Source organism: Lactuca serriola, chromosome 7, assembly GCF_051521515.1.
Source record: "Lactuca serriola cultivar US96UC23 chromosome 7, Lser_US96UC23_V15, whole genome shotgun sequence".
Classification (NCBI taxonomy): Eukaryota; Viridiplantae; Streptophyta; class Magnoliopsida; order Asterales; family Asteraceae; genus Lactuca; species Lactuca serriola.
In genome coordinates, this window is record NC_136414.1 from 107,814,418 (window position 1) to 107,958,596 (window position 144,179).

A 144,179-nucleotide genomic window follows, 5' to 3' on the forward strand; every position below is an offset into this window, starting at 1 on the left:
AGTTTGTATATCTTATGTGGTTCGATATACTTAGTTCACTATAAACATTGCTCTGATACCAATCTGTCACACCCCCAAACCTGAACGGCGGAAACGTTCGGGGGAGGATGACTTCATGTGGTAACGTAACAAATGAATACATAGTAAAGAAAACAATACAACCATCATATATATAATTGAAAGTTTACATTTGTCAAATGTTACATGTTCAAAACCAATTACATTATGATGTCAAAATATGAGATTAAACTGGCGCCGCAGCATCCCTTCATCAAAAGCATAATGATACCTGAAATTACTGATTTCCTAGGACATACAAGTAATTTTGAAAGAGTAGATCAGCATTTAAGCTGGTGAGTTTCATAAGTATTTAAATGACAATGTTTGTATGAAATGAAATGTTTTGTTTTCGTTTGTTTGTGTTTAGAAAATCCTATATTTTCTACTAGTATAAAAGTAGCCTTCACTCAAGACCAATGTTTGTTTCTAAAATGTATGTAAGTGTAAAATAACCAATGTGTTTGAAAACATTGTAAATCAATGCATTTTTAATACCCCATGTGAGTTTTATAACCATACTATTGACTCGGAATGCCTATACACAACGTTCTTCAGGCGTTGGAATGTTATGACGTTTGTCACCCCAAACGGTGGACTGCAGCTAACAGTCAGGGCGCGGGTTGTCAAGCCCGTATAGATCTATACACAAACACCATGCTCCCCCTCCAAGGGATTCTGGTATATAATACAGGACTTGAAATGTGTACTCGAACGTACGTGAAGTTAGTGTCTCACAAAAACCGTGGTATAAAAACAGATCTACTTGTTAAAATGTTACGTTTGTTCTTGTATATGAAAGTGACTTCTTGAAATTCATGTTTCTAGTACATAAGAGTTAGAAATTTGTTCGTAAAACTATACCTATTATAGTTTTCTAAAAGTGTGTCTCGTTTGTTTAGAAATACCTAGAAAAGGAATCATTTGTTATGAAAGCATAGATTTTTGGTGTAGAGTCTAAGATAGACAAGTATACATATAATCTAAGAAAAGTTTAGTTTATACATGCATTACAACAATTTATATTTCAAAAGATAGAATGCTATTTTAACATATGTTATATATATATGAAAGTTCCCTATAAAGTTTGTAAATCACATGTGATTTGGATATATAAAAGCATATACAATACTTCTTTATGTAACACACGATAATACTCGTGTGTTTTACTTGTAATCCCCCATTTAAAGCATATAAAAGAATTTATAGAACATTTAAAAGGTAAATTAAGGGGTATGAACTCACCTGAAAGTTTGAAGATAGCGAGATGGAAAACCGGGCAGAGTTTCGTCTCGGGAAACGGATTTTTCTTAGGATTCTCGGGAATCTCGGGAGTGAAATCGACCCTCGGGACTTGAGCAAAAAGACCAGAGCTTCGGGTTTGAACGGGCACGGAAAACGAGGCAAGATCGTGAGAGAAAGGAGAGAAATGAGCATTTTTTTCGGAAAGCCTCGCATTCTATTTATAGGGGGGTCTGAGAAGCCTCGTACGTGGGGCGTACGCTCGTACGCAGCGTGTACGCGTACGTCATGCATGACCGAAGCCTCGACTGCCTCGGCTTCGGATGGGACGGCGGGTTGGACGGGTCGGTCGGACGGGCGGGTCGGACGGGTCGGTAGCCTCGCATAGGGCGACGTGGACGATCCGAGGCCAAGGCCCTCGGGTACGCAGGGTGTACAGGGTTACGCGGCGCGTACCTCGGATGAGGACGCTGACTCCTCTTAGGATAATCCGGATTTTTGAATTAAATAAATATATAATTTATTTAATAAACTTCAAAAAATCATATCTTCTTCATACGAACTCCGTTTTTGATGGTCTTTATATCCACGCTCTACAACTTTCGTTTAGATTCCGTTGGCAAATTCCGAAATTATTTTTATTATTTATTTATTAAAATGACGTGATTAAGGAATTTCTTTAAAAATTCATAACTTCTTTATCTGACGTTGGTTTTTGCCAGACTTTTTACCGCTGAAATACCATTGTCGAGACCTTCGATTCTCGTTTAGGTCATTCCGGCCAAAAGTCGCTCGATCTCCGATTCGAGTTTTTAGTTGTCTGTTGCTAAGTCGAACTTGGAAAAATCATAACTTCAATATACGAAGTCGGATTTGGGCGTTCTTTTTACGTACGATCATGGTTTAAAGACATTTAAACATAGAAGAAATTTAAATAGAACTCTTTGGACATTTTATTATCAAAGTTAATTTTATTAACTCAAAAGTGGTTACAATACTTGACTTTTTAGGTCATTACAAAGAATTGAAATATCGGGTTGTCACATATAACTATACAAATACAGACATGCATTTAACGAAGTAAAAGCATAGAAGGAAACTTTGGTGAAACCTTTAGAAAACTTTCATACATAAGAAATTTATGACTCGATGTAATTTTTTAAAACAAGTTTTGAAAATCTTTGGAATCTTTTGAAAAACCTTTCATAAACAGCTTTGAAAATGATTTTTAATAAACGGTTTAAGTGAAGAAAACCTTTGATAAGAAATTATGACTGGATGTCTCTTAAGTAAACAAACTTTGAAAAACTTTGGATAACCTTTGATGATCTAAAAAGGGATATTCATACTTTAGCAAGATATGAAAACATGATTTGGAAATATTTAAGCTGGATAAACAGTTTAATATGCAAAAATCTATTTTGCTATACAGTTATCAATCACATGTGATTTATCTAACAACTATACAGTTCAACTTGTATTCCCCCCCCCCCCTATAAAAGCAGTTAAAATCATTTATAAAGTTAATTCAGGGGTATGAACTCACCTGTCGTGGGCGATTCGGATGAATGGATGGTATAGGACTCTTGGTGTCAAGTGAAGACCTGAATACACACTCGGACCCTATTTAACATGTAATGATACATTTAAGTATCCAATTAGTCATTTAATAATTGATTAAGCAAGTAAGGATGTTTTACTACGTGAAAACACTTTGCGATAAGTGTTAGGAGTGTTAAGGGTTGCTTCTAAGGGAAGTATAGCCTCACTTTGGAGTTTACTCCTCAAATGGTAGTGTCTAGGGTTGTTTACGGTTTTGGAACCATATCCACCATGAGTTTATGGCCGAAACTCATGGGTATGATGCATATGTGTGCTTTCAGGCTTCATGCTTCCCAAATAAAGGTTCTAGAGTTGATTCAGGGGCTATGGAAGGGATTAGGGCTCAAAATGGACACTCTTTGGAGTTTACGGTCCTTGGACCACTCCCTTGGTAGTTTACGGCCGTAAACACATGAGTTTATGGTCGTAAACTCATGTTAGTCCATTTCTTTTGTGCTTTTGTGGTTCTAGGTCATGCATGCAAGGTTCTAGTCATTTATACAAGCATTGGAAGGTGTTAAGGGCACTTAAGCACCCTTAAGTTGTGTTTACGGTTTTGGGAGGCCTTCCCAAACCGTAAACTCATGTTTTTCCCTTCAATTCATGTTCTTGGGGTCCCTAATTCATGCAAGTAAGGTTCTACTCCATCTCACAACCATTAGAAGGCATTAAGGGCATCTAAACACCTCTAGGAGGTGTTTACGGTTTTTGGGATGATCTCCCCAAACCGTAAACCCATGTTTGCTTGGGAAATGGATGATTTTCGAGTGTTAAACTCAACAAGAAGGGATCTATGCTAGTTGTCAAGGCTTAGACTGAACCAAGGCACACTTTGGCACCCATTTAAGGGTTTACGGTCCAAAAATGTTCTTGGACTGTAAACACCTTGTTCTTGGTGTTCTTGGATGATTTCAAGTGTAAACAAGTTTCTATTAAGCACACAAGAAGCTAGGGTAAGTGCACTTACGTTCTACGAGCTTGGATGATCGTTTTTGGCGGATTTGACGGGATGAACTTATGATAGTTGAGAGAATTTCTTGAGTGTTCTTGAGGTGGGATTTGGAAAAATGAGAGAAAATGACTAAGTGTCATATTTATACTCTCGGGGGTTCGCGGTCAAAAACTCCGAGTTTTTGTCCGTAAATTCCAAAATTTTGGAGTTCCGCGACTTACGCTAAACACGACAAGTTCTAAATTTTATTTCCTTAAATTTTGGTTCGCTTGACGAATATTATTTAAAATATTCCAACGAGCTTAAATCCGGCCAAAAATATTTTTGGATAAATTTGGCTAATTTTTTACGTGCTTAATTACGTCGTTAAAACAAACGGGAAATTTCAGGTTGTCACATTATCCCCCCGTTAGAGGGAATTTCGTCCCGAAATTAGAGTTTAGGCAAGGAAGTAGGCATGAACATTTGAGTAAAGAGATGAGGGTACTTCCTATTCGGCTAGTCCTCGGACTCCCATGTGAACTCCAGCCTTCGCTTGGCGTTCCAGCGAACCTTCACTAACGGGAATGCGGATTCAGTTTGTTCGCTTGACCTTTCGGTCCACGGTTTCCTACAGGTTTTTCTACGAAGTTAGGGTTCCCAATGATCGTTATCAACACAAGTGGAATTTCGAGAGTTACGTCGGGCAAGTAGGTTTTCAAGTCTAAGATGTGGATCGATTTGGGGTGAAACTTATGAAATTCCGAAAGTAGTCGTGGTCTGACAAGGGTTGGACCAATTCTTATAAAGAATCTCGGATGGTCCTAAGCTCTTGGAAAGATAGAGCTTTTCAGTACTTAGAACATAATGTACTTCTATGGTGAGATCATCACTGGCGTGATCGCCATGTCGAAGTTCCAAAAGTTCTCTCTTACAGGAGTCGGGTTCCTGGGTTGGTTCTTAGAAGGCTCATGTCATTTTCGGATTTATGTTTCCTACTGATTTGCTTTTGGAGGTTTTCTGGATCATCGGATGTATTGAATAAATACCGGCCTCTATTGGTTATGAGACACCTATCTCTTTAGTGCAAAAATGGACCTGAACTTTTGACTCTCGCGGTGTTTCTATCGTAAACTCTCAGAGTCAGTGAGATAGGGTTTTATCAAACGATGTTTAGAGGGTTTAAGATTTCCATCATCGTCTGACGGATGCTTTCATAGTATGATTCTTACTGGAAAGAGTCATGCTCTTACTTGCTCTGCTGTTTCATGAATAGCAGTCTCTGAGTAGGGCTAACTCAGTCCTTAGAGATTTTCGGAAGTGTTGGACTATTTCGGGATGTGGTTCTATTATTTCTGTGTGAGATAGTATCCTTGGAACACCTAGTAGTCCAATAAATCTCTAAAACGTGCCCTACTCTCCAGAGTGTCGGTTCATTCCAGTAGCAGAAAGTGTGTGTTCTTGTATAACCCATCGACTAACACCTAGATTGGTGTCGAGTCTATAATCTCTTCGGGATCTGGGTTATAAGGCTTAACGCAACCTACTTTCGTGTTTTATACAAGTATTCTTGGTTGCGGAGGTTATCATGTGGTTCTTGGCATTCTAGTATTCACTTCGGAGAATGCAGTCTTTCATCTACAGGGCGACAGTGACTTCTTCCACGTGAGGAGGCGGAGTGTCGTAGGCACTACTTGTCAGTAACGGGGTGGACGAAGTGCCTGAGTAGTGCGAGCATCTTCTACAGCTACTCTTCCGGTGGTTCTGAGTTTCCTTGATTTAGATTAGGTCTAGAAGTATAGGGTTCCGTCACTCGGAACTTCTAATCTCCTCATCCACTATTCTCAGAGTTTAACTTATTACAGTTTCCAGGTTTCCGGGATATCCGCTGAGATGCTTAATTCGTGGGATTAAGCGTGAATGGATGGTTTCCTTGACTCTTACGACTCAGATTTCTTTACCAACTGAGGGTGTTAGCTACTATGTTGGCTTAACCGGGATGACAACAAATTTCGGGTTTGTGGTCATTATAGTAGCTCAACCCGCAATGGTTCTCTTGACTCTAGTTTCTATTCTGTGGGATAGGATGAAGGGTTTTACTATGAGGTTCGTGGTAGAGCTCATACTTGGATTAACCACTAATACTTGGTGTATGCAAGCCGTATATAATTAAGGTCGACAGGATGTCCAGCTGTGTGACTCCACCCCAGACCTACAACCCAACGAGGAATAGGGAGTAGGGAGGAAGCACACATCTTAAATCTTTTTGATCTAAATTATATACCACTCTTTTGCATATACTCAATTAATAGTAGTCAATCCCATGAGTTCTTTCCTCTAGATTCACGAACCTGATTGTGAGGTGCTGAGGGTCTTTCTGGGGGATCTACTGAGTAGGTTTCAGATGGTTATCGTCTTCTGGTATGCCTGCAATGTCTTTCGCTTCAGGTTCTATTTGTCTAAGGAAGGGTTGGTTAACAGCACGCGATACCCTACTCAGGGGTATTTCGGAATGTTTTAGATAAGAGAGATGACTGGAGGATCGCATTAGGTTTTATTATTAGGTTCGAAAGAACCTTTATTCACCGAAATGGCTACGGTGAAAGTTCTTTTTACACAACAATAGGAATTTACACATGGTTACACTAATTCGAACCATGATTGATAGAGGTTTCAAAGCTGGTATACATCACCATGACATAGAATGCGGGTCAATAGGGCCATGTGCTGAACGGGCACACAAGTTCTTGGCATCTCGGGTTTCACCCCGTGTATCACTGTCGCGGATACTTGGACCGATAGAGTCGACGCATAACTATAGAGGGTCCTGGGATTTCAGAATAATGTACTTTTCATGAATGGATTCTCACGGGGCCTCTCTATAATCGCTTAGCATACACTAGGCATGTATAATTAAGGTGGAAAGGACTGTTGACTGAGCGACTCCACCCTAAATCCACAACCAAACGAGGAACAGGAAATAAGGCAACATCACTCACTCGAGGTCTACCCATCTTAACTATACATGGCTTTAACGTATATGTCGAGCCATTATAGCTTTACCTGATGAAATTTTGAATTTTACAACAGTGCTGCGACTTTCGCCTTAACGGGAGAGTAATTACATTTAGAATTAGCCTTTTAATGTTTTCGATTAGTTATCTAGGATTGAGAGACATACCAAAATTTTACCGGGTTCATTGCTGCTTCTCCTAGGCATTAGAGTTAGACTACTCCTGTGCCATTGTCGTTCCTTTCAGTTTGGCAGTCTCGCTTCTTTTTGCACCTAGTGCAAAAGAATTCTCAACAACTACCATGATGATGGTAGCTACACTTGCTGCAGCGGGGGAGGTTTCCTAGGTATGGTCTTCTTGGAGTTGGGACGGGAGGGTTGACAGGGGTATTGACTACCTCGGCTCATTGCCCTTTGGATGGTCCTTGAGTCGAGGTACTTCCCTCTTCGCTCTTGAACTTTCTTTTCAGTGGATCTGGTCGAGGTTCTTGGGTGGCTGGGTAGACAGGTGTTGGTTGCTGCTGGCCATTGCTTTGATCGGGAATCCCGATAGGGCTCCTGCTAACATTGGTGTTTTTAGCATTCAGATGAGCCATGACAGCTGCTACAGCTACTGAGACTGCAGCTTGGAACGTAGCTTCATCGAATAGGGAGATAGGGGAGTCGGTTTCTTGCCAGCGGATTGGTTACGTTTCTTCGGAGGCATGGTTTTTCCTACATGGAAAACGAACACAAGATGATGAGAGACGATGGTTAACCCTAGACGTATCTATTCTGACTGTATTAGGCAGAGATTCTTCCCACGCCTCGAATATTGGTTATCTGAGTGTCGACCTACATCCCTATGATACAGTCCGGGTATCAAGGTAGGAGTAAGAATATCGGAACCATAAGATGGGAGTCATTCCTACTAAGTTATATTTATGCTGGAAAGTTTCACTCTCTGGCTTGGAAAGATTTAAGGGAAGTTCGGAACAAGGATCACGGAAGAAAAGGGCTCATGAAAACTTATGGCTAAACACCCTTAATCGAGGTTTTGAAATCCGATCTAATCGTATTACTTGCGACGGGAAAGGCGATTTACCTAACACATAGTGTGAGTAGTGTAATCACTAACTCACTAAATTGTATTATTTTATGGGTGTATTAGCGCGACGAATATGAGGAAAAGACACTTCTCGGGTGCCATGTATTGGCTCTCTCTGTCTACCTCTTATCCTTGACTGGGACCGACGTTGGTTTTCTTCGGGTAGTTACCTAGGGTTCTTTTCTCCTAAAGACATATTGAATTTCTACTCCGTCTTACTTCCGATCCTGACTCTGGGTGTCATCGCTTCATGATGGATGACTGGAAATCTCAGAAGTTCAGGTGAATTTCCCACCGGTGTCCCTAAAAGGTATAGGCACTTGGCGGTTTCAATAGTCTCGTCTTGGTTCATTTATTTCCGAACTGGAAATCTTCTCAATGAACCTCTTCTGGATCTGAATCAACTCTTATGTCGAACACTGAAGTGGATAGGGTTTTCTACCGGGTTCGTGCGATAATGGAAATGTCTAAAGAATCCTAAGAGATTATTAAAACATTTCACTGGATGATCCATATCGAGTCCTACTACAATTACATAGGGTACACAAATTATATATAACTTAGATCTGATAGGCCTTCAAATATGTGATACTACTCTATATCCACATCCAAACAAGGAAAAGGAAGTAGAGCGATACCACACATTCTTAGTCTATGGGATCCTTATCATATATAACCTTGGAAGTATACCCTCTGTAATCATAGGTGTATTAATAAGGATCTTTTTAGTTTTTTCACACAGTTATCTATGGATCCTAAAATACCCCTATGGTATTTTAATTACTTGTTTGATTCTTAACTTTTGAATATGATTCTGGGATTAATGTGAATCTTTTAGTATTCCAAAATACTCCCATAGTATTTTAAACTTTATGTTTGACTCTAGCATTCCTATTTGGTAAGTTTCAGATTCGTTGCAACACCACCATCACTACCAAGCACACGTTGGTCACATCTCGAATAAATGTAGTTGCTCAGGTTACATTTATTCCAGCTTACAATTACATAACTGCCCAGGTTTGACGGTAATGGTCAACATCCAAAGACTTTTATTCTTGTTCTTCTTGTGATACTTTGTTCAGGTGTTTAGATTCTGGATGTTCTTATACTTTTGTAAAATATGGTTATATTTTAAAGTATAATTCTTGGTCAGAGTGTTTTATCCCTATGTATTTATAGGCTGTATATCTTTTATGAATTGATATACCGAGCTCACTATAAACAATGCTCTGATACCAATCTGTCACACCCCAAAACCGGAACGGCGGAAACGTTCTGGGGTGGATGACGTCATGTCAAGTATCACAACATATGATGTATAGTAATCAAAGCACAACAACCATTGCATTAATAGTAATAATTTTACATAGTTTACATTTCATAGCAACATCAAAGTAATACAAGGAATAATATAAATGCAACTTGGTACTAGGCTGTCTTCGCAAAAGCTCCCGGGATGTACCTGTCTATCGTTGACCTGAGAATACAAGTTATTTTGAAAGCGAGTATCGGCATTTTTATAATGTTGGTGAGTCCATAAGTATTTAGTGTCATTTGTATAAATACGCATTTTTATTCAAAATAACTTTATGAAAGATAGTAGTTTAGAATCTATGGTGCATTAGCGTCCTTTCCAGAAAATCCTATATTTTCTAAATAAAAGCAGTCTTCTACCAAGACCCGACAGAGTTATGTTTTAAGGAGTAATTTTCCCCAAAATACTATCATTACCAAAATACGGTATTGACTTTAAAGAAAATATGAGAATATCACTAGTAAAAATACTAGGGGAAAAATAATATATGCCTCAGCAGTAATACTGCTGACTAAGGCAAAAGAAATCATAGACTCCAGGAGAGTATTGAATGAATGATACGTCTGGCTCAGTCTAACAAAAGGAAGCACAGACTCTAGACAGTATCGAATGAACGACATAGCTAGCAAAGTCTAAAACATGGAAATACAGACTCCAGACAGTATCGAATGAACGACACAGCTAGCAAAGTCTAAAACATTGAAATACAGACTCCAGACAGTATCGAATGAACGACACAGCTAGCAAAGTCTAAAACATGGAAATACAAACTCCAGACAGTATCGAATGAACGACATAGATAGCAAAGTCTAAAACATGGAAATACAGACTCCAGACAGTATCGAATGAACGACACAGCTAGCAAAGTCTAAAAACTCCGGTAATCCTAAGTGGGTTGTTTCAAAATAATGTGTTAATTCTTGTTACCTTAAGGCCATGAATTATAAGGTAAACATGGAGATACTCGTAACCATACTGATTGACAATAGAGTACTTGATGCCCTGCAAGCATCGGAATAAATGTGACATTTGTCACCCCTTAGCTTGGTAGGCCGGGGACTGTAGCTAGCAGTCGGGGTGTGGGAGTGTCGGTCCCGTATAGATCTATACACACAATGCCCGCTATCCCTCCAGGAGACTCTAGTTACCAAATTGACAAGGGGAAATCCATGTCCTGAAGATGCATCTCGTATTTTGAATTTTATTATAAGTACCGGAATAATGATATAGACTCATGAATGAACTGACTCCTTTGGAATTCTCCATACTAGAAAGAGTAAATAGAATCTCCTAACTATTCCTATAACAGTTACTAATGTTTCTGGTCTATGAATGATGAATGGAAGGATGCCCTTGCTACCCAAGGGAAATGAAATGGTCGATGTAAACCTTTATGTCTATACATGTATACATGATATATAACTAATGTTTAAACGACCTTCGGACGGATAACCGATACCCACCAGACCACATCCCAACGAGGAAAAGGAAATAGGGCGAACTAGCCTTCCTAAGTCCTTTAAACATTATTTATATAACTATACAAATACAGACATGCATTTAACGAAGTAAAAGCATAAAAGGAAACTTTGGTGAAACCTTTAGAAAACTTTCATACATAAGAAGTTTACGACTCGATGTCATTTTGTAAAACAAGTTTTGAAAATCTTTGGAATCTTTTGAAAAACCTTTCATAAACAGCTTTGAAAATGATTTTTAATAAACGGTTTAAGTGAAGAAAACCTTTGATAAGAAATTATGACTGGATGTCTCTTAAGTAAACAAACTTTGAAAAACTTTGGATAACCTTTGATGATCTAAAAAGGGATATTCATACTTTAGCAAGATATGAAAACATGATTTGGAAATATTTAAGCTGGATAAACAGTTTAATATGCAAAAATCTATTTTGCTATACAGTTATCAATCACATGTGATTTATCTAACAACTATACAGTTCAACTTGTATTCCCCCCCCCCCCCCTATAAAAGCAGTTAAAATCATTTAAAAGGTTAATTCAGGGGTATGAACTCACCTGTCGTGGGTAATTCGGATGAATGGATGGTATAGGACGCTAGGTGTCAAGTGAAGACTTGAATACACACTCAGACCCTATTTAACATGTAATGATACATTTAAGTATCCAATTAGTCATTTAATAACTGATTAAGCAAGTAAGGATGTTTTATTATGTGAAAACACTTTGCGATAAGTGCTAGGAGTGTTAAGGGTTGCTTCTAAGGCAAGTATAGCCTCACTTTGGAGTTTACTCCTCAAATGGTAGTGTCTAGGGGTGTTTACGGTTTTGGAACCATATCCACCATGATTTTACGACCGTAAACTCATGGGTATGGTGCATTTGCGTGCTTTAAGGCTTCATGCTTCCCAAATAAAGGTTCTAGAGTTGATTCAGGGGCTATGGAAGGGATTAAGGCTCAAAATAGACACTCTTTGGAGTTTACGGTCCTTGGACCATTCCCTTGGGAGTTTACGGTCCTTAGACCACTCCCTTGGGAGTTTACGGCCATAAACATATGATTTACGGTCATAAACTCATGTTAGTCCATTTCTTTTGTGCTTTTGTGGTTCTAGGTCATGCATGCAAGGTTCTAGTCATTTATACAAGCATTGGAAGGTGTTAAGGGCACTTAAACACCCTTAAGAGGTGTTTACAGTTTTGGGAGGCCTTCCCAAACCATAAACTCATGTTTTTCCCTTCAATTCATGTTCTTGGGGTCCCTTATTCATGCAAGTGAGGTTCTACTCCATCTCACAACCATTAGAAGGCATTAAGGGCATCTAAACACCTCTAGGAGGTGTTTATGGTTTTTGGGATGATCTCCCCAAACCGTAAACCCATGTTTGCTTGGGAAATGGATGATTTTCGAGTGTTAAACTCATCAAGAAGGGATCTATGCTAGTTGTCAAGGCTTAGAATGAACCAAGGCACACTTTGGCACCCATTTAAGGGTTTACGGTTCAAGAATGTTCTTGGACCGTAAACACCTTGTTCTTGGTGTTCTTGGATGATTTCAAGTGTAAATAAGTTTTTATTAAGCACACAAGAAGCTAGGGTAAGTGCACTTACATTCTAGGAGCATGGATGATCGTTTTTGGCGGATTTGACGGAATGAACTTATGATAGTTGAAAGAATTTCTTGAGTGTTCTTGAGGTGGGAGTTGGAAAAATGAGAGAAAATGACTAAGTGTCATATTTATACTATCGGGGGTTCACGGTCAAAAACTCCGAGTTTTTGTCCATCAATTCAAAAATTTTGGATTTCCGCGACTTACGCTAAACACGGCAAGTTCTAAATTTTATTTCCTTAATTTTGGTTCGCTTGACGAATATTATTTAAAATATTCCAACGGGCTTAAATCCAGCCAAAAATATTTTCGGACAAATTTGGCAAATTTTTGACGTGCTTAATTACGTCATTAAAATAAACGGGAAATTTCGGGTTGTCACACATATGCATGACCGGACTGATACCTCAGCCTCTCAACAGGCTCTGGTAGTCCTTGGGATGCCTGCACATCCATTTGACAACACCATCTTTTCATTTCAGACTCAGAAAGTGAGTCTGATTCACAACAAAGAGGAGACTCCCCACCAGTACATTCCCAAAGGGATAATACTGGTTCTCGCCCTAAAGTCTCTAGGGCTTCCTAACTGCATATTTTTTCATCCGAGGATTTGAACTCCATGCTGTTGAACGTCACCCAAACGCTCCAAACACAGTCCCATCCGCAGGGCACTTCTTCCGCCTTTGCCAAAACTGAGTCGAGGCCAAACTTGACCACGGGTCAAGGAGACCAAGGAAGCTCAGGAAATCCTACTCTGCTTACCTTACAATCAGGTGGTTTAGGCACGGTGAGGACAAATGTGCAAGTATCCGTGAACCCAAGGGACACCTTGGTGTGATTTACAGGAATTGACGGAGAAGATTCTAATGATTCTTGGAGCAGATATCAACCCTCTAGCGAGGCTGAAGCCAAGAAATATGCCGCTTTTCGTAGGGAATTTCAAGCTTGCAAGGATCAGCAAATCAAGCAACAACAGCTCAAGGAATAGGAAATTCAAGCCGTGGCCAAATATTGGGCAGATGCCATAAACAATGCCAATACCGCAACCACCATCCTGAAGGTTCAAGAATGGATGTCCGCAATGGCAGACAATGTTCAACAAGCTCAACAAACTGCGGCTGATCAGCATGTTTCTCAACCTCCCCCTGCTGTAGGTTCACAAGATGAAGAATCTGAAATCGAAGTGAGCTCTACTCCCATTTTTGGCTTCGATGATGATGAACCACAAGAGGTAAACAAACCCTCTCCTTCTGATGACGATCTGATGATGTTTGATGAAGATGAAGAATCTAGTGGTTCTCATCACTCCACTTCTAAGCCAAAAGAAAAGAAGAAGAAGAAGAAGAAGAAGAAGAAGCAATCACAAGAAAAGAATTCCTCAGTCTTCAGGCTAAGGTTGATCAAATCTTAGCCGCGGTCAAGCCAAATCAACCGCAACCAGAAGACAGCCCCGGACCGTAGTCCCTGATGGAAAGAATAGAAAGATTGGAAACCAGAGAGAGAATGGCTGCGGAGCGCATCTCTCTGAAGGTTGAGATGGGAATCAGATCACTTGACAACAATCGTCATGCTGCTATGGAACGCCTCATCTCTGAGGTTACCGTAATCAAAACTGACCTTCAAGCAGCCATCGCGGATCAGGCTTCACATTTTGAGAAGTTGATTGCTGAAACTCATACTGCCTATGAGTCCGCAATCTCCGTTCTCCAAACAACAATCAACAGAATGCAACGATCACTTTCTACCAACTTCCATGGGCTGGAAATTCTCTAACTCACCAAGGAGATTCATAAACTACTCTTCAATCCCTCCATTTCCAATAATCATCAATTAGCAGAAGACCTCAAAGCACAATTTCAAACCGTTTTTGACAAGGTTGATGGCCTTCGTCAGTGGCTTGAGGAGGCTCCTGGTCTGAACTCCTCAAGAGGGGGAAGTGAAGAAGTCCATCATTCCAACCAATCCCCTTCGCATCATCAAACTCCCCCAGTCTCTACTTGAAAAATTCCCACTCCGCAACCTTCACCGCAACCATCTCATCACACTCCACCTCATAACTCCACTCCTCAAATTGACATTACTCCTAAAAAACTAGATACTACTCCGCACTTCAAGAATTTGGAGGAGTATATGTCTTTTCCCAACACAAACGACTCTCCTGCCACTACTCAAAGAAAAAGTGATTGGAGAGCAGCCAAGCTTGCTGAAGAAGTTTGGAGACTCTGTGGATTCGACACAGTTATGGATGAATCCTTGATAAACTCTTGGATCAATCCACACAGAAGGCTTCTTGATGATGACTATGTCCCTCATCTTACCTATGCGGAACCCCCCTCAGACGGTTACTGGGTTGTCCCAATCTCACCGAATGCCAGGTACTTCACTGTATTTGAGCAGTTCGACCGCAGCCTTCTAGACGACAAAAGACTTTCGATGGAGTTCGAGAGACTTCGCCAATTCTATAGTAAGCATGCCTCTCCAATTGAACACATATGGTCTAACGATAGACCATCCGCAGTCAATAATTACAAGATCCAGAAGTTCATGAAGGCTGAGTTCATCCAGTACACCCTGAGTAGGAGGGAGCATGACTACATCCGCACCTAGGCTGATTTTCCGTCTATGAAGCCTGAAGAAGTGTTTCTCATTGCCAAGGTCTTTCAGTACAAGTCTGAGAAACATCCAAAGATGAAGATCGCACTAGAAAGGGCCAGTACCTTTCTTAAGGAAACAGTCTTTGACTTCGCCAAAATAGATGCAGACATTCATCCCATCATTTCATAGATTGCTGACTTGCCACCACTCGAACCCGCACCCATGCCTACCGAAGGCTATGAGGAAAGATCATTAGCAGCAACCAATTATCCTAAGCTAGGAGTCATTTTCAAGAGGAAGACTGACAACGTCAAATATTTCATTCCAATGACTGCCATGCACCGTATCACTAGAAAACAACTTGAGATCTGCCGCAACGCAGTTGAAAAATCCAAGCATACCACAGCAGAAGTCAAGTTTGAAATACTAAGAAGAATCAACTGGTTAGAGAACGTCAGGAAGTTTTGGTGGATCCTGATCAAGTTCCTTAAACTTGATAACTGACCAAAGTTAAAAAGGTAACTTAGGGGGAAATTGTTGTATCAAAAAAGTGACCCTCTTGAACTTTAGCTACCGCAATCTTCAAGCCACCGCAGTCAAGCAATCTTATCATCTGGCCATCCGAAGTTTTCAGCACCGCAGTCGTTATCTTTACTTAGTTTATTTTTTTCTTTTCTATAAAACACTCTAATATCTAGTATGCCTTGCATGGCTGCTTTTAGAGTTGTAAACTTGTCTCTATAAATAGAGTTCATTTCTCATGTAATCTGTACCGGTGTGAATCTCTCATCAAATTCTAATACACATCAGTTCTCATTCTATCTTACTTATCAAACCTTCTTGCTCTCATAATCAATTACCATCTCTTTTAAAGAGCAAGTCACGTGTGACTTAATCACTAAGCTATATCTCATTTACTAACTTGGCTTGAATGCATTCCTTGTTATGAATTTGCTTATGTGTATACTTGATATAACAATTGTTGTCATTTACATTCCTTTACTTTTCTGCATCTAACTCACTAACTTCTAACCCTTAATATTATTGTTGAGCTAACAGATCCTTCGAGATTAACTATTCCGCTATATACTTGTTCTAACGATTTGTTCAAGTGTGTCTCAAAGTTTTTCTCTCAACAGGTGGCGTATCCTTGCCTTTTCTCTTATTGTTCCCACATGAAAACCTGCAACAAGCACTCTGTTGCACTGGAATTGGTGGCGTGTATTTCTCAACGGCAGTTTTGTTAGGATTAACATAATTCGAAGCAACAGTTTCAGGGCTCAAGGAGAGGTTTTCTCCTTGTTCTCATCTTCTGCTACTTTAGCTACACATGAAGTAGAAACATTAGAATCTTCAACCTGAATACCTCCTAACACAAATCCAGCTAGTTTTCCATATTAAAGATGTGCCTCCCTGTCAATTTCTTCAGGTGTTATAGGGATGGATGTGTAGTTATGATTGAAAGGTGGAGGAACACTATCATACCCTAGACCCTTGTTTTGATTATCTTTGAATTTTAATTGGGTTTCAAATAAGGACTCGACTGTTTGACTTGACGTAGTATAATTTTTGAAACTAACATCTGTTTTTCCACACTTAATTTTCAAAGTGTCAAGTTCTTCGGTTATAGCAGCAAGTTGTCTCTTAATATAGTGATAATTTTCACACTTGTTGCTATACTCTTCCTGAAGCTTCCTAAAGTTTTTGGTTTTTGCTTCTAATTCAGCCTTCAGGGATTTTTGTCCTTTCCTAAGTTGATATCCTTCGTATTTTAGGTCATCGACTTCCCTTTTTAGCAAATCATTACGTTCACGAAGAATTTTAATCGTATCTTCACAAGATGGAGTACATGAAACTTCATTGACCAGGATGTTTGTGGAACTCATTGTTTTTCCACATTTCAAAGCATCAAGCTCTTCAATTACAGCAGGAAGACTAATATGATTGAGATCTTTTGTCTTCTTGATGACAATTACGTTCATATCCCACGATTTCGGAAGTCAATCCAGTAGCTTTTTGCTTATTTCAGATTTGGTCAAGAAGATCCCAGCTATATTCATCTTAGTAGTGAGTGTGGTAAATCACTGCAGCTGAGCTTCCAGGGTTTCTCTGAGAGTGTAGTTGAACATGTTGAAATTTTGTCTTAACATCTCCTGACGATTCTCTTTCATGTCTTTATTTCCCTCGTTGACAATAAAAACCATTAAAAGCCCAACAAGAAGCCAAAATCAAACTTAAAAGTCAAACTTAAATTTAAAAGTGTCCTTTGACTATAAACCTCAAAAGTCAAACTTGAAAAAGTCAAACCAAAAAGCTAAATTTGAAAATTTTAAAGTCAAACGAGAAAGTCAAAGTCAATTTTTGAAGACAAAAATAAAAAATAAAAGTCAAAAATTAAAAACTATTTTTTTATTTATTATTATTATTATTATTTATTATTTTTATTTTTTTTGATGTAAAAGGAATTTAAAAATAAAATAAATTTAATTTTTGGGTTAAAAGTGTGAAATTTGCGGAACTAGAAACGACTGGGATTGGTTTTGAATTAAATTTTGAAGGAAAGTAACGTCTTCCTTGCTAGTTCAATTGGTAGGACGCCTGTTTGATGAAGCTGAGGACCCAAGTTCGAAACCCGGCACCCTCAATTTCGCTTTCTTTTTTTATTGGACGCGCGAGTAAACCACTGATGTTGCCGAGCCGAGCCTAACCCTCCGTCGACCGTAATCTCTGGCAACCGCAAACTCCGTCCGTAAACTCCATGAAACCCTAGCCATAAACGCCGACGCCGCCGACCGTAAACCCTTCGCAGATTACGTGAAAACAACGTTTTTCACCTCTTTTTGCTCCAAAACTCGATCAAAAACTCATTTTTATCAAAAACACGAAGAACAACCCCCCACCCCTTTTATTTTTCAGAGATCTCTCCAAAAACGCAAAAATCTTTTGAAAATAAGATCAAAAATGCTCCAGGTTTGACAAAAATGACTGATACAATCCAAGCTCTGATACCAAATGTAACTCCCTAATCTGCTTGTGTATCAATCAAATCCTTTTGATGGTGCGGAATCCCAATCAAACGGATGATGTCGGATAAAATAGAAGAGAAGGAGAAGAAGAAGATGATGATGAATCTTAAATGATATGATTAGAACTGGGTTCCTTACAATAGATTCGCACACACACACAAATGCTCTCTTCTTCTCTCTAGTTTCTCTCTTCTCACGTTCATGAATCTACTCCTCACTCCTTACACCTATATCTATACTTGGAGAATATGAGCCTAATGGGTTTACGGTCATAAATGGGTTTACGGCCGTAAACCTGTTTACAGCCGTAAACAGACCATCTGATCATAAACTCATAAACATTACATAAAAATACAAATTCCTAGAAAAGCAAAGTATAAACCATATTTTTGACCCAACAACGATCAAGGTGAAAGATTAATCCCTTTATCGTGCATTAATGGGACTGGAAATCATACTTCATTTCCTCCACCTCCTCCAATTATTCTCCTTAACCCACAAGTTCGAAGACTTGAAATGTTCAAGGTCACTCAATCCCTATTGGCAAGCAAAGTCTATATGTGCTCAGGTCTTGGAGATCAAGTTACATATTGACAGGCTGGGAGAGTTGGGTGTCGGAGTCTCGAGGAAGCTGGCTGTTGACTTGGTTCTTCAGTCACTCCCTGATGACAGGTCACGACACGACCCTTATCGGTCTTACCTATTTGCTTGTTGCTACTGAATCAACAATGATTTGCAGCATAGGTAAAACAAATTTGATTGGAAGATCTACTTCCCAAGTTTCCATGGAAAATCCAAAATTGATTTCTTCTCCTAGGAGAGAGAAACTGACTAAAGTCAAAAAGTTTGAACTTAAGAGAAAGGCCAGGGTTGGGATTGTTTTTGCTAATTAAAGGGGCATTGGAAGCAAAGCTGCCCTGACTACCTAAGAGATCTAAGAGATGGTAAAGTCAAAATGATTGACTCTACTTTAGGTAAACTCCATTATCTAACTCTATTAAGTTCCTATTTGGAGATTCTTAATACATGATGTAATGTAATTACATTTTGATGTTTTGGAGAATCAAAGGAAGTTTAAAGAAAGAACATGCTGATTCTGATCATGAAGAGATGGATTTCGATCGCATGGTTCGATGATCAAAATTTTGAGCTGCTGCTTAAGAGTTATGATAGATTGCTTGGGAATAGATAACAACATAGTTTTCATATGTATTTGCATTGTAAGGATAAGTTTTTCTGCAATTTTTAAATAAAAAGAAAAAATCTTGATTTTATTTTATTTGAAGTATCCTTATAATGGCATTTCTGACAATCGTTGTTTATATGTTTCCATTGATAGCAATTTTGGAAAATAGATTTGATTCTTTCATTTGTGGTAGTGTCGAGAATTTGCCAAATAAGGAAAGATTCTCATCACCCAAGTTTTAGTTGGATAGAAACTTGGAATCATGTAACTTGTATTGTAAGATGAATGAGGATTTTCATCTTTAATAAATTACGACTAATTCCTTATTCACATGTATATGTGACTCAAGTGAAGGACTAAGGGATCGGGTACACTTGCTTGTGCGCTGATCAGGTCCACCACAAAGAACGATAAGACAATTCGTTATGATTTACTAAAGTTTAGTAAATATGGTTATGCTTACAAGTTTCAGTATAATTTTGAATCATTGAAAAGGTTTCAATGTATGGCAGAACGAATGAGAAGAATCAAATTAGGTAGAAAGATAAAAGTTTCTCCAATCTGAAGAGATGGGAGAGTACTTTACTATCGGTTTTATGATCATCTTAATGATTATGGAAAAACCATATCACAATTGATCCTCTAAGGACATCTTAGTGAATTTATATAGCTGAGAAGAGGAATCGTGAATTGTTGAAATGGTTAAATCAAAAGGTGAATCATACCTCGTTCCAAAATCAAGTCTTAGAGTCATACTCCAAGATTAAGCATTGAGTGACATAATCTTTGGTTGTAAATGGATGAGAGGGATAGTGGGAGGGTGGGAGGGTGAAGAGGAGGTTGAGGTGGTGTTAGGTGGTGATCTTGATCAAGGGAGGTGGCTAAAGGTAATGATGTTGATGGTGTGTGGTGGTGATATTGGTAGTGTGTGGTGGTGTTTTAATAACCGATAGAGGTGTGTGTGTGTGTGAGAGAGAGAGAGAGAGTGAGAGAATTTAATAGATTGAGGTTATGATTTGAGTGAGGAATGAGGAAAAGAATGGTTTCTTTTATAGTTAAAGAAGGCACACATAATCCTTAAAGTGCCATGCTTCCAACCCATGGTTGTACTTTATAGTTGAAGTGTGTACACTTAGAAGGATGGCTAGAAGGATAAGAAAATGTGGGTGGGGCAAGAAGGGAGTGATCCAAATCAGATTTTTGAGTTTAACATGCCTTTGTAGGCCCCACAATGAGGTCCTAATCCCTTTAATTACACACAACAATCATAATTTGGTGTATCGAGATCCGACATCGGAATTATTTTTCGAAAGTGTCGTTAGATAGAGCAGAGTTCAAGGATTCCAAAAACCCAAATAGATTAATTTTTTGAGTTATACAACTCTAGGAAACCACGTTTAAAGTTTTGCGTCTAAATGCCCCGAACGCTCGATTTTTCGTCTATTGCAAATATTTTTTGCTAAAAATATTTTGAGTACAAAATTAAATATTAGACCATAGCCTGAGTCCAAAAAAGATTTCTGAATTTTCATCGGAGGTGTGAAAGTGTCTCAACGGATCAATTCGGTTTTAGCAGTTTAAAAAAAGTTAGTGTCTTACTAGTTGTTTTCTTATAACTGTCGTATCTTTTGAATGCAAACTCCCTTTTGTACGCTCTTTATATTTATGGAAACAGGGGAATATGTACTATGAGATTTTAATGTTTACTTTGCTCACAACTGCTTAATACAAATTTTTAGTTTTTCAGACGCATTAACTAGGGTTGCAGTTTGAGCTGTTTGATTCATTTGTCAGTTTAAACATTTGGAAGTAAGATATCATTTGGTATCTTATAATAGTTAAAATGAACTTATTTATTTTACATAAGATGTATTAAAACTCAATGACTTAAATGATAGGAAATAGGTAAAACAAATAAACTTAAAACCCTTAAGTTGACATGCAACCTAAAGGATCTATGTTTCTGTTGAGTTTGGAGCATTCTAACACTCCTAAGTGTACATGCAACCCTAAATACCTTGGATCTATGTTTTCTCTATTATACATGCAAATATGAATATCCAAGGTATTATCCTAATCTAGCATACAAAACAATGAATATAACAAGATAGAATACATACCTCTTTGATGTAGAAAGTCTTCATGAAACTTGAGTGCCTAGTGCCCCAAGTGTGACACCTCAAATGGTTCACACAACATCAATTGTTTTTGGAATAACCTTGAGAGAAATGTAGAACACTTGAAATCGGCTAGCCCTTCTCTAGAATCATACTAGTGCCGATTTTGGTCAAGAATAAGATGCATATATAGTTAGGGTTACACCATGTAACCCCTAATTGACATGGCCTTTCATTTCCATGATACATAAGTACAAAATGTAACATCCCAAAATTCAAGGCCAAAAATTTCATTTTTATTTAATTTATTGCATAGAAGCGATTAATATAAAAACTTTCATAATAATATCTCATATCAAAAACTAAAGTTTCATTAATCTAACAGAGTATCATAAAACCATATCAGAGTGTAATCCCAAGGATCCCGTGTGCGGAAAACATAGTGTGATGCGCTGCGACCAAGCCGACTCCTTTCCTTTGAAACAATGTACCTGAAACACATAACACATAACATGGTAAGCATGCATGCTTAGTGAGTTTCCCAAAATACCACATAAACATATTAGCCACTCGAGGCTACAGCTCTGTAAGACCTTCCGGTCAATGTGTCTCAGCGGGACACTCCGGTCCCACAACTCTGGTAGACCTTCCGGCCCTACCATGGCTTGCCTTCCGGCCTCAACTCTGATCGCCTTCTGGCCATAACTCTAGTTGCCTTCTGGCGATATCTCTTTCGACCTTCCAGTCCCAAATCATACAACATGTACATATCACATAAGTCACATAGCTCATACAAATATATATATATATATATATATATATATATATATATATATATATATATATATATATATATATAAGACCTTCCGTTCACATATCACATAAGTCACATAGCTCATACAATTATATAAGACCTTCCGGTCACATATCACATAAGGTCTCATAACTCATTCATACACATAAGACCTTCTGGTCACACCTAGTTACCATTCCAGGTAAGGTATAGTGAGAAGACTCACCTGACACTGCTGAAGTCCCGCAGACTCAATCCCACACTACTGAAGTCCTGCAGACTCAACTCTAGCTGTTGGATGACAGATTCCCGATCTGTTAATTATCAAACATCACCCAATTAATAATTGGATCCAACTACATAATGTCACACCCCAAAACCAAGAACGGCGGAAACGTTCTGGGGCGGAGGACGTCATGTATAGTATCACAACACAGTAAATGTAAATAAGCAAACAACATCATCCATTGCATTAAATATATAATTTTAATACAAGTGTGTTCTGTATAGTTATAGACACCAAAATAATGTAAAACAAAATAATATGAGATGAGTCTTGAATACGCTCCATCTTCTCAAAAGCTGGCCTCGACACCTGTCTACTGATGACCTGAGAATACAAGTTATTTTGAAAGAGTTTATCAGCATTAAGCTGGTGAGTTCATAAGTATTTTGGTGTCAATGTTTGTTGTCAAAAACGTTTGAACCTGTCTCAATGTATAAATTTGTAAAATGTATGTAAGTGTTTGAAAGTGTTTGTAAAAGTTTGAATCTCTCAGAAAAACCTATATTTTCTATTAATGTAACCTTCTACCAAGGCTTAACTATTTTGTATACTCGATTTTTGTAAAAGTGTGTAATTTCCCAAGTGTAACTATCATTTAATAAAATATAGTTTGTACATTAATGCTTAAGTGAGGTTATCACTAAAATATGTAATGGGTAAATCATTGTAGTACTGTAGTTTTGTATAATAGGAACTACTGCTGTACTAACTACCTTAAACCGGATTTATATTAAGGTAAAATGTGATAAATTGCACCATGCTATCGACTGGTAACAACGACATAATGAATGGTCGTAATAACAGAATGACGTTTGGCACCCGCAGACCTGCAGGTCCGGCTGTATCTAGCAGCAAGGTGTAGGATAGTCAATCCAGTATAGATCTATACGCAAACTCACGCTCTCCCTCCAAGAGAATTATGGCTACAACTCGGGCCATGACATTTAAGGCATGCTCCGACACAGTGGATCACAATTGTTAACGTATTCATGTATATGAAATGTTTCTCGTTCTAGTATAGTTGTATATGTTCTCCTTCTAGTATAGTTGTATATGTTCTGTTTCTAGTATAGTTGTATATGTTCTGTTTCTAGTATAGTTGTATATGTACATGTTTCTAGTATAGTTGTATATGTTCATGTTTCTAGTATAGCTGTATATGTTCATGTTTCTAGTATAGCTGTATATGTTCCTGTGTTACCCCGATGGTAACTAACTATTGATGTACTGATAAGTATGAATATGGAAGTACTTTTATGTCTATACATGTATATATGATATATAACTAATATTGAAACGACCTTCGGATGGTCACCCGAAATCCCACCAGACCACATCCAAATCGAGAAAAAGGAAATAGGGTGGATGGCCTTCCTAAGCCCTTTAAACATTGCTTATATATCTATACATATATGGGCATGCAATTTATAAGGAAATAAACTAAAGTTTAATAAAAGCATTTGATAAGTAAAAGAGTTTGTAAAACATTTTGAAGTGAAACAATTTGATAAACAGTTTGAACAATGAATAAATCATTGGTTTTCTAGTTATAAATCACATGTGATTAATGCAATCACATGTGATTGATGCAATAACTATAAGTATTTAACTTGTATTCCCCCCCCCCCCATAAAGTATTTAAAACATTTAAAAGCATTTCAAAGGTTGATTAAAGGGGTATGAACACACTTGTGGTGAGCTGTTTGAATTGCAGTGTCGGATACCGTGCTAGGTGGCAAACGAAGACTTGTTTACACGCACGAACCTAGTTATCATATAATAAGCATATATATAACTAATTAGCCAATTAATAACTTAATAAAATAAGTTAGAACACTTAGGAACATGTAAACACTTTTCATAAGTGTTAAAGGTCCTAATGGTTGCATCTAAGTTGCTACGGGACAAGGCAAAAGGGTTTGAAGCAACAAATGACCTTGTATAAGAGTTCACCACCCAACAAACCCCACCTTTGGAGAGTACGGCCATAAACCCATGAGTTTATGGCCGTGAACTCCTCACTTGGTGGTTTTGGGTGTTTTAAGGTGCTATCTTGATCCTAGAATAAGCCTAGCTTTGTTGGAATAATCCTTGAAGTAGTTTAAGGCCCTAGAATGCTCCATAGAGGAGTTTACGGCCTAATGACCATATCCCCTAGAGTTTACAGCCGTAAACTCCTATGGGGTGTTGGTTTTAATTCATTTAAGTCCCTTGCACATGTAGGATAGCTTCCATGTTTTTATCTAAGGCTAAAGGGGACATTAGGCACACATTTGTGCCTTTACTTGGAGTTTACGGCCCAAGTGATGTTCCTTGGCCGTAAACTCCCTTTAAGGGATGGTTTTGATGTCTTTTACTCCCCATTCAAGTCCTATGTATTCAAGGGTAATAGTCTTAAGGCCTTAGGGGTGTTTAGGGTACATTTTGCCGTTGTAAAAGGGGTTTACGGCCCAAGAGATATCTTTGGCCGTAAACTCCTATAACTCCTTGATTTTGAAGTGTTTTGGTGTCCAAATTAGCTACAAGCATTAGAGGGTAAATGCCTTAAGCCTTAAGGGTTTGTTTAGGGCTCACTTTGGCCCCTGGAAATGGTGTTTACGGTCCAAGAACTCTTGGGCCGTAAACTCCAAAAGTCTTATGATCTTGGATGGTTTCTAGCCTCTAAAGATCCTACAATAAGTCCTAAACAGTTTGTCTAACAAGGAATCGGGACTAGGTAGCCTTACAGCTCCATTTTGGAGTTTACTCCCCAAGAACGTTCTTGGGCGGTAAACTCCCGGATCTTGCATTTTCGACATGTAATCTATGTTATAAAGCATGAAACAAGTAATAAAACACATCTAGGAAAGTAGACTCACAATCTGGGATGAAAACCCGAAGATCCGTCAAAGAGAAAATGGCTTTTCTCTCATTGGAATTGTGAATAATGAATTAATTTAATTCAGAAATCTATTTATAGTCCTGAAATATTTTGGCAGAAAATATTTTTATTCTGGAAATAGGACTGTAACATTATGAAACTTCGAATGCTCAAATTTCACAAACCCAGGAGCATCCACTCTCCTGATATCTCCTTAAACGTAAACCCTAATGTACACAAACTTGTTCGGAAAAGTATGAAAAATCACTGAAACTGGACTAGCTTCTATTGAATAGATAATGTTCGTACAAATGGAAATTTCGGGTTGTCACACATAACCATAAGTACATTCTTTGGGTAATTACTAGTTTACCCCTAGCTTGGCTTATCCAAGCCCAAGGTCCAATTCTTAGGCCTAAAGTCAATTAGGAATCAAAGCCCAACACTTGGCCTAATTTTCCAAATTGGGCCAAGGCCTATACATGGTCTTATTCTAAGGCCCCACATCATATAATCATTAAGACCCAAACTATGGCCCATCTATGGCCCAATTTTCCAAATTGGGCCCAAACCCCTTACACTAGGCCCATTAAGTATTCTAGTGTAAGGGGTTTGGGCCCAATTTGGAAAACACATGCTTCTAATTGCAACAAAGACCCCAGCCACCCACATGGTGGCGGTTGGCGACGGCAGCAACATCGCGACTGGTAACAACGGCGGCTTGACGTTCGCAAGGTGGCAGAACGAAAGAAGAAGGAGACACGGAGCAGCTCCGACCGCGTCTTCCCGGTTGCAGCGCAGTGGCGGTTCACAGCAGCAACATCCGACACCGTGGCAGATTATTCCGACTCCTATGGCGGCTAGGAGGCTGATGGACACACCTGCGGTTGGCAGCAGACAACGTAGCAATAAAACCGAATGGAGAGGAGAGGAGATCCATCGCCGGGAGCAGCAACAACGACCAACACCAAGGCGTTTCTTTTTCCTTCCCGAAAATGGCCATCGACGGCGGGTGGAGAAGAGTTTAAAGGTGGCGGCAGTCCTGTGGTTACTCTCGTCCATTCTCTGATCGGAAAAATGAAATGAAAGGAGGAGGCGATTGGGGAGCCACAAGGTGGCGCAGCGCCGGGAATTATAAGGGTGGAAGTGGCCGCCGGCGAGAGGTTCTATGGATGGAGGGATGCGGCTGTGAGAATGACGACTAGGGTTAGGGTTAGATCAATATATACCCGATACCTTTAAACCTTTTCCCATAATGTCACAAACAGTCCCTCCCTTCTCATTCCTTTTCAAATTCAGCCCATATTTTACCCTTCCAACCCCTGCCAACTAAATATATTACAAATCAGATCCGAGATTTACAATGCAACCCCTATCTTCTAAAATCTTTACAAAACTAATCCAGAATTTATCTTTTTAAACCCTCAATTACCAATTATGACATTTTCAACCCTCTCTTCTCTTTTCTTTCGAATTAAGTCCCAATAATTACCACAGAGCCCTTGCCTTTAAAAATATTTACAAACTGAGTCTGGAACTTACACTTTAATCCCTGCCTTCAATAATATTTATGAAACCAATCTGAAACTTACACTTTTAACCCCTAACCTCTAAAATCATGACAGTTAACTCCTCGATACCATCCTTTGATATATAACTATTTATCTTAGGGCTACCATTCCATCATTAATTTATTTATTTATCTAATAAATAAACAGGGTGTTACAACTCTCCCCCACTTAAATTAGATTTTGTCCTCGAAATCATTCATTACCATCCCTTACTCGCCCAGCTACTCAAGTAGCATGGTCACCAACCTGGGCACACCCTAGCCTTCCCAGGGTAGCCATGACCAATCCTCGTAAAGCCCTAGAATCCACAGGTGAACGAATTCCTCGCAACCAGATCTCGTCTATTCCGTTAGAAATCTACTGTCTCGAGATGATCTGAATCCCTAGCAGACCACTCATACTGAATCATTATCGTTGAATCTAGCCTGTTTGTCCCTTAACTGACTACTCAACTTTCGATAACTCGAGGTTTCCACTATAATTCAGGGTCACAGACCTAATTATCCCTGTAGATCACTTATTCTTGGTCGAGGCTCAGCTAATCCCGCTAGGAGTGACTTGTCACTCCCCGAATCATCTAGCTATTCCGTCCGTACTCGCAATCTGAAGCAGAAATGTTAACACTGCCCAGACGCTGAAACTGCTCGAACACTGAACTGCCTGAAGCAGTATGTTGCTACATATTGCTTCCCAACATCTACCGAAACCTACCTGGTCTTAATTTGTTCGCCAATCATCTGAAATACCGGGTTCCAGCCCGACTGCGGAGTCAAAGGACCCCCACTTAGTCGCCTCACAAGACTTCTGAACGAAATCCTTTTCTGGAACTAGTTGCCACTAGTTATCATGCCACTGAGGATCTAAAAATTTTCTGATCTAACTGATCGAGTCCATGCGTCGAATCCTGAAATCGTCCAATCCAAGGCTAAAAGTGATTGCCACCTAACCAATGGTAGCCTTACATCACAAACGCCCTTAAGCAGTCCATTACTTCCCTGATCTCATAACTGTAGTGACGTTCCTACATTCTTATCACTGGATCAACCAGAGCTAATCCATCTGGGTAATACTGAAATCTAATATGTGGATTTCCATATCCTTACTGTTGCACCCGAACTGGTGGGTACTATTGTTCCTTCCGCGTTCTAACAACACGCTCATGCTATCTACCAACCTAGTGAATGCTACGGCTACACTCGCAGACTTACAACACTCTATCACTATCTAGCTGCTGGTGAATGCTACAGTGACACCCGTAGTCTTACAACACTTCCCATGCTAACTAACCACTGGTGATTGCTATGGCTACCCCCGTAGTCTTACAACACTTTCCATACCACCTAATCACTAGTGAATGCTACGGCTACCCCCGTAGTCTTACAACACTTTCCATACTACCTGATCGCTAGTGAATACTACGGCTACCCCCGCAGTCTTACAGCACTTTCCAAACCGGGTCGAACACGCACTCGACCTAACCCTCAACTGAAATTGAGTCCTAACCAAAACTCTAACCAAGTTCCCAAAATCTGCTATCATGTGACCCCACTGTATCAATACCGCACCCATGCCCGTGATCGAAGCGTCACAGTCAACCATGAAATCATCTACACCCTCTGGCAGGGTGAGAATCAGTGCCTCGCACAACCGCTGTCTGAGAGCCTCGAAGGCTGCCTGTTGCCCAGGCCCCCAGTAAAGGGTCGTCGACTTCTTGGTCAGTTGGGTCAAAGGACCCACAATCTTGGAGAAGTCCGGTAAAAGCCTCCGATTATAACCTGCTAGACCCAGGAAACTCCGAATCTCGGTTGGAGACCTCAAAATCTCCCACTGCATCACTGTCTCTATCTCGGCCGGATCAACGAGAATGCCCTTCTGGTTGATGTGACATCCCCAAATTTCACGGCTAGAAAAGACCGGTTTGTTTATGCTTTATTTTAAAAATCAGAGTGATCGTTTAAAGAAAACGGTTGCGGAATTTGTTCCCAAAATAAAATATGATAACCATTTACCAAAACGTCTCAAAGAGAATGTATTTTCATTAAATAATAAAACCTCGGGATGTCATGTTCTGATACAGACCAAAAGCATAAACAATATAAAATAGACCTTACAACAGTTATTTATAACTATTGATCTATAATCCAAAACCTCTCGTCATGTCCACCAACATATACTCTTGTGTCATTACCTGTAATGCAAAGAAAACTGAGTGGGTCAGGCTTGGGAGCCTGGTGAGCATATAGGGTTCTCAACCCACAATAATACATTTATTATATTCAATTATCAAACAATCAACCCAAATACCCATCCCCATATCTACTTTATTTTCTCAAGGGTTTACCCTAAGAATCCACTATCCTTCATTCATTCATTCCTAAGGATTTACCTAAGGAGTTGGCACGAAGTCCATTACTGCCAAAGTTTATCTATCAGGTACTAAATCCATAGTTATCAGGCGCTAACTCCATAGTCACCAAGGTTCACTCAACAATAGGTGCTAACTCCATAGTTACCAAGGTTTATACAATAGGCGCTAACTCCATAGTCACCAAGGTTTACTTAACAATAGGCGCTAACTCCATAGTCACCAAGGTTTATACAATAGGCGCTAACTCCATAGTCAGGAAGGTTTATACAATAGGCGCTAACTCCAAAGTCACCAAGGTTTATCAAACAGGCACGAAGTCGCATCGTCACCAAAGTTTTACTTAATAAGCACGAAGTCGCATCGTCACCAACTATTCCCTCTACCCATGTTCTACCTAACATTTTTGTAGATACAAATACAAGCACAATTTAAATCATTTAACACCCGTATAAAAACATCAATTCCAAGCCCATCTTAAATAGACAAATAATATATAACACATAGCACGTATTTCATAGCTAATACTTTATATTTATGTGTTAGAAGAAAGTAACTACACACTCACTTGATCAGAAGATGATCAGACAACACTACGGCATGTAGAAGTAGTATTCTTCGGTGAAACCGGGATCACTTCACACACCGGGTTTCTCACGGACAGAGCTTCGACTCGAAAACTCTTTTTCTTCTCGAGATCTTCGGGCTTCGGGACTTGCTTCGGGTCTCGGGATGATACCGGGGCTTCGGGGGGTTAAAATAAGGCTTAGAGAAGGTATCGGGAGTGAGAGAGCAAGGGAGGAGCAACCAAAATTGGCTGACCCTTGATTTCTATTTATAGGGTGAGATTTTAGGGTTCACGTCGTGAGTTTTAAGGCTCACGTCATGGGGATTGATCGTCACTGCAGGCGTCACTCGTCCACTTGGGTCTGACAGCTCCAGAAGGTCAAATCTCAAAATTCACGTCGTGAACTCTGACACAGTACCGGGTTTCGTGCCCCGAACTTCAGAAATTCATAACTTTCGCATACAAACTCCGTTTCGACGTTCGTTATATCGCCGCGAAGGTGAGATTGTGATCTACAACTCTCGTTTAGACTCCATTGGCTAATTTTGACTTTATTTTTAATATATTATAAATATATTGCTTTTAGTAGGGCGGGACAGGAAAACTCCGTTCGAAATTCATAACTCCTTCATCTGAACTCCGTTTTCGTCTGTCTTTTTATCGTTGGACTAATATTGATGAGATATTCAATTCTCATTGAGAAATTTTTGGCTAAATATCACTCGACCTCAATCTCGAGTTTCGGGCTGCATACTGCTAATGCTGAAACTTCGAAAAATCATAACTTCCTCATACGAAGTCAGATTTAGATGGTCTTTTTATGCACGCTATCGGTTTAACGTATTCTACGACTTTCATTTAGATCGCTAAGGACAAATATCGCTCTAACGTAAATTCACTATTTACGTTGGCTGTGTCGTGCCGGTTATGTCGCGAAACTTCGACAGGTCATAACTTCTTCGTTATAACTCGGATTTCGGCGTTCTTTATATGCACGGAAACCTTGTGACATATATTACAACTTGGTTAAGATTAATCCTTCTAAATAATCTTCCCTCAAAAAGTCATTTTTGATGCTTATCGTCTCTAAATTGACTAGCCCGGATCTACGGGCGTTACAGTTGACAAGGTGCCCAAGAGATTGCACCTCGTGCAACCAGAACTCACAGTTGGAGAACTTTATAAAAAGTCTCTCCCCCACTTAGATTCGAATAAGTCTTCACATTACATGAGAATTGAAGGATTCCCAATCCTCCTCGCTTTCTAATATCCCACTGATGACAACCTGTACCTGCCCATGCTAGCGTTTAATCATCGATTAAACCTTGAGATCTCCCATCCTCGGAAACCTCGATGAGTACTCTTGAAATCTAATCCCCTTCTGCTGACATGACCAACCTGCTACCTTGTACTAGCCTAAAACCTTGGAGTTGCAAACTCCCTCGTGTACTTCTCGTACGCGCTGCACTGACTCAGGCCCTGCTGGCCTTTCACCCGATGATCAGAAGTCATGGGTCTCTTCCCGGGACCCTCTACTATACACATCTGGCACACACCTCTCTTTCTAGGGTGCTCCCAAATCGATCCGCATCTGCAACTCTTGGAAATCATATCCTTCAGGGTCTGACACCATGTCACCCTCACTAGCTCGCTTGCCAATGGCTAAGCTGCAACAACTAGAACATCCTCTGTCCCCACACTGGGTCACAAACTCTTCCCTGAAGCTTCTTAGATTCTCCAAGACTCTCACTGATTTGAGTATCGATCTTGTGCTTTCAATAGTACGGGCCCAATACTACCTTCCACACCTATCCATACTTTCCTCAGCAATCCTCCCGAATCCTCCAAGTCACTTCCTCAACTGGTACACCCAAGTCTCACTGAACCTCACTACTAACCCACTGAGCATATCCTAGGCTTTCCTAGGTTCCCATACTCACCCAGTCCTCAGCTGCTAAAGAACTTCCCACTAATGTCAACTAGCTACCTCATGAATATAGCCATTCGCGACTTAGCATATTCACTTAGTAGCTAGCTCACATTACTAAGAGTCCCTCCAAGCACCAAGGAAGCAGCATTCAGAAAACGAAAAATCTCACCAACATATTCCAATCAGATTACTCTATCCTCTTGTTAGGGATCTATACTAGCATGCAATTCTGAGGCTTACACAATCAGGCATAACCTAAACAGGCTATCCTATCACTAACTGATCAGTACTATCATGTAATTCAGCAAGCACATAAGGCATCTTCCTAGATCCTTAGCCCTATTCTAGCATGCAGTTCTCATAATCATATCATATCATAACACAACATGTATAGGTATCTTGGGGAAAACTTACTTGAGCTCGGTTGATTGCACGCATCACACACCTTGTTCTTTTCAAAGTTCTTTTCTCCTTCCAAATTCTTTTCAGATTCTTTTTATAAAATGATTTTCTTTCAAAAATTTTCATACCAAGCCCTTAGTTTGAGTCCAGACACACCCGAGAGTGTGCCCGAATCCCTCAAACCAAGGCTCTGATACCAACTTGTAACATCCCAAAATTCAAGGCCAAAAATTTCATTTTTATTAATTTATTGCATAGAAGCGATTAATATAAAAACTTTCATAATAATATCTCATATCAAAAACTAAAGTGTCATTAATCAAACAGAGTATCATAAAACCATATCAGAGTGTAATCCCAAGGATCCCGTGTGCGGAAAACATAGTGTGATGCGCTGCGACCAAGCCGACTCCTTTCCTTTGAAACAATGTAGCTGAAACACATAACACATAACATGGTAAGCATGCATGCTTAGTGAGTTTCCCAAAATACCACATAAACATATTAGCCACTCGAGGCTATAGCTTTGTAAGACCTTCCGGTCAATGTGTCTCAGCGGGACCCTCCGGTCCCATAACTCTGGTAAACCTTCCGGCCCTACCATGGCTTGCCTTCCGGCCTCAACTCTGATCGCCTTCCGACCATAGCTCTGGTTGCCTTCCGGCGACATCTCTTTCGACCTTCCAGTCCCAAATCATACAACATTTACATATCACATAAGTCACATAGCTCATACAAATATATATATATATATATATATATATATATATATATATGTGTGTGTGTGTGTGTGACAACCCGAAATTTCCATTTGTACGAACATCATCTATTCAGTAGAAGCTAGTTCAGTTTCAGTGATTTTCATACTTTTCCGAACTAGTCTGTGTACATTAGGGTTTATGTTTTAGATGATATCAGGAGAGTGGATACTCCTGGTTTTGTGAAATTTGGGCATTCCAAGTTTCATAATGTTACAGTCCAATATCAGGAATAAAAACATTTTCTGCCAAAATATTCCAGGACTATAAATAGTTTTCTGAATTAAATTAATTCATTATTCACAATTCCAAATAGAGAAAGGCCATATTCTCTCTGACGGATCTTCGGGTTTTCATCCCATATTGTGAGTCTACTTTACTAAATGTGTTTCAATACTTGTTAGGTGCTTATTAACATAAATTACATGTTTAGATTACAAGATCCGGGAGTTTACCGCCCAAGAACGTTCTTGGGGAGTAAACTCCAAAATGGAACATAAAGGCTTCCTAGTCCCGATTCCTTGTTAGACAACTTGTTTAGGGGTTAGGGTATGATCTTTATAGGCCAAAAAGCATCCAAGAAACACAAGTCTTTAGAGTTTATGGCCAAGGAACTTCCTTGGGCCGTAAACCCCTTTTAAAGGGGCATAAGTGCCCTAAACTTCCCCCTAATGCTTAAGGACTTTACCCACTAATACTTGTGCTTATTTAGAACATCAAAAACCCATCAAAATCACAAGTTTGTAGGAGTTTACGGCCAAGAACCCCTCTTGGGCCGTAAACCCCTTTTTGTAGGGTAAAAATCATTCCAAGCACACCTTAGGCCTTAAGACAATTTACCTTGAATACTTGGGACTAGAATGGAGAGTAGAACACATAAAAATCACTCCTTGAAAGGAGTTTACGGCCAAGGAACATATCTTGGGCCGTAAACTCCAAGTGAAGGCACAAAAGTGTGCCTCTTGTCCCCATTAGCCTTAGATAAATTCATGGAAGCCATCCTTGATGTTTAAGAGCCTCAAAACAATTAAAAGCCATCACCCATAGGAGTTTACGGTCGTAAACTCTAGGGTGAATGGACTTTAGGCCGTAAACTCCCCAATGGAGTATTCTAGAGCCTTAAACTACTTCATGTGTTATTCCAACAAAGCTAAGAGTGTTCTAGGAGCAAGATAGCACCACAAAACACCCAAAACTACCATTTGAGGAGTTCACGGCCATAAACCCATGAGTTTATGGCCGTAAACTCCAAGGTGTAGGGTTTTTTGGATGGTGAACTCCTATACAAGGCCATTTGATGTTTCAAACCCTTTTGCCTTGTCCCCGTAGCAACTTAGATGCAACCATTTGAACCTTAAACACTCATAAAAGTGTTTACGTGTTTTCTAAGTGTCTTAACTTATTTATTTAAGTTATTATTTGTCTAATTAGTTATATATATGCTTATTATATGATAACTAGGCTCGTGCGTGTAAACCAGTCTCCGTTTGCCACCTAGCACGGTAGCCGACACTGCAATTCAAACGACTCACCACAAGTGAGTTCATACCCCTTGAATCAACCTTTGAGATGAATTTAAATGTTTTAAACACTTTATGGGGGGGAATACAAGTCAAATACTTATAGTTATTGTTTCAATCACATGTGATTGAATTTAATCACATGTGATTAATAACTAGGAAAACAACGATTTTTACCACTGTTCAAACTGTTTATCAAACTGCTTTACTTTGAAATGTTTTACAAATTGTTTTACTATCCAAACTTACTTATAGACTGTGATTCAAATAAATGCTTCTTATACTTAAATGGTTTTATCAACTTATGCCTTCAAATTGTTTTATAGATCGACATCAAGTCGATCTCCTCTGGAAATTATATTTATGCTTCAAATGTTTTATGAAAACTTATTTATGCTTTTATATATTCAATTGCATGCCCATATATGTATAGATGTATAAATAATGTTTAAAGGACTTAGGAAAGCCATCCGCCCTATTTCCTTTTCGCGCCTTGAGATGTGGTCTGGTGGGATTTCGGGTGACCATCCGAAGGTCGTTTCAATATTACTTATATATCATATATACATATATAGACATAAAAGTACTTCCATATTCATACTTATCAGTACATTATTAGTTAGTTACCATCGGGGTGACACAGGACAAGTACATATACAGATATACTAGAAACAATACATATACAGATATACTAGAAACAATACATATACAGATATACTAGAAAAAAGTACATATACAGGTATACTAGAAACAAGTACATATACAGATATACTAGAAACAAGTACATATACAGCTATACTAGAAACAAGTACATATACAGTCATACTAGAACGAGAAACAATACATATACATAAATACGTTGAGAATCGTGATCCACTGTGTCGGAGCATGCCTTAAATGTCATGGCCCGAGTTGTAGCCAGAATTCTCTTGGAGGGAGAGCGTGAGTTTGCGTATAGATCTATACTGGATTGACTATCCTACACCTTGCTGCTAGCTACAGCCGGACCTGCAGGTCTGCGGGTGCCAAACGTCATTTCTTTTATTACGACCATTCATTATGTCGTTGTTACCAGTCGATAGCATGGTGCAATTTATCACATTATGCCTTAATATAAATCCGGTTTAAGGTAATAGTATTTAGTACAATAGTAGTCTTATTATACAAAGCTACAGTACTACAATAATTTACCCATTACATATTTTAGTGATAACCTCACTTAAGCATTAATGTACAAACTATATTTTTACAAATGATAGTTATACTTGGGAAATTACACTCTTTTACAACAGACAAGTTTACAAAACAGTTTAGCCTTGGTAGAAGGTTACTTTTATAGAAAATATAGGATTTTCTGAGAGATTCAAACTTTTACAAACACTTTCAAACATTTGCTTACGTTTTTACAAACTTATACATTGAGACAGGTTCAAACACTTTTGACAAGAAACATTGACACTAAAATACTTATGAACTCACCAGCTTAATGCTGATAAACTCTTTCAAAATAACTTGTATTCTCAGATCATCAGTAGACAGGTACCGAGGCCAGCTTTTGAGAAGATGGAGTGCATTCAAGACTCATCTCATATTATTTTGTGTTTCATTATTTTTGGTGTCTATAACTGTACAGAACACAATTGTATTAAAATTATATATTTAATGCAATGGATGATGTTGTTTGCTTATTTACATTTACTGTGTTCTGATACTATACATGACGTCCTTCGCCCCAGAACGTTTCCGCCGTACTTGGTTTTGGGGTGTGACAATATATATATATATATATATATATATATATATATATATATATATATATATATATATATATATATATATATAAGACCTTCCGGTCACACCTAGTTACCATTCCAGGTAAGGTATAGTGAGAAGACTCACCTGACACTGCTGAAGTCCCGCAGACTCAATCCCACACTACTGAAGTCCTGCAGACTCAACTCCAGTTGTTGGATGATAGATTCCCGATCTGTAATTTATCAAACATCACCCAATTAGTAATTGGATCCCACTACATAACCATAGGTACATTCTTTGGGTAATTACTACTTTACCCCTAGCTTGGCTTATCCAAGCCCAAGGTCCAATTCTTAGGCCTAAAGTCAATTAGGAATCAAAGCCCAACACATGGCCTAATTTTCCAAATTGGGCCCAGGCCTATACATGGTCTTATTCTAAGGCCCCACATCATATAATCATTAAGACCCAAACTGTGGCCCAATTTTCCAAATTGGGCCCAAACCCCTGACATCGGTCTTACACTAGGCCCATTAAGTATTCTAGTCCATTTGCTTGACTTTGGATGGCTCATTAATAACGCAATCATCAAGGCCCAATAGAAGGCCCAACAATACACCCATGTGAAATTAGGGTTTCACATAAAATGGCGATTAGGGTTAAGTGTTTCTCATTTAACCCATTAAGGACTTAATCCATTAAGTCCATCATTCTTCTAAATAAGTCATATGGTGTGATTGGGCTTAATCACACAAATCCATTATTCCAATGGCCCACAAGTGGGTCTCCATAAGTCCAAGCCCATAAATTCAATATTAGGGTTTTCTAACCCTAATTAGGGTTTCCAACCCATCTTAGCCCAATACGCCCATTAGTTAAGTCCTTGGATCCATTAGGGTCCATTAAGCGCATTAGATACATCTTTGGGCTTTTATGCCCATTAAGCCTCATTGGGCCCATTAGGGTTTTAGTCCCTTGACCAAACATCCACAAACTAGCTATCCCAACACAGCTAAGCACACCGCCACCCGAACGGCGGCCGGTGGCGGCAGCCACCACCCTAAGGTGGTGGTTTTTGGTTTTCTTTCATTAATCAAATTTGTTTTTACAGATACAAAGCCCATCCGATCAACACACGCACATCCTAATCTAATTAAAAACACATACACACGAAAATATACCCACCCATGGTGGTACACGGCGGCAGCCACCTCCTCACGGTGGTGGCAGTGGCTTTTCCGGTCAAACGAACTCACGCACAACACAAACACATGCTTCTAATTGAAACAAACACCCCAGCCACCCACATGGTGGCGGTTGGCGACGGCAGCAACAACACGAGTGGTAACAGCGGCGGCTTAAGGTGGCGGCTTAACGTTCGCAAGGTGGCAGAACGAAAGAAGAAGGAGACACGGAGCAGCTCCGACCGCGTCTTCCCGGTTGCAGCGCAGTGGCGGTTCATAGCAGCAACATCCGACACCGTGGCGGATTATTTCGACTCCTATGGCGGCTAGGAGGCTGATGGACACACCTGCGGTTGGCAGCAAACGACGTAGCAATAAAACCGAACGGAGAGGAGAGGAGATCCATCGCCGGGAGCAGCAACAACGACCAACACCAAGGCGTTTCTTTTTCCTTCACGAAAATGGCCAGCGACGGTGGGTGGAGAGGAGTTTAAAGGTGGCGGCAGTCTTGTGGTTACTCTCGTCCATTCTCTGATCAGAAAAACGAAATGAAAGGAGGAGGCGATTGGGGAGCCACAAGGTGGCGCAGCGCCGGGAATTGTAAGGGTGGAAGTGGCCGCCGGCGAGAGGTTCTATGGATGGAGGGATGCGGCTGTGAGAATGACGACTAGGGTTAGGGATAGATCAATATATACCCGATACCTTTAAACCTTTTCCCATAATGTCACAAACAGTCCCTCCCTTCTAATTCCTTTTCAAATTCAGCCCATATTTTACCCTTCCAACCCCTGCCAACTAAATATATTACAAATCAGATCCGAGATTTACAATGCAGCCCCTATCTTCTAAAATCTTTACAAAACTAATCCAGAATTTATCTTTTTAAACCCTCAATTACCAATTATGACATTTTCAACCCTCTCTTCTCTTTTCTTTCGAATTAAGTCCCAATAATTACCACGGAGCCCTTGTCTTTAAAAATATTTACAAACTGAGTCTGGAACTTACACTTTAATCCCTGCCTTCAATAATATTTACGAAACCAATCTGAAAGTTACACTTTTAACCCCTAACCTCTAAAATCATGACAGTTAACTCCTTGATCCCATCCTTTGATATATATAACTATTTATTTTAGGGCTACCATTCCATCATTAATTTATTTATTTATCTAATAAATAAGCAGGGTGTTACACAAAAACACCATGGAGCATCCATGAAGCATCATATGGCTTTTAGCCCAACTAGATAATCCATGGAGCATTAGCCCACTATATAAGTATGGATGATTTACACAATCAACCCATATATTTAGTTAGTCTTCTTTCGATCACTTAATTAATCCTAGATTAATTCTTGATCAATACTAATTAAATAATCTTATTAATATATTAGAACTTATAATATATTAACCAACCTTAAGTGTTATTTCTCTCATTATAGTCTATCCAAATGCATGATGCCATGCAACCCAAATGGACCATGCCGGGTCGGGTCAAGTCTTACCAATTATAGTTATGGACTTAGACATTAATCCAACAGTTTCACTATTGAATCTATAACTATTAACATCAAATAAGAAACCCTATAAACCCTAAGTATATTTATTTTACATAAGATGAATTAAAACCCAATGGCTTGTAGAACCTTAGGAAGCAAGCACCACAATTGTCGTGCCTCGAATAACTCACACCCAAACTAGCAAGAAAGAAGACTAAGGAGAGAGGAGAGGGGAGGTATGAATTTTGGCTACTCCTTTGGAATGAGGAGTGGCCGAAACTCAAAGGGCTAGGGTTCTTTGTATAGTGGTCCAAGGAAACCCTAGATAACCATGATCTAATTATTAAATTAATATTTCAAATATGGTATATATCTCATTCCTTATTTATCCACATAGGATATTGTAGAAACCCTAGAATATTCGCTAAAACCGTTCAACCTCTTTGGTGGAAGGTTCTGGAGCCTTTTTCTCAACTATTGAACAATTTCACTTGAGACCCTACACTTTTAATTAATTCCATTAATCCCAAATTTAATTCCAATTAATTTTTGATTAATTATTAATTAAATAATACTATTTCTAATTAATATATTATTCTCATAATATATTAATAAACTATTAATTTCAATTTATTAATCATATAATAGATTAATTTCTCTTTCCAAAAGTTATCTTGTTCAATTACTTGGTTTAAGGGCAACCCAAAAGGACAGTGCTACTACCAATTCAAGTATATGCCAATTATAGTTATGGGCTTAGACACCTAATCCAACAGTCTCCTACTTGGATAAGTTCATAACTATAACTGCAATATAACTTCTAAACTGATAATCAAATTCTAGCTTCCAAAAGCCGCTGCTGAACTTTGACCCGGTCAATTACGTGTCCTAAGATAAGTGATCATATAATCCTCCATTTTGCAAGATATCATTTGGACATGAAATATGGAATATAATCAATCTCATTGTCCAAGACTTTTTTTTCCCAATTCCTAATGTCTGATGATATATGACTTCTAATCGAACACATCAATTTAGTTTTGGTTGGGACCAACACTATAAGTCAACACTAAATCACCATGGGGCCCAAAGATATAACTTTTCCTGTTAGGGAAAAAGGAAAGAATAAACTTTGACCCATATGCGTGCATCTTTTACTCACCAAATCATACATGACAATAATATAACATCAAGTTACTGATGCGTTTACACATAACCAATGTACAACCGATTTGTAAATTACAACTCATATATCTCTGTTTCAAGACCATAAGATATTATCGACTCATAACTACTTGTGATAGAATCCATGAAGTAATTCTCTAAGCGTGAGTTTATCCAATACTTAAATCTCCATTTCTAAGTACTAATGAACATTGCAACAATTCTATTTCAATGTCTAACTCCCTTAGACAATCTATAATCCAGTTCATGACAGTCTTAATTTGCTACTCACTAACAAAAGTACGACTGATTGTGGAATTTGAGTAATCTTATTATTTGGGAAGTAAAACATGCAAAAATGAAACATAATAATAAACCATTGACAAAAGGTAATAACAAACTCAAAAATAATTCTCCGTTATTTAATCACCAAAAGTCAAATACATTTAGTTTGTTACAAGTTTCAAACTATCTAATCACTAAAACTAATATCATCTCTCAGATCAATTCACCTAGCATGCTAACTGTGCTTGACCCTCCTTAGAGCCTTCGTCAAAGGATCTACAAGATTCTCTTATGATGATAGTTGCTTGACGATGAGGTGACCTTTTTCTATCCTATATGTGATGTAGTGGTACTTTCTGTCGATATGTCTGGACCTTACATGATCTATTGGTTCCTTAGTCAAGACAACCGCTCCTTCATTATCGTATAAAATTTCCATTAGCTCCAGAATGGTCAGGACAACTCCGAGGTCACCGATAAAGTTCTGTAGACAAGCCTCCTCCTTTGATGATTCACTTGCAGTTGTGTACTCTGATTCGCAGGTTGAATAAGCTATCGTGTCCTACTTGGAACTCTTCCAAGTTACTGCTCCACCATTTAGAATGAACACCCAACCCGACTGAGAATGGAAGTTGTCTCGATCTATCTGAAAGTTGGCGTCACTATACCCACTCACTCTCAACGTATCACTGCCACGAAGGACTAGAAGCATGTCCTTCGTCCTCCGTAAATACTTAAAAATGTTCTTAACCGCTGTCCAATGAGCTTTACCGGGGTTCCTCTGATAGCGATTAACCATGCTCAAGGAAAAAGACAAATCAGGCTGAGTACAAATCATAACGTACATGACTGACCCCACAGTCGAACCGTAAGGTCTTGACAGAAATTTTTTTGAGAAACACTTGAACAAACGTTAGTACAAGTTATTGATTGCGGAAATAAGTTAATCTCAAAGGATCATAAAGCTCAATAGTAATAATAAGCTAGAGTTTAGAGTTGTTAGGGAGTTAGATGCGGAAATGTAAGTGCAGAAAAGTAAGGAAATATAAATGACAACAAGTTATATATCAAGTAAACACCAAGCTGATTCTTAACAAGGTTTGAAATCAAACCGAGTTAGTTCACGTGATCAGCTTAAAGTGAATGAAGTCTCAAAGACTTGCTCCTGAGGGGATATAAGAATTTGTGACATCCCGAAATTTAGGTCTGAATCTGTAAACAATTAGTACACCATGGACCTTTTTGTATCCTGACCGATTGAATTTACATGCATATTTTAGTAGAAATATAACGTCATTCCAAATAAAATAAGCTATGAAATGGTATCTATCTCAAATTATGGAAAATGTCGAACGAAACGTAAGCACAAACTGTAACTATGGTTAACGACTGAAAAACTGAAATTTTGTATCAAGTGTCTGTGAACAAAGAAAATATTCTAGGCTCGTAGTACATGTTTTCCTGATCGCAGATATATTAAGAATGTCCAAAACGGAGTTCGTTTGCAAAAGATATGATCGTTTTAAGAAATCAAACAGGTATAACACTGACGTTATCCGATATCATAAACCGTATTAATCTTTGAGGCACTTGCACACTTCAGATATAAATTCTGAGAGCGTTTTTAGACTCAGACTACGTTTTAATATTTTATCTACCACTCGAAATATTTTTAATAAAAATATTTGTAAAAGTCAGAAAAATAAGACATTTCAAACCAATTAGACACAAAACTTTAAACGTAAATTTCCAGAGTTCTGCAACTCAAAAAATTTATCTGTTTGTAGAATTCTTGAATTAAAATCTATCAATCGGCACTATCAAGGAAAAAAAAAATTCCTTGACATGGAGGATTAGACATGCAAATCAAGATCCATTTTTAAGACTTAATGAGATAATTGATTTTGTAAAAAAATAATAAATAAATAATAGAATAATAACAAAACATGCAGCTTTTACGCTTCTCTCTCTTTCTTTCATTCTCTCTATCTCTCTCTTTTTCTACTTACTCAATGAAGAAACTGCTAAAAGCATTTCCTTGCTGATCAAATGTGGTTATAAACAAAAATGTGAAACTTTTGTTTCTTTATATTCTCGCTGACCATGTCCAGCACCACCTTCATCATCTTTGGGGTTACTTAACCTCCTCATTGTTCACACATAAGTCCATACTCCCACCTTCTCCACCCCTAACCACCATACATCACCACCTTTTAACCTCCATTGCCACCACCGGTGGTCTTGAACCACCATGTTGCACCATCATCCTATAACCATCATGAACCACACCAATAATTCACCATAAACTCCACCAATATCCACCGTATCTGACCAGCAGCACACTCTCATCCTCTCACTGAGTTGAAAGCGAAGGCAGCAAGAGGGTTGGAGGCCTCGTCAACCACCATAAACCCACCATATGATTTCCCACTGTTACAGTAGAGTTCCACCACCATTACCCTCCCGTTTTCGTCAACCAGGTGTCCAAACATGTTTCAGAACCTTTCCTTGCCAAAAGTCGCCGTAAACCGCCAAGCACCACCCTTAACCGACGACAAAACCACCCAACAGCCCCTCCATCACCATGTGCTACTGTTCTGAACGCTACCAGCCTCTCCCTCCGTCCCCTCATCATCTCCCTCGAGCAGAAGCAAGTGCAAAGTAACAAGAGACCGCCGGAGCAGCCTCCTGCTGCTGAAACGCCGCCAATCGCCACCGTCGCCGGACTTGCTACTGCCGATGCTAATCACTCACGACCACCGACTACCCACTGTAAGCCCTTTTGCTATCATCATCATTCGTGTTTTAGCCCTTACGAACAACCGAGGCCAAGAGACCCAGCAGATGGGTCTCCTTCCCCTTCATTCGACTGTGAATCACGTCCAAAACCGAGGAGGAAGAACTGTGCAAACATGGATACATTTTATTTAAATCTAACCCTAAACTATACTACTTTTACGACTCTAGTCCCTCTTTGTGAAATAATTCACATTCAAGTCAAACTGTCATATAATATAGGCAAGATCAACCCTTCATTTCGAAAACCTTACCAAGATGAGTCCGAGATTGCAACCTAGGCTATGAATGTAAAATATTTAGCCCCTGCCTTGGAAATATATTACAAAATCAGTCCCTTAAGGATGATTTTAGCAAAAAAAAATCAATCCCTAACTAATTGTACAAGTAATCATCAATAAAATAATATTATATTTAAAATAGTCCAAACTTTATAATTGAAGGTAACAAATATTTGATGTATAGAAGAATTGATCAATCCCTTAATTTGATTGAGTCTATGTTGAATAGTGGGTAAAAGATTAAAAGAGAAATGGAACAAAACATACAATACACAGGGGTAGGAGCAGAAAGATGCACTGTTTCATTTATAAACTTGGAAATAAAACTAATAAAAACGTACACTTTGTCCTGACTATTTAAACTTAAATAAAGCAGAAAATATGGAACTAATCAACTACTTGCCAAAGACAAGGTAAGTATGACCCACGTGTCCCTGATTTTATTATAGACCTATTCTACTTAAAAATAATAAACGTGCACACTAAACACAAAGGAAACCTGGATTATTTTAACACTAGCTTTGGCATAATTTGTTCTCTCTGGTTGATAATTACAGACATTGTTTGTAAAAAACTAACACATGATAGTTGGATAAAATTACCTTCCCATCGATGTCACGCAACACAGAAATCAGTTTTTCAACAGTTGCATCCTTAAATGAGTCTCTCTATCATTGTAGTTTTTGATCTGTGATCTCTGTACTTCTCCTCATCATATCTAATCAAATAATACAAGCATAAATTATCAATCTACAGTCAACATCATTCAAAACAATGTGTATGTAGATGGATAATTTATGCTTTTATTATTTGATTAGATATGATGAGGAGAAGTACAGACACCACAAATAAAAAACTACAAAGATGGAGAGACTCATCTAATGATGCAACTGTTGAAAAACTGATTTCTGTGTTGCGTGGCATTGATGTTGAGGTAATTTTATCCAACTATTATGTGTTAGTTTTTTACAAACAACATTTTTAATTATCAACCAGAAAGAATAGATTATGCTAAAGCTAATGTTAAAATAATTCAGGTTTCATTTATTTTTAGTAAGCACGTTTATTATTTTTAAGTAGAATAGGTCCATAATAAAATTAGGGACACGTGGATCATAGTTACCTACTCTTTGGCAAGTAGTTCATTAGTTCCATATTTTCTGCTTTATTTGAGTTTAAATAGTCAGGGCAAAGTGTACGTTTTTATTATTTATATTTAAAAGTTTATGAATGAAACAATGCCGCTTTCTGCTCCTGCCCCTATCTATTGCCTGTTTTGTCCCATTTCTCTTTTAATCTTTTTACCCACTATTCAACGTAGACTCAATCAAATTAAGGGACGGGTCAATTCTTCTATGCATCAAATATTTGTACCTTCAGTTATAAAATTTGGACTATTTTAAATATAATATTATTTATTGATGATTGCTTGTACAATTAGTTTAAAGGTTTGTATGTTTAAAAATAATAATATTATTATATTCAATCTATTTATAGAAATAGTGGGATTTCTTTTATAAGATAATAAAGATATATATATATATATATATATATATATATATATATATATATATATATATATATAGGAAACTAGAAAAATTGACACTAAAATAATACATTAAAGAATTTATTCAAATAAAATATTGTGGATCTTTAATTTTCAAATAAAAAATAATACATTAATATTAAGCTCGTTTATTAAACGAGCTCGAGCTCGAGCCCATGTCACTAAGCTCTATTAGGCTCGCGAGCCTAAACGAGCCTTTATATAATATAATTTATTATTATTTTTATATATTAAAATAAAAACATATTTCGAGATTAGGGATTTAGGATATTAGTAAACGAGCTTCTTAACGAGCTCAAGCCGAGCTTAAGCTTATTTAGACACGTCAGACAAAAAACGAGCCGAGCCCGAGCCCGAGTCGAGCTTGTATAATTATTTACGAGCTCGAGCCGAGCTCAGTACAAGAAGCTCGAATCGAGCCAAGCTCGAGCTCGAGCCTCATATAACTTAAACGAGCCTGAGCCGAGCCTGACCAAGCTCGGGCTCGGCTCGGCTCGTTTGCACCCCTATCTAGAACTTGTACATTGTCATATACTTTTAATATGTAAAAGCATTGTCATATACTTTCAATATGAAAAATTGAAACTCAAATTTTCATTTCTTTTTTGTGATGGGTGACAGTAATCAATATAATAGTGTTATTCTTTAAATCATCTTATTTTTATTTGACAATAATGCATGAAATTATGTATTTTGTACATTATGTTAAACATATATTAAAAAAAGAAAAAAAAATGAAATTAAGAAATTAAAAAAACTGATATTTTAATAATTAAAAAAACTATAAAAACTTAAATAAAGAAAAAAACTGAAATTTAAAATAAATAAAAACAACAAGAAAATTGAAAAATACAAGAAAAATGAAAAATAAAAACACTAGTTTGGTAAATATTTTAGAAACTATATTAGATTCGTTAATATTTTTTCCTATAACCTTGTTTTGGGAAAAAACTCAATAAGATGTCTCTTTAGACAACTCTTTTGTTGACCATCATACCCTTAACCTTAACCTAATAAAAGGCTTACCTTGGTTTCGGATATATCCGCATTCTCCCTGCTCACTTTCGATTGGCATTGCCGCCGCTATCATGACGCCCGTCGATAACATTCCACACCCAACATCTCACCCGGAGACTTTCACAGTTGTTTTTTCTTTAAACTTTTTTTCTGATTTCGCTTTTTTCCTGCTCTCAAGTTTCCTTTTTGCCATGATTTCCTTATGTGTTGTTGAAACCCGAATGTCTGCAACTTTTATGTGTGAAATCAAAATATGTGTGATGTTGTGTGACATCGAAATCTGTGTATGTTCTGTCTTTCCAAATGGCGATATGATCCATTATGTTTATGTTTTCTTTTTATGGGAGTATCTTTTGCCGATGTTACATTTTGTGAATTTTGCGACTCAGTCACAACTCCCTTTCCATTTTGCCCTTCGTTTTGGCTACTGTTATAACACATTGTTTTGAACGTTATTTGTTTATCAACAGGAACATACACATTTTTTTGAATGATGTTGACTGTAGATGGATAAATTATGCTTGTATTATTTGATTAAATGTGACGAGGAGAAGTACAGAGACCACATATCAAAAACTACAAAGATGGAGAGACTCATCTAAGGATGTAACTATTGAAAAACTGATTTCTGTGTTGCGTGGCATCGATGGGAAAGTAATTTTATCCAACTATTATATGTTTGTTTTTCACAGACAACATTTTTAATTATCAACCAGAGAGAACAGATTATGTCAAAGCTAACGTTAAAATAATTCAGGTTTCCTTTATTTTTAGTATGTACGTTTATTATTTTTAAGTAGAATAGGTCCATAATAAAATTAGGGACACGTGGGTCAAAGTGACCTACTCTTTGGCAAGTAGTTGATTAGTTCCATATTTTCTGCTTTATTTGAGTTTAAATAGTTAAGGCAAAGTGTATGTTTTTATTACTTCTATTTCCAAGTTTACGAATGAAACAGTGCCGCTTTTTGCTCCTGCCCCTATCTATTGCCTGTTTTGTCCTATTTCTCTTTTAATCTTTTACCCACTATTCAACGTAGACTCAATCAAATTAAGAGACGGATCAAATCTTCTATGCATCAAATATTTGTACGGGATAATGACTTGAAAGGGTAATGAACTTTCGATTTTTATCACATTTAGTCACTAAACTTTTTTTCGTTATCTATTTGCCATTGAATAATTGAAACTGTTCATATTTTACCCTTATGACCGGCTGTTACCGGTCATAAGGGTAAAATGTGAACAGTTTTAATAGTTCAGTGGCAAATAGATAACGAAAAAAAGTTTAGTGACTAAATGTGAACAAAATCGAAAGTTCGTTTCCCTCTAAAAAGTTCAATGACTAAATGTGAACAAACTTCCTATTGTATTATGTTTTACCAAATTATTTATTTTTGTTTAATTGTAGCAACATTTGTTGATAAAGAAATCTATGAAATAAAAAAACAAAATGTAACATCCGGATTTCCAGGTATCATAATTTAAGTATTTTTCTTTTGAGTTAAGAAGAGAGACTCGACGAGTTGACGCCTCAACTCGTCGAGTAAGGTCGCGACTGATGACTCAGATTAATGAATGGACTCGACGAGTCCGCGTTGTTGGCAGAAACCCTAAATCTTTGGGCCCGAGCCATATTTAAAGGCACTTATGACCTTCAATTGCGACTACATTTCCCATAAGTGAGAACCCTAGCGAGCTTGAGTGTGTAGAGTGAAAGGAAGAGCTATCTTGAGCTTTTTGGTGTGATAGATCTAGATCCTTCTAGGTCCAGAGAGCCGAGAATATGAAGCTTTAGTAGAGTAAACCTTGGGGTTCGAAGTTAGGAAGCATTTATGGGATTTTTATGGTATATATAGTTATTTTCATCTTACATATAGATATGAAGTATTTTATATAAATTACGTGCTATGTATGCATATTATTTGAATACTTGTTGTCTATGCTGGATGAACGATTTTATACATGTTTTAAAAGATTTAAACGGTATATTTATTTTATATCTACAAATATGTTGCGGATGAAACATGGGTAGATGAAATAGTTGGTGTGTGATGAAATAAAATGATGAGAGATAGGTGATGATAGAAAGGTGATGATAATTAGGTAAATCGATGATGATGAATATGTGATGTAGGATGAAAGGAGATACCATAACCTTAACCAACAATGTGTCGATGTAGTCATCTATCAAAGTATAGATGGCGACCACGGACTATTCTAGACAACTCAGTGGAAACACCAGCAGGCCCATAACCTGTAGGTGATGAATTACGAGTTCAGGCGATGTTGTAACTACGTATTCATGCGATGATACTCTAACCCCTTACTATGAATTACGAGTTCAGACGATGTTGTAACTACATATTCATGGGATGTCACAAATTCCACATGCCAAACTAATGGTCATAATTCACATCAGTGAGAATGGTTCATTTTTTTGTAAAACCAAAATCAGATTGGAAATTTTGATTTTTTATTTTGGAAAATGTCAAACCATTGGTTTTTTATTTCGGTTTTGGTTTTTTGTTTTTTTTAAATATATTTTCACGGTTCTTTTTTTTTTTTATTTCATAGATTTCTTAATCAACAAATGTTGCTACAATTTAACAAAAACAAATAATTTGCTAAAACATAATACAAGAGAAAGTTTGTTCACATTTAGTCATTGAACTTTTTAGAGGGAAACGAACTTTCGATTTTGTTCATATTTAGTCACTAAACTTTTTTTCGTTATCTATTTGTCATTGAACTATTGAAACTGTTCACATTTCACCCTTATGACCGGCAACAGCCGGTCATAAGGGTAAAATGTGAACAGTTTCAATAGTTTAATGGCAAATAGATAACGAAAAAAAGTTTAGTGACTAAATGTAACAAAAGTCGAAAGTTCGTTACCCTTTCAAGTCATTATCCCATATTTGTACCTTCAGTTATAAAATTTGGACTATTTTGAATATAATATTATTTATTGATGATTGCTTGTACAATTAGCTTAAAGGTTTGTATGTCTTAAAAATTTATCTATAATTTGTACATTGTCATATACTTTCAATATGTAAAAGCATAACGGAGGAGGTAACAGTCTGTACGTAAATTTATCTAGAAAATGTATCGCCGTTAGAAAGATGTTCAACGGAACCGAGAAACTCTATTTTTCATTTTTTTTTTGTTATGGGTGACAATAATCAATATAATAGTGTTATTCTTTAAATCATCTTACTTTTAATTGACAATAATCCATGAAATTATGTATTTTGTGTATTATGTTAAACATATATTAAAAAAAAAGACAGAAAAAAACTGAAATAAAGAAAATAAAAACTGATATGTAGATAATTAAAAAAACTATAAAAAACTTAAATAAAGTAAAAAACGGATTTAAAAAAATAAATACAAGAAAAACTGAAAAATACAAGAAAAACGAAAAAAAAAACATTAGTTTGGTAAATATTTTTGAAACTATGCTAGATTGGTTAATATTTTTTCCTGTAACTTTCTTTTGGGAAAAAACTCAATAAGATGTCTCCTTAGCCAACCTCTTTACTGACCATCATACCCTTAACCTAAACCTAATAAAAGGCTTACCTTGGTTTCGAACATATCCTCATTCTCCCTGCTCGCCGTTGATTGTCATAGGCGCCGCTATCAAGACGCCCACCGATGGCATTCTGCACCCAACATCTCACCCGGAGACTTTTGCAATTGTTTTTTCTTTAAACTTTTTTTCTGATTTCGTTTTTTTCCTACTCTCGATTTTCCTTTTTGCCCGAATTTCCTTATGTGTTTGTTGAAACCCGAATGTCTACAACTTTTATGTGTGAAATCAAAATATTTGTGATGTTGTGTGACATCGAAATCTTGGTATTTTTTGTCTTTCCAAATGGCGATATGATCCATTATGTTTTTGTTTTCTTTCTATGGGAGTATCTATTGCTGATGTTACATTTTATGAAGTTTACAACTCAATCACAACTCCCTTTCATTTTCCACTTTGTTTCGGCTCCTGTTATAACACATTGTTCGGAATATTGTTTGTTTATTAATAGGAACATACACATTGTTTTAAATGATGTTGACTGTAGATGGATAATTTATGATTGTATTATTTTATTAGATATGACGAGGAGAAGTACATATAGCACAGATCAAAAACTACAAAGATGGAGAGACTCATCTAAGGATGAAGCTATTGAGAAACTGATTTATGTGTTACGTGGCATCGATGGGGTGGTAATTTTATCCAACTATTATGTGTTAATTTTTCACAAACAACATTTGTAATTATCAACCAGAGAGAACAGATTATGCCAAAGCTAATGTTAAAATAATTTATGTTTCCTTTATTTTTAGTATGCATGTTTATTATTTTTAAGTAGAATAGGTTCATAATAAAATCAGGGACACGTGGGTCATACTTACCTAGTCTTTGGCAAGTAGTTGATTAGTTCCATATTTTTTGTTTTATTTGAGTTTAACTTGTCAGGTCAAAGTGTATGTTTTTATTACTTTTATTTCAGAGTTTATGAATGAAACAATGCAACTTTCTGCTCCTGCCCCTGTGTATTACATGTTTAGTCCCATTTCTCTTTTAATCTTTTACCCACATTTCAACGAAGACTCAATCAAATTAAGGGACAGATCAATTCAACATGTAATATGCCTTAATTATTGTGTGCATATATGACTGATTCTGGACCAATTATTTTAGTTATTTTAAGAAAGTAATTAATGTATATTAAATGCTGAAGATGTAATTAATACCTATTATATCTTCAACATGTAATATGCATTAATTACTTTGTTAAAATAACTAAAATGATTGGTCCAGAATCAGTCATACATGCATACAATAGATAGTGAAAACAAAATAACCTAACCATATATATATATATATATATATATATATATATATATATATATATATATATATATATATATCACACCCCAAAACCATGAACGGCGGAAACATTCTGGGGTGGAGGACGTCATGTACAGTATCACAACAATGAAAAGTAGTAAACAAGCAACAACATCATCCATTGCATTAATAATATAATTTTAATACAAGTGTGTTCTGTCAAATTATAATAGACACTAAAGTATATATCAAAATGAAAGATGAGTCTTGAACGAGCACCATCTTCTCTGAACCTTGCATCGGTACCTGTCTATGGTTGACCTGAGGATACAAGATATTTTGAAAGAGAGTATCAGCTTTAAAGTTGGTGAGATCATAAGTATTTTAGTGTCTTAATTTGTATGTAAGTATTTGTATGTATATGAACTGTAAGTATGAAAATGTATATGAACTGTAAGTATGAAAATGTATATGAACTATAAGTATGAAACTGTTTTGAACATCCTAGAAAGCGCTATGCTTCCTACTGAGAGTGGCCTTCTACCAAGGCATCTAGTATCTGTGTGTGCGTGTCTCCTTTAAGAGTGTGTATTTTCCCAAACTCGACTATCATTAACCAAAAATATAGTTTCTACATTATCGTGCATCGTGTGAATGTTCACGAAGTGAATGTAATGGGAAAAAGAAATACTACTATGGTGTAGTATCAAATAATTACAACCGTACTAACTACCTTAAGTCTATTGTAATCTTGAAAGTACAGTAGTATTTGTAATAAGTGAGTACCACTATACTGACTACCTTAAAACAAAAGGTATTCAATGTAACATGTGATCGACCTGTATCCTGCTACCGACTTTAGTAAAACGACGATGTAAGACGCCGTAAGAAATGACATTTGGCACCCGTAGACTTGCAAGTCCCACTGTAGCGAGCAGGAAGTGCCATGCCCCGCTTAATGGTTCACATAACTGCATAAATATTGTCACACCCCTGAACCAGACGGCGGAAACGTTCGGGAGCTGTCGTGACTCAATTGAATACCATAACATTGAATATATATGAAACGTAACAACATTCGTCACCATGCATTAATATAGTACAACCAATAAAGTTTACATGAAGTACATTGTTTAAACATTACAATCCCAAAAATAAATTGTTCGAGTCGTTAATAAGTAAACTGCAAGCCATCACTGAGTACATTTTCCTTTGATTCACTGGTTACCTGAGAATACAAGTATTTTGAAAAACGTCAACATGTGAAATGTTGGTGAGTTCATAAGCGGTATTTGAAAAACAATGTTTTGTATCATTTTGAAAACCACCAGAAAATCCGATATTTTCTGAAAAGAAAAGCTTTTGAAAACGTTCGTGAAGATCCATAGGTATGCTTGTTTGTTTCTATACTTGTAAAAAAAATTGTTCATTAAACTTGTATACATTTCGAATCCGTATGTATTGAAAAACCCTAGGAAAACCCGATGTTTTCCCAATTCTTTGAATTCCATGAAATTAGAGTGAAACCATTGTAACGCGTGAAGTTATCAATTCCAGGCGACGTCGGATTATTTTTTAGCATGATTAATTGCTATAAACATGCGTTACACAAACGACCAGTTTATAACTATACTAACGATCCCGTAGGCGTCGTCCGTACTAATCACGTTATCCGACCGCCCTGACTACGTGTAGTCCCACATCCGAAGAGAAAGAGGACACGAAGGCCCCGATGACTCCATTAACCGGTTGGGGATAAAAAAAGGTACGAGGGGTCCCTGACCCGCCTCGCATGAAATATCGACTTTACTAGCAATACCAAAGGACCCTTAAGGACCAATAGTATACAAGCCATTGAAAGTCCTTTTACGTTGTGTTAGATCGGTAAAAGCCAACACTTCGTAAGGTAGAGGTCTTCGGGCCTTAAGATCAGGTCATTGGGCTAGCTAGGCCCAACAAACAAGATTTTACACTTTTGGGGCCCAAAGATGGTGCGTAGACGTCTGTGCACACTCGCATGTATATTGAATTCCCAAACGTTACATGTATGAATCGAGATATCGTCGCGTTAGTAGTTCCAGATTTTTATTGGTTCGAGACCGAACCAATTCGTTTAGCAACGACTTTTGGTATTGTTGTGTATTGTATTTCGTCGATAGTCGCAGTGCCATTATTTGATCAAATTGCGTGTATTGAATTAGCCTTGGAAGTTTTCTGTTTTCAGCCCCTCATTGTTTGTAAAAATTACTTTTTCAACCCTTTAATTAAATAACTTTCCGGTTTGGTCCTTTAATCATTTTTTCTTGACATTTTAACACCAAAAATTATTGAAATTAATATTTTTCAGCATATTTTTCATTAAAAACAGTTTAAGTCCCTGAAAATGCAGTTTTCTCGGTTATAACCCCTCTTTTTCGCAATTTTGACAATTTTGGCCCAAATTGGAAAATTTTTGCAACTTTGGTCCTTTTTAAATTTAAAAAGCATTTTAAACCTTTGAAAAGGACTTGGAACACTAATAGTCCACTGTTTTACAGAAAAACACAGTTTTGGCCCTCCAAAACAGAAAATTTCGCATAATGGGCCGAAAATGTCATTTTTAGCCCATTAAGCTTGAAATTTATGTTTTTAATCCTCCAACAAGTATATTTTCAGAAAATACATTATGGAAACTGTTTTGACTCATCTCCCCCATCAGATTTCGAAATATTTCAATTTGGGCCCTTTAACTTTATATTTTTAGCATTTTATGTCCAAAAATTGAGTTTTTAGCCCAAAGAAAATGTTACTAAGCCATTTAGCTATTTTTCTTGGAACACTTTGTATGTAGGAATATACTTGATGCTAGTATCATTTAACATAAGGTATATCTCGGTTTTGAGGGGTTTTATGGCTAGATCCAACATTATAACACACAAAAACACACATATAAGCATGGAAATCATACAAGGCATACAAAACACATATAGATCTACACTTTCACTTGTATTCCCCCCCCCCCCCCACAAAACTCATAAAAACAGAAAATAGGGGGTATGAAGCTCACCTTAGTGTGTGATTTCGGCTTTTGAAGAAAAGATGGAAGAAAACTTGGTGATTTTTGGCCTTAGCACCCTTTTCTTGAAGATCTCGAGTTTGGTATGCTTCTAAGAGGTAAGATCACGGGTTTTGCATGGATTAGGAAAAGATTTTGATAACAAAAAGAATCTAAGTCATAGATCTAAGCATAATCTTACCTTAGATGAAGAATTTGTGGAAATATCCTCTTGAAAGCTTCCTAAATTTCGAGATTTTGGAGTGGAGAGGGAGGAAGTGTTCTTGAGTGTTCTAGAGAGAGTTTGAGAGATTTTTGGTGTATGTGTGTGTGTGTTTCGGCCGAGAGTGAGGGGAGAGGGAAGGAGAAGTGATCTTTGAAGTGATGTGCATGGGTATATGAAATATAATGCATGGATAACCATGAGGTAATAGTGAGGTGTCATTTGAAAGTCAACTCTCTTCATCTCCTCTTGGGTTTGGGCCTTGGGCCGAGAATCTTGAAGGAAAAGGAAAATTTGGGCTTTTTGCCCCTAAGCCCAATATTAGAGTTAGTTTGGGTGAGTTTTAACATAAAAGAATATAGTATGATTTTTACATTTTTGTTGGGCTAGTTTAGGTTATTCATGGATCAAAGCTTTTAATTCATTTCATTCTAGGCCCAATATGGCCCAAAATGTTGAAATAAATTAATGTGGGTCCAATTAGAGCCAAATTAGGGTTCTAAGCCCATGATAGTCAAATTGGAAGCTTATTGGTCCATTTGGATCCAATAAGGAAGTTCTAGTCCAAGGTGGACCTAAGTAAGAACTTCTATAGTTTCCAATTGTTTGATGACTATTTGTAGTACTTGTATGATGTATTTAATTGAAGTTTTTAATGTCATAATCATAGGTGTCACACATGTTCTTAAGTTTTTGATTCACATTAACTTGAGTGTATAGATTACATGACACAAAATTTCCAGTTGTGACATCATCCCCCCGTTAGAGGGAATTTCGTCCCGAAATTCTGTTTGAAAGCTAGATTTGAGAATGCTAGAATAGGTGAGGGTACTTTTGCTTCATTTGATCTTCGCGTTCCCACGTGAATTCTGGCCCACGCTTTGCGTTCCACCGTACCTTCACGATCGGGATGCGACTTTGCTTAGTACGCTTCACCTCCCTGTCCATGATTTCGATTAGTTCTTCAACGAACAGGAGATTCCCATTGATTTCGATTTCGTCAAGAGGAATGACAAGGTAAGTATGACCCACGTGTCCCTGATTTTATTATAGACCTATTCTACTTAAAAATAATAAACGTGCACACTAAACACAAAGGAAACCTGGATTATTTTAACACTAGCTTTGGCATAAAGCAACACAGAAATCAGTTTTTCAACAGTTGAATCCTTAAATGAGTCTCTCTATCTTTGTAGTTTTTGATCTGTGATCTCTGTACTTCTCCTCATCATATCTAATCAAATAATACAAGCATAAATTATCAATCTACAATCAACATTATTCAAAACAATATGTATGTAGATGGATAATTTATGCTTTTATTATTTGATTAGATATGATGAGAAGAAGTACAAAGACCACAAATGAAAAACTACAAAGATGGAGAGACTCATCTACTGCTGTTGAAAAACTGATTTCTGTGTTGCATGGCATTGATGGTGAGGTAATTTTATCCAACTATTATGTGTTTGTTTTTCACAAACAACATTTTTAATTATCAACCAGAAAGAATAGATTATGCTAAAGCTAATGTTAAAATAATTCAGGTTTCATTTATTTTTAGTAAGCATGTTTATTATTTTTAAATAGAATAGGTCCATAATAAAATTAGGGACACGTGGATCATAGTTACCTACTTTTTGACAAGTAGTTCATTAGTTCCATATTTTCTGCTTTATTTGAGTTTAAATAGTCAGGGCAAAGTGTACGTTTTTATTACTTATATTTCAAAGTTTATGAATGAAACAATGCCGCTTTCTGCTCCTGCCCCTATCTATTGCCTGTTTTGTCCCATTTCTCTTTTAATCTTTTTACCCACTATTTAACGTAGACTCAATCAAATTAAGGGGCGGGTCAATTCTTCTATGCATCAAATATTTGTACCTTCAGTTATAAAATTTGATCAATTCTTCTATGCATCAAACTATGGCCCAATTTTCCAAATTGGGCCCAAACCCCTTACATGGGCCTTATACTAGGCCCATTAAGTATTCTAGTCCATTTGCTTGACTTTGGATGGCTCATTAGTAACACAATCATCAAGGCCCAACAATACACCCACGTGAAATTAGGGTTTCACATAAAATGGCGATTAGGGTTAAGTGTTTCTCATTTACCCCATTAAGGACTTAATCCATTAAGTCCATCATTCTTCTAAATAAGTCATATGGTGTGATTGGGCTTAATCACAGAAATCCATTATTCCAATGGCCCACAAGTGGGTCTCAATAAGTCCAAGTCCATAAATTCAATATTAGGGTTTTCTAAACCCTAATTAGGGTTTCCAACCCATCTTAGCCCAATAGGCCCATTAGTTAAGTCCTTGGATCCGTTAGGGTCCATTAAGCGCATTAGATACATGTTTGGGCTTTTATGCCCATTAAGCCTCATTGGGCCCATTAGGGTTTGAGTCCCTTGACCAAACATCCCCAAACTAGCTATCCCAACACAGCTAAGCACACCACCACCCGAACGGCGGCCGGTGGCGGCAGCCACCACCCTAAGGTGGTGGTTTTTGGTTTTCTTTCATTAATAAAATTTGTTTTTACAGATACAAAGCCCATCCGATCAACACACGCACACCCTAATCTAATTAAAAACACATACACACGAAAATATACCCACCCATGGTGGTACACGGCGGCAGCTACCAGCTCACGGTGGTGACAGTGGCTTTTCCGGTCAAACGAACTCACGCACAACACAAACACATGCTTCTAATTGCAACAAACACCCCAGCCACTGACATGGTTGCGGTTGGCGACGGCAACAATAACACGAGTGGTAACAGCGGCGGCTTAAGGTGGCGGCTTAACGTTCGCAAGGTGGCAGAACGAAAGAAGAAGGAGACACGGAGCAGCTCCGACCGCGTCTTCCCGGTTGCAGCGCAGTGGCGGTTCACAGCAGCAACATCCGACACCGTGGCGGATTATTCCGACTCCTATGGCGGCTAGGAGGCTGATGGACACACCTGCGGTTGGCAGCAAACGACGTAGCAATAAAACCGAACGGAGAGGAGAGGAGATCCATCGCCGGGAGCAACAACAAAGACCAACACCAAGGCGTTTATTTTTCCTTCCCGAAAATGGCCAGCGACGGCGGGTGGAGAGGAGTTTAAAGGTGGAGGCAATCTTGTGGTTACTCTCGTCCATTCTCTGATCGGAAAAACGAAATGAAAGGAGGAGGCGATTGGGGAGCCACAAGGTGGCGCAGCGCCGGGAATTGTAAGGGTGGAAGTGGCCACCGGCGAGAGGTTCTATGGATGGAGGGATGCGGCTGTGAGAATGACGACTAGGGTTAGGGTTAGATCAATATATACCTGATACCTTTAAACCTTTTCCCATAATGTCACAAATAGTCCCTCCCTTCTCATTCCTTTTCAAATTCAGCCCATATTTTACCCTTCCAACCCCTGCCAACTAAATATATTAAAAATCAGATCCGAGATTTACAATGCAACCCCTATCTTCTAAAATCTTTACAAAACTAATCCAGAATTTATCTTTTTAAACCCTCAATTACCAATTATGACATTTTCAACCCTCTCTTCTCTTTTCTTTCGAATTAAGTCCCAATAATTACCACGGAGCCCTTGCCTTTAAAAATATTTACAAACTGAGTCTGGAACTTACACTTTAATCCCTGCCTTCAATAATATTTATGAAACCAATCTGAAACTTACACTTTTAACCCCTAACCTCTAAAATCATGACAGTTAACTCCTCGATACCATCCTTTGATATATAACTATTTATCTTAGGGCTACCATTCCATCATTAATTTATTTATTTATCTAATAAATAAGTTGGGTGTTACACAAAAACACCATGGAGCATCCATGAAGCATCATATGAGTTTTAGCCCAACTAGATAATCCATGGAGCATTAGCCCACTATATAAGTATGGATGATTTACACAATCAACCCATATATTTATTTAGTCTTCTTTTGATCACTTAATTAATCCTAGATTAATTCTTGATCAATAATAATTAAATAATCTTATTAATATATTAGAGCTTATAATATATTAACCAACCTTAAGTGTTATTTCTCTCATTATAGTTTATCCAAATGCATGATGCCATGCAACCCAAATGGACCATGCTGGGTCGTGTCAAGTCTTACCAATTATAGTTATAGACTTAGACATTAATCCAACAGTCTCCCACTGTTATAAGTCTAAAACTATTAATGCGTATGACTTTAGGAACCGACTGGCAATCGTAGCTTTCAAAAGCTTCTGTCGAACTCTGAACTTGCCGATGAACTCTGACCTATGTCAATGACTTGTCCATTAGATAAGGGATCATATATTCCTCCATTCTAGATATCGTATGGACTGAGACATGGATTATAATCATTCTCTCTGTCCATTTGTTGTTTCCCGATTTTTGATTTATGACGACTGACTAATTGAACAAATCAAATCAGTCCTGCGCCGGCCGAGCACTCCCAGTTGTCATCATCAAATCATCGAGGGGCCCACAAATATCGCTTTTATCCCGAAGGTAAAAGGAATGGATAAACTTCGACTCATATGGCTTGTTCTACTACATGTTGAATCATACACAAAGGCACGTTTTATAACATCGAGTTACCAATGCGTTTTCGTGCAATCAATGTATGGCCAACTCATAGTAACAACTCATATCTCTAGGTTTGAAGAATATAAGATATTATCGTCTCATGATCACTCGTGATAAAATCCATGAAGTGATTCCAATGAGCGCGGGTTGAATCCAATACTCAAAACTTATGAGCACTCATGAGTGTTGTAGCACCACCTTGTCCAACATCTTAGACCTCTACAAGCCCAACCCATGACAGTCTTGATTCATATCTACTTCCTACATATGACCGACTGTGGATGGTTTGAATAACTTAGTCATTCAGAACATTGACCTAGTTATTCTGGAAGTCAAAACATGCAAAATGACACATAATAATAATCGAATCCAATATGGTCTCATAACTTATGAATATAAATAAAACACCTTTTATTTATCACCATATGATTACACATTATTCATTGTATACTGTTTCAGCTATCAACTTTATTCTTGAATTAAAACAATAGTTGTCCCATGCTCCAATCATGTACACTATGTTTTCTAAACACTAGTCATGTCACACACCAAGTATGCATATTATGTTTGTCTATGATCTTTACTTTGTGAATTAGATCAATTAAACATAACTCTAATGATCCTCTTTCACAGTCCCAAATCTTTACTGCAAATGTAAGAATTCTAAATTCATGTCATTTACTGAAATCTGTTAGATTCTAAACTTATATGCATTAATCCTCTTGTAACGATTATGCACAAAGTCAGAAAGATTTGACAACAACCATTACAGAGCATTCCAAAGGAGATCAACTCCTTGGAAACATCCTTCTTGCATTAAGTTTCCTAATCTTACACAGATTGAATAATTTCTTACTTTGAAACATTTCCATATTCCATTTTGACTATCACTTATGAACAAGAGTTGCCTCCTTACAGATTATGTCAATATGGTCCTTCCAGAATTATCACTATACTTCCAACTATCCTTGAGCAACCAATCTTTGGTAAACCTTAGATTGTCCTCGACAATTGTTTATTCCTTTTAGTCATATCCAATTCTATACCTTTTCCCTTCTTAATTCCCCATGCATTAGGAAAATTTTAGAAAGGATAAATATAGAACATGTAATCGATCCTATATCTGAAGTATATGGGACACAATTCATGATGTCTCACATAAAGACTAAACCAGTCTTTTGCTATAACATTTCCATTTCTATTTGCCAAGTTCTCATAATTCAGATTATGAAAAGGGATGCTGTAATCATAATCGAATTTTAGAACGGAAATAATGGACCCATATACAGAATTTCCTTATGTTGATCCATTCCAACATGAAATTCATATATATATATATATATATATATCCTTGACTAAATACGATTAAAACCTCAATCTAAGCTTTTAGATTTGAGATGAAGTATAATTTCCTCTCCCTTAATTATAGCAAAACAACTCTTTCCCAATTGAAACCTTTGTTTTCTATAATTAACATTGCTAACTTGCAACCTTTATCATAATTATCATGCTCCCACTAACATGATGATTATTAGCATACCACTTATGCTCCCACTAGCTTTGACATGTACTAAGAAATTAGCTGACTTTCTTACCAAAGTTCAAATTTCTGATACTAGATTGTTTTGATAAAACTTTATCAAAATCATACACCTTATCTTAGATAGCTCACAGGTGTGTATAAATAGGTTTAAGAACTATGAAAAGGGATGCCGTAATCATAGTCTTGATTGTTTAGACCTTTGCCACTTCTCACAAGTCCATGTTAGTGTGCCGGCAAACCACACACGCTCCACTAACGACTTTGAGAATGCAAATATCACAATTGCTATCTAGCTAAAATCTACTTAGTGAAAGTGTTTCCTCACCATCATTTTCATGAATCGGAGAGAAACCTTATGACACTTAGATTTAATGTTGTATGTGTTCTTATCCATGTGAATTGTCAAAACCATAGTTACAAGACAAGGATAATGACAAATCCAAACTCATATGGACTGAACTCAATCTTAATTTCTTGCCACCTGGCAGCTCAAGGGCCTACCATTGCTTCCAAGTTGTTGTGCAACCAATTGAGAACTCTAAGACTCATATGCAAAGCCAACTTTAGTTGGAATGGGCACAAAATATGTCAACACGATAGGTTATAAACCTCAAGTCGTGTGCTAGTGAAGAACTTCAGGTTTTATTCTTGATTAGTTCTTGAGACTTTCAAGTACCTTTAAGACTCCCACTGTCCTCTTGACCTATAAGACTCCCTTGTCAAACATCCAAGAGATAGTGCGGATTCTAATCAAGACAAACACTTCACACAATTGGCCTTAGTTGGTCTTTGTTTTATCCAAAACATCACAACTAACCAATTTCAAATGTACAAGAGTAGAAAACTTTTACTCTTACATTTGACAAGTGTTTTAAACCTTCTCTAAGACATGTCACTCAAGTTACAATCTTGGAGTATGACTCTAAGACTTGTATTGGAACAAAGTATGACTCATCTTCTGTATTTAACCATTTCAACAATTCATAACTCCTCTTCTTAGTCATAAGAATGCACTAAGATTTCCTTAGAGAACTAATTTTGATATGGTTTCTTAATCATTAAGATGATCACAAAAACTAATACTAAAGTACTCTCCCATCTTTTCAGATTTGAGGAACTTTTATCCTTCTGCCTAAGTTGATTCTTCTTATTCGCTCTGCCATACATTGGAACCTTTTTCCAATGTCTCACAGTTACACTTAAGCTTGTAAGTATAACCATATTTACTGAGCTTTAGTAAATTATGACGAATAATCTTATCGATCTTTTGTGGTGGACTTAATCAGTGCACAAAAATGTGTACTCGATCCCTTAGTCCGTTACTTGACTCACACATCCATGTGAACAAGTAGTTAGTCTTAATTTTCTAATGCTTGAAAGTTCTCATTCATCATGCTATACACCTTGCATGATTCCAAGTTTCTATCCAACTAAAACTTGGGTGATGAGAATCTTTCCTTATTTGGTAAATTTAGACACTACTACAAATGAAAGAATCAAATTCATATTTCCACTCTTTCTCTTAATGGAATCTTATAAGCAATAAGAATTTCCACAGATGCCATTGTAAGGATATTTGAAAATAAATAAAATCAAAATTTTCCTTTTTTATTTTAAAACTTTGTGGAAAAACTATCCTTACAGTGCGAAAGCACATGAAAACTTCGTTGTTATCTATTCGTAAGAAATATATCATAACTCCTAAGAAGTAGCTCAAGAATCTGATCTTCAAACAATGCGATAGAAATCCATCTACGCGATCAGATTCAGCATATTCTTTCTTTAAGTTTCTTCACTTTTCTTTGATTCTTAAAACATCACCATGTGACCCAGTCACATCATGTATCAAGAATCTCAGAGTAGAAACTTAGCAGAGTTAGATAGTGGACTTTACCTGAAGTAGAGTCAAACTTATTGACTTTAACATCCTTAGGTAAAATTGGCAGCTTCGCAACCAATGCCCCTTCCTTTGGAAATTTAACATATGGACGCTTTGGTAATGGTACTATCTCAGACTTAGCTTTTCTCTTTCCATTTGGTCAACCGAGTTGACTATGGCCGATCCCTTTCCATTGGGAAGAGAGAGCTTTACTGGATATCCAATGTCATCATTTTCAATGTGACAACCCAAAATTTCCATTTTGTACGAACAATATCTATTCAATAGAAGCCAATCCAGTTTCAGTGATTTGCAGACTTTTCCGAATAAGTTTGTGTACATTAGGGCATATGTTTAAGGAGATATCAGGAGAGTGGATGCTCCTGGGTTTGTGAAACTTGAGCATTTCAAAACTTATCCAATTCCGAAATAAAAATATTTTGCCAAAATATTTCAGGACTATAAATAGAATTCTGAACTAAATTATTCATTATTCACATTTCCAACTAGAGAAAAGCCATATTCTCTCTCACGGATCTTCGGGTTTTCATCCCAAATCGTGAGTACACTTCTCTAGTTGTGTTATAATGTTTGTTTTATGCTTATTAACATAGATTACATGTCTAATATATGAGATCCGGGAGTTTACCGCCCAAGAACGTTCTTGAGGAGTAAACTCCAAAATGGAGCTTTAAGGCTATCTAGTCCCAATTCCTTGTTAGGCAACTAGTTTAGCATAATATGTAGGATCATTTGAGGCTAGAAATCGATCAAGAGCACCAAGTTTTAGGAGTTTACAGCCCAAGAATTTCTTGGACCGTAAACACCAATTTCAAGGTCCAAAAGTGTGTCCTAATTACCCCTAAGGCTTTAGACTTTAACCCTCTATTACTTGTAGCTTGAATGGGGAGTAAACCACATCAAAATCATCCCTAAAAGGGAGTTTACGGTCAAGAAATGCTCTTGGGCCGTAAACTCCAAGTAAAGGCACCAAAGTGTGCCTAAAGTCCCCCTTAGCCTAAATCAAAAGCCTAGAAATTATCCTACTTGTGCAAGAGACTTGAAAGAATTAAAACATCCATCCCATGAGAGTTTACGGCCGTAAACTCTAAGGGATATGGTCTTTAGGCCGTAAACTCCTCAAAGGAGTGTTATCTATGCCCTAAACTACCCAAAGGATTAAACCACCAAGCTAGGCTTATTCTAGAAGTCATTTAGCACCTTAAAACACCCAAAACCACCAAGATTAGAGTTCACGGCCGTAAAGTCAAGGGTTTACGACCGTAAACTCCTTGTGTGGGGTTTGTTGGGTAGTAAACTCATATACAAGGTCATTTGGTACATTAAACCCCTTTAACCTTGTCCCGTAGCAACTTAGATGCAACCCTTAGGACCTATAACACTTATACAAAGTGTTTACATGTTCCTGAGTGTCCCAACTTATTTCATTAAGTTATTATTTGGCTAATTAGTTATATATATGCTCATTATATGATAACTAGGCTCGTGCGTGTGAACAAGTCTCCGTTTGCCACCTAGCATGGTATCCGACACTACAATCCAAACCGCTCACCACAAGTGAGTTCATACCCCTTTAAATAAACTTTGAAATGATTTTAAATGTTTTAAATACTTTATGGGGGGATACAAGTTAAATACTTATAGTTATTGCATCAATCACATGTGATTACATCAATCACATGTGATTAATAACTAGGAAACCAATGATTTTATCACTGTTCAAACTGTTATCAAACTGTTTTACTTCAAAATGTTTTACAAACTCTTTTACTTATCAAATGCTATTATTTAAACTTTGTTTTACTTCTTATAAATTGCATGCCCATATATGTATAGATATATAAATAATGTTTAAAGGGCTTAGGAAGGCCATCCGCCCTATTTCCTTTTTCTCAATTTGGATGTGGTCTGGTGGGATTTCGGGTAACCATCCGAAGGTCGTTTCAATATTAATTATATATCAAATATACATCTGTAGACATAAAAGTACTTCCATATTCATACGTACTAGACACATCATTAGTAAGTTACCATCGGGGTAACGCAGGATCATACTACTACAACTTCTAGATCAATGAGTCAGTTCATTCATGAGTCTATACATTACATTACTACTAGAACATATACAACTATACTAGGAAGAGAACATATACAACTATACTAGGAAGAGAACATATACAACTATACTAGGAGGAGAACATATACAACTATACTAGGAGGAGAACATATACAACTATACTAGAACGAGAAACATTACAGTACATATACGAGAATACGTTAACAATTGTGATCCACTGTATCGGAGAATGCCTTAAATTTCATGGCCCGAGTTGTAGCCAGAATTCTCTTGGAGGGAGAGCGTGAGTTTGCGTATAGATCTATACTGGATTGACTATCCTACACCTTGCTGCTAGCTACAGCCGGACCTGCAGGTTTGCGGGTGCCAAACGTCATTCCGTTATTACGACCATTCGTATGTCGTTGTTACCAGTCGATAGTATGGTGCAATTTATCACATTATACCTTAATATAAATCCGGTTTAAGGTAGTTAGTACAGCAGTAGTTCCTATAATACAAAACTATAGTACTACAATGATTTACCGATTACATATTTTTAGTGATAACCTCCCTTAAACATTAATGTACAAACTATATTTTGTTAAATGATAGTTACACTTGGGAAATTACACACTTTTACAACAAACAAGCATACAAAACAGTTAAGCGTTGGTAGAAGGCTACTTTAATAGAAAATATAGGTTTTTTGAGAGATTCAAACTTTTACAAACACTTACATACATTTTACAAGTTATACTTGCGACAGGTTCAAACGTTTTGATAACAAACATCGACACTAAAATACTTATGAACTCACCAGCTTAATGCTGATAAACTCTTTCAAAATAACTTATATTCTCAGGTCATCAGTAGACAGGTACTGATGCCAGCTTTTGAGAAGATAGAGCGCATTCAAGACTCATCATATTATTTTGATTTACATTATATTTTTGGTGGCTAAAACTGTACAGAACAGACTTGTATTAAAATTATATATTTAATGCAATGGATGATGTTGTTTGCTTATTTACATTTACTGTGTTGTGATACTTTACATGACGTCCTCCGCCCCAGAACGTTTCCGCTGTTCTTGGTTTTGGGGTGTGACAGATTGGTATCAGAGCATTGTTTATAGTGAATCTAGTATATCAACCCATAAAATATATACTAAACTATAAACCCATTAGGGATTAAAGCACTCTGACCCAGAGTCTATACTTTAAATATTAAAATATTTAATTAAGTATACTAGTCTGCATTCATACTAAAATCAGTGTCACAATGACAAGAACAAAAGTATTACGATTGTTAAATATCACAAGTGAGCTCGGGGATGTATGGTCAGTCTTGGGAATGGCATAGCCTGATCAACTATGCTGGTCCGAGGAGTGATTAGCATATGCCCTAGAATGGTTGTGATGTGTTAACAAGTCTAAAAACTTACCAACAATACCACAAGAAGATCAGTAGAACTTAAACTTAAAATACTATAGGTGTATTTTGTACTACTAGGTACATGTATACTATATTCTTATACCTCTCTTCTCACATAGATTTAAATGGCTGGATTCCATCATGGCGACCCGTACTTTCCAAATGAAGGCAATGCCGGGTGGATCGAAGAAGAGCCCAAAGATGAGCATCCAATCCCATTGGATGATCACCACATAGAAGGCTTTTCTGATGGATCCGACTCCGAGCCTGAAGTCAACAACCTACTGCTGGAAGGTCAAGCCCCGAACAACAACCCCTGACCAACTTTTCCAGGTCCTACTCCTTTGTGGGCAACCAACTTGAATCGCTGGAGTGATGAACAGGGTCAACCCTTACCATACTTTGGGGACCGAAGCTTTTACAATGTCAGTGAAGGTGGCTCTGCTGACCGAGCTCTGCCTGTCATTATCTGTAGAATAGCTCGTAATGTTGAGCAAGGTCGAGCAGCCATCGACCGGGTCATGGAGATTGATGCCAACTCAGGTGTCAACACAGTCCGCATCCGCCGTCTTGAAGAAGACATGGAACGGACCCGGAGAACCAATGAAACCCTACAGAAACAGCTGGCTGCCTCCCGAACTGAAGTCTTGGAACTTCGAGCCCATCAGAGGGCTCAGGATCGACACCTTCAAGAGGTGTTTCGTCAAGTGTCAGACCTCAGGGCTCGCCCGAGGAATTCCCATCGCCATTAGATGATGTCTAGTACATCTCTGTCTTTTGGTTAAGGAATAGCCTTTAACATCTGTGCTCTAAGAAGCACTTGTCTATAAAATATTCCTAACTTTCAGTACTCTAATTAGGAATCTAAGAACTGTCAAACTTTTTTGTATGGTATGATGTAAGACCTACTGTTAGGTCGATTTTCCCTGAACTTATTACATCAGTAATACCAGTATTATTGACATCTATCGAATCTGTGGGAAAAATTTGTACATTTGTGTTTCCTACTAATACTCTTTGTTGTGGTATCAAACACTCATTCAACTGTTGGGCTATGGTTAGTTAGTCCATGTGTTACTCTCACGTTGCTTACAAATTGATTCTTATCATTTTTCTTATCTTTATAAACTTATAGCTGAAAGATGCCTCCTCGCAAGTTTCCCCGGAATAACCCTACACCTCCACCACCTCCTCCGCCTTCGGTCATCGATACTGCAGCCCTGAATGCTGCCGTAGCTGTAGCAGTGGCAACTGCCATGGCTCAGTATCACTCATCTGATGCCAGCAGAGGTGGAACCCCTGTTGAATCAATCCCGGTTGAAACCCCTATGCGCTCGAGAGAGTGCTCCTACAAGGATTTCACCAATTGCAAGTCGAAGCCTTTCTATGGCACCGGCGGAGTCATTGCTCTCTCGCAATGGTTCGAGAAGACTGAATTAGTCTTCGAAATCTATTCATGCCCTGCTGCGAGCAAAGTCAAATATGCCGCATGCACCTTCGAGGGAAAGGCCCTGACGTGGTGGAACAGCCACGTTAAAGCTCTAACCCTCGTCATAGCCAACGACATGGGCTGGGAAACGATGAAAGACCTCATGATGGAGGAATACTGCCCGAGGGGCGAAGTCCAGAAATTGGAACAGGAACTTTGGAACCTGACTATGAAGGGCACCAACGTAATCGCTTATACTGCCCGATTTAGTGAGCTGGTGGCTCTCTGCCCCAATATGGTTCCCACTGAAGGGAAAAAGATCGAGAAGTACATATGGGGGCTAGTGCCTCTGTATCAGGGGAATGTCCTAGCATCAAACCCCGCTACCTTTGACAGTGCCAAGCGATTGGCACAACGACTCATTGACCATGGAGTCAAAACCCCTGCAACCACAACAACCCTAGCCATCCCGGAACCCTCCAAACCCGCTGACACTAAGTGGAAATTATGGGATGAAAAGAAGAAGCAGCAAGCTGCCAAAAAGCAGCAAATTATGGCTGTGCATGCCGCAGTAACCCCTAATGCTGCTACTGCTCCGGGGAAGCAATATGCTGGAAGTTTGCCTAAGTGCAACAAATGCAACTTCCACCACAACAGCCCCTGCCGTGAAATGCAGTGCTCTAACTGCAACAGGAAAGGACACACCGTCCGTTTCTGTAAGTTCCCGGCACAACCGATCAACCAAGTCCCTGGCTCTGGTGCGAGCCTGACTTGCTATGGGTGTGGCGAAACAGGCCACTTTAAGAGGGACTGCCCCAAAATGAAGAATGCTGGAGGAGCAGGGAGGGTACTAGCTATAGGCCACGGGGAAGCAGTTGCTGACCCGACAGTGGTGACTGGTACGTTCCTCCTCGATAACTCCTATGCATGCATTCTGTTCGATAGTGGAGCGGAGCGAACCTTCGTAAACCATAAATTTGCTCGCATGCTTAAACAACAACCACACACACTTAGGGAACAATTCACAGTAGAAATGGCTAATGGGAAAACTGAAAGTACGAATAGCATATACTTAGGTTGTACCATAACCCTAGATAACCATTCATTCCCAATCGACCTCATGCCGGTCTCCATAAAAAGCTTCGACGTTATCATCGGCATGGATTGGTTAAGTCTTCATCGCGCCGACATCATGTGCTACGAGAAAGCAGTCCGTCTAAACCTTCCGTCTAACGAAACTCTTATAGTCTACGGCGACAAACCCGGTGCAAGTCTTCGTATAATATCCAGTATTCAAGCACAGAAGTATCTGCGCAAAGAATACCATGCATTCCTTACTCACGTCGTCGACACGAGCCTCGAAACGAAAGAACTAAAGAACATCCCAGTAGTGAGCGACTTCCCCGACATTTTTCCAGAAGAACTACCTAGATTACCTCCACAACGACAGGTCAAGTTCAGGATCGACTTAGTCCCAGGAGCTACCCTAGTAGCCAAGTCGCCCTACCGCTTAGCACCAGCTGAGATGCAGGAACTCTCTGGTCAACTTAACGAACTGCTCAGCAAGGGCTTTATAAGACCGAGTTTCTCCCCTTGGGGAGCATCGGTCTTGTTCGTTAAGAAGAAAGACGGAACATTTCGTATGTGTATCGACTACAGAGAACTCAACAAACTGACGGTCAAGAATCGTTACCCTCTTCCTCACATAGACGATCTATTTGATCAACTGCAAGGGGCGAACTATTTTTCCAAAATTGATCTGAGATCCGGATATCACCAGTTACGAGTACTAGAGGAGGATGTGCTGAAGACAGCCTTCCGAACTCGTTACGGACACTATGAGTTCGTGGTGATGCCATTCGGATTGACCAATGCGCCCGCATTCTTCATGGATCTGATGAATAGAGTATGCCGACCTTACTTGGATCAGTTCGCCATCGTTTTCATTGACGACATCCTGATCTACTCCCGAAGTAAGGAAGAGCATGGCGATCTCCTGCGACAACTTCTAAGGACATTACGAAAGGAGAAACTTTATGCGAAGTTCTCGAAATGTGAATTTTGGATCCGAAGAGTCGAATTCTTAGGACACGTGGTAAGTGAAGAGGGAATCCACGTGGACCCATCCAAAATTAAAGCCATTGAGAACTGGTCAGCACCCAAGACGCCTATTGAAATTCGTCAATTTCTAGGCCTCGCTGGCTACTACCGCAGATTCATTCAGAACTTCTCCCGAATAGCGAAACCCCTTACAACCCTGACCCAGAAAGGCATGGCCTTTGACTGGGAAGAGAAACAAGAAAGAGCGTTCCAAACGCTCAAACGAGCCTTGTGCACCGCGCCAATACTATCCCTCCCCGAAGGGATAGAAGACTTCGTAGTCTATTGCGATGCATCAAATCAAGGACTCGGGTGTGTTCTGATGCAGCGAGGTAAGGTCATCGCCTACGCCTCGAGACAGTTGAAGACACACGAGATTAACTACACGACCCACGATCTTGAACTAGGAGCAGTGGTGTTTGCTCTGAAGATCTGGAGACATTACTTGTACGGGACGAAAAGCACTATCTTTACCGACCACAAGAGTTTACAACATATTTTCAATCAGAAGGAGCTCAACATGGACAACGACGGTGGGTCGAGCTACTCAGTGACTACGAATGCGATATTCGTTATCATCCGGGTAAAGCCAACGTAGTAGCAGACGCCCTAAGTCGGAAAGAATATTCTGGTCGCAAAGTCAAGTCATTGTCAATAACCATCCATTCACACTTGTCTAAGCAAATTCAGGCGGCTCAACTTGAAGCCATGAAACCTGAAAATGTGACGGGTGAATCCCTTAGAGGAATGGACAAGAATTTAGAAGCCAAGGGTGACGGAGCCTTATATTTCATGAACTGGATCTGGACACCGAAACACGGTGGTTTCCGAGACTTGGTCATGACTGAGGCGCACAACACTCGGTATTCCGTCCACCCAGGTTCAGATAAGATGTATATGGATCTTTAAAAGCTATACTGGTGGCCTAATATGAAAGCAGAGATTGCTACCTTCGTAAGTAAATGCCTTACTTGCACAAAGGTTAAGGTCGAGTACCAGAAGCCCTCTTGTTTACTACAACAACCAGAGATTCCAGAATGGAAGTGGGAGCGGATCACTATGGATTTCATAACCAAGTTGCCCAAGACAACGGGTGGACTTGATACCATATGGGTCATCGTGGATAGATTGACCAAGTCTGCACATTTCCTGCCTATTAAAGAAACTGACAAGATGGAGAAACTTACGAGAACATACATTAGGGAAATCGTATGGCTACATGGTGTACCTATGTCCATTATCTCCGATAGAGATAGTAGGTTCACCTCAAGATTCTGGCAATCACTACAACATTCCCTAGGAACAAGGCTGGACATGAGCACCGCTTATCATCCACAGACAGACGGACAGAGTGAGAGGACCATCCAAACACTAGAAGATATGTTGCGAGCCTACGTGATTGACTTTGGGAAGGCATGGGATACTCATTTACTCCTTTTCGAGTTTTCCTATAATAACAGTTATCACACGAGCATCAAGGCTGCTCCATTTGAAGCCCTCTACGGCCGAAAGTGCAGATCCCCTCTGTGCTGGGCTGAGGTGGGTGATACCCAATTAGCTAGGGGGCAAGCTTCCGACAGTACTCTCACCGGTCCGGAGATCATTCGGGAAACGACAGAGAAAATCGTTCGAATCCGTGAACGATTAAAAGCCTCTAGAGACCGACAGAAGAGCTACGCTGATAAACGAAGAAAACCTTTGGAATTTCAGGTGGGAGACCGAGTCCTTCTCAAAGTCTCACCCTGGAAGGGCTTGATACGCTTCGGAAAGCGTGGGAAGCTTAATCCGAGGTACATAGGACCTTTCGAGATTCTTGCAAGAGTCGGCCCCGTAGCTTACAAACTCGACCTACCCGACACACTTCGTAACGTACATTCTACATTCCACGTATCTAACTTGAAAAAGTGTCTATCCGACGAGACTCTTGTAATCCCACTCGACGAGATCGAGATCAACGAGAGCCTCAACTTCATGGAAGAACCTGTAGAGATCATGGACCGTGAGGTCAAGCAGACAAAGCAAAGCCATATCCCTATCGTCAAGGTTCGCTGGAACGCCAAGCGAGGAACGGAATTCACTTGGGAATGCGAGGATGAGATGAAAACGAAATACCCTCATATTTTCGCTTAATTGTTTGTAACTTCTTACTTTTTTAAATTCTAATTTCGGGACAAAATTCCTTCTAACGGGGGGATGATGTGACAACCCGAAATTTCCATTTTGTACGAACAATATCTATTCAATAGAAGCCAATCCAGTTTCAGTGATTTTCAGACTTTTCCAAATAAGTTTGTGTACATTAGGGCTTACGTTTAAAGAGATATCAGGAGAGTGGATGCTCCTGGGTTTGTGAAACTTGAGCATTTCAAAACTTCATAATTTTATAGTCCAATTCCGAAATAAAAATATTTTGCCAAAATATTTCAGGACTATAAATAGAATTCTGAACTAAATTATTCATTATTCACATTTCCAACTAGAGAAAATCCATATTCTCTCTCACGGATCTTCGGGTTTTCATCCCAAATCGTGAGTACACTTCTCTAGTTGTGTTATAATGTTTGTTTTATGCTTATTAACATAGATTACATGTCTAATATATGAGATCCGGGAGTTTACCGCCCAAGAACGTTCTCGAGGAGTAAACTCCAAAATGGAGCTTTAAGGCTATCTAGTCCCAATTCCTTGTTAGGCAACTAGTTTAGCATAATATGTAGGATCATTTGAGGCTAGAAATCAATCAAGAGCACCAAGTTTTAGGAGTTCACGGCCCAAGAATTTCTTGGACCGTAAACACCAATTTCAAGGTCCAAAAGTGTGTCCAAATTACCCCTAAGGCTTTAGACTTTAACCCTCTATTACTTGTAGCTTGAATGGGGAGTAAAACACATCAAAATCATCCCTAAAAGGGAGTTTACGGCCAAGAAATGCTCTTGGGCCGTAAACTCCAAGTAAAGGCACCAAAGTGTGCCTAAAGTCCCCCTTAGCCTAAATCAAAAGCCTAGAAATTATCCTACTTGTGCAAGAGACTTGAAAGAATTAAAACATCCATCCCATGAGAGTTTACGGCCGTAAACTCTAAGGGATATTGTCTTTAGGCCGTAAACTCCTCAAAGGAGTGTTATCTATGCCCTAAACTACCCAAAGGATTAAACCACTAAGCTAGGCTTATTCTAGAAATCATTTAGCACCTTAAAACACCCAAAACCACCAAGATTAGAGTTCACGGCCGTAAAGTCAAGGGTTTACGACCGTAAACTCCTTGTGTGGGGTTTGTTGGGTAGTAAACTCATATACAAGGTCATTTGGTACATTAAACCCCTTTAGCCTTGTCCCGTAGCAACTTAGATGCAACCCTTAGGACCTATAACACTTATACAAAGTGTTTACATGTTCCTGAGTGTCCCAACATATTTCATTAAGTTATTATTTGGCTAATTAATTATATATATGCTCATTATATGATAACTAGGCTCATGCGTGTGAACAAGTCTCTGTTTGCCACCTAGCACGGTATCCGACACTACAATCCAAACCGCTCACCACAAGTGAGTTCATACCCCTTTAATTAACCTTTGAAATGATTTTAAATGTTTTAAATACTTTATGGGGGGATACAAGTTAAATACTTATAGTTATTGCATCAATCACATGTGATTACATCAATCACATGTGATTAATAACAAGGAAACCAATGATTTTATCACTGTTCAAACTGTTTATCAAACTGTTTTACTTCAAAATGTTTTACAAACTCTTTTACTTATCAAATGCTATTATTTAAACTTTGTTTTACTTCTTATAAATTTCATGCCCATATATGTATAGATATATAAATAATGTTTAAAGGGCTTAGGAAGGCCATCCGCCCTATTTCCTTTTTCTCGATTTGGATGTGGTCTGGTGGGATTTCGGGTAACCATCCGAAGGTCGTTTCAATATTAATTATATATCAAATATACATCTATAGACATAAAAGTACTTCCATATTCATACGTACTAGACACATCATTAGTAAGTTACCATCGGGGTAACGCAGGATCATACTACTACAACTTCTAGATCAATGAGTCAGTTCATTCATGAGTCTATACATTACATTACTACTAGAACATATACAACTATACTAGGAAGAGAACATATACAACTATACTAGGAAGAGAACATATACAACTATACTAAGAGGAGAACATATACAACTATACTAGGAGGAGAACATATACAACTATACTAGAACGAGAAACATTACAGTACATATACGAGAATACGTTAACAATTGTGATCCACTGTATCAGAGCATGCCTTAGATGTCATGGCCCGAGTTGTAGCCAAAATTCTCTTGGAGGGAGAGCGTGAGTTTGCGTATAGATCTATACTGGATTGATTATCCTACACCTTGCTGCTAGCTACAGCCGGACCTGCAGGTCTGCGGGTGCCAAACGTCATTCCGTTATTACGACCATTCGTATGTCGTTGTTACCAGTCAATAGTATGGTGCAATTTATCACATTATACCTTAATATAAATCCGGTTTAAGGTAGTTAGTACAGCAGTAGTTCCTATAATACAAAACTATAGTACTACAATGATTTACCCATTACATATTTTTAGTGATAACCTCACTTAAACATTAATGTACAAACTATATTTTGTTAAATGATAGTTACACATGGGAAATTACACACTTTTACAACAAACAAGCATACAAAACAGTTAAGCGTTGGTAGAAGGCTACTTTAATAGAAAATATAGGTTTTTCTGAGAGATTCAAACTTTTACAAACACTTACATACATTTTACAAGTTATACTTGCGACAGGTTCAAACGTTTTGATAACAAACATCGACACTAAAATACTTATAAACTCACCAGCTTAATGCTGATAAACTCTTTCAAAATAACTTGTATTCTCAGGTCATCAGTAGACAGGTACCGATGCCAGCTTTTGAGAAGATGGAGCGCATTCAAGACTCATCATATTATTTTGATTTACAATATATTTTTGGTGTCTAAAACTGTAGAACACACTTGTATTAAAATTATATATTTAATGCAATGGATGATGTTCTTTGCTTATTTACATTTACTGTGTTGTGATACTTTATATGATGTCCTCCGCCCTAGAATGTTTCCGCCGTTCTTGGTTTTGGGGTGTGACAGTCAATGTCCATAAAGTTTTAGGAAGTTGATCTTATCAAATAGATAAGATCATTAAGGGTCTTGTCTTAGTCTGTTTCATAGGAGTCCCAAAGGAACTCACTATGTGACTTAGAAAGTGATTGAACATCCAACTTTCTCATGAATTTGACACCCAACTCTCCCGGCTTGTCAAAATGTGACTACATCTCCAAGATGTGATCACACCTAGACCTTGCCTTGCCAATAGGGCTTGAGTGACCTTGAACTTGTGGGTTAGGGAGAATAATTGGAGGAGGTGAAAGAAGTATGATTTCTATGGGACATCATCTTCATTTAGGAAAGTTTTTTTCAAGAGATTTGGGAAGATCAGGAAGATCATAAATGTCTAAACCAGACATCTTTCGGGAGATATTCAAGATAGTTGATTTAAATTCCTTAATATAACACCCAATATGAAATATTAAGGCTAGGACCCTACAAACTATTTTATAACTTAGAAGAGGGATGCCGTAATCCAAGCTATAAAATATTTGAAGGTAGGTGAATGACGATTCACCAAATTTCACCAAGATAAACGAAATGTATTATTAGGTTTTAATTGGTTTTGAAACTCCTAGATCTTTGAGATTCATTGAACTTTTCAATGGCATGTTTCAATCTCGAGTGTGCCCTTCAGGTTTTGTGACTGGGATGCCGAGGATCACAAAAGAAGGTGTGAAGTAACCATGCAAATTACTTGGTACCCTTACGTATTTACCTCTCAATCGATGTGTCGGTTAACCACACTCGCTCCATCGATACTATGATAAACATTAAGTTACCCTTTGCCTACCTTGTTAAATACGAGTTAGTGTGCCGGTTAACCAAACACGCTCCACTAACCGACTTAAACAAAAAGCAAAGTGTAATTTCATGGTTTAGCACCTAATTCACATTTTCCTAAGTAACTAAGATTGGGTATTTATAAAAGGTATAGTTACTTAGTATTTATCATTAATATGTTTAATGAAGGGAGAATTATAGTCCTTTTCCTACCCGTTCGGCTAACGACCCTCCACCAGTTAAGGAAGCAGTGGGTGAGAGTGGACACCCATTAAACTGCCATTTTATAGGCAGTAACCTTTTACCTCCCCCTTATAGACCGGCTTCGTGAATGATGCCTACTAACGGTAAGACTGACTTTACTCTTATACATATATATAAATATTATTAACTTATAATATTATAAAGTATAAGGGTTGAATTTTAACTTTTAAAATTTTAAGGGCTAACTTGGAATTAAAGTACTCATAAGTGAAAACTTTTCCAATTCCAAAACTTGAGGACAAGTTTTGAAACTATTCAAAACTAATTAATTCCATAACTTGTGTTTAAAGTAGTTTTAATCCAAAAACTCTTCAAGTTCCATAACTTGAGGACAAGTTATGGAAGACTTTAAATTATTAAAGAATGTAACTTTTTCTTTATTTTGTAACTTATGGAGTTAATTAAGGTTACATATTTTATTACTTAATAAAGTGACTCTTGAACCTCCATAACTTGAGGACAAGACTCTTCATCTTTTGTAACCATTGCCAACTTTTATGAGTTTTATGAAACTTAAATGTGACTTTTCATATAACTTGAGGACAAGTTACAAAAACACATTTTAGAATCAACTATTAGATTAAAATGGATTGAAAACAGCAATTTCACATAACTTCCTATTAATCTAAGAAACTCATAAGAACAAGATAATTCAAATCAAACTTTTTCATGTAATTAGTCTAAACCTTAAACTAATACAAAACATGAATCTACTGACAATTATCTTTGAAATTGGATTAGCATGAACATTACCACATCAAAAACAAGTTTATTAGTCCAAAAACATCTTAGGGTAATGTTCCTAGTCCAATTCCAGCCAAAAAAGTCGAATATATGCTGTCTGGGGCTCCTACTCGTCGAGAGCATGAACCTACTCGACAAGTAGGTTGATTTTACTCATGAACTCAGCAAGTTCATCAGTGGACTCGGCGAGTCCAGTGCCCAGAAATCCAGAAAATCGAGTTTTTCAACATTTTTCAGCAATTTGCATCAAGTATAATTGAAAACAAGCCTAGGCCCTGATACCACTATTGGGTTTTGAGCATTCTAACACTCCTAAGTGTACATGCAACCCTAAATACCTTGGATCTATGTTTTCTCTATTATACATGCAAATATGAACATCCAAGGTATTATCCTAATCTAGCATACAAAACAATGAATATAACAAGATAGAATACATACGTCTTTGATGTAGAAAGTCTTAATGAAGCTTGAGTGTCTAGTGCCCCAAGTGTGACACCTCAAATGGTTCACGCAACATCAATTGCTTTTGGAATAACCTTGAGAGAAATGTAGAACGCTTGAAATCAGCTAGCCCTTCTCTAGAATCATACTAGTGCCGATTTTGGTCAAGAATAAGATGCATATATAGTTAGGGTTACACCATGTAAACCCTAATTGACATGGCCTTTTATTTCCATGATCCATGAGTACAAAAACACCATGGAGCATCCATGAAGCATCATATGGGTTTTATCCCAACTAGATAATCCATGGAGCATTAGCCCACTATATAAGTATGGATGATTTACACAATCAACCCATATATTTAATTAGTCTTCTTTTGATCACTTAATTAATCCTAGATTAATTCTTGATCAATACTAATTAAATAATCTTATTAATATATTAGAACTTATAATATATTAACCAACCTTAAGTGTTATTTCTCTCATTATAGTCTATCCAAATGCACGATGCCATGCAACCCAAATGGACCATGCCGGGTCGGGTCAAGTCTTACCAATTATAGTTATGGACTTAGACATTAATCCAACAGTTTCACTATTGAATCTATAACTATTAACATCAAATAAGAAACCCTATAAACCCTAAGTATATTTATTTTACATAAGATGAATTAAAACCCAATGGCTTGTAGAACCTTAGGAAGCAAGCACCACAATTGTCGTGCCTCAAATAACTCACACCCAAACTAGCAAGAAAGAAGACTAAGGAGAGAGGATAGGGGAGGTATGAATTTTGGCTACTCCTTTGGAATGAGGAGTGGCCGAAACTCAAAGGGCTAGGGTCCTTTGTATAGTGGTCCAAGGAAACCCTAGATAACCATGATCTAAATATTAAATTAATATTTCAAATATGGTATATATCTCATTCCTTATTTATCCACATAGGATATTCTAGAAATCCTAGAATATTCGCTAAAACCGTTCAACCTCTTTGGTGGAAGGTTCTGGAGCCTTTTTCTCAACTATTGAACAATTTCACTTTAGACCCTACACATTTAATTAATTCCATTAATCCCAAATTTAATTCCAATTAATTTTTGATTAATTATTAATTAAATAATACTATTTCTAATTAATATATTATTCTCATAATATATTAATAAACTATTAATTTCAATTTATTAATCATATAATAGATTAATTTCTCTTTCCAAAAGTTATCTTGTTCAATTACTTGGTTTAAGGGCAACCCAAAAGGACAGTGCTACTACCAATTCAAGTATATGCCAATTATAGTTATGGGCTTAGACACCTAATCCAACAGTCTCCCACTTGGATAAGTTCATAACTATAACTGCAATATAACTTCTAAACTGATAATCAAATTCTAGCTTCCAAAAGCCGCTGCTGAACTTTGACCCGGTCAATTACGTGTCCTAAGATAAGTGATCATATAATCCTCCATTTTGCAAGATATCATTTGGACATGAAATATGGAATATAATCAATCTCATTGTCCAAGACTTTTTTTCCCAATTCCTTATGTCTGATGATATATGACTTCTAATCGAACACATCAATTTAGTTTTGGTTGGGACCAACACTATAAGTCAACACTAAATCACCATGGGGCCCAAAGATATAGCTTTTCGTGTTAGGGAAAAAGGAAAGAATAAACTTTGACCCATATGCGTGCATCTTTTACTCACCAAATTATACATGACAATAATATAACATCAAGTTACTGATGCGTTTACACATAACCAATGTACAACCGATGTGTAAATTACAACTCATATATCTCTGTTTCAAGACCATAAGATATTATCGACTCATAACTACTTGTGATAGAATCCATGAAGTAATTCTCTAAGCGTGAGTTTATCCAATACTTAAATCTCCATTTCTAAGTACTCATGAATATTGCAACAATTCTATTTCAATGTCTAACTCCCTTAGACAATCTATAATCCAGTTCATGACAGTCTTAATTCGCTACTCACTAACAAAAGTACGACTGATTGTGGGATTTGAGTAATCTTATTATTTGGGAAGTAAAACATGCAAAAATGAAACACAATAATAAACCATTGACAAAAGGTAATAACAAACTCAAAAATAATTCTTCGTTATTTAATCACCAAAAGTCAAATACATTTAGTTTGTTACAAGTTTCAAACTATCTAATCACTAAAACTAATATCATCTCTCAGATCAATTCACCTAGCATGCTAACTGTGCTTGACCCTCCTTAGAGCCTTCGTCAAAGGATCTACAAGATTCTCTTATGATGATAGCTGCTTGACGATGAGGTGACCTTTTTCTATCCTATATGTGATGTAGTGGTACTTTCTGTCGATATGTCTGGACCTTACATGATCTATTGGTTCCTTAGTCAAGACAACCGCTCCTTCATTATCGTATAAAATTTCCATTAGCTCCGGAATGGTCGGGACAACTCCGAGGTCACCGATAAAGTTCTGTAGACAAGCCTCCTCCTTTGATGATTCACTTGCAGTTGTGTACTCTGATTCGCAGGTTGAATAAGCTACCGTGTCCTGCTTAGAACTTTTCCAAGTTACTGCTCCACCATTTAGAATGAACACCCAACCCGACTGAGAATGGAAGTTGTCTCTATCTGTCTGAAAGTTGGCGTCACTATACCCACTCACTCTCAACTTATCACCGCCACGAAGGACTAGAAGCATGTCCTTCGTCCTCCGTAAATACTTAAAAATGTTCTTAACCGCTGTCCAATGAGCTTTACCGGGGTTCCTTTGATAGCGATTAACCATGCTCAAGGAAAAAGACAAATCAGGCTGAGTACAAATCATAACGTACATGATTGACCCGACAGTCGAAGCGTAAGGTGTTGAGAGAAAATTTTTTGAGAAACACTTGAACAAACGTTAGTACAAGTTATTGATTGCAGAAATAAGTTAATCTCAAAGGATCATAAAGCTCAACAATAATAATAAGCTAGAGGTTAGAGTTGTTAGGGAGTTAGATGCGGAAATGTAAGTGCAGAAAAGTAAGGAACTATAAATGACAGCAAGTTATATATCAAGTAAACACCAAGCTGATTCTTAACAAGGTTTGCAATCAAACCGAGTTAGTTCACGTGACCAACTTAAAGTGAATGAAGTCTCAAAGACTTGCTCCTGAGGGGATATGAAAATTTGTGACATCCCGAAATTTAGGTCTGAATCTGTAAACAATTAGTACACCGTGGACCTTTTTGTATCCTGACCGATTGAATTTACATGCATATTTTAGTAGAAATATAACGTCATTCCAAATAAAATAAGATATGAAATGGTATCTATCTCAAATTATGGAAAATGTCGAACGAAACGTAAGCACAAACTGTAACTTTGGTTAACGACTGAAAAACTGAAATTTTGTATCAAGTGTCTGTGAACAAAGAAAATATTCTAGGCTCGTAGTACATGTTGCCCTGATCGCAGATATATAAAGAACGTCCAAAACGGAGTTCGTATGCAAAAGATATGATCGTTTTAAGAAAGCAAACAGGTATAACACTGAAGTTATCCGATATCATAAACCGTATTAATCCTTGAGGCACTTGCACACTTCAGATATAAATTCTTAGAGCGTTTTTAGACTCAGACTACGTTTTAATATTTTATTTACCACTCGAAATATTTTTAATAAAAATATTTGTCAAAGTCAGAAAAATAAGATATTTCAAACCAATTAGACATAAAACTTTAAGCGTAAATTTCCAGAGTTCTGCAACTTGAAAAATTTAACTGTTTGCAGTTTTAGAATTCTTGAATTAAAATCTATCAATCGACACGACACTATCAAGGAAAAAAAAATTCCTTGACATGGAGGATTAGACACGCAAATCAAGATCCGTTTTTAAGACTTAATGAGATAATTGATTTTGTAAAAAAAATAATAAATAAATAATAGAATAATAACAAAACATGCAGCTTTTACGCTTGTCTCTCTTTCTTTCATTCTCTCTCTATCTCTCTCTTTTTCGACTTACTCAATGAAGAAACTACTAAAAGCATTTCCTTCCTGATCAAATGTGGTTATAAACAAAAATGTGAAACTTTTGTTTCTTTATATTGTACCCGCTGACCATGTCCAGCACCACCTTTCATCATCTTTGGGTTACTTAACCTCCTCATTGTTCACACAGAAGTCCATACTCCCACCTTCTCCACCCCTAACCACCATACATCACCACCTTTTAACCTCCATTGCCACCACCGGTGGTCTTAAACCACCGTGTTGCACCATCATCCTATAACCATCGTGAACCACACCAATAATTCACCATAAACTCCACCAATATCCACCGTATCTGACCAGCAGCACACTCTCATCCTCTCACTGAGTTGAAACCGAAGGCAGCAAGAGGGTTGGAGGCCTCGTCAACCACCATAAACCCACCATATGATTTCCCACTGTTACAGTAGAGTTCCACCACCATTACCCTCCCGTTTTCGTCAACCAGGTGTCCAAACACGTTTCAGAACCTTTCCTTGCCAAAAGCCGCCGTAAACCGCCAAGCACCACCCTTGACCGACGACAAAACCACCAAACAACCCCCTCCATCACCGTGTGCTACTGTTCTAAATGCTACCAGCCTCTCCCTCCGTCCCCTCATCATCTCCCTCGAGCAGAAGCAAGTGCAAAGTAACAAGAGACCGCCGGAGCAGCCTCCTGCTGCTGAAACGCCGCCAATCACCACCGTCGCCGGACTTGCTGCTGCCGATGCTAATCACTCACGACCACCGACTACCCACTGTAAGCCCTTTTGCTATCATCATCATTCGTGTTTTAGCCCTTACGAACAACCGAGGCCAAGAGACCCAGCAGATGGGTCTCCTTCCCCTTCATTCGACTGTGAATCACGTCCAAAACCGAGGAGGACGAACTGTGCAAACATGGATACATTTTATTTAAATCTAACCCTAAATTATACTACTTTTACGACTCTAGTCCCCCTTTGTGAAATAATTCACATTCAAGTCAAACTGTCATATAATATAGGCAAGATCAACCCTTCATTTCGAAAACCTTACCAAGATGAGTCCGAGATTGCAACCTAGGCTATGAATGTAAAAAATTTAGCCCCTGCCTTGGAAATATATTACAAAATCAGTCCCTTAAGGATGATTTTAGCAAAAAAAAATCAATCCCTAACTAATTGTTCAAGTAATCATCAATAAAATAATATTATATTTAAAATAGTCCAAACTTTATAATTGAAGGTAACAAATATTTGATGTATAGAAGAATTGATCAATCCCTTAATTTGATTGAGTCTCTGTTGAATAGTCGGTAAAAGATTAAAAGAGAAATGGAACGAAACATACAATACACAGGGGTAGGAGTAGAAAGATGCACTGTTTCATTTATAAACTTGGAAATAAAACTAATAAAAACGTACACTTTGTCCTGACTATTTAAACTCAAATAAAGCAGAAAATATGGAACTAATCAACTACTTGCCAAAGACAAGGTAAGTATGACCCATGTGTCCCTGATTTTATTATAGACCTATTCTACTTAAAAATAATAAACGTGCACACTAAACACAAAGGAAACCTGGATTATTTTAACACTAGCTTTGGCATAATTTGTTCTCTCTGGTTGATAATTACAGACGTTGTTTGTAAAAAACTAACACATGATAGTTGGATAAAATTACCTTCCCATCGATGTCACGCAACACAGAAATCAGTTTTTCAACAGTTGCATCCTTAAATGAGTCTCTCTATCTTTGTAGTTTTTGATCTGTGATCTCTGTACTTCTCCTCATCATATCTAATCAAATAATACAAGCATAAATTATCAATCTACAGTCAACATCATTCAAAACAATCTGTATGTAGATGGATAATTTATGCTTTTATTATTTGATTAGATATGATGAGGAGAAGTACAGACACCAAAAATAAAAAACTACAAAGATGGAGAGACTCATCTAATGATGCAACTGTTGAAAAACTGATTTCTGTGTTGCGTGGCATTGATGTTGAGGTAATTTTATCCAACTATTATGTGTTAGTTTTTTACAAACAACATTTTTAATTATCAACCAGAAAGAATAGATTATGCTAAAGCTAATGTTAAAATAATTCAGGTTTCATTTATTTTTAGTAAGCACGTTTATTATTTTTAAGTAGAATAGGTCCATAATAAAATTAGGGACACGTGGATCATAGTTACCTACTCTTTGGCAAGTAGTTCATTAGTTCCATATTTTCTGCTTTATTTGAGTTTAAATAGTCAGGGCAAAGTGTACGTTTTTATTATTTATATTTAAAAGTTTATGAATGAAACAATGCCGCTTTCTGCTCCTGCCCCTATCTATTGCTTGTTTTGTCTCATTTCTCTTTTAATCTTTTTACCCACTATTCAACGTAGACTCAATCAAATTAAGGGACGGGTCAATTCTTCTATGCATCAAATATTTGTACCTTCAGTTATAAAATTTGGACTATTTTAAATATAATATTATTTATTGATGATTGCTTGTACAATTAGCTTAAAGGTTTGTATGTTTAAAAATAATAATATTATTATATTCAATCTATTTATAGAAATAGTGGGATTTCTTTTATAAGATAATAAAGATATATATATATATATATATATATATATATATATATATATATATATATATATATATATATATATATATATATATAGGAAACTAGAAAAATTGACACTAAAATAATACATTAAAGAATTTATTCAAATAAAATATTGTGGATCTTTAATTTTCAAATAAAAAATAATACATTAATATTAAGCTCGTTTATTAAACGAGCTCGAGCTCGAGCCCATGTCACTAAGCTCTATTAGGCTCGCGAGCCTAAACGAGCCTTTATATAATATAATTTATTATTATTTTTATATATTAAAATAAAAACATATTTCGAGATTAGGGATTTAGGATATTAGTAAACGAGCTTCTTAACGAGCTCAAGCCGAGCTTAAGCTTATTTAGACACGTCAGACAAAAAACGAGCCGAGCCCGAGCCCGAGTCGAGCTTGTATAATTATTTACGAGCTCGAGCCGAGCTCAGTACAAGAAGCTCGAATCGAGCCGAGCTCGAGCTCGAGCCTCATATAACTTAAACGAGCCTGAGCCGAGCCTGACCAGGCTCGGGCTCGGCTCGGCTCGTTTGCACCCCTATGTAGAACTTGTACATTGTCATATACTTTTAATATGTAAAAGCATTGTCATATACTTTCAATATGAAAAATTGAAACTCAAATTTTCATTTCTTTTTTGTGATGGGTGACAGTAATCAATATAATAGTGTTATTCTTTAAATCATCTTATTTTTATTTGACAATAATGCATGAAATTATGTATTTTGTACATTATGTTAAACATATATTAAAAAAAGAAAAAAATGAAATTAAGAAATTAAAAAACTGATATTTTAATAATTAAAAAAACTATAAAAAACTTAAATAAAGAAAAAAACTAAAATTTAAAATAAATAAAAACAACAAGAAAACTGAAAAATACAAGAAAAATGAAAAATAAAAACACTAGTTTGGTAAATATTTTAGAAACTATATTAGATTCGTTAATATTTTTTCCTATAACCTTGTTTTGGGAAAAAACTCAATAAGATGTCTCTTTAGACAACTATTTTATTGACCATCATACCCTTAACCTTAACCTAATAAAAGGCTTACCTTGGTTTCGGACATATCCGCATTCTCCCTGCTCACTTTCGATTGGCATTGTCGCCGCTATCATGACGCCCGTCGATAACATTCCACACCCAACATCTCACCCGGAGACTTTCACAGTTGTTTTTTCTTTAAACTTTTTTTTCTGATTTCGCTTTTTTCCTGCTCTCAAGTTTCCTTTTTGCCATGATTTCCTTATGTGTTGTTGAAACCCGAATGTCTGCAACTTTTATGTGTGAAATCAAAATATGTGTGATGTTGTGTGACATCGAAATCTGTGTATGTTCTGTCTTTCCAAATGGCGATATGATCCATTATGTTTATGTTTTCTTTTTATGGGAGTATCTTTTGCCGATGTTACATTTTGTGAATTTTGCGACTCAGTCACAACTCCCTTTCCATTTTGCCCTTCGTTTTGGCTACTGTTATAACACATTGTTTTGAACGCTATTTGTTTATCAACAGGAACATACACATTTTTTTGAATGATGTTGACTGTAGATGGATAAATTATGCTTGTATTATTTGATTAAATGTGACGAGGAGAAGTACAGAGACCACATATCAAAAACTACAAAGATGGAGAGACTCATCTAAGGATGTAACTATTGAAAAACTGATTTCTGTGTTGCGTGGCATCGATGGGGAAGTAATTTTATCCAACTATTATATGTTTGCTTTTCACAGACAACATTTTTAATTACCAACCAGAGAGAACAGATTATGTCAAAGCTAACGTTAAAATAATTCAGGTTTCCTTTATTTTTAGTATGTACGTTTATTATTTTTAAGTAGAATAGGTCCATAATAAAATTAGGGACACGTGGGTCAAAGTGGCCTACTCTTTGGCAAGTAGTTGATTAGTTCCATATTTTCTGCTTTATTTGAGTTTAAATAGTTAAGGCAAAGTGTATATTTTTATTACTTCTATTTCCAAGTTTACGAATGAAACAGTGCCGCTTTTTGCTCCTGCCCCTATCTATTGCCTGTTTTGTCCTATTTCTCTTTTAATCTTTTACCCACTATTCAACGTAGACTCAATCAAATTAAGAGACGGATCAAATCTTCTATGCATCAAATATTTGTACCTTCAGTTATAAAATTTGGACTATTTTAAATATAATATTATTTATTGATGATTGATTGTACAATTAGCTTAAAGGTTTGTATGTCTTAAAAAAATAATATTATTATATTCAATCTATTTATAGAAATAGTGAGATTTCTTTTATAAGATAGTATATATATATATATATATATATATATATATATATATATATATATATATATATATATATATATATATATATTTCAAACTAGAAAAATTGAAACTAAAATAATACATTAAAGAATTTATTCAAATAAAATATCGTGGATCTTTAATTTGCACACAAAAATTTATCTATAATTTGTACATTGTCATATACTTTCAATATGTAAAAGCATAACGGAGGAGGTAACAGTCTGTACGTAAATTTATCTAGAAAATGTATCGCCGTTAGAAAGATGTTCAACGGAACCGAGAAACTCTATTTTTCATTTTTTTTTGTTATGGGTGACAATAATCAATATAATAGTGTTATTCTTTAAATCATCTTACTTTTAATTGACAATAATCCATGAAATTATGTATTTTGTGTATTATGTTAAACATATATTAAAAAAAAGACAGAAAAAAACTGAAATAAAGAAAATAAAAACTGATATGTAGATAATTAAAAAAACTATAAAAAACTTAAATAAAGTAAAAAACGGATTTAAAAAAATAAATACAAGAAAAACTGAAAAATACAAGAAAAACGAAAAAAAAAACATTAGTTTGGTAAATATTTTTGAAACTATGCTAGATTGGTTAATATTTTTTCCTGTAACTTTCTTTTGGGAAAAAACTCAATAAGATGTCTCCTTAGCCAACCTCTTTACTGACCATCATACCCTTAACCTAAACCTAATAAAAGGCTTACCTTGGTTTCGAACATATCCTCATTCTCCCTGCTCGCCGTCGATTGTCATAGGCGCCGCTATCAAGACGCCCGCCGATGGCATTCTGCACCCAACATCTCACCCGGAGACTTTTGCAATTGTTTTTTCTTTAAACTTTTTTTCTGATTTCGTTTTTTTCCTACTCTCGATTTTCCTTTTTGCCCGAATTTCCTTATGTGTTTGTTGAAACCCGAATGTCTACAACTTTTATGTGTGAAATCAAAATATTTGTGATGTTGTGTGACATCGAAATCTTGTTATTTTCTGTCTTTCCAAATGGCGATATGATCCATTATGTTTTTGTTTTCTTTCTATGGGAGTATCTATTGCTGATGTTACATTTTATGAAGTTTACAACTCAATCAGAGCTCCTTTTCATTTTCCACTTTGTTTCGGCTCCTGTTATAACACATTGTTCGGAATATTGTTTGTTTATTAATAGGAACATACACATTGTTTTAAATGATGTTGACTGTAGATGGATAATTTATGATTGTATTATTTTATTAGATATGACGACGAGAAGTACATATAGCATAGATCAAAAACTACAAAGATGGAGAGACTCATCTAAGGATGAAGCTGTTGAGAAACTGATTTATGTGTTACGTGGCATCAATGGGGTGGTAATTTTATCCAACTATTATGTGTTAATTTTTCACAAACAACATTTGTAATTATCAACCAGAGAGAACAGATTATGCCAAAGCTAATGTTAAAATAATTTATGTTTCCTTTATTTTTAGTATGCATGTTTATTATTTTTAAGTAGAATAGGTTCATAATAAAATCAGGGACACGTGGGTCATACTTACTTAGTCTTTGGCAAGTAGTTGATTAGTTCCATATGTTTTGCTTTATTTGAGTTTAACTTGTCAGGTCAAAGTGTACGTTTTTATTACTTTTATTTCAGAGTTTATGAATGAAACAATGCAACTTTCTGCTCCTGCCCCTGTGTATTACATGTTTTGTCCCATTTCTCTTTTAATCTTTTACCCACATTTCAACGAAGACTCAATCAAATTAAGGGACAGATCAATTCTTCTATGCATCAAGTATTTGTACCTTTAGTTATAAAGTTTAGACTATTTTAAATATAATATTATTTTATTGATGGTTACTTGTACAAATAGCTTAAAGGTTTGGACGTCTTAAAAAAATAATATTATTATATTCAATCTATTTATAGAAACAGTAAGATTTTTTTATAAGATAGTAAATATAGTGAGATTTCTTTTTTAAGATAATATATATATATATATATATATATATATATATATATATATATATATATATATATAGAGAGAGAGAGAGAGAGAGAGAGTTAGGTTCAAATGTTTGTACTATCTATTGTGTGCATATATGACTGATTCTGGACCAATCATTTTAGTTATTTTAAAAAAGTAATTAATGCCTATTAAATGCTGAAGATGTAATTAATACCTATTATATCTTCAACATGTAATACGCCTTAATTATTGTGTGCATATATGACTGATTCTGGACCAATTATTTTAGTTATTTTAAGAAAGTAATTAATGTATATTAAATGCTGAAGATGTAATTAATACCTATTATATCTTCAACATGTAATATGCATTAATTACTTTGTTAAAATAACTAAAATGATTGGTCCAGAATCAGTCATACATGCATACAATAGATAGTGAAAACAAAATAACCTAACCCTATATATATATATATATATATATATATATATATATATATATATATATATATATATATATATATATCACACCCCAAAACCATGAACGGCGGAAACATTCTGGGGTGGAGGACGTCATGTACAGTATCACAACAATGAAAAGTAGTAAATAAGCAACAACATCATCCATTGCATTAATAATATAATTTTAATACAAGTGTGTTCTGTCAAATTATAATAGACACTAAAGTATATATCAAAATGAAAGATGAGTCTTGAACGAGCACCATCTTCTCTGAACCTTGCATCGGTACCTATCTATGGTTGACCTGAGGATACAAGATATTTTGAAAGAGAGTATCAGCTTTAAAGCTGGTGAGATGATAAGTATTTTAGTGTCTTAATTTGTATGTATATGAACTGTAAGTATGAAAATGTATATGAACTGTAAGTATGAAAATGTATATGAACTATAAGTATGAAACTGTTTTGAACATCCTAGAAAGCGCTATGCTTCCTACTGAGAGTGGCCTTCTACCAAGGCATCTAGTATCTGTGTGTGCGTGTCTCCTTTAAGAGTGTGTATTTTCCCAAACTCGACTATCATTAACCAAAAATATAGTTTCTACATTATCGTGCATCGTGTGAATGTTCACGAAGTGAATGTAATGGGAAAAAGAAATACTACTATGGTGTAGTATCAAATAATTACAACCGTACTAACTACCTTAAGTCTATTGTAATCTTGAAAGTACAGTAGTATTTGTAATAAGTGAGTACCACTATACTGACTACCTTAAAACAAAAGGTATTCAATGTAACATGTGATCGACCTGTATCCTGCTACCGACTTTAGTAAAACGACGATGTAAGACGCCGTAAGAAATGACATTTGGCACCCGTAGACTTGCAAGTCCCACTGTAGCGAGCAGGAAGTGCCATGCCCCGCTTAATGGTTCACATAACTGCATAAATATTGTCACACCTCCGAACCAGACGGCGAAAACGTTCGGGAGCTGTCGTGACTCAATTGAATACCATAACATTGAATATATATGAAACGTAACAACATTCGTCACCATGCATTAATATAGTACAACCAATAAAGTTTACATGAAGTACATTGTTTAAACATTACAATCCCAAAAATAAATTGTTCGAGTCGTTAATAAGTAAACTGCAAGCCATCACTGAGTATATTTTCCTTTGATTCACTGGTTACCTGAGAATACAAGTATTTTGAAAAACGTCAACATGTGAAATGTTGGTGAGTTCATAAGCGGTATTTGAAAAACAATGTTTTGTATCGTTTTGAAAACCACCAGAAAATTCGATATTTTCTGAAAAGAAAAGCTTTTGAAAACGTTCGTGAAGATCCATAGGTATGCTTGTTTGTTTCTATACTTGTAAAAAAAATGTTCATTAAACTTGTATACATTTCGAATCCGTATGTATTGAAAAACCCTAGGAAAACCCGATGTTTTCCCAATTCTTTGAATTCCATGAAATTAGAGTGAAACCATTGTAACGCGTGAAGTTATCAATTCCAGGCGACGTCGGATTATTTTTGAGCATGATTAATTGCTATAAACATGCGTTACACAAACTACCAGTTTATAACTATACTAACGATCCCGTAGGCGTCGTCCGTACTAATCACGTTATCCGACCGCCCTGACTACGTGTAGTCCCACATCCGAAGAGAAAGAGGACACGAAGGCCCCGATGACTCCATTAACCGGTTGGGGATAAAAAAAAGGTACGAGGGGTCCCTGACCCGCCTCGCATGAAATATCGACTTTACTAGCAATACCAAAGGACCCTTGGGGACCAATAGTATACAAGCCATTGAAAGTCCTTTTACGTTGTGTTAGATCGGTAAAACCCAACACTTCGTAAGGTAGAGGTCTTCGGGCCTTAAGATCAGGTCATTGGGCTAGCTAGGCCCAACAAACAAGATTTTACACTTTTGGGGCCCAAAGATGGTGCGTAGACGTCTGTGCACACTCGCATGTATATTGAATTCCCAAACGTTACTTGTATGAATCGAGATATCGTCGCGTTAGTAGTTCCGGATTTTTATTGGTTCGAGACCGAACCAATTCGTTTAGCAACGACTTTTGGTATTGTTGTGTATTGTATTTCGTCGATAGTCGCAGTGCCATTATTTGATCAAATTGCGTGTATTGAATTAGCCTTGGAAGTTTTCTGTTTTCAGCCCCTCATTGTTTGTAAAATTTACTTTTTCAACCCTTTAATTAAATAACTTTCCGGTTTGGTCCTTTAATCATTTTTTCTTGACATTTTAACACCAAAAATTATTGAAATTAATATTTTTCAGCATATTTTTCATTAAAAACAGTTTAAGTCCCTGAAAATGTAGTTTTCTTGGTTATAACCCCTCTTTTTCGCAATTTTGACAATTTTGGCCCAAATTGGAAATTTTTTGCAACTTTGGTCCTTTTTAAATTTAAAAAGCATTTTAAACCTTTGAAAAGGACTTGGAACACTAATAGTCCACTGTTTTACAGCAAAACACAGTTTTGGCCCTCCAAAACAGAAAATTTCGCATAATGGGCCTTATTGGGCTGAAAATGTCATTTTTAGCCCATTAAGCTTGAAATTTATGTTTTTAATCCTCCAACAAGTATATTTTCAGAAAATACATTATGGAAACTGTTTTGACTCATCTCCCCCATCAGATTTCGAAATATTTCAATTTGGGCCCTTTAACTTTATATTTTTAGCATTTTATGTCCAAAAATTGAGTTTTTAGCCCAAAGAAAATGTTACTAAGCCATTTAGCTATTTTTCTTGGAACACTTTGTATGTAGGAATATACTTGATGCTAGTATCATTTAACATAAGGTATATCTCGGTTTTGAGGGGTTTTATGGCTAGATCCAACATTATAACACACAAAAACACACATATAAGCATGGAAATCATACAAGGCATACAAAACACATATAGATCTACACTTTCACTGGTATTCCCCCCCCCCCCACAAAACTCATAAAAACAGAAAATAGGGGGTATGAAGCTCACCTTAGTGTGTGATTTCGGCTTTTGAAGAAAAGATGGAAGAAAACTTGGTGATTTTTGGCCTTAGCACCCTTTTCTTGAAGATCTCGAGTTTGGTATGCTTCTAAGAGGTAAGATCACGGGTTTTGCATGGATTAGGAAAAGATTTTGATAACAAAAAGAATCTAAGTCATAGATCTAAGCATAATCTTACCTTAGATGAAGAATTTGTGGAAATATCCTCTTGAAAGCTTCCTAAATTTCGAGATTTTGGAGTGGAGAGGGAGGAAGTGTTCTTGAGTGTTCTAGAGAGAGTTTGAGAGATTTTTGGTGTATGTGTGTGTGTTTCGGCCGAGAGTGAGGGGAGAGGGAAGGAGAAGTGATCTTTGAAGTGATGTGCATGGGTATATGAAATATAATGCATGGATAACCATGAGGTAATAGTGAGGTGTCACTTGAAAGTCAACTCTCTTCATCTCCTCTTGGGTTTGGGCCTTGGGCCGAGAATCTTGAAGGAAAAGGAAAATTTGGGCTTTTTGCCCCTAAGCCCAATATTAGAGTTAGTTTGGGTGAGTTTTAACATAAAAGAATATAGTATGATTTTTACATTTTTGTTGGGCTAGTTTAGGTTATTCATGGATCAAAGCTTTTAATTCATTTCATTCTAGGCCCAATATGGCCCAAAATGTTGAAATAAATTAATGTGGGTCCAATTAGAGCCAAATTAGGGTTCTAAGCCCATGATAGTCAAATTGGAAGCTTATTGGTCCATTTGGATCCAATAAGGAAGTTCTAGTCCAAGGTGGACCTAAGTAAGAACTTCTATATTTTCCAATTGTTTGATGACTATTTGTAGTACTTGTATGATGTATTTAATTGAAGTTTTTGATGTCATAATCATAGGTGTCACACATGTTCTTAAGTTTTTGATTCACATTAACTTGAGTGTATAGATTACATGACACAAAATTTCCAGTTGTGACATCATCCCCCCGTTAGAGGGAATTTCGTCCCGAAATTTTGTTTGAAAGCTAGATTTGAGAATGCTAGAATAGGTGAGGGTACTTTTGCTTCATTTGATCTTCGCGTTCCCACGTGAATTCTGGCCCACGCTTTGCGTTCAACCGTACCTTCACGATCGGGATGCGACTTTGCTTAGTACGCTTCACCTCCCTGTCCATGATTTCGATTGGTTCTTCAACGAACAGGAGATTCCCATTGATTTCGATTTCGTCAAGAGGAATGACAAGGGTTTCATCTGATAGGCACTTCTTCAGGTTAGAGACATGAAACACGGGGTGTACACCGTTTAGCTCCGCGGGTAGTTGTAGTCTGTAGGCTACCGAACCTATTCGGGCAACGATTTCGAAAGGTCCAATGTATCGCGGGTTCATCTTTCCCCGTTTTCCGAAACGTATAACCCCTTTCCAGGGTGAGACTTTCAACAGTACTCGATCACCGACCTGGAATTCTAAGGGCTTTCGCCGTTTGTCGGCGTAGCTCTTTTGTCGGTCACGCGATGCTTGTATTCGAGCTCTGATCTGGATGATCTTTTCTGTGGTTTTGCGAATGATCTCTGGTCCCGTTAGTGCCCTGTCCGACGTATGTGTTCTTGCTAGCTGGGTGTCACCTACTTCAGCCCAACATAACGGTGATCTACATTTACGCCCGTACAGTGCTTCGAAAGGAGCCACCTTGATGCTCGAATGATAACTGTTGTTATATGAGAACTCGATCAACGGTAGGTGGGTATCCCAAGACTTCCCAAAGTCTATCACACATGCACGAAGCATGTCTTCAAGCGTTTGAATGGTTCGTTCACTTTGACCGTCCGTTTGTGGGTGATACGCGGTGCTCATGTCGAGATGAGTTCCCATTGCCTTGTGGAGTGATTGCCAAAAGCGCGATGTGAACCTACTGTCCCTATCCGAGATAATAGATTTTGGTACTCCATGGAGTCTCACAATTTCTCGTAGGTACAAACGCGTCAGTCTCTCCATCTTGTAGGATTCTTTGATTGGCAGGAAATGGGCAGATTTCGTCAGTCGGTCGATTATTACCCATATGGTGTCCAGTCCGTCCGACGTCTTGGGTAGCTTGGTCACGAAATCCATACAAATCCCCTCCCATTTCCACTCAGGGATTGCCGGTTGTTGTAACAATCCTGAAGGTTTCTGGTATTCCACCTTTACTTTGGCGCACGTAAGGCACTTACTAACATAAGTCGCGATTTCCGCCTTCATGTTAGGCCACCAATAGTGTTGTTTAATGTCCAAATACATCTTGTCCGAACCGGGATGAATGGAGTATCGTGTTTTGTGGGCTTCCTTCATAACGGCCTCCCTAAATCCTCCGATTTTTGGGACCCAAATACGGTTCATGAAGTAGTATACCCCATTCTCCCTTGCTTCTAGGTTCTTTTCCATCCCGCACAATGCCTCGCTAGCTCTATTTTCCGTTTTCATAGCCTCCGACTGGACTGATGCAATTTGAGTGGCCAGATGAGATTGAATGGTTATCGAGAGAGTTTTCGTATGGCGATTAGAGTACTCCTTCCGACTTAATGCATCAGCTACCACGTTGGCCTTGCCTGGGTGCTACTTGATCTCACATTCGTAGTCGTTTAGCAATTCCACCCATCTTCGTTGTCTCATGTTCAGTTCCTTCTGATTCAAGATGTGCTGGAGGCTCTTGTGGTCCGTGAAGATGGTGCACTTTGTACCGTACAGGTAGTGCCTCCAAATTTTCAGAGCGAAGACCACGGCTCCCAGTTCTAGGTCATGGGTCGTGTAATTTACTTCGTGCGTCTTTAGTTGGCGGGACGCATATGCTATCACTCTTCCACATTGCATGAGAACGCAACCTAAGCCCTGATTCGACGCGTCACAGTAGACCACAAAATCTTCCGTTCCTTCAGGTAGAGAAAGTACAGGAGCGCTACAGAGAGCTTGCTTCAAGGTTCGAAACGCAATCTCTTGTCGGTCTATCCATTTGAATGGCACGCCCTTTTGCATAAGCGAGGTAAGCGGCTTGGCGATCTTAGAGAAGTTTTGGATGAATCTCCTATAGTAGCCTGCTAGGCCTAAGAACTGACGAATTTCTGTGGGCGTGGTCGGAGTTGCCCATCCTTCCACAACTTTGACCTTAGAGGGATCCACATGAATTCCGTCTTGGCTAACTACGTGGCCTAGGAAATTCACACTGCGGAGCCAGAACTCGCACTTGGAGAGTTTGGCGTAAAGCTTTTCCGATCGCAGAGTTTCTAGGACTTGTCGGAGATGTTGGCCATGCTCCTCTTTGCTTCGAGAATAGACGAGGATGTCATCGATAAACACAATGACGAAGTTGTCAAGGAACGGTCGACAGATTCGATTCATTAGGTCCATAAATGCGGCAGGTGCATTTGTTAGACCGAAGGGCATTACGACGAATTCATAATGTCCGTAGCGGGTTCGGAAAGCGGTTTTAGGAATATCCTCTTCCCGGACTTTGAGTTGGTGGTATCCGGACCGTAGATCTATTTTAGAAAAATAACTAGCTCCTTGGAGCTGGTCGAATAGATCATCGATTCGTGGGAGTGGGTAGCGGTTTTTAACAGTGAGTTTATTTAACTCTCTGTAATCGATGCACATTCTGAAAGATCCGTCCTTCTTTTTGACAAAGAGCACCGGAGCTCCCCATGGCGAGTAGCTACTTCGGATAAATCCCTTGTCCAGAAGCTCACTGAGTTGGCTGGACAATTCCTGCATTTCAGCAGGGGCCAACCGATAGGGTGATTTAGCGAGAGGAGTTGCTCCTGGAACGAGGTCGATTCGGAACTCAACCTGTCTCTCTGGGGGTACACCTAGAAGATCTTCAGGAAACACGTCTGGAAATTCACACGCTACCGGAATATGTTGAATGTTAGTTTCTTCTTTGGTCTTGTCCACTATGTGAGCCAAGAACGCCAAGTTGTTCTTTCGCAGATGTTTTTGTGCCTTGATGCACGAGATGAGACGAAGATTCGTGCTGGGGTTGTCTCCGTAAATCACTAGGGTTTCGTGATTTGGGAGACAAAGGCGAACGGCCTTCTCGTGGCACATAATCTCAGCATGGTGGGGGCTTAACCAATCCATGCCAATAATCACATCGAAACTCCTAATTGATACTGGCATTAGGTCTATTCGAAAGACGTGTTGGTTAAGGGTTAGGGTACATCCGATGTAGATCTCCCCAGCGGATTCGGTTTTCCCGTTGGCCATTTCCACCGTATAGGTTTCATTTAGCTTCTGGGGTTGTTGTTTTAATAAATGTTTAAACTTCTCGCTTACGAAACTTCGCTCCGCTCCGGTGTCAAATAAGATGCATGCATAAGTGTGGTTTAGAAGAAACGTACCGGTCACTACTGCGGGGTCCTGAACTGCATCACCCTGACCCATAGTCAGCATCCTTCCTGCTCCTCTGTTTCCTGAATTGTTGTTGTTAGGGCAATCTCAGCGGAAATGCTTCGTCCTTCCACACCCGAAGCAGGTGTGGCTAGGCCCTGCATTGTTGCCGCGGGCATTGGTGTTGTGGTTATTGCGGTGGTTGTTGTTGTGGTTGTTTCCCTGACTTTGGTTCTGAGGAGGGTAAGCCCTGCAGAACCTTGCAGTGTGTCCCCTTTGGTTGCAACTGGTGCAATGGAATTCCTTGCATTCGCCGTGATGGTGGAAACCGCACTTATTGCATTTGGGAAGATTACCGGAACAGGGTCTTGAAGCATTTGAAGCAGCTGAGGCTGGAGCATGTGGTGTGGCTGGAACCGGTGCAGTGACAGCGTTAACTGCCACTGTCTGCTGCTTTTTAGAGGTCTCGGGGCCCTGACGCCCCTTTCTCTTGTTGTTCCTCCCTTTCTTGCCATCACCCTCCTTTTTCTTCTCAACCTCCACTGGCTTCTCGCCCTTCTTGTTGTTATGATCATACAACCTCTTTGCCAATCTCTTCGCACTGTCAAACGTTTCAGGGTTCGCAGCTATCACATTCCCTTGAATGGGGGATGTCAATCCCCAGATGAATCGTTCAATCTTCTTTCCTTCTGATGTGATCATACCCGGGCACAGCAGAGATAGTTCGCTAAATCTCGATATGTAGGCATCGATGTTCGCATTCTGCACCGTGAGATTCCATAGCTCTTGTTCCATCTTCTGTATTTCGCCTCGGGGGCAGTACTCAGCCATTAACATTTCTTTCATTTCTGCCCATGGTATAGAGTTGGCTACAGGGAGCGTCATAGCTTCTACGTGTCCGTTCCACCAAGTGAGGGCTTGGTCCACAAAAGTGCAGGCCGCGAACTTCACCTTCATCTGTTCGGGGCAATCGCATATCTCGAATACCGACTCTACCTTCTCGATCCATCGCTTCAGAGTGATCACCCCTCCAGTTCCATTGAAAGTTCGTGGTTTAGCGTTTGTGAAGTCCTTGTAGGTGCACGTTTTAGTGGGTCCTTGATTCGTCCCGTTGTTCGAACTTCTGGACCCTTGCCCGGTGCCTCCTCCGTTGTTCCCTCGGTGAAGTTGTGCCATAGCTGCTGTGACCGCAGCAAACACGGCTGCCTGGAAAGCAGTGGTGTCAACTTCGGGCGGGGTTGGTTCGGGATTTCCGCGAGTAGCTCGGCGAGGCATCTTTCTGTCACGAAACGGAAAGATGTTGAGTGTATGTGGTTTCTGTGAGGTTGTGATCCTACTAACTAGGTGTATGGTACGAACTTAGACATTGCTACCATCGGACATACAATCATAACGTCTTAACACATAACAACTTGTAATATCATAGCAAAACACACAAAAGTTCATTAATATTGTCCGCATTTAATACAAGAAAATTTGCTCATAAGAGCATACATAAGTGACACTAATTCGACAGCATAACGGCTCTATGAGTAGTGTAGTCACTTAAACATAGAGTCGAAGTACATAGCATAGTTCCTAATGACCTATTATGATAAGTCTATCTCTATCCGTGATGAGCTGCGTCTGGAGGTGGTGCCGAAGTCATATGCCGAAATGTTGCGCCAGTAACTGCGCCATCTCTGCCATGTCTCCAATAACCTCATCCCTCTCATGCTCTGCTCGCACTGCCCGAGCTTCCATAGCATACAGCTGTTGTCGCAGTGCGGCGATCTCAGCTTCGAGGGAACAGTTCTCTCTTGGGGGGTTCACTGGTGGAGCGGGGTGATCTGGTTGTGTCTCGTTCTCGCATGGCGGGATGGGGTCCTGGTCCCCGACCTGACCTTCCTTGTCGTCGTCGTCGATCTCTCCAAATTCGTAGTCAGTGTCTACGTATTCGTCGGGTCCGACGTCGTGTGCTTCCCCTGGATTCTCTCCCGGTTCATCCTCAAGCATCCCGTGAGCTACTAGGACCTGATGAAACTGGATACCCTGCTGCTCTTCCTCAGGCTCCTCCTCCTCTAGCCATCCGTTGTTTCCCTGATTAGGGAAATAGAGGTCTCCAGGGTGATGAAAACCAGCCATGCTGTCTGCGCGAGTATGTAAATATGCTAACATTATTCCTAGGATGCTATGACTATTGTACGGACTAAACAAGCGTTCTCTTTTTAGTGATAAAGGGTATAGCTTTAGGTTCCCTAGCTATCCCGATCTCATCAAGACGTGTGTTAGTTTTACTTTAGAGAGAATGTAGTTGATCAGGCTACATTCACTCCTTGGTATCACTAAGAACAGTCCCAAATTAACCGAGATACCAGCATTATTGTGTTTGATTCGGCGTTATGTTCTTATTCCTAATGCAAGCAAGCGTGTTTTATTTACTTGTTTTGTTCAGAGTTATGTTAGTCCCTCTTTTTGGTTTATAGTTGCATATCAATGTGTGGCTCGACATGCTAGTTCACTATAAACAAAGCTCTGATACCAACCTGTCACACCTCCGAACCAGACGGCGGAAACGTTCAGGAGCTGTCGTGACTCAATTGAATACCATAACATTGAATATATATGAAACGTAACAACATTCGTCACCATGCATTAATATAGTACAACCAATAAAGTTTACATGAAGTACATTGTTTAAACATTACAATCCCAAAAATAAATTGTTCGAGTCGTTAATAAGTAAACTGCAAGCCATCACTGAGTACATTTTCCTTTGATTCACTGGCTACCTGAGAATACAAGTATTTTGAAAAACGTCAACATGTGAAATGTTGGTGAATTCATAAGCGGTATTTGAAAAACAATGTTTTGTATCGTTTTGAAAACCACCAGAAAATTCGATATTTTCTGAAAAGAAAAGCTTTTGAAAACGTTCGTGAAGATCCATAGGTATGCTTGTTTGTTTCTATACTTGTAAAAAAAATGTTCATTAAAATTGTATACATTTCGAATCCGTATGTATTGAAAAACCCTAGGAAAACCCGATGTTTTCCCAATTCTTTGAATTCCATGAAATTAGAGTGAAACCATTGTAACGCGTGAAGTTATCAATTCCAGGCGACGTCGGATTATTTTTGAGCATGATTAATTGCTATAAACATGCGTTACACAAACTACCAGTTTATAACTATACTAACGATCCCGTAGGCGTCGTCCGTACTAATCACGTTATCCGACCGCCCTGACTACGTGTAGTCCCACATCCGAAGAGAAAGAGGACACGAAGGCCCCGATGACTCCATTAACCGGTTGGGGATAAAAAAAAGGTACGAGGGGTCCCTGACCCGCCTCGCATGAAATATCGACTTTACTAGCAATACCAAAGGACCCTTGGGGACCAATAGTATACAAGCCATTGAAAGTCCTTTTACGTTGTGTTAGATCGGTAAAACCCAACACTTCGTAAGGTAGAGGTCTTCGGGCCTTAAGATCAGGTCATTGGGCTAGCTAGGCCCAACAAACAAGATTTTACACTTTTGGGGCCCAAAGATGGTGCGTAGACGTCTGTGCACACTCGCATGTATATTGAATTCCCAAACGTTACTTGTATGAATCGAGATATCGTCGCGTTAGTAGTTCCGGATTTTTATTGGTTCGAGACCGAACCAATTCGTTTAGCAACGACTTTTGGTATTGTTGTGTATTGTATTTCGTCGATAGTCGCAGTGCCATTATTTGATCAAATTGCGTGTATTGAATTAGCCTTGGAAGTTTTCTGTTTTCAGCCCCTCATTGTTTGTAAAATTTACTTTTTCAACCCTTTAATTAAATAACTTTCCGGTTTGGTCCTTTAATCATTTTTTCTTGATATTTTAACACCAAAAATTATTGAAATTAATATTTTTCAGCATATTTTTCATTAAAAACAGTTTAAGTCCTTGAAAATGCAGTTTTCTCGGTTATAACCCCTCTTTTTCGCAATTTTGACAATTTTGGCCCAAATTGGAAAATTTTTGCAACTTTGGTCCTTTTTAAATTGAAAAAGCATTTTAAACCTTTGAAAAGGACTTGGAACACTAATAGTCCACTGTTTTACAGAAAAACACAGTTTTGGCCCTCCAAAATAGAAAATTTCGCATAATGGGCCTTATTGGGCCGAAAATGTCATTTTTAGCCCATTAAGCTTGAAATTTATGTTTTTAATCCTCCAACAAGTATATTTTCAGAAAATACATTATGGAAACTGTTTTGACTCATCTCCCCCATCAGATTTCGAAATATTTCAATTTGGGCCCTTTAACTTTATATTTTTAGCATTTTATGTCCAAAAATTGAGTTTTTAGCCCAAAGAAAATGTTACTAAGCCATTTAGCTATTTTTCTTGGAACACTTTGTATGTAGGAATCTACTTGATGCTAGTATCATTTAACATAAGGTATATCTCGGTTTTGAGGGGTTTTATGGCTAGATCCAACATTATAACACACAAAAACACACATATAAGCATGGAATCATACAAGGCATACAAAACACATATAGATCTACACTTTCACTTGTATTCCCCCCCCCCCACACAAAACTCATAAAAACAGAAAATAGGGGGTATGAAGCTCACCTTAGTGTGTGATTTTGGCTTTTGAAGAAAAGATGGAAGGAAACTTGGTGATTTTTGGCCTTAGCACCCTTTTCTTGAAGATCTCGAGTTTGGTATGCTTCTAAGAGGTAAGATCACGGGTTTTGCATGGATTAGGAAAAGATTTTGATAACAAAAAGAATCTAAGTCATAGATCTAAGCATAATCTTACCTTAGATGAAGAATTTGTGGAAATATCCTCTTGAAAGCTTCCTAAATTTCGAGATTTTGGAGTGGAGAGGGAGGAAGTGTTCTTGAGTGTTCTAGAGAGAGTTTGAGAGATTTTTGGTGTATGTGTGTGTGTGTGTTTCGGCCGAGAGTGAGGGGAGAGGGAAGGAGAAGTGATCTTTGAAGTGATGTGCATGGGTATATGAAATATAATGCATGGATAACCATGAGGTAATAGTGAGGTGTCACTTGAAAGTCAACTCTCTTCATCTCCTCTTGGGTTTGGGCCTTGGGCCAAGAATCTTGAAGGAAAAGGAAAATTTGGGCTTTTTGCCCCTAAGCCCAATATTAGAGTTAGTTTGGGTGAGTTTTAACATAAAAGAATATAGTATGATTTTTACATTTTTGTTGGGCTAGTTTAGGTTATTCATGGATCAAAGCTTTTAATTCATTTCATTCTAGGCCCAATATGGCCCAAAATGTTGAAATAAATTAATGTGGGTCCAATTAGAGCCCAATTAGGGTTCTAAGCCCATGATAGTCAAATTGGAAGCTTATTGGTCCATTTGGATCCAATAAGGAAGTTCTAGTCCAAGGTGGACCTAAGTAAGAACTTCTATAGTTTCCAATTGTTTGATGACTATTTGTAGTACTTGTATGATGTATTTGATTGAAGTTTTTGATGTCATAATCATAGGTGTCACACATGTTCTTAAGTTTTTGATTCACATTAACTTGAGTGTATAGATTACATGACACAAAATTTCCAGTTGTGACAAATATACATGTAATGAATGTGCTAACTGAAAGGTGTACTCTTTCTCTGTCTAGCATGTATGTGCTGAAATGTTCTGCATGTGCTAGTTGTAATGTATGTTCTCTCTATCTAGCATGTATAGTAACGTACTGGGCCTCTAGTTGTAATGTACTGTATGTATTACTCGTACTGACTCATGAATGAACTGACTCATTGTATGATATCGTGTTCTAGTAATAGTTCTAGTATCTTCCTGAACTACCCCTATGGTAGCTTACTAGTAATGTAACTGGTATGTATGAACATGGATGCATACCCTTGCTACCTGTCACGCCCCAAAAGCAAGAACGACTAAAACATTCTGGGGCGGAGGACGTCATATACAGTATCACAACAATGAAAAGTAGTAAACAAGCAACAACATCATCTATTGCATTAATAATATAATTTTAATACAAGTGTTCTGTCAAATTATAATAGACACTAAGTATAAACAAAATGAAAGATGAGTCTTGAATGAGCTCCATGTTCTCTAAACCTTGCATCTGTACCTATCTACTGTTGACCTGAGGATACAAGTTATTTTGAAAGAGAGTATCAACTTTAAAGCTGGTGAGATCATAAGTATTTTAGTGTCTTAATTTGTATGTATGTATTTGTATGTATATGAACTGTAAGTATTGAAAATGTATATGAACTGTAAGTATTGAAAATGTATATGAACTATAGGTATTGAAAATGTATATGAACTGTAAGTATAGAAAATGTATATGAACTGTAACTATGAAAATGTTTTGAATGATCCTAGGAAGCCCTATGTTTCCTACTAATTGTATCCTTCTACCAAGGCATCTAGTGTCTGTGTGTGTCTCTTGTAAGAGTGTGTATTTTCCCAAATCTGACTATCATTAACCAAAATATAGTTTGTACATTAATGTTTAAGTGAAACGATCACCAAATATATGTAAAGGGTAAATTAATGTAGTACTGTAGTGTTGTATTATAAGAACTACTGCTGTACTAACTACCTTAAACCGAATTTATATTAAGGTATTATGTGATTAATTGTACCATACTATCGACTAGGAAACAAGACAATGTAGGTCGTAAAAAGGTATGACGTTTGGCACCCGCAGACCTGCAGGTCCGGCTGAAGCTAGCAACAAGGTGTAGGATAGTCAATCCAGTATAGATCTATACGCAAACTCACGCTCTCCCTCCAAGAGACTCTGGCTACAACTCGGGCCATGACATTGAAGGCATGCTCTGATACAGTGGATCACAATTATGTTAACGTATTCATGTATATGTAATGTATTGTTACTTGTTCTAGTATCGTTGTATATGTTCTCTTTCTAGTATAGTTGTATATGTTCTCTTTCTAGTATAGTTGTATATATTCTTCTTGTAATGTAATGTATATGTTCTCATAGTAATAAGTACTGACTCATTGTATGATATCACGTTCTAGTAATAGTTCTAGTATCTTCCTAAACTACCCATATGGTAGCTTACTAGTAATGTAATTGGTACGTATGAACATGGAAGTATACCCTTGCTACCCAAGGGTACTGAATGGACTGGAAGAACCTTTATGACTATATATGTACACATGATATATAACTAATATTTAAACGACCTTCGGACGGGTACCTGATATCCCACCAGACCACATCTCAAGCGCGAAAAGGAAATAGGGTGGATAGCCTTCCTAAGTCTTTTAAACATTTCTTATATAACTATACATATATAGGCATGCAATTGATAATATAAAAGCATAAAATAAGTTTTGTAAAACCTTTGAACATAATTATTATCTAAGAAAAGATTGACTTGATGTCAATCTATAAAACGGTTTGAAAGCCCGGGTTTGATAAAACAATTTAACTATAAAGAAACATTTGTTTGATACACAATTGTAAATGAGTTTGAAATGAAACATACAAAGTAAAATGTACAGTTTAATAAGGAGTTTTAAACATATAAAGTGTTTATGAAAATCATTTGAAGGAAACTGTTTGGTAAAACGGTTAATGAATAGTAAATCATTTGAATGCTGCTTATTAATCATATGTGATTGATATAATAAGTAGCATGATTCTACTTGTATCCCCCCATAAAGCATTTAAAAACATTTAAAACATTGATTAAGGGTATGAACTCACCTGTAGCAAGTGGATCGGAAGGAAGTGTCAGATAAGTGCTTGGTGTCAAGTGAAGACTTAGACATGCACAAACATCCTAATAACATATAAGGATATATGTATATAAACAATTAGTCTTTAAACAACTAATAAACAATTCAAGACACTCTAGGGCATGACAAACACTTTGTATAAGTGTTATAAGTATTAAGGAGTGCATCTAAGTGTTGTAGGGAAATGCTAGTATGATTGGGGTTCAAGGAACACTCTTAAAATGAGTTTACTCCCTAAGGACCAACACCCCTTGAGTTTATGGTCGTAAACTCTTGATTTTACGGTCGTAAACTCCTAACCTGTTGACCATTGTTTGTTTTGAAGTCTTCTATGCTATTCCAAGCATTCCTACTTCATGATTTAGCCTTAGGAAGTGTTTTGTGGCATCAAAACACTCCTAAATGGAGTTTACGGTCTAAGGACCATTCCTCCATGAGTTTACTACCTTAAACTCATGAGTTTACTACCTTAAACTCCTAAGTTTGGTATTTGGGGGGTTTTCAAGTCCTTAGCTCAATCATGGCAATAATCTAGGTTAGTTTTATACATAAGGAACAACCTGACGGGTTTTGGCCATAAGAACATCCTATGTGCTCACACAAACACTAATGCTTGGATCTAGGTTTCTCTAATGTACATGCAAGTTATCCAAGACTATAAACCCTAGATCTAGCATATGATAATCAATATAACATATAAATAAGGGTTTAGATCATACCTTGATTGTTATGTAGCAATAACAATCTCAAATCCTTCTTGTATTGACTTTAGAAAGCTTAGAGTCACAAATTTCACTCCTCTAATGGTTCACAAACACCAAGAGTAAGAGGATGAAGAGGAGAAGAGAAGGAGGCTGCCCAAAACGTGTGGAAACCCTATAAGAAGTCTTGTCCACGTTTTTGGGGCATAAGGGTTCCTTAAATAGTGAGGCTATTAGGGTTATCTAACAAGGAAACCCTAATTTGGATGCTTAAGCCCTAAGCAACCCATGGGCTCCTCCCTTAAAGGCCTTTGGACGATTTCTAATGGGTTCCCCCATAGAATTCGTCCACTCCTTTAATATGGAGTCCATTAGCTCAATATTCAACTATCATATAATTGACAGTTCTAGTCCCTTAAGTTTAATTAATCTCTTTTAGTCACAAAACTAATTACTAATTAATTCTTGACTAATATTAATTAGACAATATGATTTCTCCTTTAATATATTATTCTCATAATATATTAATAAATCATATTTAATCCTTTCTCTCCATGATTCATCCTATCAAGTTGCTTTGGTGAAGGCAACCCAAAAGGACCATGCACCATCGGGTCAAGTACATACCAAAATAGTTATGGACTTAGACACTAATCCAATAGTCTCCCACTTGGATAAGTCTAATAACTATTCTGCGTATGACTTCAGATCCTAATCTGCAATCGTAGCTTTCTAAAGCCGCTGTCAACTCTGATCTTATCAGACACGCGTGTCCTTTAGATAAGGGATCATATATTCCTCCATTCTAGATATCGTATAGACTGAGACATGGATCTAAATCATTCTCTTTGTCTATGTGTTTTTTCCCGATCTCAGATTTATGACGACTAACAATAGACTACAATTGAACACATCAATTTAGTCCCGACTTGGCCAAGCACTTAGGTGCCATCACTAAATCATCGAGGGGCCCACAGATATCGCTTTTATCCTACTTTGAATAAAAGGAACGGATAAAATTTGACTCAATGCTCGCTTGCACTCACTCACCGAATCACACACAACAATATGTTTTATAACACCAAGTTGCTGGTGCGTTTACATATTATCAATGTGCAACCGACTCGCAAGATACAACTCACACATCTCGATTTCAAGAATATAAGATGTTATCGTCTCACTAATCACTTATGATAACAATCCATGAAGTGATCCAAGTGAGCGTGGGTTTAATCCAATGCTCAAATCATATTCATAAGCACTCATGAACGTTGCAGCAAACATTTGCTTATGTCTAATGCTCTTTAGACAATCCACACACCAATTCATGACAGTCTTATTCATATCTACTTCCAACATATGAACGACTGTGGCCCGTTCAAATAATTTGATTGTTCTCAACCAATTAAATTATTCAGGAAGTCAAAACATGCAAAGTGAAACACAAGAATAATACTAATCCCATATGGCCTCAAACCTTTGAGTATAAATAAAACACCTTTTATTTATCACCATGTCGATTACTCATTATTTGTTGTTTCGAGTAATCAACTTCTTTCTTGAATTACAACACTTGTCCCATGCTCTTAGCATGCACACAATGTTTACCTACGGTTCTTACTTTGTGAAATAGATCAAATGAACACATTTTCAATCATACTCATTTCACAACTCCTAATCCATTTTCATAAGTGAAAGAATATCAAATTCTTGCCACTTATGGAATATGCTAGATTCTAACAATTTATGCAATGATCCTTTCGTAATGTCATAGCACAAAAGTCACAATGACTATTGCCAATGAAATTACAAAGTCCTCTATTGTTATAATACAATTCCATAGATGTGATGTCTCTCACTCAAAGTACATTCCTTTGAACATCCTTTTGCATAAAAGTTTCTAATCTAGACATTGATTCTCAATATCCAACTCCTAATATGGAAACCTTTCCATACTTACCATATGACAACTAATTCTCAATAGAATCTTTTCTATTCATAATAACATCGATATGGTCCATCCAATATCATACTTCCAACTACTCACAAGCGACCAATCCTTAATGAGCTTTGGATCGTCCTTTGATAGTTGTTTAATTATCTTAGTCAAAATTGATTCTTGTCCTTTTTCCCTCTAAATGCACTAGACATTTGGAAAATTTTAGAATGGTCAAATATTATAGCATTTGCAATCGATCCTAAACCCGAAGCGTATGGGACATGATGCATAATGTCTTACATAAAGATTCGATACTTTATCAATCTTCTGCCATAGTATTTTATGCGCTACGTTCTCTCAATTCGAAATATGAAGAGGAATGTCGTAATCATAATCGAAATTTAAGAACACACTATGTATCCTTGACTATATTTATTAAAATTCCACAACCTAAGCCTTTAGATTTTAAATGAAGCATAATATTCTCTCCCTTAATTATAGCAAAACAACTATTCAACCCTTACAGCTTTGCGAAGTATGACTCTTGTTTTCTATAATTAATATTGCTAACTTGCAATACTTGCCTTAATAATCATACAAGCATAGCATTTATGCTCCCACTGTCACGATGATTATTATAAACATAACACTTATGCTCCCACTAGGTTTGACATATATTCAGAAACAGCTTAACTTTCAGAAAAACAATGCCTATTGAGTTTCTTTAAGTTCATATTTCTAATACCCAATGCTTTGATAATCTTTTATCAAGGCTTCTTAAACTTATACACCTTTGCCTTAGATAGTTTATATGTGTGTCTTAAACAATTTAGACTAATTGCCAACTCTCATAATTCGAATCATGGAAAGGGATACCGTAACCATAATCGAATTTGAGAATACAATTTTCACAATCACTATCTTCTTAAAATCTTCCTTAGTGAAAGCATTTCCTCACAGTCATTTTCATGAAGGACGGAATCTTATGACACTTAGATTTCAATGGTGTATGTGTTCCTATCCATGTGAATTTGTTAAAACCAAAGTTTATAACAAATTCAAACTCATATGGACCGAACCTTCTCAATCTTGATTTCCTGCCTTATGGTAACACAGCTGCCCACCACGTCTTCCAAGTAGTTAAGCAATACACCCTTTCCTATCAATGTACTTTTCATTGATCAAGGTCCTTGCCTTTTATGCATTCAAATGAGAACTCATAGGCTCACATGCATAATTAACTCAATTGGAACGACACAGAAACAAGGTAATGCCAACACGATAGGTTGTAAACCACTACTCGTGTGCTAGCGATGATCGATAAGGTTTATTCTCGATTTGTTCTTGAAGCCTTTCAAGACAATTAAGACTCCCACTGACTCCTTGACATATAAGATTCTCTTGTCAATAAACATTTCTTGACAAGCAAATATTCAAGAGTTAGTGTAGCCTTTATTAAAACATTTCATAAAATTGGTCCTAGTTGGTCTTTGTCTTATTTAAGTGATCACAACTTACCAATTTCAAATGTTCAAGAATAAGAAAACTTTTTTTTTTCAAATTCTACATTTGATGAATGTTATAAACCTTCTTAAGACTTGTCACTCAATATAACAATCTTAACTTTAAGACTTGTTTTGGAACGAAGTATGATTGACTTTCTGATTTAACCATTTCTTCAATTCTTGATTCCTCTTCTTAGACATACAAATGTACTAAGATTTACTTAGAGGATTAATTGAGTTATGGTTCTTAATCATTAAGACATATCATGAAGCATAAAAGGTACTCTCCCTTCTTCTTAGAATAGAGAAACTTTTATCTTTCTGCCTACTTGATTCTTTTATTCGTTTTGCTATTGATTTAAACATTTTTCAATCAATTCAGAATTAAACTTAATCTTATAAGTATAATCATATTTAGTAATCCTTTAGTAAATCATGACGAATATCTTTGTTACCCTTGTGGTGGACTTGATCAACACACAACTTTGTGTACTCGATCTCCTAGTCCTTCACTTGACACTTTGTCAACGAATTAGTCTAATTTCCAAATATGAAAATTTTCATTCATCGTGCAACCAAGTTGCATGATTCCAAGTTTCTGTCCAGTTGAACCTTGGGTGATGAGAAACTCTCCTTATTTGGTAAATTCTCGACATTTCCACTGTTAACATAATTAAGAATCTTATCCATTCGTTGTAGAAATATGCAAACATCAATTTTCATAACGATTTCATTGCAAGGAAATAAATAAATAAATAAATAAATGAGTCAAACCAAAATTTATTTTATTTATAAAAGCAGCGGAAAACATTTGTCCTTACAATGCAAAATCAACTAAAAACTATGTAGTAAAATATTTCTAACAATTCTATCATAACTTTCTAAGCTCAAAATCTAATATTCAAGTCCATGCGAGCGAGATCCATTTCTAGTGATTAGATTCATCTTGCTCTTCCATCAAGCTTCCTCTCTTTTCACTGATCCTGCAAAACATTCAAATGTAATCTTATCACATCATGTATTAAGAATCAACGAATAGGAACTTAATGGAGTTAGATATTGGATTTTACCTGAAGCACAACCATACTTTTGACTCTCCCATCTTCTGGACTTTTCAGGCTCTTAGGGAAGACTTGTATCCAACGTCCTTTCTCTTGGCAGCAAACACAGGTCGATTCTCCTAGAACGTCCTCGAAAGCATGGTTGGTTGACTTTCCCAACAAATATGATCCATTGCTTTGCCAAATCATTTCTGATTCAGCAGCAATGAGTATGTAAGTTAGGTCAATGAGGTTTGCGTCATGATCCATCATATAATACTTTCTTTTGAACTTATTATATGATTCAGGGAGTGACTGTAGAACCCAGCCTATAGCGAACTCATCAGGGAATGACGCACCCAACATTATCAACCTATCGATGTGTGATTTCATTCCTGGAACGTGGGCACACATGGGTTTACCATCTTCATGTTTCGTTTCCAATAGGGCTTTAGTGACATTGAACCTTTCAATTCTTCGATCTTGTGGGTTAGGGAGAATAATTTGAGGAGGAGGAGGAAGTGAAGCATGATCTCTTGTTCCTCGATCGAATCGTGGAATATCATCTTCGTGTGGAATGCTTGTTCCACAGGATTTAGGAAGACCATAGTTGTCGAACTTTGACATCTACAAAACGGGAGAAAACGAATTCAAGTTAGTTGATTGATTGAGTCCTTAATAAATCACCCAAATGAGATATTAAGGCTAGGACCCAACATGATACGCTACAACCTAGAAAAGGGATGCCGTAATCTAGTTGTAGAATATTTGAAGGGAAGTGAATGACGATTTACTAATTTCCACCATGAAAAATGAAAAAGAAATTTAGGTTTTAAATCTATGAAAACTCCTAGATACTTTGAGATTCATTGAACATTTCGACGGCATGTTTAAATCTCGATATGCCCCTCTAGTTTGTGATTGGGATGCCGAGGATCACAAAGCGGGTGTGAATAACCATGCAAATTTACATGGTGCCCTCACATGTTACAGTCACCTATTCGATATGCCGGTAAACCACACACGCTCCACTAACGTCTTTGCAAGGGTACAAAGTGTAATTTCATGGAATTGCATCAATTCACTTTTGCCTAAGTAACTAAGATTGGGAATTTGAAAAACATTTAGTCACTTTTGTACTTCATTATACTTATAATGGAAGGTTTCTGTCCTATCCTACCCGTTCGGCTAACGACCCTCCACTAGTCAAGAGTGCGGTGGGTAAGAGTGGATACCCATTCAATCGCCATTTTATAGGCAATTTCCTTAAACACCCCTTATAGACCAGCTGCGTGAATGAGGCCTACTAACGGTAAGACTGACTTTTACTCATACATATATATAATGTTATACTTTTAATGTTATATATAGTATAGGGTGTATTTTACACTTTTAAAATATTATGTGGTCAAATTTAACAATTATACTTTTAATTCAATTAAATTTTAAACCAAAGCTTTATGGATTTATTAAACCTCTTTTAATTATACACCTTAATTAATTATTAAAACCATAAGGGTGTGATTTGAACTTTTCAAAACAATACTAGGGTTTTAGAATTTAACATTCCTAAATTAAACTTTTAATCAACTTTTAAATTCCAAAACTTGAGGGCATGTTTTTGAAACATTTCAAAACATTAAGGTTTAGAATTTAAATATACATCAAAATTAAACTTTTAATCAAAATTTAAATTCCAAAACTTGAGGGCAAGTTTTGAAACCATTTCAAAACATTAGGGTTTCAACTATTTAAATTTCAAAACAAAATTTTAAGTTCAAATTTAAACTATAAAACCTAAAGGGGGAAAATTGAAACTTTTCATACAAGATAATTCAAATCTAAATTACAAATAATCAAATATTATCTAATAAAACAAATGATTATCTAAATTTTGACAATTATCTTCTATTTAGGTAAGGATAATCACCAAATATTGATAAAATTCGGATTTTATAACAAAAACATGTTTATGGTAATTATCCAAAGCCAAAACAGGAAGAAAATCGCGAATCCGGGCTGGCAGACCCTTTGACTCGTCGAGTACAGCTGATTCGGCGAGTTCACCAAGTGACTCGGCGAGTCAAACAGTCAAAAGTTCAAAAAATCGATTTTCAGTGCTGATTTCGATCAAATATGCATCAATACAATAGAAACCAATCAAGTCTCTGATACCACTGATGGGTTTTGGCCATAAGAACATCCTATGTGCTCATACAAACCCTAATGCTTGGATCTAGGTTTCTCTATTGTACATGCAAGTTATCCAAGACTATAGACCCTAGATCTAGCATATGATAATCAATATAACATATAAATAAGGGTTTAGATCATACCTTGATTGTTATGTAGCAATAAGAATCTCAAATCCTTCTTGTATTGACTTTAGAAAGCTTAGAGTCACAAATGTCACTCCTCTAATGGTTCACAAACACCAAGAGCAAGAGGATGAAGAGGAGAAGAGAAGGAGGCTGCCCAAAACGTGTGGAAACCCTAGAAGAAGTCTTGTCCACGTTTTTTGGGGCATAAGGGTTCCTTAAATAGTGAGGCTATTAGGGTTATCTAACAAGGAAACCCTAATTTGGATGCTTAAGCCCTAAGCAACCCATGGGCTCCTCCCTTAAAGGCCTTTGGACGATTTATAATGGGTTTCCCCATAGAATTCGTACACTCCTTTAATATGGAGTCCATTAGCTCAATATTCAACTATCATATAATTGACAGTTCTAGTCCCTTAAGTTTAATTAATCTCTTTTAGTCACAAAACTAATTACTAATTAATTCTTGACTAATATTAATTAAACAATATGATGTCTCCTTTAATATATTATTCTCATAATATATTAATAAATCATTTTTAATCCTTTCTCTCCATTATTCATCCTATCAAGTTGCTTTGGTGAAGGCAACCCAAAAGGACCATGCACCATCGGGTCAAGTACATACCAAAATAGTTATGGACTTAGACACTAACCCAACACAACCATGGGACTTTTATGGGACAATTAAACACCTTTTGGGGTGTTTACGGTTTTGGGAGATCCCCAAATCGTAAACACATAAATGGTTTTTTTCTTGGTCTTTTAGGTGATATACACATCAAGGATGGATCTATACGAGTCCTTAAGGCATAATGAAGCATCTAGACACTCTAAAGCACCTTAAGCCACTAAATTTGGGGTATACGGTTTTGGGAGCCTCCCAAAACTGTGAACACCTTGTTCTTGGTGTTCTTGGGACTTTTCCTTGGTATAAACATATATAGCAAGCTTTAAATGACTCTAGGATATAAGTACTTACTTTGTGGAAGCTTGAAATGAACTTAAAGTCCAAGAACACTTAGTGTGTGTTCTTGGTGTTTTTCGAAAACTAATCAAAATACAAAAATGGATGGATTAAAGGATGTACAATCACTAGATTAAGTGATATACCAACTTGAAATGGCTAGAACACTTACAAGTTTGAAGATCTTGGATGATACTTGAGAGTGTTTTTGACTTTACTCTTTTTGAGTTTGGGGAGTAAACATAAAATGACTAGTTTGGGGAGTAAACTCATGCTTAATGCATGAGTTCACAGTTTTTGGAAGATTTTTCGGCCCAAACATAAAAGTTTGGCCGTGAACTTCTAAGAGACGAGGTGTTTGCGATTTTTAAATTTCAAAACCCGAGACGGCACTTTCTTTCACCTGTTCGTTTAAAGAATAAAATTAAAATAATCAAACAAACTTTAAATTTGCTAAAAATAAGTAATAATGTAATTGACCTATAAATCGAAGTGATTGACTTTTAGGTTTTGACCGAATGAAAATTCCGGGTTATCACATCACCCCATGTTAAAGGGAATTTCGTCCCGAAATTAGAATTTAGGTAAGGAAGTAGGTATGAATGATCGAGTCATGAGGTGGAAACTTCCTAATCGATTGGTTCTCGCGCTCATAAGTGAATTCGGGTCCTTGGTTGGTATCCCAACGAACCTTCACTAAAAGGAAGGGGACGCTGCTTCGTCCGCTTGTCCTCTCGGTCGAGGGTCACTACGGTTCTATTACGAAGACGTGGATCTCGTTAATCTCAATCTCGCCGGGTTGGACTTACGAGAGTCCTAATGGAAAGGTACGGTTTCAAGATCGAGACGTGAAGGGTAAAATGTACGTTACTGAGTTCGCGGAGTAGGTCTAGTTTGTGAGGTACATGACCGATTCTGGTAAGAATCTCGGAGGTCCTAACTATCTTGGATTTAGTTTTCCACGCTTTACGAAGCATATTAAGCCATTCCCAGAGTGAGACTTCCTAAAGAATTTGGTCTCTCACTTGGAATTCCAAAGGTTATTTCTCTTGCTTAACTTCCAAATCAAGGGCCACCCCCTGCTGGGTCAAAGTCGTAAAGGTTTCTCTGATTTGTGAGGAGTACTGGATGAACTATGACAGTAGGTCTGTAAGACCTAGAATTTGGCGAATTTCTGTTGGTTTCTCTGGTGTCGACAAATTCTCAATGATTTTGATAAATTGACAGAGTACTCAAGAATTTCCACATCACTAATAGTGTGTCTTAGAAATTTTGACTCTTCAATTCCAAAACTCATGTTCAGAGATCTTTGCGAAAAGTTTCTCTAAGGGTAATGTTTATACGGGTTCCTTCTTACTACAATGGTAGATAAGTAAGTCGTTATATGGAGAATGACGAACTGATCCATGTAAGAAAGACGGACTCTATTCATTAAACTCATGAATGCTTCAGGCGTATTGGTCCTATCCGAGGGGTATCACTACGAACTCGAAGTGTCCGCATCGAGTTCGGAAGGTAGTCTTCCGGACATCCTTCCCTCACACTGAAACTGGTGATATTCGGATCTCAGGTCCATTTCTGAAAGTAATTCTTTCCTTGCGTTTGCTCAACCACTTCATCTATGCGAGGCAGAGACAACGATTTCTAATGGAAAATCTTGACGGAGTCCTCGATATCTGAGGTACATACGTTGCAATCCGTCGACCTCTGGAAGAATAAGACCGGGGCTCTCCAGGGTGAGAAGCCTAGTCTTCCAATTCTATTTCTATGCAATTTGCTAAGTTGTCCGGACTGTTCTTCTATCTCCGTAGGTGTTTAGACTGAAGGGTGATCTGTTCACAGGAGTCATACAGGGTTCTAAGTTTGTCACATGACGATGCGATTACTCGTAGACTTGGGCAGTTCTTCGTCCTGAAGTTCATATTAGAATTCATACTTGGTTCAACGATCACAATATCGTCTATATGAGTCGTATATAATTAAGATTGAAAAGGTAGTCGAATAACTGATTCTTCTTTAAGCTCATATCCCATCGGGGAAAAAGAAGTTAAAGTGGAATCATCAATTCTAAACATGTAGAACCTTGATTATATATTACTCTTATATATACATTCCTCAGTGATAGATCAACCGTATAAATCCTTGGATTGAACTTGACGTACTGCACGAGTGGTACTTCTGGGATTTCTTCGGGAAAAGAAAAGAACTATGAGGTACTCCACGCATGAGTACTTCGGTGTTCTGATATGACGGCTTCGCTGGAAAGGCGATTTCGAAGAAAGAGATGTACGTATGAAGCTATTTTCGTGAGGATCAAATTGAATCGAGTCGTATGATAATGCCAGAATCATAAGGAAACTTAAAGACATTAGATTTGAACATAAGGCGTTACAGACAAAACACAACCATGCAACCATCAACAGAGTTACTGTACTTTAGATTTACTACAAGACTATTGCTGCGAATAAGGTATACTACAAAAGACAAGTATACGCAGCATGAGCATCCCTATACCGACAGGATCCCGCAAAAGATAAGACTCTAGTTGCACTAGTTCTGGATAGTTTATAAGTCTGTTACAACGAAACGCCTAAATTACATTAACGTGGGTCCAGAGTAGTCCCCCCTGCAGCGGTGGTCGGTAACATACTTCTGTCTGTGCCAGCATTTGCTGCCTCTAGGCAGTTCCTTTTGTAGTGACCCACCTTGCCACAACCGTAGCAAGCCTGGTTCACACCGGTGTTGGGCACCTGGTTGATCGGCCTTACTAGTCTCTTGCAGTAACGTATGGTGTGCCCCTTTTTGTTGCAGTTTGAGCACTGTATCTCCAGACAAGGTCCATGGTGGTGATAACTGCATTTGATGCATTTTGGGAGAATTCCAGCATATTGTCTGGCTGGGTTAAGGACAACTGGTATACCCGAAGGGATGGTAGTAGGAGGTATAGATGTCGTAGCTGTGAAGGTCGTTACCAGTGGTTGTTTCTTGTTCGCCCCTTGAAGCGATTTGTCCTTCTTTTTAGCCCAAAACTTCCGTTTGTTACTCTTGGTCTTGGAACTCGGGGTATCGTGGTAGTTTTTTGCTCGTTGAGGTACTTGATTGTCACCTGGATTGGAATTGTTGTTAACAACTCCGCTAACCTTCGAGTTGTTAGCGTTAAGGTGGGTCAGAATAGCTGACACGACAGTCGAGACTGCAGCTTGAAAGGTAACTGCATCAATCTGAAGGGTAGGTGCTTGGTTGATGGGTTGATCGTTTTTCTTTGGCGACATGATTCTGTTCCACGGAAAGAAAATGAACTTGTGAGTGAGCATGGTTGAACCTAGACGTAGTTCGACTGTTTATGTAAACAATAGAAGTATGTTTTCGTGAGTTTGACCTACATCCCTATGATGCAGTCCTAATACGGATTGGAAGTATGTTCGTGAAGGTTTTGACCTACATCCCTATGATGCAGTCCTATTACTGAGTGGAAGTAAGTTCGTAAAATGGTCTCAAGACGTTTGTCGTTCAAGGCGAGGTATCGATGGTTGGTGAATAATAGGATCCAACCACTAAAAGAGACTTGAAATGTCTCCGGAGTTAGATTACTATAGTCCAATGACTTGACTAAAGCATGTTTCAGATAGACTCCCATGAAAGTATGATAAGAGTACTTGAATAAAGAATGACACAGAAGTTAGCCGACTGACAATATCTTTGATATTAAGGACGAAAATTCAGGAAAATGACCTTGTAAAAGGTCTTACATCATATCCAGAGAAGATAGTTCTTGACAGCATAAGGACCTAACCAAAAGTACTTACGGTACAAGATAGTTTCATAGAAAATGCCACATCGGGCATAGACAGAAAAAAACGATTCCCTTTTAACAAGGAAAGTAAAGTAATGCATCTACTACTGGCGACGGTCATCCCTCTGGTGAACTCTCAGTTCAGCCAGTTGATGTTCCATATCAAGTAGGTGTCTTTCGTACACCCTCTGGCGTACTCGGAGCTCTATGACTTCGGCTCGTGATTCGGCCAGTGCTTGCAACAGGGTTTCATGGTTTCTCTCAGATCTCTCATGAGCATCTTCTAGATGAATGGTGCGGAGGGTATGCATTCTCGCATCGGCGACAACTTCGATGATCTGATGTAGGGCTGTCCTGCCTTGAATCTCATTTCGGGCCACTCTGCGGACAAAGATTGGCAAGATTCTGTCTGCTGAGCCCCCATTGTTTAGGTCATAAAAGCTTCGATCACCATTAAATGGCATGGTTTGATCTTGTCCTTGGCTCCATGTTTCCAAGCATTCCACCCACTCAGGCGTCGGGCCATGAAAAGTCGGACGAGGGTTAGGAATTGGAACGGGAGCTGCCTGGGGTAGGTTCTCAACCTCGGGTTCGGAGTTAGCACCGTCTGAAAGGTCTTCATCATGTTGATCATTCAAAGGGATAGGATGATCATTCTATGGTTCTTCTCCAAACCAACCAGCAATGACTTCGTTCGGAAGATACTGGTTGTCGTGGGGATGAAGTCCAACCATGTTATCTACGCGAGAATTGGAGTAAGAAAATAATCATTAGACGAACTATCTAGATAATTATTTAGAAAATCTTCATTAGTTACATCGGTATTTGTGAAGTGCATACCAGTTATATGTAATCAAAACAAGATAGGCCTTCAAATAAGTGACCTTAACTCCAAATTCACACATAATAGGGGTAAAGTAAAATTTTCACAGATTCTAAGTCTATAACATCCTAATTACATATAGCCTTAGTGTATCCACTTTGCAACTATCAACTTAGTAATGAAGATCCCGTTTTAGTTCTCAAGTATAAAGTACTTATAGTAACACCAAATACTCCTATAGTATTTTAAGTTTAATGTCATGTTCTACTGTTCTCATTGTGCTATTGTTGGTAAGATTTTAGACTTGTTGCAACCACACAACTACACTTAGGCACATGCTAGTCAACCCTCGGATAATATAGTTGATCAGGCTATATCTTCCCAGTCTTGACCATCTGTCTCTAAGTCCATCTGTGTTGCCCAACAATCGTAATTCTTTTGTACTGTCCTAGTGACACTGATTTTAGTATGAATGCAGGCACGTATACTAAATTAAATATTTTACTATTTAACGTATAAACTCTTGGTCAGAGTATTTTTAATCCCTATGTATTTATAGTTAGTATATCTTTTATGGGTTGATATACTTAATTCACTATAAACAATGCTCTGTTACCAATCCGTCACACCCCAAAACCAAGAACAACGGAAACGTTCTGGGGCGGAGGACGTCATATACAGTATCACAACAATGAAAACTACTAAACAAGCAACAACATCATCCATTGCATTAATAATATAATTTTAATACAAGTGTTCTGTCAAATTATAATAGACACTAAGTACAAAAAAATGAAAGATGAGTCTTGAACGAGCTCCATCTTCTCTAAACCTTGCATCTGTACCTATCTACTGTTGACCTGAGGATACAAGTTATTTTGAAAGAGAGTATCAACTTTAAAGCTGGTGAGATCATAAGTATTTTAGTGTCTTAATTTGTATGTATGTATTTGTATGTATATGAACTGTAAGTATTGAAAATGTATATGAACTGTAAGTATTGAAAATGTATATCAACTGTAGGTATTGAAAATGTATATGAACTGTAAGTATTGAAAATGTATATGAACTGTAAGTATGAAAATGTTTTGAATGATCCTAGGAAGCCCTATGTTTCCTACTAATTGTATCCTTCTACCAAGGCATCTAGTGTCTGTGTGTGTCTCTTGTAAGAGTGTGTATTTTCCCAAATCTGACTATCATTAACCAAAATATAGTTTGTACATTAATGTTTAAGTGAAATGATCACTAAATATATGTAACAGGTAAATTAATGTAGTACTGTAGTGTTGTATTATAGGAACTACTGCTGTACTAACTACCTTAAACCGGATTTATATTAAGGTATTATGTGATTAATTGTACCATACTATCGACTAGGAAACATTACAATGTAGTTCATAAAAAGGTATGACGTTTGGCACCTGCAGACCTACAGGTCCGGCTGTAGCTAGCAACAAGGTGTAGGATAGTCAATCCAGTATAGATCTATACGAAAACTCACACTCTCCCTCCAAGAGACTCTGGCTACAACTCGGGCCATGACATTGAAGGCATGCTCCGATACATTGGATCACAAGTATGTAAACGTATTCATGAATATGTAATGTATTGTTACTCGTTCTAGTATCGTTGTATATGTTCTCTTTCCAGTATAGTTGTATATGTTCTCTTTCTAGTATAGTTGTATATGTTCTTCTTGTAATGTAATGTATATGTTCTCATAGTAATAAGTACTGACTCATTGTATGATATCACATTCTAGTAATAGTTCTAGTATCTTCCTAAACTACCCATATGGTAGCTTACTAGTAATGTAATTGCTACGTCTGAACATGAAAGTATACCCTTGCTACCCAAGGGTACTGAATGGACTGGAAGAACCTTTATGACTATATATGTACACATGATATATAACTAATATTTAAACGACCTTCGGACGGGTACCCGATATCCCACCAGACCACATTTCAAGCGCGAAAAGGAAATAGGGTGGATAGCCTTCCTAAGTCTTTTAAACATTTCTTATATATATATATATATATATATATATATATATATATATATATATATATAGGCATGCAATTGATAATAGAAAAGCATAAAATATGTTTTGTAAAACCTTTGAACATAATTATTATCTAAGAAAAGATTGACTTGATGTCAATCTATAAAGCGGTTTGAAAGCCTGGGTTTGATAATGTCACACCCCGAAAACCGAATGCGGAAACATTTCCGGGGTTGACTCCATGTTGAGTATCAAATCCAATGCACATAGTAAGTAAAGTAAAACAACCATTACATTACATAAAGGAAAGTTTACATTTGTTTCAAAAGCAAGTTATACAGTTGTGATACATAGTATATATACACAAAACGGGACAAGTCTTCTGCGCACTCCGCCTTTGCAAAAAGAAATCATCGGTTACCTGTCTAACGCTGACCTGAGAACACAAACGGTTTGAAAATCAGCATAATGCTGGTGAGTTCGTAAGCGGTTTTTGTTTTGTGAAAATGTTCGAGTTTCCTTTCTGTTTCTGAAAATGTTACACACACCAAGAAAATCCCATATTTTCTTAAAAAGATTGGTTTTTGTTCTCAACATGTAAAGTATAGTTGTACACTGAAAACACGTTTACTCTTGTGAAAATGTACAGTTATGTTATCTGGTTTGTTATACTGTTCTGGTTACGTACCAATGTATCCCCAGGAAAGTCCCATACTTTCCTGATTGTGTTTTACCAATTGTAAAAGATGTAAAGTTATCCGTTTTGTTACACTTTCTAGTTATGTAAACGTTCCCCAGGAAAGTCCCATGCTTTCCTGAATGTTGGTTATCAATGTAAAAGATGTATTCTGAAACCTGGTTATCTTGTAAAATGTGTTAAGTTACTCATTATTACTATTAAGTAAATCACTGTTATCCTAATTGCGAGTTCCATAACCATACGATAGACTAGATATGGCAATAAGCAGTCCACATCACCTTATGACTTTCGTCGCCCTTGAACCATTTCGGTTCGGCTGTAGCTAGTAGCCAGGTGTGGGGTAGTCAGCCCCGTATAGATTTATACACTCAAGTCACGCTCTCTAATCCCAGAGATTCTGGTTACGGGTGCAGTCCTCCACTCGCGTATCTCTGTGGAGTGTTCACCGAGGACGTGTCTCCAATCATACAGGACTAACAATTTACTAGTAATAATATGATAATCCTCCACTCGCGTATCTCTGTGGAGTGTGAGCGAGGATATACAGTGTACAGGTTTTATGTTTCAAAAGTTCTAATGACATGCTTTTAACTGATAAAATGTAGAAACCATTTGTGAAATATATAAAACATAACAGTTTATAAACCCATTTCACAAATAATATGTTTACGTGATCTGCATGTTCATACGATTATCAGTTGTATCAATCAGTGTTAAAAGCATATAAAATGTGAAGCACACATGAAAACAAGTTTTGAGTACAAGTAACCCCTTGTAGTTTGCTTGTGTTCCCCCCTGAAAACAGTGAAAAACAGTGAAAAAGGGTAGGGGTATGAACTCACCGCTTAATGTAGAGATCGAGTGTCAACGGATGCCCTGAACTCCTATGGCCCCTATTTTTCATGTGATGACACATAAATGAGTTAGAACTAAGGTTTTCCATGACTAAACATGATGGGAAAACATCCTTAGGGCTTGGAATTACTAAGAATAAGTGTCCTATGATCCAAACTTAATGATTTATGCAAGTTTAGGGCCAAAAATGGGTATTAGAGTGGGTGTATGGTCTTGAAAATGAGTGTGCGGCTGGGGAGTGCGGCCAGGAGTGTGTGTGAGGCAGCACACAAGAGTGTGCGGCCGTACAGAGGGTGTGTGCGGCCGTACACAGGAGTGTGCAGCCGTACACTCCTCATTTGAGTCCATATGTTGATTTTTGAAGTGTATGCTCTTCATACTTGGGAGTTTTGAACGTGTGCTGCCCACAAGTGAAGGTGTGCGGCTATACACCTTCATGGGATGATGAATATGATGAATATAATGAGTTTTAAGCTTGGGATCCAAGTGTTTACCACTATACTTAGCTTGAAGACGAAGTAGATCACGATTATGAAGCCTTCCAAGTGTTCTTGGTTGATGATTTAGAGAGAGAAAGTAGAGAGAGGGAAGAGAACATCTAAATGAATGAATGAAGAAGTATCCATCCATAAATTGAATTGGGTGTGAGGTTAAGGGTGTTTGCGGTTGGGTGTGTGGCCGCACACACAGGTGTGTGGCTGCACACACATGTGTGTGGCCGCACACACCTTATTTGGTGAGTTTTGGCCCGATTTTGTGATACTAAACACTCTCCAACCCTTCCTAAGACTCATATCTAAATTATACTAAGTCTAAAGCACCCATATGGAATCACAAGATTTAATAAAAGACAATGAACTCAAGTTTTAGTGCTGAAACACAGATCAATTACATGAGTTAGAAGTTTCGGGTTGTCACATTATCCCCTTGTTAGAGGGTATTTCATCCCGAAATTCAAAATTAAGATACAAGTCAAGATACAAATCATGGATCTGGTAAGAGATGCAGATACTTCTGTTTCATCGAGTCTTCACGCTCCCAAGTGGACTCCGGTCCCCACTTGGCATTCCAGCGGACCTTCACTAACGGGATGCGACTTTGCTTTGTACGTTTGACTTCTCGATCCATGATTTCCATCGGTTCCTCCACGAAGTTGAGGTTTTCATTGATCTCGATCTCGTCGAAAGGAATTACTAGGGTTTCATCGGATAGGCACTTCTTGAGATTTGAAACATGGAAGACGGGATGGATGTTACTGAGCTCATGGGGTAAACGAAGTTTATAGGCTACCGGACCGATCCCGGCGAGGATCTCGAAGGGTCCAATGTACCTAGGGTTAAGTTTCCCACGCTTTCGAAAGCGTACCGTGCCTTTCCAGGGTGAGACCTTCAACAGGACACGGTCTCCAACCTGGAATTCCAGAGGTTTCCGGCGGTTATCAGCGTAACTCTTTTGGCGATCTCGTGAAGCTTTCAATTGTTCTCGGATTCGGATGATCTTTTCAGTGGTTTTGCGGATGATTTCAGGACAAGTGAGAGCACTGTCGGGGATTCGACTCTTGGCTAGATGTGTGTCCCCCAACTCGGCCTAGTACAGAGGGGATTTGCACTTACGACCGTATAGGGCTTCAAACGGGGCAACCTTGATGCTGGTGTGGTAACTATTGTTGCACGAGAACTCGATCAAAGGTAGATCTGTGTCCCAAGACTTTCCAAAATCAATGACACATGCTCTAAGCATGTCCTCCAGGGTTTGGATAGTTCTCTCACTTTGTACGTTTTTCTGAGGATGCTATGTCGTGCTCATGTTTAGTTTGGTTCCAAGGGCTTTATGGAGAGACTGCCAGAATCTGGAGGTAAACCTGCTATCTCGATCAGAGATAATGGACGCAGGTACACCGTGCAGTCGAACTACCTCTTGGATGTAGATTCGTGCGAGTCTTTCCATCTTGAATGATTCTTTGATTGGGATAAAGTGGGTGGACTTTTTCAGACAATCGACAATTACCCAAATGGTGTCGTACCCACTCGGACACTTGGGTAGTTTGGTAATGAAATCCATGGCAATCATCTCCCATTTCCATTCGGGTATCTCAGGCTACTGAAGCAGACCCGAGTGTTTCTGATATTCGAATTTCACCTTGGCGCAAGTCAGGCACTTTCCCACGAATGTAGCTATCTCAGCTTTCATGTTAGGCCATCAGTATTGTTTCTTGAGATCTAGTTAAATCTTGTCCGAACCCGGGTGAACAGAGTATCTGGTCTTGTGCGCTTCCTCCATGACAATCTCCCTGTATCCTCCGGACTTTGGAATCCCGATCAGATCCATGAAGCAGTAGACTCTGTCACCTTTGATCTCAAGTTTCTTTTCCATTCCTCTCAATGCTTCGATCGACATGTTCTCGGGTTTGAGGGCTTCTAATTGGGCTTCTCGGATTTGCATGGGTAAGTTGGAATGGATGGTCATCGTCTGGTTCTTCACTTTGCGGCCTGCACTCTCCTTTCGGCTAAGGGCATCTGCTACCACATTGGCCTTGCCGGGATGGTAACAGATTTCACACTCATAATCACTGAGTAGTTCTACCCATATCTGTTGTCTCATGTTCAAGTCTTTTTGATCAAAGATGTGCTGTAGGCTCTTGTGATCAGTAAAGATCGTGCACTTGGTTCCGTAGAGGTAATGTCTCCAAATCTTCAATGCAAAGACTACGGCTCCTAATTCCAAGTCATGCGTGGTATAGTTGACCTCGTGTGCTTTCAGCCGTCTAGAGGCATAAGCAATCACCTTTCCTCTTTGCATAAGCACACAGCCGAAGTCTTGATTGGACGCATCGCAGTAGACAACGAAGTCCTCTGTCCCTTCGGGTAGGGACAGAACAGGTGCGCTGCACAAGGCTTTCTTCAATGTTTGGAATGCAGTTTCTTGCTTATCACTCCAACAAAAGGGTACACCATTCTGTGTTAGAGTGGTTAAGGGTTTGGTGATTCTAGAAAAGTTCTGGATAAATCTCCGATAATAGCCGGCGAGACCCAAGAATTGCCGGATTTCTGTGGGTGCCTTCGATGCCGACCAATTCTCTATAGCTTTAATCTTGGAAGGATCTACATGAATACCTTCCTCGCTTACCATGTGACCTAGGAAAGTTACCTTCCGAATCCAGAACTCACACTTGGAAAATTTCGCATACAACTTCTCGGATCTAAGGGTTTCCAACACTAATCTCAAGTGTTGTTTGTGGTCTTCTTCGCTTCTGGTGTAGACAAGTATGTCATCAATGAATACAATGACAAACTTGTCCAGGTAAGGACGACACACCCGATTCACCAGGTCCATAAACACTGCCGGTGCGTTGGTTAGACCGAAGGGCATCACTACAAATTCGTAGTGTCCATACCGAGTTCTAAAAGCTGTTTTGGACACATCACTCTCATGAACTCGTAGTTGATGATACCCTGACCGAAGGTATATCTTGGAGAAGTAACTGGCTCCCTGGAGTTGATCGAAGAGGTCATCTATTCGCGGAAGAGGATATCAGTTTTTGATAGTCAACTTGTTCAGCTCGCGATAATCGATACACATCCGAAAGGATCCATCTTTCTTCTTGACAAACAATACCGAAGCTCCCCAGGGTGAGGAACTCAGTCTAATGAATCCTTTATTGAGCAACTCATTGAGTTGGCTGGATAACTCCTGCATTTTTGCTGGAGCTAAGCGATACGGAGACTTCGTTACGGGAGTAGCTCCAGGAATTAGGTCAATACGGAACTCGACCTGACGCTCGGGAGGAATTCCTGGAAGCTCTTCGGGAAACACATCAGGAAAGTTACAGACTTCGGGGATGCTCGCGAGGTCTTTAACTTCCTATTTCTCGTTGATTACATGGGCCAAGAATGCAATGCACTCCTTTCGCAGAATCTTTTGAGCTTTGATGCAGGAAATGATACGAAGATTGGAACTGAGTTTATCGCCATAGATTATGAGAGTTTAATCCAAAGGAAGGTTGAGACGGATGGATTTTTCGAAACAGAGGATATCAGCATGATTGGGACTCAACCAATCCATGCCAATAATGACATCAAAGCTCTTTATGGAAACCGGTATGAGATCGACAAGAAATGAATGGTCGTTCAGGGTAAGGGTACAACCTACGAATATCTCGTTAGCGCTTTCTTTCTCACCGTTAGCCATCTCGACGATAAACGTTTCAGTTAAAGGTTGGGGATTATGTTTTAGGTTATGTTTGAACGAATTACTAACAAAGCTTCTTTCAGCACCCGAATCGAAAAGAATACTAGCATATGAGTTGTCGAGAAGGAACGTACCCGATACAACAGTGGGATCAGCGACCGCTTCCTCCCGTCCCATGACTAGGACTCTCCCGGTATTATTGGTGGTAGACTTCTTGGGGCAGTTCCTTTTAAAGTGCCCAACTTCACCACAATTGTAGCAGGCTTCACCAACACCTGCTCCCGAAGATTGATTGGCCGATTGGGCCGGAGTTTTGCAGAATCGAACCGTGTGCCCCTTCTTACCATAATTGGTACATGATAATTCTCGGCAGGGGCCGGGGTTGTGATGGTATTTGCACTTGTCACAAACGGGAAGATTACCAGCATACTTGTTAGTAGGAGTTGGAGCTGTGGATCCCACAACAGAAACAGCAGCAACGGGGGTAGTAGCAGCATGGACTGCTACAGTTTGTTGTCTCTTGGAGGATCCTTGGGAAGATTGACCCTTCTTCTTCTTCCAGAACTTTCTCTTCTCACCACTGCTTTTAGTCGGCTCAGAAGCGGTGGTGGTTTCCTCGACATCATCGCTATGATCAATTAGGGTTTGGGGTAAAGTCTTGGCACTATCATAGGTATCCGGACGAGCAGCTAAGACATGACCCTTTGTGGGTTGAATTAACCCCCAAATGAACCTCTCGATCTTTTTACTTTCAGGAGTGACTAGTCCCGGACAGAGAAGTGCGAGATCATCAAATCGGGAAGTGTATGCAGCAATGTCGGAACCTTTCATCTTCAGGTTCCAGAGCTCATGCTCTAGCTTCTGCATTTCACCACGGGGGCAGTATTCGGCTATCAAGAGTTCTTTCATGGCTTCCCAGCCCATGGCGTTGGCTACGGGTAGGGTCAGAGATTTGACTCGGCCATTCCACCAAGTCAAGGCTTTGTCGAGAAAGGTACAGGCTGCGAATTTGACCTTATCAGATTCCGCACAGGCACAGATTTCAAAAATGGATTCGATTTTCTCGAACCATTGGGATAAGGAAATGACACCTCCAGTGCCATCGAAGGATGTTGGTTTCGCATTCATGAAGTCCTTATAGGAACCCTCCTTTCGGTGTCCATGATTTCTTTCTTGATCCTGAGTTTGAGTACCACCTCCTGAACTACCGGAACCACGGGTGTTTAATTGGGACATAGCAGCTGCCACCGCGGCGGTAACAGCTGCCTGAAATACCATGGGGTCAATTTCAGGAGGAGGTGGTGGTGGAGGGTTGTTGGTCTTGGAGCTGGGTCTCTTTCTGGGAGGCATCTTGATCTAATAAGATCAAGAAAGAGAGGATGATAAGTCCTCTGAATCGAATCGAGAGATATGACAGATATATATTCCAAATAAGCGATAAAGCAGGAAAGAGTTATCAAAGCAGGTAAACTATCGCTAATGGAATGATCAAGGATCTATACGTGAACGAGGATTTCTACAAAGGATTAGCTCGAGAAATACTCCCATAGTACTTCATGATTCGCTACGACACTGGCTCAATGTTTGTGGTATTAGGGTAAGTTTTAGGCATGCCGCATACCACAGTCACTCCCAAGCACATGTTGGCCGTGTCTCGAATGAATATAGTTGGCCAGGCTATATTGATCCTAGACATGACTACATAACTGCCTAGGTTTAACCGTAGTACACAACACCCATTTACTTATGTTTTGTTCTACTTGTAGTTACGGATCTCGACGGTTCGGTATACTTGTATACTTTTGAAAATACTTATAGTTTGAAGATACTTTTAATTCAGAGCACTTAGGCCCTTTTAGTGTTTATAGTTTTATACCATGTAAGGTTTGGTATACTTTATTCACTATAAACAAGGGCTCTGATACCAATCTGTCACACCCCGAAAACCGAAGGCGGAAACATTTCCGGGGTTGACTCCATGCTGAGTATCAAATCCAATGCACATAGTAAGTAAAGTAAAACAACCATTACATTACATAAAGGAAAGTTTACATTTGTTTCAAAAGCAAGTTATACAGTTGTGATACATAGTATATATACACAAAACGGGACAAGTCTTCTGCGCACTCCGCCTTTGCAAAAAGAAATCATCGGTTACCTGTCTAACGCTGACCTGAGAACACAAACGGTTTGAAAATCAGCATAATGCTGGTGAGTTCGTAAGTGGTTTTTGTTTTGTGAAAATGTTCGAGTTTCCTTTCTGTTTCTGAAAATGTTACACACACTAAGAAAATCCCATATTTTCTTAAAAAGATTGGTTTTTGTTCTCAACATGTAAAGTATAGTTGTACACTGAAAACACGTTTACTCTTGTGAAAATGTACAGTTATGTTATCTGGTTTGTTATACTGTTCTGGTTACGTACCAATGTATCCCCAGGAAAGTCCCATACTTTCCTGATTGTGTTTTACCAATTGTAAAAGATGTAAAGTTATCCGTTTTGTTACACTTTCTAGTTATGTAAACGTTCCCCAGGAAAGTCCCATGCTTTCCTGAATGTTGGTTATCAATGTAAAAGATGTATTCTGAAACCTGGTTATCTTGTAAAATGTGTTAAGTTACTCATTATTACTATTAAGTAAATCACTGTTATCCTAATTGCGAGTTCCATAACCATACGATAGACTAGATATGGCAATAAGCAGTCCACATCACCTTATGACTTTCGTCGCCCTTGAACCATTTCGGTTCGGCTGTAGCTAGTAGCCAGGTGTGGGGTAGTCAGCCCCGTATAGATTTATACACTCAAGTCACGCTCTCTAATCCCAGAGATTCTGGTTACGGGTGCAGTCCTCCACTCGCGTATCTCTGTGGAGTGTTCACCGAGGACGTGTCTCCAATCATACAGGACTAACAATTTACTAGTAATAATATGATAATCCTCCACTCGCGTATCTCTGTGGAGTGTGAGCGAGGATATACAGTGTACAGGTTTTATGTTTCAAAAGTTCTAATGACATGCTTTTAACTGATAAAATGTAGAAACCATTTGTGAAATATATAAAACATAACAGTTTATAAACCCATTTCACAAATAATATGTTTACGTGATCTGCATGTTCATACGATTATCAGTTGTATCAATCAGTGTTAAAAGCATATAAAATGTGAAGCACACATGAAAACAAGTTTTGAGTACAAGTAACCCCTTGTAGTTTGCTTGTGTTCCCCCCTGAAAACAGTGAAAAAGGGTAGGGGTATGAACTCACCGCTTAATGTAGAGATCGAGTGTCAACGGATGCCCTGAACTCCTATGGCCCCTATTTTTCATGTGATGACACATAAATGAGTTAGAACTAAGGTTTTCCATGACTAAACATGATGGGAAAACATCCTTAGGGCTTGGAATTACTAAGAATAAGTGTCCTATGATCCAAACTTAATGATTTATGCAAGTTTAGGGCCAAAAATGGGTATTAGAGTGGGTGTATGGTCTTGAAAATGAGTGTGCGGCTGGGGAGTGCGGCCAGGATTGTGTGTGAGGCAGCACACAAGAGTGTGCGGCCATACAGAGGGTGTGTGCGGCCGTACACAGGAGTGTGCAGCCGTACACTCCTCATTTGAGTCCATATGTTGATTTTTGAAGTGTAGGCTCTTCATACTTGGGAGTTTTGAAAGTGTGCTGCCCACAAGTGAAGGTGTGCGGCTATACACCTTCATGGGATGATGAATATGATAAATATAATGAGTTTTAAGCTTGGGATCCAAGTGTTTACCACTATACTTAGCTTGAAGACGAAGTAGATCATGATTATGAAGCCTTCCAAGTGTTCTTGGTTGATGATTTAGAGAGAGAAAGTAGAGAGAGGGAAGAGAACATCTAAATGAATGAACGAAGAGGTATCCATCCATAAATTGAATTGGGTGTGAGGTTAAGGGTGTTTGCGGTTGGGTGTGTGGCTGCACACACATGTGTGTGGCCGCACACACCTTATTTGGTGAGTTTTGGCCCGATTTTGTGATACTAAACACTCTCCAACCCTTCCTAAGACTCATATCTAAATTATACTAAGTCTAAAGCACCCATATGGAATCACAAGATTTAATAAAAGACAATGAACTCAAGTTTTAGTGCTGAAACACAGATCAATTACATGAGTTAGAAGTTTCGGGTTGTCACATTATCCCCTTGTTAGAGGGTATTTCATCCCGAAATTCAAAATTAAGATACAAGTCAAGATACAAATCATGGATCTGGAAAGAGATGCGGATACTTCTGTTTCATCGAGTCTTCATGCTCCCAAGTGAACTCTGGTCCCCGCTTGGCATTCCAGCGGACCTTCACTAACGGGATGCGGCTTTGCTTTGTACGTTTGACTTCTCGATCCATGATTTTGATCGGTTCCTCCACGAAGTTGAGGTTTTCATTGATCTCGATCTCGTCTAAAGGAATTACTAGGGTTTCATCGGATAGGCACTTCTTGAGATTTGAAACATGGAAGACGGGATGGATGTTACTGAGCTCATGGGGTAAACGAAGTTTATAGGCTACCGGACCGATCCCGGCGAGGATCTCGAAGGGTCCAATGTACCTGGGGTTAAGTTTCCCACGCTTTCGAAAGCATACCGTGCCTTTCTAGGGCGAGACCTTCAACAGGACACGGTCTCCAACCTGGAATTCCAGAGGTTTCCGGCGGTTATCAACGTAACTCTTTTGGCGATCTCGTGAAGCTTTCAATTGTTCTCAGATTTGGATGATCTTCTCAGTGGTTTCACGGATGATTTCAGGACCAGTGAGAGCACTGTCGGGGATTCGACTCTTGGCTAGCTGTGTGTCCCCCAACTCGGCCCAGCACAGAGGGGATCTACACTTACGACCGTATAGGGCTTCAAACGGGGCAACCCTGATGCTGGTGTGGTAACTATTGTTGTACGAGAACTCGATCAAAGGTAGATGTGTGTCCCATGACTTTCCAAAATCAATGACACATGCTCTAAGCATGTCCTCCAGGGTTTGGATAGTTCTCTCACTTTGTCCGTCAGTCTGAAGATGATATGTCGTGCTCATGTTTAGTTTGGTTCCAAGGGCTTTATGGAGAGACTGCCAGAATCTGGAGGTAAACCTGCTATCTCGATCAGAGATAATGGACGCAGGTACACCGTGCAGTCGAACTACCTCTTGGATGTAGATTCGTGCGAGTCTTTCCATCTTGAATGATTCTTTGATTGGGATGAAGTGGGCGGACTTTGTCAGACAATTGACAATTACCCAAATGGTGTCGTACCCACTCGGACACTTGTGTAGTTTGGTGATGAAATCCATGGCAATCATCTCCCATTTTCATTCGGGTATCTCAGGCTGCTGAAGTAGACCCGAGGGTTTCAGATATTCGACTTTCACCTTGGCGCAAGTCAGGAACTTGCCCACGAATGTAGCTATCTCAGCTTTCATGTTTGGCCACCAGTATTGTGTCTTGAGATCTAGGTACATCTTGTCCGAACCCGGGTGAACAGAGTATCTGGTCTTGTGCGCTTCCTCCATGACAATCTCCCTGTATCCTCCGGACTTTGGAATCCCGATCAGATCCATGAAGCAGTAGACTCCGTCACCTTTGATCTCAAGTTTCTTTTCCATTCCTCTCAATGCTTCGATCGACATGTTCTCGGGTTTGAGGGCTTCTAATTGGGCTTCTCGGATTTGCATGGGTAAGTTGGAATGGATGGTCATCGTCTGGTTCTTCACTTTGCGGCCTGCACTCTCCTTTCAGCTAAGGGCATCTGCTACCACATTGGCCTTGCCGGGATGGTAACGGATTTCACACTCATAATCACTGAGTAGTTCTACCCATCGCTGTTGTCACATTTTCAAGTCTTTCTGATCAAAGATGTGCTGCAGGCTCTTGTGATCAGTAAAGATCGTGCACTTGGTTCCGTAGAGGTAATGTCTCCAAATCTTCAATGCAAAGACTACGGCTCCTAATTCCAAGTCATGCGTGGTATAGTTGACCTCGTGTGCTTTCAGCTGTCTAGAGGCATAAGCAATCACCTTTCCTCTTTGCATAAGCACACAGCCTAAGCCTTGATTGGACGCATCGTAGTAGACAACGAAGTCCTCTGTCCCTTCGGGTAGGGACAGAACAAGCGCGTTGCACAAGGCTTTCTTCAATGTTTGGAATGCAGTTTCTTGCTTATCACTCCAACAAAAGGGTACACCTTTCTGTGTTAGAGTGGTTAAGGGTTTGGTGATTCTAGAAAAGTTCTGGATAAATCTCCGATAATAGCCGGCGAGACCCAAGAATTGCTGGATTTCTGTGGGTGCCTTCGATGCCGACCAATTCTCTATAGCTTTAATCTTGGAAGGATCTACATGAATACCTTCCTCGCTTACCATGTGACCTAGGAAAGTTACCTTCCGAATCCATAACTCACACTTGGAAAATTTCGCGTACAACTTCTCGGATCTAAGGGTTTCCAACACTAATCTCAAGTGTTGTTTGTGGTCTTCTTCGCATCTGGAGTAGACAAGTATGTCATCAATGAATACAATGACAAACTTGTCCAGGAAAGGACGACACACCCGATTCACCAGGTCCATGAACACTGCCGGTGCGTTGGTTAGACCGAAGGGCATCACTACAAATTCGTAGTGTCCATACCGAGTTCTAAAAGCTGTTTTGGACACATCACTCTCATGAACTCGTAGCTGATGGTACCCTGACCGAAGGTATATCTTGGAGAAGTAACTGGCTCCCTGGAGTTGATCGAAGAGGTCATCTATTCGCGGAAGAGGATATCGGTTTTTGACAGTCAACTTGTTCAGCTCGCGATAATCGATACACATCCGAAAGGATCCATCTTTCTTCTTGACAAACAATACCGGAGCTCCCCAGGGTGAGGAACTCGGTCTAATGAATCCTTTATTGAGCAACTCATTGAGTTGGCTGGATAACTCCTACATTTCTGTTGGAGCTAAGCGATATGGAGACTTCGCTACGGGAGTAGCTCCAGGAATTAGGTCAATACGGAACTCGACCTGACGCTCGGGAGGAATTCCTGGAAGCTCTTCGGGAAACACATCAGGAAAGTTACAGACTTCGGGGATGCTCGCGAGGTCTTTAACTTCCTGTTTCTCGTTGATTACATGGGCCAAGAACGCAATGCACTCCTTTCGCAGGAGCTTTTGAGCTTTGATGCAGGAAATGATACGAAGATTGGAACTGAGTTTATCGCCATAGATTATGAGAGTTTGATCCAAAGGAAGGTTGAGACGGATGGCTTTTTCGAAATAAAGGATATCAGCATGATTGGGACTCAACCAATCCATGCCAATGACGACATCAAAGCTCTTTATGGAAACCGGTATGAGATCGACAGGAAATGAATGGTCGTTCAGGGTAAGGGTACAACCTACGAATATCTCGTTAGCGCTTTCTTTCTCACCGTTAGCCATCTCGACGGTAAACGTTTCAGTTAAAGGTTGGGGATTATGTTTTAGGTTATGTTTGAACGAATGACTAACAAAGCTTCTTTCAGCACCCGAATCGAAAAGAATACTAGCATATGAGTTGTCGAGAAGGAACGTACCCGATACAACAGTGGGATCAGTGACCGCTTCCTCCCGTCCCATGACTAGGACTCTCCCGATATTATCGGTGGTTGACTTCTTGGGGCAGTTCCTTTTAAAGTGCCCAACTTCACCACAATTGTAGCAGGCTTGACCAAAACCTGCTCCCGAAGATTGATTGGCCGATTGGGCCGGAGTTTTGCAGAATCGAACCGTGTGCCCCTTCTTACCACAATTGGTACATGATAATTCTCGGCAGGGGCCGGGGTTGTGATGGTATTTGCACTTGTCATAGAGGGGAAGATTACCGACATACTTGTTAGTAGGAGTTGGAGTTGTGGATCCCACAACAGAAACAACAGCAACGGGGGTAGTAGCAGCATGGACTGCTACAGTTTGTTGTCTCTTGGAGGATCCTTGGGAAGATTGACCCTTCTTCTTCTTCCAGAACTTTCTCTTCTCACCACTGCTTTTAGTCGGCTCAGAAGCGGTGGTGGTTTCCCTGACATCATCGCTATGATCAATTAGGGTTTGGAGTAAAGTCTTGGCACTATCATAGGTATCCGGACGAGCAACTAAGACATGACCCTTTGTGGGTTGAATTAGCCCCCAAATGAACCTCTCCATCTTTTTACTTTCAGGAGTGACTAGTCCCGGGCAGAGAAGTGCGAGATCATCAAATCGGGAAGTGTATGCAGCAATGTCGGAACCTTTCATCTTCAGGTTCCAGAGCTCATGCTCTAGCTTCTGCATTTCACCACGGGGGCAGTATTCGGCTATCAAGAGTTCTTTCATGGCTTCCCAGCCCATGGTGTTGGCTACGGGTAGGGTCAGAGATTTGACTCGGCCATTCCACCAAGTCAAGGCTTTGTCGAGAAAGGTACAGGCTACGAATTTGACCTTATCAGATTCCGTACAGGCACAGATTTCAAAAATGGATTCGATTTTCTCGAACCATTGGGATAAGGAAATGACACCTCTAGTGCCATCGAAGGATGTTGGTTTTGCATTCATGAAGTCCTTATAGGAACCCTCCTTTCGGTGTCCCTGATTTCTTTCTTGATCCTGAGTTTGAGTACCACCTCCTGAACTACCGGAACCACGGGTGTTTAATTGGGACATAGCAGCTGCCACCGCGGCGGTAACAGCTGCCTGAAATACCACAGGGTCAATTTCAGGAGGAGGTGGTGGTGGAGGGTTGTTGGTCTTGGAGCTGGGTCTCTTTCTGGGAGGCATCTTGATCTAATAAGATCAAGAAAGAGAGGATGATAAGTCCTCTGAATCGAATCGAGAGATATGACAGATATATATTCCAAATAAGCGATAAAGCAGGAAAGAGTTATCAAAGCAGGTAAACTATCGCTAATGGAATGATCAAGGATCTATACGTGAACGAGGATTTCTACAAAGGATTAGCTCGAGAAATACTCCCATAGTACTTCATGATTCGCTACGACATTGGCTCAATGTTTGTGGTATTAGGGTAAGTTTTAGGCATGCCGCATACCACAGTCACTCCCAAGCACATGTTGGCCGTGTCTCGAATGAATATAGTTGGCCAGGCTATATTGATCCTAGACACGACTACATAACTGCCTAGGTTTAAACGTAGTGCACAACACCCATTTACTTATGTTTTGTTCTACTTGTAGTTACGGATCTCGACGGTTCGGTATACTTGTATACTTTTGAAAATACTTATAGTTTGAAGATACTTTTAATTCAGAGCACTTAGGCCCTTTTAGTGTTTATAGTTTTATACCATGTAAGGTTTGGTACACTTTATTCACTATAAACAAGGGCTCTGATACCAATCTGTCACACCCCGAAAACCGAAGGCGGAAACATTTCCGGGGTTGACTCCATGCTGAGTATCAAATCCAATGCACATAGTAAGTAAAGTAAAACAACCATTACATTACATAAAGGAAAGTTTACATTTGTTTCAAAAGTAAGTTGTACAGTTGTGATACATAGTATATATAAACAAAACGGGACAAGTCTTCTGCGCACTCCGCCTTTGCAAAAAGAAATCATCGGTTACCTGTCTAACGCTGACCTGAGAACACAAACGGTTTGAAAATCAGCATAATGCTGGTGAGTTCGTAAGTGGTTTTTGTTTTGTGAAAATGTTCGAGTTTCCTTTCTGTTTCTGAAAATGTTACACACACCAGGAAAATCCCATATTTTCTTAAAAAGATTGGTTTTTGTTCTCAACATGTAAAGTATAGTTGTACACTGAAAACACGTTTACTCTTGTGAAAATGTACAGTTATGTTATCAGGTTTGTTATACTGTTCTGGTTACGTACCAATGTATCCCCAGGAAAGTCCCATACTTTCCTGATTGTGTTTTACCAATTGTAAAAGATGTAAAGTTATCCGTTTTGTTACACTTTCTAGTTATGTAAACGTTCCCCAGGAAAGTCCCATGCTTTCCTGAATGTTGGTTATCAATGTAAAAGATGTATTCTGAAACCTGGTTATCTTGTAAAATGTGTTAAGTTACTCATTATTACTATTAAGTAAATCACTGTTATCCTAATTGCGAGTTCCATAACCATACGATAGACTAGATATGGCAATAAGCAGTCCACATCACCTTATGACTTTCGTCGCCCTTGAACCATTTCGGTTCGGCTGTATCTAGCAGCCAGGTGTGGGGTAGTCAGCCCTGTATAGATCTATACACTCAAGTCACGCTCTCTAATCCCAGAGATTCTGGTTACGGGTGCAGTCCTCCACTCGCGTATCTCTGTGGAGTGTTCACCGAGGACGTGTCTCCAATCATACAGGACTCACAATTTACTAGTAATTATATGATAATCCTCCACTCGCGTATCTCTGTGGAGTGTGACCGAGGATATACAGTGTACAGGTTTTATGTTTCAAAATTTCTAATGACATGCTTTTAACTGATAAAATGTAGAAACCATTTATGAAATATATAAAACATAACAGTTTATAAACCCATTTCACAAATAATATGTTTACGTGATTTGCATGTTCATACGATTATCAGTTGTATCAATCAGTGTTAAAAGCATATAAAATGTGAAACACAGATGAAAACAAGTTTTGAGTACAAGTAACCCCTTGTACTTTGCTTGTGTTCCCCCCCTGAAAACAGTGAAAAACAGTGAAAAAGGATAGGGGTATGAACTCACCGCTTAATGTAGAGATCGAGTGTCAACGGATTCCCTGAACTCCTATGGCCCCTATTTTTCATGTGATGACACATAAATGAGTTAGAACTAAGGTTTTCCATGACTAAACATGATGGGAAAACATCCTTAGGGCTTGGAATTACTAAGAATAAGTGTCCTATGATCCAAACTTAATGATTTATACAAGGGCCAAAAATGGGTATTAGAGTGGGTGTATGGTCTTGAAAATGAGTGTGCGACTGGGGAGTGCGGCCAGGAGTGTGTGTGAGGCAGCGCACAAGAGTGTGCGGCCGTACAGAGGGTGTGTGCGGCCGTACACAGGAGTGTGCGGCTGTACACTCCTCATTTGAGTCCATATGTTGATTTTTGAAGTGTATGCTTTTCATACTTGGGAGTTTTGAATGTGTGCTGCCCACAAATGAAGGTGTGCGGCCGTACACCTTCATGGGATGATGAATATGATGAATATAATGAGTTTTAAGTTTGGGATCCAAGTGTTTACCACTATACTTAGCTTGAAGACGAAGTAGATCACGATTATGAAGCCTTCCAAGTGTTCTTGGTTGATGATTTAGAGAGAGAAAGTAGAGAGAGGGAAGAGAACATCTAAATGAATGAAGGAAGAGGTATCCATCCATAATTTGAATTGGGTGTGAGGTTAAGGGTGTTTGCGGTTGGGTGTGTGGCCATACACACATGTATGTTGCCGCACATACAAGTGTGTGGCCGCACACACCTTATTTGGTGAGTTTTGGCCCGATTTTGTGATACTAAACACTCTCCAACCCTTCCTAAGACTCATATCTAAATTATACTAAGTCTAAAGCACCCATATGGAATCACAAGATTTAATAAAAGACAATGAACTCAAGTTTTAGTGCTGAAACACAGATCAATTACATGAGTTAGAAGTTTCGGGTTGTCACAGATATAACATTTTAAGTATAAAGAAACATTTGTTTGATACACAATGGTAAATGAGTTTGAAATGAAACATACAGAGTAAAATGTACAGTTTAATAACGAGTTTTAAACATATAAAGTGTTTATGAAAATCATTTGAAGGAAACTGTTTGGTAAAACGGTTAATGAATAGTAAATCATTTGAATGCTGCTTATTAATCATATGTGATTGATATAATAAGTAGCATGATTCTACTTGTATCCCCCCCCCCTCCGTGGATCGGAAGGAAGTGTTGGATAAGTTCTTGGTGTCAAGTGAAGACTTAGACACGTACAAAGATCCTAATAACATATAAGGATATATGTATATAAACAATTAGTCTTTAAACAACTAATAAACAAGTCAAGACACTCTAGGGCATGACAAACACTTTGTATAAGTGTTATAAGTATTAAGGAGTGCATCTAAGTGTTGTTGGGAAAGGCTAGTATAATTGGGGTTCAAGGAACACTCTTAAAATGAGTTTACTCCCTAAGGACCAACACTCCTTGAGTTTACGGTCGTAAACTCCTAACCTTTTGACCATTAGTTGTTTTGAAGTCTTCTATGCTATTCCAAGCATTCATACTTCATGATTTAGCCTTAGGAAGTGCTGTGTGGCATCAAAACACTCCTAAATGGAGTTTACGGTCTAAGGACCATTCCTCCATGAGTTTACTACCTTAAACTCATAAGTTTACTACCTTAAACTCATGAGTTTACTACCTTAAACTCATGAGTTTACTACCTTAAACTCCTAAGTTTGGTATTTAGGGGTTTTCAAGTCCTTAGCTCAATCATGACAATATTCTAGGTTAGTTTTAGACATAAGGAACAACCATGGGACTTTTATGGGACAATTAAACACCTTTTGGGGTGTTTACGGTTTTGGGAGATCCCCAAACCGTAAACACATATAAATGGTTGTTTTCTTGGTCTTTTAGGTGATATACAAATCAAGGATGGATCTATACGAGTCCTTCAGGCATAATGAAGCATCTAGACACTCTAAAGCACCCTAAGGCACTAAATTTGGGGTTTACGGTTTTGGGAGCCTCCTAAAACCGTGAACACCTTGTTCTTGGTGTTCTTGGGACTTTTCCTTGGTATAAACATATATAGCAAGCTTTAAATGACTCTAGGATAGAAGTACTTACTTTGTGGAAGCTTGAAATGAACTTAAAGTCCAAGAACACTTAGTGTGTGTTCTTGGTGTTTTTGGAAAACTAATCAAAACACAAAAATGGATGGATTAAAGGATGTACAATCACTAGATTAAGTGATATACCAACTTGAAATGGCTAGAACACTTACAAGTTTGAAAATCTTGAATTAAATCTTGGATGATACTTGAGAGTGTTTTTGAGTTTACTCTTTTTGAGTTTGGGGAGTAAACATAAAATGACTAGTTTGGGGAGTAAACTCATGCTTAATGCATGAGTTCACGGTTTTTGGAAGATTTTTCGGCCCAAACATAAAAGTTTGGCCGTGAACTTCTAAGACACGAGGTGTTTGCGGTTTTTAAATTTCAAAACCCGAGACGACACTTTCTTTCACCCGTTCGTTTAAACAATAATATTAAAATAATCAAACGAACTTTAAATTTGCTAAAAATAAGTAATAATGTAATTGACCTATAAATCGAAGTGATTGGCTTTTAGGGTTTGACCAAATGAAAATTCCAGGTTGTCACACTACCCAAGGGTATTGAATGAACTGGAAAAACTTTTATGACTATATATGTACACATGATATATAACCAAGGTTGTAAAAATCGCTTGACGGTAGCTCGACGGTCGACTGGTGTTAAGGGATTAATCGGTCTTGGCGGGGATTAATCGAGGATTAATCGGGGACCATAGATTATTAATAAAATATTAAAATTAATTAAATATTAATATATCTTAAGAAAAACAAGTACTTCAAAATTAGAAAATAAGAAAAATTGTAATTTGGAAATTTGGAAATACGAAAATAGGAACATCTTGGTATAATATTTGAAAATTTGAAATTTGAAAATTTTGGAGTAAAAAAAGAAAGTTGGTTTTTTGAATTTTTTAAAATTTTTTTGACCTTTTTTGATTTTCTTGACTTTGTTTTGAGTTTTTTTTTTTTGACTTTTGTTGACCGATTAATCCCGACAAGGCCGATTAATCCCACCAAACCCGATTAATCCTAAATTTCCGATTAATGCCCTAATCCTCGACGGTTGGAGAACACCAAACGATTAATCCATGATTAATCGCCGATTAATCTCGATTTCTGCAACCATGTATATAATTAATATTTAAACGACCTTCGGACGGATACCCGATACCCCACCAGACCACATCTCAATGGCGAAAAGGAAATAGGGCGGATAGCTTTCCTAAGTCTTTTAAACATTGCTTATATAACTATACCTACATAGACATGCAATTGATAATATAAAAGCATAAAATAAGTTTTGTAAAACCTTTGAACATGATTTCTATCTAAGAAAAGATTGACTTGATGTCAATCTATAAAACGGGTTGAAAGCATTTGTTTGATACAGTTTAAGTATAAAGAAACATTTGTTTGAAACACAGTTGTAAATGAGTTTGAAATGAAACATACAGTGTAAAATGAACAGTATAATAAGGAGTTTTAAACATATGAAACGTTTATGCAAATCATGTGAAGAAAACTGTTTGGTAAAACAACTAATGAGTAGTAAATCATTTGAATGCTGCTTATTAATCACATGTGATTGATATAATAACTAGCATGATTCTACTTGTATCCCCCCCCCCCCATAAAACATTTAAAAGCATTTAAAACATTGATTAAGGGGTATGACCTCACCTGTTGTGAGTGGTATGAATGAACTGAAGACGTAGGATTGCTAGGTGTCAAGTGAAGTCTTGAACACACTCTATGATCCTTGTTAACATATAATATCACATATATGTAACAAATTAGTCTATAAACAACTAATAAACAAAGTCAAGACACCCTAGGACATGCTAAACATCTTTAACAAGGGTTATTAGCCTCTAGGATTGCATCTAAGTGTTGTAGGGACAAGCTAGTATGTGTAGGGTTCAAGGAAAACTCCATAAGGAAGTTCACGGCCCTAATGTCATCAACAAAGGAGTTTACGGTTGTAAACTCATGAGTTTACAGCCGTAAACTCATACTTACATGACCAATTGATGTTTGAGGCTCTATAAGACCCTAAGAAGCATTTCTACTTAATGGCATGGTCCTTGGAAGAGTTTAGGGCATCCTATAACTCCTTTGAGGAGTTCACGGCCCTGGGACCAAGCCCCTTGGAGATTACGGATGTAATCTCCCATGGAAGGGTGTATTTGGTGATTTCAAGTCCCTAATTTAACTAGGAACTAGTCTAGGCTAGTGTCCAAGGCTTTAGGAGAGTTTAAAGCACCTTTTGGCCCTATTAATTGGAGTTCACGGTCCTAGAACTTCTTGGGCTGTGAACACCTTACTCTTGGTGTTCTAAGGGTGTTTTCTAGTCCTAAACACATTAGGGTACAAGTCTAAACTAGTTGCATTGCAAGAGGAAGGGACTAGGGCACTTTTTGCCCCTTAAAGAAGGGTTTACGGTCCAAGAACTTCTTGGGCCGTAAACTCTTAAATCTAGATGTTTCCTTGTGATTTCTTGATTCTAGGACACATAACAAGCCCTATATCACTCTTAGATAGAAGGACTTACAATTTGGAATGAAAAGCTGAAGATCCTTGAGAGAGAATTCGACTTTTCTCTAGTTGGAAATGTAACCAATGAATAAATATGGCTCAGAATCCTATATATACTCCTGGGGTTTTTGGCAGAATAATTTTATTCAGGCATTAAAATCTAATATCAACGAGCTTTGGAATAACAGAGTTGCACAATACCCTAGTGCATCCTCTCTCCTGATATCCCTTAAACTGTAAATCCTGAAATACCCAAACTTATACCAAAAGTCTGAAAATTTACTGCAACTGTTCTAACTTCTATTGACTTGATATGTTATATAGAATGGGAATTTCGGGTTGTCACAATATATTTCAAACTAGAAAAATTGAAACTAAAATAATACATTAAAGAATTTATTCAAATAAAATATTATGGAACTTTAATTAGCACAAAAAAATTTATCTATAACTTGTACATTGTCATATACTTTCAATATGTAAAAGCATAATGGAGAAGGTAACTGTACACAAATTTATCTAGAAAACATATCACCATTAGAAAGATGTTCAACGGAACCGAGAAACTCTATTTTTTATTTTTTTTATATTTTTTTTTATGGGTGACAATGATCAATATAATAGTGTTATTCTTTAAATCATGTTATTTTTAATTGACAATAATCCATGAAAGTATGTATTTTTTATATTATGTTAAACATATATTAAAGAAAGAAAAAAAATTGAAATAAAGAAAATAAAAATTGATATTTAGATAATTGAAAAACAATAAAAAACTTAAATAAAAAAAACAGATATTTAAAATAAATAAAAACAGCAAGAAAAACTGAAAAATACAAGAAAAATTAAAAAAAACACTAGTTTGGTAAATATTTTTGAAATTATACTAGATTGATTAATATTTTTTCCTATAACATTGTTTTGGGCAAACACTCAATATGATGTCTCTTTAGCCAACCCCTTTATTAACCATCATACTCTTAACCTAAACCTAATAAAAGGCTTACCTTGGTTTCTGACATATCTGCATTCTTTCTGCTCGTTGTCGATTGTCATAGCCACCGCTATCAAGACGCTAGCCGGTGACATTCCGCACCTAACATATCACCTGAAGACTTTCGCAGTTGTTTTTTCATTAGACTTTTTTTTTTCTGATTTCGTTTTTTTTTCCTGCTCTCGAGTTTCCTTTTTGCCCTGAATTACTTATGTGTTTTTTGAAACTCGAACGTTTACAACTTTTATGTGTGAAATCAAAATATGTGTGATGTTGTGCAAAATCGAAATCTGGGTATGTTCTGTCTTTACAAATGGCGATATGATCCATTATGTTTATGTTTGCTTTCTATGGGAGTATCTTTTACTGATGTTATATTTTGTGAAGTTTGCAACTTAGTCACAGTTCCCTTTCCATTTTGCCCTTCGTTTTGGCTACTGTTATAACACATTGTTCTAAATAATGTTTGTTTATCAACCGGAACATACACATTGTTTTGAAAGATGTTGGCTGTAGATGGATAATTTATGTTTGTATTATTTGATTAGATATGACGAGGAGAAGTATAGATACCACAGATCAAAGATGGAGAGACTCATCTAAGGATGCAACTATTCAAAAATTGACTTCTGTGTTGTGTGGCATCGATGGAGATTTAATTTTATCCAACTATTATGTGTTAGTTTTTAACAAACAACATTTGTAATTATCAACCAGAGAGAACAAATTATGCCAAAGCTAATGTTAAAATAATTCATGTTTCCTTTATTTTTAGTATGCACATTTATTATTGTTAAGTAGAATAGGTCCATAATAAAATCAGGGACACGTGGGCCATAGTTACCTACTCTTTGTCAAGTAGTTGATTGGTTCTATATTTTCTGCTTTATTTGAGTTTATATAGTCAATGGCAAAGTGTACGTTTTTATTACTTCTATTTCCAAGTATATGAATGAAAGTGCAGCTTTCTGCTCCTGCCCCTGTGTATTACATATTTTGTCTCATTTCTCTTTTAATCTTTTATCCAATATTCAACGTAGACTCAATCAAATTAAGGGACGAATCAATTCTTCTATGCATCAAATATTTGTACCTTCAGTTATAAAGTTTGGACTATTTTAAATTTAATATTATTTTATTGATGGTTACTTATAGAAATAGTTTAAAGGGTTTGATGCCTTAAAAATAATATTATTATGATCAATCTATTTATAGAAATAGTGAGATTTCTTTTATAAGATATTAAACACACACACACACACACACACACATATATATATATATATATATATATATTTCAAACTAGAAAAATTGAAACTAAAATAATACATTAAAGAATTTATTCAAATAAAATATTGTGGATATTTAATTTGCACATAAAAATTTATCTAGAACTTTTACATTGTCATATACTTTCAATAAGTAAAAGCATAACGGAGGAGGTAACATTCTGTAAACAAATTTATCTAACAAATGTATCACCGTTAGAAAGATGTTCAACGAAACTGAAAAACTCAATTTTTCAATCTCTTTTTATGTGATGGGATACAGTAATCAATATAATAGTGTTATTCTTTAAATCATCTTATTTTTAATTGACAATAATCCATGAAATTATGTATTTTGTATATTATATTAAACATACATTAAAAAAAGAAAAAAACTGAAATAAAGAAAATAGAAAACTGATATTTAGGTAATTAAAAAAACTATAAAAAAACTTAAAAAAAGAAAAATATTTAAAATAAATAAAAACTACAAGAAAAATGAAAAAAAAAACACTAGTTTGGTAAATATTTTTGAAATTATAGTAGATTGGTAAATATTTTTTCCTATAACCTTGTTTTGGGAAAAAACTCAATAAGATTTCTCTTTAGCCAACCCTTTTATTGATCATCATACCCTTAACCTAAACCTAATAAAAGGCTTACCTTAGTTTCAGACATATCCATATTCTCCCTGCTCGTTGTCCATTATCATAACCGCCGCAGTCAAGACGCTCGCCGGTGACATTGCGCACCCAACATCTCACCTAGAGACTTTTGCAGTTGTTTTTTCTTTAAACTTCTTTTCTGCTTTCGTTTTTTTCCTGTTCTCGAGTTTCCTTTTTGCCCTGATTTCCTTATATGTTTGTTGAATCTCGAATGCCGACAACTTTTATGTATGAAATCAAAATATGTGTGATGTTGTGCGAAATCGAAATCTGGGTAACTTCTGTCTTTCAAAATGGTGATATGATTTTTTTATGTATTTGTTTGCTTTCTATGGTAGTATCTTTTGCTGATGTTACATTTTGTGAAGTTTGCAACTCAGTCACAGCTCCCTTTCCATTTTGCCCTCCTTTTTGGCTATTGTTATAACACATTGTTTTGAATACTGTTTGTTTATCTACAGGAACATACACATTGTTTTGAATGATGTTGACTGTAGATGGATAATTTTGCTTGTCTTATTTGATTAGATATGACGAGGAGAAGTACCGAGACCACATATCAAAAACTACAAAGATGAAGAGACTCATTTAAGGTTGCAACTGTTGAAAAACTGATTTCTGTGTTGCGTGGCATCGACGGGGAGGTAATTTTATCCAACTATTATGTGTTAGTTTTTCACAAACAACATTTGTAATTATCAACCAGAGAGAACAGATTATGCCAAAGCTAACGCTAAAATAATTCAAGTTTCCTTTATCTTTATTTTTAGTATGTACGTTTATTATTTTTAAGTATAATAGGTCTATAATAAAATCAGGGATACGTGGGTCATAGTTACCTACTCTTTGGCAAGTAGTTGATTAGTTCCATAATATCTACTTTATTTAAGTTTAAATAGTCAGGGCAAAGTGTATGTTTCTATTACTTCTATTTCCAAGTTTATGAATGAAACAATGCAACTTTCTGCACCTACCCCTGTGTATTGCATGTTTTGTCCCATTTCTCTTTTAATCTTTTACTCACTATTCAACGTAGACTCAATCAAATTAAGGGACATATCAATTCTTTTATGCATCAAATATTTGTACCTTCAATTATAAAGTTTAGACTTATTTAAATATAATATTATTTTTATGATGATTGCTTGTACAATTAGCTTAAAAGTTTGGATGTCTTAAAAAAAATATTATTATTATATTCAATCTATTTATAGAAATAGTGAGATTTCTTTTATAAGATAGTAAAGATAGTGAGATTTTTTTATAAGTTAGTATATATATAAATAGTTGGGGTACAAAGTTATTCATGATTGACTTTGTAAATGTTTGACTTTTGTAGAACCATTTGCATGTAGTACTTTAGCCTTGGGGCATGAGAAAGAAAGACATGTAAACACCTTTATATAAGGTAGGTTTATTCTACATGTAGAGGTGTGCTTGAGAGGTATAAAAGTTGAGTGTGTAAATGTTTGTTATTTATGTAGACTAGATCTAGATCTCTTTTTGTAACACTATACATATTCGAATACATCTCTTAAACACCGAAATCACAGTGTTCTTTGTGTGAGATCTTTAATTCCGCAAGCCAAACCATGTTCATAAATCTCTACATTTGGTATCAAAGCAGGTCTTCAAAGATCAACGTGATTTTTTAAAGAACGATTATCGGTTTGGCAAAATTTGTTATAATTGGAGCATTTTTGGTGAGTCTCTCTCTATTATCTCTCTTAATTTCATTGATTCGTGCTTTACGTTTTTGATTTGTGATCATTTTGTTTTGTTGGATCTAATTTGTTTTTACCCCGTTAATTGATCCAATTATTTTTGTTTAGATCAAGCCCAATACAAACATGATTTTTGTTTTGATTTAATCTTTGAGCCCAAATCACATAATCCATTTTAATTCATTCAAAATCCCAAATCAAAACAAAAATTTGATACTATTCATTTGATTAAATAAGACCAATCCAACTAGTTTTGTTCGTTATTGTTCTTTTAATCCAATATTCAGCCCAAACCTTAATTGATATATCATCGCTTCATTATCTTGTATAATTCCTTTCATCAGTAAGTCTGACTTTGATATTCTTGAGTTCGTCTTTATTCAATTGCGATGCTAAGGTTTTCAAATCGATGAT